At 44.0% G+C, this 144179-nt stretch overlaps 2 protein-coding genes across 2 annotated transcripts in view; both read left to right on the forward strand.

The window, feature by feature from the left end:
- The first annotated feature begins 9583 nt into the window (after positions 1-9583).
- Positions 9584-83438, forward strand: SRP9 (signal recognition particle 9). Its single transcript, XM_085610396.1, has 3 exons — positions 9584-9762; positions 55648-55716; positions 82903-83438. Exons 1-3 carry the CDS (start codon positions 9688-9690, stop codon positions 83020-83022), a joined length of 264 nt encoding a protein of 87 aa, XP_085466522.1. The 5' UTR covers positions 9584-9687; the 3' UTR covers positions 83023-83438.
- A 13664-nt stretch (positions 83439-97102) lies between these two features.
- EPHX1 (epoxide hydrolase 1) overlaps positions 97103-144179 on the forward strand; it is a 272143-nt gene continuing 225066 nt past the window's right edge. Inside the window, exon 1 of the mRNA XM_085610400.1 lies at positions 97103-98261. The gene's annotated coding sequence lies outside the window, so the exon portion shown is untranslated. The remainder of the gene's footprint in view (positions 98262-144179) is intronic.

The following is a 144179-nucleotide window of genomic DNA, read 5'->3' on the forward strand; positions in this document are numbered from 1 at the left end:
TCACGTTGAAATAATATGTGGGTCCTTGGGGTTCCGGACGAGGCAAAGGGTGATGAACCCTGCAGCTTTGTTGCTTGCCTGTTCCGAGAGACCTTCCCCGCTTTGAGTGACTGGGACATGGACTGTGGGATGACGTATTTCATGTTGAGGTTATGTTCACATTCACTGGTTTCCATGCAATGTTTTCCCATCCTCAGTGATAGGCTCAGGCTGCTGCGGTACTGTGTAATCAACATAACACTGTATGCTTGTGTTGTCCTACTGGCATGCCCAGGCTCTGATGATGTGGCAGACTTTACTCCTTCTAGGTGCTCCCTTCTATCTCCCAGGCCATTGCCCTGACTTTACCAAGAAACACCCATGTGATTCTGAGCAAATGAGTAAATCTACACATGCCTAAAAACGAAAAGAAAATATGACATTTGGCAATAAAACCTATCACAAACAGAAGGCAAATGTGCCCATGTCTTGGTGAAAATACATTTTGAAGCAGATTACATCTGTTCTCACAATAAACACCCATTTTAAAGGAGAAAAGGGCTTCTTTGAATTTTATGTGGTAGAGTAAAACATAGCTACAAAGGGCAAGAGGTTCAATAAGGATGACAGACAAAAAATAAAAAGTAGCGGAAGGAGAGCAATTAAGCTGAAGCAATCAGCAGTAGTCCATGCTCCAAAAGAAGAGGACGTGAAGCCAGTTCGCGCTGGCCAATTAAAAGGCAGCAAATAAGAGTGACAATGAAGCCAACTAATGCTAAGCAAATCCCTTGTTGTATACAATATATCTTGAATGCTAAAGTGCATGAAGCGCATATACTGTTGCAGGTGAGACCTAAGGGAGTATATATTCATTAACAATCATGTTTTACATGCTTCCTAAATTTCAAGTAAGTTAAGTTACATTATGGGACGAGACTGATCTAAAAGTTTGTGAAGGCATATACTTCACAAAGTTCTACTGCTGTAAAAAAACAAACATTGGCATAGCCAATAGGTCTCGCTTTTGGGACCTTATAAGTATTTAGTTATGCAGCACAATATCCTTGGTGCAACAACAACTGTTGCATGGCAAAACACTTATAAGGTCCCAAAGGCGAGAATTATTGGCTATGCCAATGCTTGTTGCTGTTTTTGTGGTACTGCAATATATAGGGATGTTATTTGTCACAGTTTGGATTAGATCATTGATGACACTATTGTTCATAGGATCACGATGTCTCCAGTGACAACTTCTTGCTGCCCAGGTTGTGCCGAGGGGTTCCTTTTCCGGTGGTTCTGCTGTCCTGATCGAGCCGAAAGTCCTGCTGCAGTTGTCTCCTACCTTTGTGTGTCTGGTTGTGTGTGTGGTTGTGTGTGTGTGTGTGATTGTGTGTGTGATTGTGTGTGTGGTTTTGGGTGTGGTTGTGTGTGTGGTTGTGTGTATGGTTGTGTGTGTGTGGTTGTGTGTGTGTGGTTGTCTGTGGGGTTGTGTGTGAGGTTGAGTGTGAGGTTGTGTGTGTATTTGTTGTGTGTGGTTGTGTGTGTGTTTATGTGTGTGTGGTTGTGTGATTTTATGTGTGGTTGTGTGTGTGGTTTTGTGTGTGGTTGTGTCTGTGTGTGTGTGTGTGTGTGTGTGGTTGGGTGTGTTTCTGTGTGTGTGTGTGGTTGTGTGTGTGTGGTTGGGTGTGGTTGTGTTTATGTGGTTGTGTGTGTGTGTGGTAGTGTGTGTGGTTGTGTGTGTTGTGTGTGTGGTTGTGTGTGTGGTTGTGTGTGTGTGGTTGTGTGTGTGGTTGTGTGTGTGTGTGGTTGGGTGTGGTTGCGTGTGTGGTTGTGTGTGTGACAGTAATACTAAAAGCATCTCATAATAAAGGAACACAAACATCGAGTTTGGAGAAAGAGAAAGCACGTTGTAAGTCAAATGGGCGCAGCAAAGCATTGACACAACAACAAAAATAAAACAAGATCACTTAGCGAAGACTGAGTGCTGATAATGGATACACACCTGCCCCCTCCTTGTGAGTTGCACCCCATATTTCATGAGTTATAACTGCTGCCCCCACCATAGCACTTTGAGATCTAAAGCGCAACATAGGTCTAATCGACTAAGCAGTCACCAACATGCTGGGCTTTTAAAGAGAATGTGCCAAAAGATTCCAGCTTCCTCATCATATCCTCATGAACGCGCCAACGAAAGGAATCCCTGAATGGTGCAACGGATATGAAGCAGCCGCTGCGATCAGAAATAAACACTGTGAACGTTGTCCAGTTTCACAGTAACATTTCCTTAATGTTCCAACGAAAGGACTCCCTGAATGGTGCAACAGACATGAAGCAGCTGCTGCGATCAGAAATAAACACTGTGAACGTTGTCCAGTTTCACGGTAACATTTCCTTAATGTTCCTTAAGTCACAAAACAGTAATACTAAAAGCATCTCAAAATAAAGGAACACAAACATCGAGTTTGTGGAAAGAGAAAGCACGTTGAGGCAGCGATGGAAGATACATTTAAGGTGGGCGTGATATTGCCTGACGGAGATGCACCCACTGGGAGAATCCCGAACGCTTGTAAGCGCGAAGGCAGGGGGGGAGGGGCGGAGGCAGGGAGCAAGCAAGAGGAAAGACAGATGGCGCTGAAGGCTGGCGGTTCGCGCGTGAACGCAAGCTTGTCGTCAGCCAGCAGCACTTTGAAAACTCACCTACTAAAGTCTCTCCGAGCAGGACATGCGCGCTGACTCAGCGAGACCTAAAAATGGGCCTTTTTCCTTGTCTGCTGTTTGTATCCCACACAGGCATTTAAACCAATTTCATTTTCTGACAAGTAGCCAAAGCAGACCGATCAAATATGTAAAACGGACTTCTCCTTCTGGAGCCCTAATATCAGCAACACGTATTTTGGATCAGTTTGAGAGATAGAGAGTCAGGACTACATAAAGGTAATTTTGGTATTTAGCTACACTTCTCAAATGACCGGCCTTTGGCGGGTGTCAAGGGCAGCCTTCCTTGTTCACTCGCCTGGGCCTCCTTCCTGCTTTGCTATGCAGTCTGCTACTGCAGTTCCACGGCTGACAGAGCTGCATTCTGGCCAGAATATCAACTCACGGTTTTACAGAGGCAAGAGTGACACGGAAGCATCGTATCAAAGCACTGCTGCTTTGAAAAATGCGACCTCGCTAAACTGTATGCTTGATCAGTGCTTCAAATGAGCACTAAGAATAAGTCATCCAGCAAATGTATTTATCAAAGCCCTTTGGTCTTTAAACAAAAGGCCTTCAAATATGCTTATAAATGTCAATTTTTATTTTAGGGTTAGTAAAAAAAAAAAAATAGGGAACCTCGTGTTAAACTGAATATTTGAACTAAGATAAGACTACACCCTGAAAGTTCAACCGCTGAGCTGCATGTTGTATCCTGCTTAAGGTTGTTGCAGTCAACCATTGTGTGTACTTTCCTGTAATCTGTAATCCTATTGGTAGTTTACTCATACGTCACATGGAATGTTTGGGGAAGTACTTAAAGCACGTCACAGTCTGTTCGTGACCTTTCGCCAGCTGCAAGCGTGCGTGCTTGTTCGTTATATCGTTATCTACTTCAGTTAGTCTTCTACTGTTTAATAAATATATACGACAGTAGCACTTGCTAATTCAGTGCGTAGACTGATTATTTCATGCACTTCAAATGGCGACGAGGATGGGATCCTGACCATTTAAGAAAATGTTGGGTGAATTTCTTCTTTGAAGCGAAGTCTACAAAGTTATACGTTCAGGCAAGTGAGGATATTATTTTCGCTACGAGCGTTAATTCATTAATTAATATGCGCGTATTCTAATTGTTCATAGCGTGGCTACCGGCAGGAGTGTGATGAAAATAGAAGTTGACGGCTTGTGTGGCGCTTACAGCTTAAATCTTTGAGGCAAGTTACTACGAGTCTTTCGTTTGGTGAAAAATTATACAAATTATTGAAATTGGCAATCTTGTATTTCTTGCCAGGCATCTTCTACATGAAATCCAGTTAGTAGCATCGTAACCGAAGTCAACTGTCAGTTTCAACTGCCGCATATGTTCGTTGGTCGTTTGACAGTTACAACGTCAGCTGAGTAAACAATTGAGGTGACGTAGTCAAACGCGTTACGTAACGCGTTGCGTGACTCCATTTTTTTTTTTTTTTGTATTATTGAATGCGCAATGCCTGTGTAGATTCGAAGGCATATTAAAAGCGTATACTTCATTCTGGAATGGTAATGATAATGAAATCCATTTTGAAGGAAGAGTTTTATGTTTGACAATCTGAAGTGTATTCAGTTGAATTTGAAGAACTTATTGGCTATTTCAAAAATAATATTCAACTATAATTGAGTGAATTATTTTCAAAACATATTTTAATATTCTGTGAGAAATACGTTTAATTACTGTTCTATCTTCCCGTAATTTCTAGTTTTGAAAGGAAAACATGGCGAGTAATTCGAATATCAGTGCACCAGCTGCATTTCTGAGTGAGCCTGGAAAACCGGTTATGAGGTGGAAAAATTGGTTTCGGGCATTTGAAAACTATTTAGTCGCTATTGATGGAAAAAAATACGAGCCAGAAAGAAAAAAAGCGATAATGTTTGGTTTACTAGGTGCAGCAGGAAAGGAAATTTTCGACAGTTTACCAGAATATGAGGCTCAACCCGGGCAGTTTATTCCTCTTGATGAATTCCAAGAAGCAACAAAAAGATTGGAAAAGCAATTTGGTGAAGAACCAAATATAATGATAGGCAGACATCGTTTTGCTATGCGTAAGCAGTCTGAAGATGAGACAATAGAAGAATACATTGCGTGTTTGCGTGTTTTAGCAACAAAATGTGACTATAATGAAATGGTTGATGTGTATATACGTGACCAGTTCGTGTTCCATTGTTTTGAAAAGAAAGTTCAAGAAAGATTGTTAGCATGTAAAAATCCAACATTAGAAGAAACTATTGACATTGCAAAAGGAATTGAAAGATCTTTGGAAAGTTCTAAAGTCCTTGCTTCTGAAAGCAATTCAAAGTCAAGTGTTTATTATGTTCAGGATAATAAGAAGTTTATGAGTGTTGCCGACAGACGGAATAAGATGTTGTCTAATACAGAAAGTAACACAATTATTTGTTTTAGGTGTGGTTCCAGAAATCACAAAGCAGATTACGCGGAATGCCCGGCACAAGGAAAGAAGTGTACAAAATGTTTTAAGGTAGGGCATTTTGCGGGTGTATGTAAAAACTTCAGATCACAAAAATATTCAAAAGTAAAAGTACATGCAGTGGAAGATTTTGATGAGGAGATGTGTTCCAATATAATATTAACGTTAGGAGATGATTATAAATCTATCAAAGGACCATTGGGTATTGCACACATTGGAAATGTTGAATTAAATATAATGGCAGATTCAGGATCACCTATAACGATTGTTTCAGATCAAAAGTACGTACAAAATTGGCCACAAGTTGACCTTTTAGCTTCTGATGTGAATCCCAAAGCCTTTGGTGAATTTGACATCAACATGTTGGGGTATTTCTATGATGAGTTAGATGTCAAAGGTAGATCTATCACTACTAAAGTGTATGTTGCAGAACGAGGAAGGAATTTAGTCGGTTGGAGGGATTTGGCTCGTTTGGGAATAATTTTAAAACCTGGTGCAGAAGACCCAATCGTTTTGGATGATAAGTGGGTATGCTCAATTTCTGATGTTAGTGTAGTATCTTCTCCATATGACATAAATATGGTGCTGAACAAGTATTCAAGATTATTCGAAGATAGAATTGGTTGTGTAAATGGATTTGAACATAACATTAAACTTAAGAGTGGTGCAATTCCGATAAAACACAAGGTAAGATCAATTCCCTTGTCAGTTAAATCTGATTTACAAACAGTTCTAGAAAAGTTAGTCAAGGAGGAAGTAATTGAACAAACTGATTCGGCAGAATGGGTTTCTGCTATTGTTTTAATTAAAAAAAAAATGGTGAGGTGCGTTTATGCGCAGACTTGAGGTCATTGAATAAGAATATTGTGGTTGATTGTTTTCCATTGCCAAAAATACAAGAAATTTTGGCGGCAACAAATGGATCAAGATATTTTTCCCTCATTGACCTCAAGTCGGCGTATCACCAAGTCAAGTTATCTGAAAAATCTAAAGATTTTACGACATTCATCACACCATTAGGTGCGTATAGGTTTAAAAGATTACCATTTGGTCTGGCGTCTTCATCAAGTGTATTTCAAAAATTGATGGAGTGTATTTTAAAAGGAATTGATGGAGTACAGAAATTCCAGGATGATATACTTATTCATGCAAGTAGTGTGGAAGAACATAACAAGATTCTAGATACAGTGTTGAATAAGCTTAATGAAAGAGGTATGACGGTTTCAAAAGAAAAATGTAAATTTTTGCAAACTGAAATTGAATATTTAGGGCACATAATTAGTGGAGACGGCATAAAGCCAAAACTGGATTTAGTGAGAGCTATTAAAGATGCACCAATTCCACATGATAAAGAATCCTTAAAGTCATTCTTGGGATTAAGTGAATACTATTCACGATTTATTGAGAATTATTCAGAAGTGGTTGAACCATTACGCACACTGTTGCGTAAAGGTGAAAAATTTGCATGGTCTACAAGTCAGAATAATGCTTTTGAAAAGGTCAAACACGCAATTATATCTGCACCTTCATTGAAACCATATGATCCAGAAGGAATAAACGTTGTGACGGTGGATGCAAGTTCGGTGGGTATTGGTGCAGTCTTCACACAAAAGGTAAAAGGTAATTCACATACAATTGCTTTTATTTCAAGACGACTACAGGAAGCAGAAGTCCACTATAGCACTATAGAAAGGGAAGCTCTCGCATGTGTGTGGGCAGTGGAAAAGCTAAAAATGTATTTGTGGGGTAAACAATTTGAACTAGTTACGGATCATAAACCGTTAACGTTTTTAATGGATGGATATGGTAGAGGTAATGGAAATTTGTCAGCCAGATTGGTAAGACTTTTGTCTAGGCTTCAAGAGTACACGTTTACTATAAGTCATATTTCAGGGAAAAATAATGTAAGAGCAGACTGTTTATCTAGGTTACCTTTAAATACTAATGAACCAAAAGTTGAGGAGAACACAGAATGGGTTGTATCTTGTATAAAAGATGTAAACAAAGATTTAAAGGTAGGGGATGAGACAGAATGGTTGGAAAACATAGAAAACGATTCAGTATTGACAAAAGTAAAGTATTATATTGTAAACAAGTGGCCACCAATAAGAAATCTTTCATCAGATCTCAAAACATATTTTCAAGTAGCAAATGAGCTGTGTATTGACCATGGTTTTGTTTTAAGGGGAGATGTGTTAGTTCCACCAACTAAAATAAGAAGGAAGTTGATTGATAAGGCACATGAAAGCCATTTAGGATCGACAATGACAAAAAAATTGTTAAAGGAGCATTATTGGTGGCCGGGATTAGATGCTGATGTTAACATGTTTGTTGAAAACTGTGTAATTTGTCTAAAATCTGACAAGCATTGGAAGACAAGGGTGCAAGAAATGCAATTGGTCCAAATTCCTATCGCACCATGGGTTAAAGTGGCCATTGATTTTGCTGGTCCATTAAATCTGTTAGAACATGATTCTAAATATCTAATTGTATTGAGTGATTACTATAGCAAATGGATTTATCACAAATTTGTATCCGTGATTAACTCTGACTGTGTAATTAAATTTTTGGAAGCTTGCTTTGCTATTGAAGGTTTACCAAAAATTTTGGTATCAGACAATGGTAGTCAATTAGTCTCAGAGAAAATGGTTAAATTTTTGAAACATAATGAAATTGTGCAAGAAAAAACACCATATTATTCGCCAAAATCTAATGGACAAGTGGAAAGGGTGAATCGATTCTTGAAGGAAGGTATTCAGTTAGCGTTGGCAGCAGGGTTTCCAGTACAGGAATTCATTCGCGAAAGAGTCAAAGCATACAATGGCACAGCTAATAGTGTGACCGGGTATTCACCATTTTTTCTCATGAGAGGCAGACAATGTGTCTCTTCAATTTCACCAAGGTTCGTGTTAAGAAAAGACTGTGATTTGAAAGGAATTGGTGTGAAGGATTCAGAATTGAAAGTAAAGGAAAGGATCGTAGAACATCAACTCAAATCTAAAGCATATCATGATAAAGTTCACAGAGCGGTAGAAAAAGACATCATTGTTGGTGACTGGGTGTTGCTCAAGAAACCGTTTGTAAAGTTTAAAGGAGAGTCAAAGTTTTATGAGCCAAGAGAAGTTAAAGGTGTGTCAAGCAGTTCAGTGTTTCTGCAAGATTTTGGTTGGAGACACAAGTCAGATGTTATTAAAGTAAAAGAAATGCAGAAAGATTTACTTTTCAAAGAAAGAAAAAGTAATGCAGATAATGATCAAAACAATGTATGGTATGATTTGAGTTATAAAGAGAAGGATTCAAAATTCAAGCAAAGGGAGAAGATGGAAAGTGATGATTCAGTTCGAGAAAGTGTTATCAACCGAACTTCAAAGTCAGAGTCAGATGTAGCGTTAGAGAGAGATAGATACAGTGCATCGCAAGGTCAGGCATACGCTGGTGACGAAGTAGAAGTTGAAAGTCCAAGCTTCAGGAATACACTAGCAAATGAAGTGTCGGATCCTGGTCAAGAAGAGAATGTAAGCACCTCTTCTGGAAGAATATCTCGTTTTCCAAAGATATACAAAGACTTTATTGTGTATTGATGCAAACTAGGTTCATATATAAGCGTCAGATATATATATTGAGTGTTCCAAGGTTTAATTGATATGAAAGGGAGATGTTGTATCCTGCTTAAGGTTGTTGCAGTCAACCATTGTGTGTACTTTCCTGTAATCTGTAATCCTATTGGTAGTTTACTCATACGTCACATGGAATGTTTGGGGAAGTACTTAAAGCACGTCACAGTCTGTTCGTGACCTTTCGCCAGCTGCAAGCGTGCGTGCTTGTTCGTTATATCGTTATCTACTTCAGTTAGTCTTCTACTGTTTAATAAATATATACGACAGTAGCACTTGCTAATTCAGTGCGTAGACTGATTATTTCATGCACTTCACTGCAGCAAAAGATGGGGGTAGGATGATTTAACACCCTATAAAGAAAGTAATAATTAGAGCTCAACCTGCGAGAAGTCCGAGATAAAGATCCGAGCAGAGCAGAAAATAGAAAGTCCCTGGGTGGATCAAGGGGCGAGGATATCTGAAGGTGCTTCAAGCAGGTTGCAAGTGAAAGTAAAAATTGAATGCCTGTACCACAAGCTCTCCTACAGGTCTCGAGTAGAATTTATTGCCCAAACTTCTCAAATACTCCCGAGTAAAAAACACAAAGTAAACAGAACTTTCACAAGCGAAGCGAACTCAAATCATATCAAACCTATTTTCATAATCATAGCAAGAAATATAGAAGGAGATAGAGCGTCGCTAGAGACGTTCTAGCTCTGTTTTCTACTCTATTGTTTTCTTGCGTTCCACCCACTTTCACCTGCCAAGACCAATGAGAGACGAACACACCTCCTGCCCACTGCCAGCTGTCTTTCAGCGCCGGAACCTAAAGTGAAGAGTTTGCGCATGCACGACCCTTAAGTGCTACGTACGGGTCACGTGACGTCCTCGCTTGCTGGTTTCCTGTGATGGAAGCGGGTCACTACCGGCTGTGATTACAGCGCCTGCCAGCCATGCCTTACTACCACCAGACATGGGAGGAGTTTTCCAGGGCCGCCGAGAAGCTCTACCAGACCGACCCCATGAAGGTAAGGGTACCAAACCCCGTAGCCACTGCACGGCCACCGTCCATAGTTTAGAAACTGTACGTGACTGTATAAGACATATCTATAACACAGATACGAGCCTACCTTCATAAGGCATCTGAGGGAATAGAGATTAAGTAAAATAGGGGAAAATAAGTGCCACCGTCACTTGCATAAAAGTGCGCAACGTGGCGAGAGAAGGGTAAAATATTTAATTTTTATTTAGAAAATATTAGGAATCTTCTTCCGCTCAAACTGAAAGGTTGGCATTTTCTGAACATATTGGAATACCCCCGACATCACATCCCTAACTGGAATCTGTACTGCAATCCAAGCAAGGATTGGGTGAATTGTTCCATGTATAACGAGTACGTTAAAATCCGGCTTCTCCTCTTAATATGTTAATATGTTATGTTAATAAAATCCATAGAGCGCATGGGTGCCCACTTAACGTGGCTTCCCACAGAGGACGAATATCGTAAACCAAAAGAAAGAAGAAGAAAAGGTGGACACTAAAAAAAAAACCTAAGAGGCGAAGCCCCAAGTTCTGAACTCTTTTCTTGAAGCATAGATTGCTCTTAAACAGATTGTACGAATCTATTAACTGTGACCACCTTGTCAGATTTCAGTAAAGCATCCGTGCACAGCTTTATATATATTGTGTACGTGGCAAACCGACATCTCTTGGCAGAGCATTGGAGAAAGGTTAAATTCGTGTTTCAAAAATATTACTTTCCCCAACGGTGAGTGCAGTGATATAATCGAATATACTTACTATGGGGGCACACTTGCCTTCAAGAAATATATATATTTTTTAATGTTGAAATAGTTTTAATCACATTTTTACATAATGTTTGCTGTATCATTTACGTAGCAATTATTTTGATGACTTGTACTTTGGCTTTTAGAGCTAAGCTGTAGAGCCTATCATAACTCTACTGTGAATGTGCGACTTTATCAATATTCTAGCACATCTACATACCTGATCTCGCTTTGTGGGTTATGGAGTAGCCTGGTCGTTGTTTAAGATGACGGAAACTCGCCATACACCCAGTAGAGACAGGCTGGAGACTCCTCATTGCAACATATCAGTGATTCCTAGTCTGTATATAGAAGACATTAGACCCCCTGCTGACGGCCCTTCCTTTGACCTTTCACTTTACAGCCTTCTTTCATCCTTAAAGCCATCTCTCCCTACTGCCTTGTACAGACCTCACCACTGCAGCGTTTACATTCTCCTTCCTGCTGCTCTTTTGAAGAACCCATAGCCAGCTGAAAGGAAACATCTAATCGCGTGAAGCTTGCCATTCGTGCCCCATACATTGCTTATTCTGTTGCTGGAAAATAGCGCTCGCTGTAATTTACAAGCAGGTGTTCAGTATTTCATACTGTATTTGGGTGAAAACTCATAAATGTACACATTTTTGAGGGACCATTTTGACGTTGTGGCTTTTTTACAAGTCACAATTTACCCTTTGTGAAGACTAAGACGTGCTGCTAAGCTAGTCCCTCAACTAGCTTGTCAGCAATAGCAGTTCTATGTACAGATTGCGACATAATGTGACAAGCATTAAACTACATACATGCAGGCCTTGAAAAATCAGAATGTTACCAGACTTAAATGTCTAGTTACTTAAGTAATCTACTCGACCTAACTGTAATGCTCTTATCCCGTAAACTCATCTCCAACTGTGTGATCGTAGGCAAATAATTCATTTAGTCACCTTTTTCTTCATTATCCGGTACGAGAGAACCTTCAAATACATGCATTCAGCATGTCTGCTTTACAGAAAACTCTTTTGTTTGATTTAATAGTCAACACATTTGCTCCCTGTATAATAAAAAGTCTAGCCCAAATATAGGGCACACAATAGCCCTAACTTGCCTCTTAATTCACTGACAGCATTGTAATCGGGGCAAGGGCAGAATTAAAAACTCTCACTTTACCTAAATATGTTACTTAAGGATGATGTAATAGGGCATTGCTTGAAAACCCCATGATTGCAACATAAATCTAAACAATGCTTTCATTTGTAGCATTTTGGAAGTTCTGAAGTACTACTAGCTATGACTTTTTTTTGTGTGTTAACTTTAGCGCAGAACTGAAGCCTGTTCACAAGGACAGTTTGAAAACACAGTAAACTCTGCAGCCACATTAAATGTTCACATTGAGCAACAAAATGTAAAGTTCCAAACAGCTAAAGCAAAGTAGACTAGAAGCACCAAGACCTATTGGCTTTGCCAATGTTTGTTCTGATCATGGCAAAGAGCTTTTCTGACTTGGTGGAAAACACAGCATTTGATTGGCGCATAAAGCCCAGACCGTTTCAGTTTGCCAGCACACGTTCGTCATGGGCAAGATAGTTGGCCTCTGTGTGTGTATTTGTGTGGTTTTATTTTGTCTAAATGTGTGTTTTTTAGGTCTCGCCTGACCCAGCGCATGCGCTGGTCTGGCGAGACTTATTGAGCGGGCTCCAAAAAGTGCTACCAAGCCAGCCTAGAGCCACAGTGCATGTGCGCGGGCGCGCGCGCTTTACCGCGATTACTTTCACTTTCACAGCCGCTTTGCATAGCCAATAGGTCTCGCTTTTGGGGCCTTATAAGTATTTAATTATGCACCTGTTCCATGACTAAACACTTATAAGGTCCCAGAGGCGAGACCTATTGGCTATGCCAATGCTTGTTTGTTCTTGGGAGCTCAGATCTTAATTGAATGTGACTGCCTATAATGCATTGTTACTAATTAAAGAACATATATTTATTTGTTTCCTTGGGTTCCTGAATGTGTTAATTGGATTTTAATGTTTTAATACATTTCTGTAATTTAACTTAAATGTGTGAACCGAGCTAGCGGAATAGGGCTAAGTGTCCTTTAGAGCTAACCCTAAAACATGTTCGCCCCCCCCCCCCCAAACTGCAGAGTAATCTTTGCTTTCTGTAAATCTAAGACGTGGTATCGCACAAATCATCTCTGGGCTGAATATAGACAGAAGAGGGCTTTGCAGTACAATATTCATGTGTCGGATCAGAAAGTACTTGTCTCATAGTTGAGGGGAATGAACCCTGGGGAATCGGCATACAGGTAGATTCTTGTGCCACACTCTGGCCACAAGTGTGTGTTCTTTTCAAGTTACTGACAAAAAGGACTTGAACAACTTCTATAATTTACCGTTAGAGGAAGTTCAAAACCTTCAATGCATGTTGCTTCGAACACCAAGGATACCATGCAGTGATTATTAATACCAGATGACTGTAGCCCTGGAGAAAGTTAGACTCTTCCACCCCCGCACTGGCTGTTGCAGACTTCTCTCTCAGATAGATGAATGGATCCCCCAAAGATGATTCAGTACTAGATATAGATCCTTTGGAAAGAATTACAGAATACCAGGAAAGTTGAAGACAAATGTCTGCTTTGTCCATAGGTCTGTCACTGGGAGAAGCAAGGCATTTTTCTTTCGAATCTGGAAAATGTTATCCGTATCATCACAAGGGATGAGCTTGGAGACATCATAGCCTACCTCAGTACCAACAGTCTAATCTCTTTAAGGGCAAAGGAATGCGCATGATGACCAGCCTGCATGACATGATTTTGTTTGTGCCCCTTGATAAAGCCAACTCAAAGAATCCTGTAGACTAACAGAAATTGAGCTTTGCCATAAGCATACACGCATTTGCAATGCAATCAGTCTCGCCTTTGGGACCTTATATGCAGCACATTAGCCTGGGTGCTGAAACATCTACTGTTCTTTAACATGGAGGGAGAGTAGGCAACAAATTGCGTGACACGCCAGGTAAGGGAACACATGAAGAGAAATATTGCCTTTCAGTAGGAAATGGTATAGTCCAAAGCTCTGTTTTTAATATAAAATCAGGGCCTTTGGTGGTCATATCACTGAAAATACAAGATTTGGAAAAAATATTGTCTACGGGTGCTCGTGGAAGACCGTTTCTATGGACTGGAATCTAGAGAATGCTAAAGTGATTCTGCGGCTATTGTACTGCTTGACCTTTTCAAATTAATAAAAAGATTTAAACTATAAAGTGATTCTGGTATTTTACTGACCTCTGCATGTCGTTTTCCATGAAGAAAGTTAAATAGAGGCAGTTGCCAGAAATATTTTTTAAAAACAAGAAAGTCCTCCAGCAGGAAGCAATTTTGGTATTTTACTGACCTCTACTGGTCGTTTTCTATCAAGACCGTTAAATAGAGGCAGTTGATCAGATAAAAAGTCCCTACGCGGAAGCAGACAAGTCCTAGGTCTGATCTCCAGAGCCCTCAAAGTACATACACATATAAGTATATACTGAAGTATATGCAAGAGGTCTCGAATGCTCGACCTAAAAAGTAAAGTCTACATTTCTGGCTTAATTTGTGAATTGTTAAGTTTGGCTATTTGCTCCTAGTATTTTAATTAACTTTTCTGCCAAGCATTGGAACTCATCTCGACAAGCTTTCTATAACATTTTTTAATAGAATTTTATTGATTTTCAGTTTTTTGTGCTGGCAATAGAAACAAGCATTTGCAATGCATTAGGTCTCGCATTTACGCGAGTTTGAGTTATTGACATTGCAAATAACAATGCCTATTGGCATTGTCATTTACAATGCCAATAGCTTTAACTCGTGTAACTGCGAGACCTATTGCATTGCAAATGCTTGTTATCTTAAGTGTTTTAAGCCACGCCCTTAATTACATTGGCTACTCCCCTTTGAGAGACCCCCAGTTTTTTCATCCCACTTAAAGCCCTGCTTAACACTCATAAGGTCCCAAAGGCAGGACCTATTAGCTATGCCAATGCTTGTTTTTCAAAAATGCAGCCAGGAAGCTTCGCAGAAAGGTTTCATTTTTTCCAGTCAATGTTTTCGTTTTACAATGGAAAATAATTCTCACAACCTCCTTCTCTCAATGTAGATGTGTCAGTAAGTTTGCTACGTGGCGGATATTTCAATTACCTCTTCTGCAAAGTACCAAGGCATACATTTTGAAGCGATCTCGAAAGAACGTATTTCAGAAAACAAATATCGCCGAAGCCAACATACAGGCCTCCTACTTACTGCTCTTTTATATAATGTAGCGAACTGTAAAGCGAAGGTAGTACCTAAGGTCTTGATAAAGTAAATGTTTACTCTTCCTCGTAGTCCCTCCCACCTCTTCGCCTCAGAGCTGTGTGGCCGTAGTTTGAAAGTCTGGGGCAGAGGAGATGTAATCTAGCCTTGATTAAGAAACTCAAGTGTACCCCCAGCGTGTGAAGCGAAGATTTGCCTGCTAATGTCCTGTGAACCGATGCTAATGAGACCTTCAATATGTAAATCTGGGAGTTCAAAGGGGACTACGGGGTAGAGAAGCTGCGGGTGGCAGCTCGTCGCCGAGTGAGTGTATTACTGCCAATTATCAGGGTCTTCTGATAAACCATGCCTGCTGTAGGATATGAGCTCTGCAGACTGCCCTCCCAGGGCGGTGTCCAGCCCGGCGAGATAAAGCCCCGGAGTCAGGAGAGGGGCATTTGTGGAGCTTTTCTGGCGTAATGTCCAGAGCTGCCGTCTTCAGAGGGAGGGAGCCAAGTTCGAGTCTGGGCATGGGCTCTAACAAAACAATTAATGAGTCATTGTGTAACGTAACTGCTGCTCATGTAAAACCCTCCAATACTTTGGGGTCGAGTTCGTGCGATATAAAACTGCAGTTTTTTTTTTTTTCTAAAAACAGAAGAACCATCCATCAAGGTGTCAGATGTGGCAACTTGGTCCCCTGATGTAGCGAAATGCACATACTGATGTTAATCTTCGTATGTGGGACACCTGGAGTAGACATCGAATTATCCTCCTATGGAGGAAGTGATGGGAGGTGCATACTGTATTAGGAGAGTCGTAAAAACGCTTTGTTATGATATAATAAAGCCAAGTCCCTAACAGCCTGTTGGACTGCGGTTGCTGCTCCAGAGTCATGTTTGCTGTACTGTGCAGACAACAGTGGCGTAATGCAAAACAAGCGCACACTGAAGCTGACTAAGTGGGAGGGGGGAGTGGGGGCGGGCACGCAGGCTGCCAAATGGTGCGCTGAAAGTGATCGCGATCACATCACGGCGAAAGTGAAAGCAAACGAGTGCTTTCAGGCCTCCAAATGGTGCACGTGCCCGGACGGCGCCCATGCACTGTACTTTTGAAATATTGCGTCATCTATCGTTGTGTTGACTGGACAGTTTTAGTGAGCAGCATTGCTCACATGGCCAAGTACGCCGCAATATTGCATGAGTGTCAAAAGCACAGTATGTAATAATGTTAACATTAAAAGCTTATGATCCTGGCAAAACTTTTGCTGTGCAAATTCGCAATGTAGTTTAATGGCACGGCAAGATGCAAATGTCTTTGAGAGTCACAGTGTCAATATTGTGATTACGTATAAATTGCAAGAAAAGGGGGGATGGCAAAGAGGTTCTACATTATTCTTGGAATCTGAAGGAAATATATAAATGCTGTAGGATTTATCCAGTAGGCTCCTGGCTGCCCTTGTAAGTCGGCAAGGATTCTCATAGTAGAAGCTGTCTGTGACTGACAGCAGTGGAGAAACACACATTGGTGAAGCAGATACTGCTCTCATGGGATGCTGCATGCTGCCCCTGATGCCCTCTCCGAAGAATTTATTTTGGCACTGCAACCCTCGTCCTTGCAAGTGTACAAATAGAAGTTTCCTCCCAGCAGGCCTTTTGGGCACTTGCAACACCAGCTCAAATTAAGCACTGCTTGCAAACATCCTCTGTGCTGGATTGATACATCCTGTAAAGACCAAATAAGTGGCTGTTCACGTCGCAATGCTTCGCTGTGATAACACCCGCCTAACGGTGTAGCTGTCATTGGTGCAGCAGGGGCAGTGCCACTGAGGTCCATAGTCTTGAGGGCCCTTTAAACCCTGTAAATGCTGTTGTATATTACTATCCCAACGGCAGTCAAAGTGGCTATTTTCCATGCTTCCACTAGGGCCTGTGGCATCCTCACTACGTTACTGACCCAGACAATAATACATCAGTCTCAACATGTTCCTTAAGAAGTGTACGATGCTCGGGGGTTTCAGCCTCGCGCAAATTAACAAGCAGGCAGCAACCCTTTCTGTGCCAGGCAGTTGCACTCAACATGTTTTGCTTACCTTTATCTGAGAATGTGCGCTTCAGGAATGGGCTTTGTGGTGCACCACCATGTTTACTAGCACAACACAAATTCCATGTGTCACGAGATAAATTAACATATTTTGTTTTCATTTCACTGGTTGAAATTCCATTCTGAAATCTGTGGAAAGGCGTTTTGCTAGTTTCAGTTGCTGCACTGGGTTTTACAGCATTACGTATTGTATGCCCAGTAGGAAAATATAAGGGGAATTTTACAAGTTAACCAAAAAATATGTAGTAGAAAGGCACTGGCACGATAAACAGTTTAAAAATGCAAGCAACTCGATTTAGCTGGAAATGTCTTCATAGCAGATCTTTAGATGTTCAAAAACTCACATCCCAGAAAACATTCACACCAGGTGCAGAGAAATAAAACAAACCCCAGCCTGATGTATCGGTGTAGACTTGTGTTTAGATGAGAATATGTCAAAATAATATTTTTTCAGATGCTCTGTTAGACACAACTTAAATGTGCAACAGCTGCCGAAAATGTAATATTCGCATCTGCGTTTATCACAAATCCGGGTGTGTGCACAACTTAATGATTAGGCATAACAATGACTGAAATACGACGACAGCTGTGCAAACGACGGTGCACAAATCAGTGTTTGCATGACAGCATATTGTTTCTGACATGGCTCCTTGACGTGTGGCACATTTTCCACATGATGCACACGGACATGTACAAATTGTTCTTTTGTTATGATATAATAAAGCCAAGTCCCTAACAGCCTGTTGGACTGCGGTTGCTGCTCCAGAGTCATGTTTGCTGTACTGTGCAGACAACAGTGGCGTAATGCAAAACAAGCGCGCACTGAAGCTGACGGAGTGGGAGGGGGGAGTGGGGGCGGGCACGCAGGCTGCCAAATGGTGCGCTGAAAGTGATCGCGATCGCGATCACATCACGGCGAAAGTGAAAGCAAACGAGTGCTTTCAGGCCTCCAAATGGTGCGCGCGCCCGGACGGCGCACATGCACTGTACTTGGAGGCCTGAAAAGCCACTGTTTGCACTTCCAAAACTCGCTTACTATAAGTCTCGCCAGAACAGCGCTAAAGCGCTGGTCAGGCGAGACCTAAAAAGCAAATATGAAATACCATTCTCATACCAATATGAAAGGACCATTTTTCTCACGTTTGAAAATTTCACAGTAATGTATTATATACACAATTATTGTGCATATCTTAAATGAAAAGAGCTCTCCAAGTTAGGGAACAATTGTGAGCGGATATTCATCTTCAACCGCTCGTCATCAAGGCTCCCGCCCCTCCTCCTGTTGTCTGTTTTGCCTTTGCTCCCGCCCCCCTCCCATTGTCCGTTTTGCTTCCCCCCTCTGGTTGGCCATGTTGCCTTTGCTCCCGCCAGCCCCCTGTTGTCCGTGTTAATCACCTCCCAGAGGGTTGCAGTTCCTTATTTGCAGGCCTCTGCAAAGAATAGCCTGTGTGACCTGTAGATGAGCCCTGCAAGTGCAATCCATGGATCAGCGATGCCGCGCTGTACTCCCAGCAAGTCACACCATGAAAGGCAGTTTGTGTGATCTGCTTGAACCGCTTATCAAGGGCCAATTGCTCTTGCCTGAGCCTAAGCCTAGCTTTCTCAAGTTCTAGAAATTGATATTCCCTATCAAGTGGTCCCTCTTGCTAGACACAGAGGTCCATACAGACTGTCCTGAGTGATTAGACTCCGCAGGGGGAGATCTAGATCTCTTTGGTAAACTCTGCACTCTTCCAGGAGGAGTAAAGAGAGGGTCCTCATTGCCTCCTCCATTCTCCTCTTGAAGATCTGAGTTATCCAGGTGAGAACCATCAGGTTCTCCCTGGTCAGGGTTAGAGTCTAGGCCATAAAATGTGTCACCTGTCTTCATTCCCTGTCCCACCCACTCTCTCCTGTTGATCTGACCCTGGGGTTTTCCTTAAGTCATCTAGAAGTAACACCTCTACCAAGCGTTGAGTGTTGGTACTTCTCCCTGTCTTCAACTTCCTAGAGGCACACAGGGCTTTCAGTTCTTGGAATAAAAGCTCACTGCATCTAGAAGGCAGAGAGCCACTGGCATCTCCTTTTGCAGACATACTAGAGTGGTGCACCTACCTAACCTAGTGGGAACTAAACTCTGAGGTTTTAGAAAGGGTGTGCTTGTCATATGCAGATTTTGTGTAAGGAATGGTCCCTCATAGTCCTAAAATATACCACATTGAATTCCCGATTTGATTTTCAAATATGACATATTTAACTACTCAAACATGCCTTGATATGGCTGTACCCTGCGCCTTGTCAGTAAGCAGGACACTTTTATAAAGGTGCCAGACTGTTTCAAGGTGTAGAAATAGTTGAGTAATGCATAGCGAGGGCATTTGTTAATACTGAATCAGTTGTATAGAAACTTTCTGTTGGTGGTGTTACTGTTTCATTGTTGTGCTTCTGATTGTGTAATGTTAGTAGTTTTTCTGGCACCTATGTGCTGAATTGAGTTTGTGTTCAATGTGTCATTTCAGCATCATCTTTGCCAAAACGACTCCACCTAAAACATTTTTATGTTGCTTTGTTCCCAGAGCTGTTATCACAAGGTTGCAGTCTGTTTTCTTTCTACTGTGAAACCAAAATAGCACAGCTTGCCACAGAATAGATTTTTTGTACCCTATTGCCATTGTGTTTAGGTTGGAACTGAAAAGATGGAAACTGTACAAAGTGTAGTTGGAATAGACCCAACAGCTTCCTTGTTCACTTTGTACCCTGATGATACGCTTTGATAGAGACCGGGATTAAAACTTATGCTTTACACAGAACTGTGGCATTGTGCTTGGGTTTCTTGCAACTCTTTTCCAGAACTATATTCTCACATGTATCTAATATCCACTCTGTAATAGATATTGTGTTAACTGGAAAGATTACTGTTTGGGTCATCAAATAAAGCTTTTTTTTTTTTTTTTGTTTTTTTTTTTTTTGCAGAACATGGCCCATCTGGATACTTTTTCTGTGTGGTTGACCATGGTAGTTTCTAAGCTGTACTACTATTGTTACTGTGCAGGAGTTGAACTATTAGCGTTCATTAAGACAGTTTTCAGACATTATCACTCAATATAATGGCTTTCTATAGACAGACAAAATGAGACCTACACTAGAGTAATTATACCCACTCTCTTGTGTCTAATAAAGGTTTCATTCGTGTGTTGTCCTTGTAGCATTCAGATGGTAACGTTTATTCAGAAAGAGTGGCTTTCTTCTTGCAGTTGAAGCTTTGGCTAAAGTAATGACCAAGCACCAGACACTTTTTAAATCGGGCTGCTGCTAAAACATACTGTACTTGCACTTTGTTTTAAAACCGTTTTAGTCTGTTAAACTACTGGAGGGGGTGGGGGGGGGGGGGGAGTTAAATTAGGAAGCATAGCTGGTCGGGCAGTGGTGTGTTAGCCCACGTAACCAGGAAGGGGGCAGACCGTTTCAAGGTTAGCAGTCTATCTGGAATGGGACATGGTTATTTAAGCGAGGATGCTACTCCGTAACTGCTGGGCTCTGCTACACTGTATTTTTCGGTTGTTCCAGGCACTTTAGTTTTTAGGTCTCAGCTGGGTTGTGTGTTGCGCACATGCGCAGTCTCGCTGGCGAGATTTATTGTTTTGGAGGAGTTTTGGTAAAGGGCTTTAAGCCCCGCCCCTCTTTTCCATTGGCTGGCATCACCGTTTATGCTAAACGGTGGCCAGCCATTGGAAAAGAGCTTGTTGTGACGTTTACTTTTGGCTTTTTCGCCCGTCCCACTTGGACGGGCTCGCCTGCTTTCCTTCAGAAGTAAAAGGTTTCTTATCTTTATGGGGCCAAACACATAGCCCCATAAAGACAAGAAATTGTTTTGCTCCGGACGAAAGTGAAAGCGGACCATGCTTGTTGTTGATACGCTTGAGTTTACGCCGTGGGGTGAAGGGTTAGTTTTCCTTCAATCAAATCGTGAGTCCGGTTGTTCGTCACATGCGCCCTTCCCCTCCCTCCCAAAATGGCAAGCGAGCCCTGTCCTATTGCGGCCGCCCAGCCTGAGTGTCCCGGGCATGTTAGTGCATCCCGCTTCTGACGGGGTGTGTCTTTGGTGCAGATCAGGGCATATAAATTCTCCCTACTTCCACGGATAGAGTAATTTCACAGATACACGCACATACACTCATCATACGCTTGGGCCCATTTCACTAACATACACTCGGATTACTCTATAAGTACCAACCATGGAGAGAGAAACCTAAACACCCTGCATCTACACTGAGGTCAATGAGACCTAATTGACACTGTCTTGAGTCATGATTTAAACAATAATAATCATAATAGAGTACTCAATAAATGACAAGAAATAACCACCAACACTGTATTTAAAATAATGGTACTTTATCTAAAATTAGTTCAAAGAAAAGTCAATCAAAAGCAAAACCATTATTCTCAGTTACCTATTCTAGCTAAATGTCATAAATGGGTCAGGACAGGTCTCTCAGTAGAAATCTCCCAAGTTGTCGTCCTCACAGCATCGATCCTCACCAACGCAGGTTTGGGAAGAAGTGGCCTTAGACCCTCTCTAGGCTAACAATACTTATAGAGAAACTTACAAAATAAAGTAACATAAAATATTCTGAATGTCCGTTAAGCCACTGAACTGAGCGAGCAGGAAAGGATGTAGCATCGCTACATTTGGAAAATCTCCGCTCAGAAAAATCACAAAAATAAAAAGACGGAAGAAGGAAACTCGAGTTTACAAATGTAACTTTTAAAAAATGTTCTTCCTCGGAACCATCACGAAGCCACCACTGTAATCACAAAGTTCATTGTGGCTCTCTTTTCCTCCAAGGTTACTGGGACGATTTCCCAGAGTCGCTGTCATTGCGGAAACTTTCAAACTCCAGCAGAAGCCATAGTCAGGTAACTTTCAACAAGGCCTCTCATCATCTCATTTTACTCGAGCACAGGCTGTAAACGGCAGCCATTTTCTCTTAGGCCAAAACGAACCATCTTAATCGAAAGAAACTCAAACAACGTTACTACATCATCGCAATGATTAAACAGTGTTAATTCCCACTAATACCCTTATGTGTATGTAACTAACTAGCCATCTGCAACATATTTAAGCATTAGTACACGTTATTTAAAAAGCGTTTTGTACTTTAAAACAAACAGCACTTAGCAACATTCATTTAATAAAACCTGCACATTATTATTAAGCAACATATATGCATTCCCACGTGTAATTTCTCTTGTTAATCCAAGTTGATTAGTCTGAATTTTCACAAAAAACAAATAATTAATAATTACAATTAGTATTTTTAATTCTCACATATAGACAAAACTGGAGCTTCAAAACCCGATAAATTTTCAACAGAAAACTCTGCTCCAGCAATCCCCCCTTTGGTGATATTATCACCAAATAAACAACCCAAAAAAAAATTTTAGTCCCATTTTAGGAGAATTTGGAAATGCCTTTTTTCTTTTTCACAACACTACACACCCGACTCCCTTTCATCATCCCTCTTTATTTCCAAGTAAACACTCTCCCTCAATTCTTCTAATTCTATTTCTTGTGGATCTCTTTTTGACCTTTTTATTTCTCTTTTCAATATTTCTTTTAATTAATTTCTTTTTCCCTCCCCTGTTTTTACAACACAAACACCCCAATCTTAATATCAATAAAGCAATAATTACACAGGTCAAAGGAAACAATATCTTACCTATAATAGTACTACCTATTTTTGCAATAAAACTCTTAACAGCAACTATTTTATTAGCTATTTTGGTCCAGATACTTTCAGCTTCCAGTGGTACTAATTCTTCATGCAAATCAGTAATATTTTTAATATAGACCTTCAGGTCTTTGCTTTCATCAGGAATGTAAGTGCAACCATGTTGTACCTTCAGCATTCCACAGACTCCACCCTCCTTGGCCAATAGAATATCAAGGGCAAGTCGATTTTGCATAGACATGGCATGTACGGCAATCATCTCCGTATTCACCAAAAGAAACCCTCCAGCGGTATTTGTCGATAAGCGATCCACCACTGTTGACAGTTTCCGAATTCCATATGCATTTAAAGAAATTCCCACTGCTGGAATTAAAGCTCCAAAGATATCACCTACAATTTCAGACCAAGTTTCTCTCTTAAAACGCGTTAGTAAATTAATATGTTCTACATCTTCTATTCTATCTATATGAAAGATCTTTGGAAAGACCAGGCCCACATAACACGTGCCATACCAATGGTCAGGCAACCTGTAATAAGCCTTGTTCCCACAAACATAATACACTCCTGGGAAAACTGGATCCTCTCCTCCTTTGAAACCCCATCCTGTTGCAATAAAGTATGTATCATGACACTCACTAGTCCCAACAAAATATGTATCATATTGGGATTTCCTCCTTGTAATGCATAGCTTACCCTTCTGTGGTGCATCTAGAGCTAAAGTTGGACTAGCCCCATTTCTCAATTCTTTCCCCATCTCAATGTCCCAAATTGTCTCACTCACTTTGTATTTCCCTGCTTTTTCATGCATGCTCATTCTCCTTTCCTCTACCATGTTTAGGAAAGCCTTCTCCTCTTCTTTCAAGCTGCAAGTTAAATTGTTCTTAAAAATGTAATCTAATGTTAATTCTTCTTTTTCAATAAAAATCTCACCAAAAATGTTAGCTTCTTTAGCTGGATTCAGCCTTTTGTTCATAGGCAAGTGCCCAAAAATGTTATCCTTATTAGACATCACATAATCTATTTTCCCTAACAAATAAAAAACACTACTCCATACACTACATGAAATTCCATACGTAGCTGGTAAATGATAAGTAACACCCTCTGAAACGGATGCAGGTAACTGCATACATACGTAGCAATCCCTTACTTCCATTGTCTTCACATATTCATACAACAATTTTGAAAAAACATTACTAGAAAAATCATTAATTGAACTATCTTTATGTATGTAAGTATTACTAATCCTAGTTGGAACTACTTTCTGTGAATTCTTCTCTACATTAGTCACATTCTCAGTATGTATCTCAAATGTACCTATTGTAACTCTAAATGTAACTAATAAAGCTAATACACCCCATAATAGCATTAATAATCCAGTACAGCAACAGCACATTCTACACCATCTTTTCAAGAAGGCACATCTACTTTGATTATTTTCTATGTTAGCCATTTTACTACTTTGACCGTGTCTTTTGACTTAGCCTCTACTACTTCACTACTGGAATTTCTAGAACTCTGGATTTTTCAAACAATTAATTTTCAGACTTTCTTCTTTTCACTTTTCTCCAAGTGATTTCTTCTGTTCACTCAATTTGGATACTCATCACTCTTCACTCCATCTTCTTCAACATCAAAATGTATTAGATCTCCAACATCATCCTCAGTATCCGACTTTTCTCCAATGTCAGTCAAGATTACTTTCAGGATTTCACCTGTATCTTCCTCAACCACTTCACGTATGGTCTCCTCTGGATTTCCCTGACTTTCTGCCTCTTCACCTTCAGACAGTGCCACGTACGTCCATTCCGGCGACCTATACTTCTGGTTAGGTTTTCTTATCCTTTTGATTTCCTCTGGTTCTTTCAATTCTTTTCGCTTTTCACCTTTTGCTGAATTCTGACTCGACACCTCATTCACTTGTTCAGCTTTCGAGGTATTTGCTCTTATCAGTCTGTATCTTAGCCTCTTTACTCTGCTGTTAGGCCAAAGATCTCCTTTCACAACCTTTTTCGGTCTCGTTTCTTTATTATTTCTTTCTCCAATCCAAGTCCTTTTTCTCAGAACTCGACCCTCTGATTTTTCGTTCTCACTCTCATCCGATTCTGTTTCAAATGCCTCTTGTTCTTCAGCAGTTTTCTTTCGCTCCACAGTCTTCTTCACCACTGTTAGAGACTTCCCTATTTCTGTCCCTCCTCGGGTCTCCAACACGCAATCTTCTTGCTGTCTACTTGTCCCTTCACCTAGCTTAGCAGGAATGTTCCCTACACCTCCTCGGGGATCTTCCGCAATCTGTCCCTCTCTATCTTCTTCTGACCCTACTTCTTCAGATGTAATCTCAAGTGGATTTTCAACCTCCTCATCTGATTCAGGAGTAGTCTCTGTGGAACTGCTCTTTTCTCTTCTTTCTTCTCCACTGTTTATTGGAACTTCAGGCTCTCTCACAGAATCTGATTTCCCTTCTGAAACTCTCAATGTTTCTCTTGATGCTTCTCCTGGAAGGAAAGAATCACCTGACTCTCTTTCTCCTTCAGCTCTTTCAAAATTCCGATTCCTTCTCACTGGGTCTGGTTCTTCGTCATCACTGGAATCTGATTCTTCAAAATACTCCTTACCAGTCCCATCTTTTGGGTTTGGAACTCTCAGAGTATGACTTGCATGTACCCAATTTTTCACACCAGCACACTTAACTGCAGTTGTCGTAGTCAGAATAACTTGTCTTGGCCTTCCCCACCTTGGAACCAAGCAATTTCTTCTTCTGTGCACTTTAATCCTCACCCAGTCCCCTGGACTCAGATCATGAGCTTGCTTCTTCTCAAGTGTAGTAGCGTCTTCTCCAACCTGGTGAAACACAGAATGAACTGCGTCAGCCAGGCCTTTACAGTAATCCAAAATCATGTCATCAGTTATTGTCATCAACTTATTGACAGGTACAAATGCATGGCGCATTGCACGTCCCATCAAAATCTCGTGTGGACTCAAACCAGTAGTTCTATCTGGAGTAGATCTAATAGTCATTAGCACTAGAGGCAAGACATCAGGCCATTTCATTCCAGTGGCTAAACACATCTTACCAATTCTGTTCTTGATTGTGCCATTTATCTGCTCCACAACACCAGAAGCCTCTGGTCTGTAAGCACAATGTAGCTTCTGCTGTATGCTCAATGCTTCACAAATCAAACTCATGAGCTCGTTATAGAAGTGTCCACCTCTATCAGACTCAATCGTTACTGGAAACCCGTACCTAGGAATCAGCTCTCTTAACAGTAACTTTGCCACTGTTATTCCATCATTTCTCCTAGTCGGATAGGCCTTCACCCACCTCGAGAACAAACAGACTACCACTAGAACATACCTCAATCTGTTCACTTGTGGCATTTCAATGAAATCAATCTGCATTCTCGTAAATGGACCACCATTTCTGCCTATCGTTTCCAGACTCACCACTGTCTTTTTCCCAGTGTTAAACTGCTGGCAAATCAAACATCTTTGACAAATGCTTTCTGCAATCATCCTGAACTTTGCATTGTACCAAGTCTGTTTAAAAGACCTGATCATCGCATCCCTTCCCAAATGTCCCTGGCCATGATACATCCTTGCCATTGCCGACAGCATAGAATTTGGCATGACTGGTCTACCATCTCTATAGATCCAGACATGATCTGTTTCTCTTGGGGCACAACCTGCCTTGATCCAGTCTTTCTTTTCTTCCTTTCCTGCCTCATCCTGCAACTGTTTCACCTCATCCCACGTTTCTAGGACATTAGTAAACATCACAGAACAAAAAGACATTTCCCCTTCTCGTTCCCTATTAATCGAGTGATTATTCTTAGCACAATATTGTGCTATATCGTTGGCAAATCGATTTCCAATTGTTACAAAATCATCTCCTTGTCCATGAGCAGCACATTTTACAACTGCTAATTCTTTAGGCAGCTGTATCGCCTCAAGTAATTTTCCAATCACTTCAGCATTCTTTATTGGAGTCCCACTCGACGTCAAGAAACCTCTCTGTAGCCAAAGCTGGCCAAAATCATGCACAACTCCAAATCCATACTGACTATCAGTCATCACAGTCACTCTCAGATCTTTCCCAATTTCACAAGCTTTCGTCAATGCCACCAATTCAGCAACTTGTGCAGATTTCACTCCTTTCAATGGTGAAGCTTCCATAACTTCTGAAACCTTGCACACTGCATATGCTGCACTCAGCACACCATCATTTCTCAGACAAGATCCATCCACAAACAGCACATGATCACTCTCGGGCAATGGAAGATCTCTTATGTCTGGTCTCGGTTTTGTACAGTAATCCAGCACATCCAAACAATTGTGATCATCTTCTGTCTTTATACCCACACTTTCATTATCTGGCAATAATGTTGCTGGATTCACATTCACACATCTCTCAAGAGTCACATTTGATGCTCCCAGAATGACTTTCTCATATTTAGTCAGCCGACTATGTGACATGTACTGAGTTCTGCTTCTCGTCAAAAGAATTGCCACATTATGAGGTACGAATACCCTTACAGGATATCCCATTATGATTCCCTCACTCTGTTCCAAACTTTTACATGTTGCAGCTACAGATTTCAGACAACCTGGTAAACCCACAGCTACGGGGTCAAGTGTCGATGAGAAGTACGCAATAGGCCTTCTCAGTAGTCCATGCTTCTGGATTAACACTGAAAGTGCACATCCATTTCTCTCACTGCAGTACAATTCAAACTCTTTTTCATAGTCTGGCATTCCTAAAGCAGGGGCTTCACACATTCTGCTTTTCAATTCCTCAAATGCTGCCATTTGTTCTCCATCTAGTTCCAATGGGTCTTTCATCTCACTTTTTGTCAGCTTAATCAGTGGCTTTGCTATCAGGGAGAAATTAATTATCCACTGACGACAATAACCCACCATCCCCAGAAACATCCTCACTTCTCTCTGGGTCCTTGGGGCTCTCATTCCCTTGATAATTTTGATTCTGTCATCAGTCACCTTTCTCAGACCTTTTTCAATATTATGTCCAAGATAATGCACCTCTTTCTTGCAAAATTGCAATTTGGCTGGAGATACCTTTAACCCTCCATCTGCCAGATGATTCAGTAAAGCTATGGTATCTACTTCACAAGCTTCACGTGTCTTTGATGCCACGAGTAAGTCATCAATATACTGCACTAGTACTGAGTTTTCAGGCATGATCAAACTCTCCAATGACTTTTTCAATAACTGATTGAATATCGAAGGACTCTCCGTGTACCCCTGTGGGATTCGACACCATGCTAAGATACGCTGGCCAAACCTAAATGCAAAAATCGGCTGGCTGTCATGATGCAATGGAATTGAAAAGAAAGCATGACACAAATCAATCACTGTGTACCACTCAGCATCATGTGGAATCTGATACAAAATCACTGACGGATTTGGCACAATAGGACAACATGCCACCACAATTTGATTAACTTTTCTCAAATCTTGTACAATCCTGAACTTCCCATTAGGTTTCTTTAGCCCCATTATCGGTGAATTACACGGGCTACTCAGTAGTTCTCTCAAAACTCCTTGCTGAATCATTTTCTCAATTATTGGAGTTATTCCTTCAATTATTTCTGGTGTCATTTTGTACTGAGGAATGTTAGGATAAGTAATTCCCTCTTTGACTGCAATTTTCACAGGATCTACATTATTCATCAATCCCACATCCTCTCCAGTAAAATCCCAAACTGTCTTTTTCACTGTGTCTCTCAACTCTTGAGGCAAATCCTCCGGATTAAACACAGCATATGCACCAACCATCTCACTTTCTCTATTATCTAGAGTCATTCGGTACAAAACATCCTCATCTTGTGTTTCAAAAGCTATTCCATCCGGAGTACAAAAAATCGTACAATTCATTTTACATAGCAGGTCCCTGCCTAACAAGTTCACTGGACTAGTGTCACAGACCACGAATCTGTGCATGTCTGAAAATTTCCCTATTTGTACCCTTACTGGTTCAGTAAGACGTGTCTTGATTTGTGTATTGGCTACACCAACTACTTGGATTGCTTCATCCGAGAGAGGAAGATTTCTAATATCTGCTGACCTGACAGTTGATCTTGTCGCACCTGTGTCTACTAAAAAAGTAACACTTTCTTCATTTATTTTCCCATCCACAAATGGTCCTGCCTGGTCTATTTCTAGAGTTGCACCAAGTATGCACTCTTCCTCCTCTCCTCTGCACCGCCAATAATCACCTTCAGACTCACTCCCTTCATTCTTTAACAAATACTGTTGTACCTGGTTAGAACGCCTTGGTTTGTTTACCTGCTCCTCATTGTAGAATCCCGAATCCTGATTGTACTTTTGTGACCCTCTACTCTGCGGCAAGGGCGGTTTTGGCTCTTGGCTCTGCTGTCTCACAACCTTCTGTTGTTGCTGCTGTTGATTATTCCCCTCGTTCTGCACCTGTTGATTTAATGATTTACACTCATTATTCGCTAATGGTGGATTGGTACATTCAGATCTCCAATGTCCCAGTTGGCCACAGTTGTGACAAGGAAACTTTTTCTTAGCTTCCTCCAGATTCCCCTTTCCTTTCCCTGCATATCTGGGCCTATTCCCTGGATTATTTGCCTGTTCCACCAACTGTGCTTCTTGTCTCTCCGCAACCTTCACTTGTGCCCACATTGCCTTTTCTTTCAGCTTTCTCTGTTTTGCTTCAATTTCATCACTGAAGTACTTTGCATGTCTCAGAATCTCATCAATTTTCTTACTCTGCCAGTCCACTGTATGCTCACGAATTCTCTCACTAATCTCAGGTCTCAGGCCATATACAAATCTGTATACAAAATGACTCAAATCCTTGTCACCCAGGTGCTCATCCCCACTGAATTGTTTAAAAGCCAGTATCACCCTCTCATAAAAAGCATGAACTGATTCTTTTGCTTCCTGATGTGTTCGATCTATCTTAACCCAGTCTGTCTCTTTTGGAGGAACTTTACTTTTCAGGTATACAATCACCTGATCGTACTTCCTCATTACCCCTGGATCTGGTGCTCCTGTTCTCTGATCTCTTGGATATTCCTCAGTAGGCCAACTTACAACTATTTTACACTCAGCCCACAAGTCTGCTGGAACAATTCTATCAAACAGACTATTCAGGTCAATCCACAGCACTTTTGACAATTTCACAAACCTGTCTACCTGCCTATACCACTCGACGGGCTTTTCTCTCAGTCGAGGGAAATCATTTGTAAATGATAAAATATCCTGTCTGGTCCATGGAACATGTACATATCCTCCTCCAGGTATTTCTCTCATAGGATAAACATCCACTGTTTTCTCCTTTTCTCTCACAGGAAATGCTGAATAAGTCCTGTCTACTGATTCTTCCCTTTTCTTGTTCCACCTATCCTTCCACTTTTCTACATCACCCCATTTTCGCAATAAAGCGATAATTTCCTTAATCTGTCCTGTTCTACCAGCACCATTCAGATTTTCAATATCTTTGTCCGTGAAATCCATCCTGTAAGACCTCTGCAATACTTTCACCTTATCAATGTCAACTCCTTGCTCATTCGCTGTTGCTCTTAACCTGTCATGCGTATTTTTAGCTCTCCAGGTAATGTTTTTGCACATGAATAACAATTCTCCATCATGATGATTTTTTAGAATGTCTGTAGGAATTGTCCCTACAACAAGCTCCTCTAATTCGATGCGTAACCTGGCCACATCAATTGCCTGGGAATCTTTATCCCTCTTTTGAAGGACTCTCATCCAATCATTCAAATCTTCAGCTGTTATTTCAGTAGTTCTTTTCACTGGAACCACTTTTTCTGGCTTCCTCTGTGGTTCTAAAATTGGCATCCCTGAACAACTAGCATCACTAGTTTCCAATCTCGAATTAGACTGTACTTCTAATCCTCCACTGCATGTGTCACGTCTGGATTGCCTCAAATCATCATTACTTTCTGTCCTTTTACCTGAGTCTCCTGAGGGACCAGCCAAACTTGTCAATCTATTCCCAACATATGGAACCACCAAACTATTTTCACCCGTCCTCTGCTTTTCAAAAACAGGCATAACCGGACCTATGGTTACAGGCACCGTAACAGCTTCTAGATTCTTCGTCAGTTCTCTAATCTTTTCAGTCAGTTCAGATGTAGTTCTGGCTAATTCTCTCGTATTCTCATCACCACATCTTTTCTCTCTCTCTTTTTCTCTGAAAGGGTTACCACTTCTTAATTCAGGTGTCACAACTTCTGTTTCAATGATACGCAATGTATCTCTTATCGGAGAAACAACTGGTGTGCTCTCTTCTGGTTCTGGTCTATATGGAGGTGGTCTCTTGTACATCATGTCATTCAAGACCTCATCCTCATACTCACTAACTCCATATCTTTTCACTTCTTCCTCCGGAACCCTTTCTGTACCCTTCCTTTCTTCCCTCTCGTCAACTGTTCTCATAGGATATAATCCCTCTGACATACTAGCATCTCGCCATCTCCTCATTCGATCATGATGAGTTTCACGATCATGTTTCCTCCCAAACATGTATCTATAATTACCTCCAGACCTCTGTTTTTCTCGCTCATGTACTTCCTCTTCCCATTCCACCAAAGCCTCAATCTGTGTCGGCCTTGGTCTAGGCTCTAGACTCATCATTTTCTCCCGCAAATTTCTCAACACGGCCAGATTAAATGAACCATGTTCTGGGAATGCTAAGACAGGTATGATACCCATATCTCGCATCCATGAAGGATGCAGGCGTTTTCGTAGGAGGTAACAATTCACCTTCTCTTGTTTTAACATCTTTATCCTTATCAAACCATCCTTTAATTTTTCCGAACAAGGATTTTCTTTTCTTTTTCTCTTCTTGGTAATACATTTCTGCACTTACCAAAACTTTCTAATCCCTTCCGTAATACAACTGTACAGTACGATATTTTATCCAATAACAGCGCGACTCACACCAACGCACCAATCCTGGAGCGTCTACGTCACCTTGTACCCCTTCCAATCCTTGCGCGGCTCACACCAACGCACCAATCCCAGCGCGAGCACTGTTCTGATCTACTATCCAATCAGAGCGCGGTCCGTATGACGTCAGCAGTCGCTGCAGTCGCTCCTGCTCCTGTCTCCTGTCACTCGTCTACCCCTCCTTTACAAAATCTTCTCAGTAGACTTCGTGTCAAATTTTACAAAATCTATTAGTTACAACATATAAACATCTCCATTGTCTGCTTCGCTAACCAAAGAATAGTAAAGAAAATCTATTTCATAAGAATCCCGTCTTTTCACTGAAACAGCACTTACTTCTGTTCCACTACGGAATTAATACTCTCGTTGACACAGTAGCACATTCCTCTACTCTGCCCTTCTATCATGCATCCATTAACTGTTTCCTCCAGGACTGCTCCAAAGAGTCTTACAATCAACTAAATGCTCATACATTCACGCACTTTCATACAAGAAAATATAGTACATACACACAGAATCCTGCTTTCCCGAGAACAGCGAACAGTCTGCCCTACTACAGAATTATAACACACGTTAACCAAACAGTGTTTACCTCTGTTCAGTCCTTCTGACAAGCTCAGAAAATACCTATTACTTCTCCCGCAATAAGCTTTAACGGCGAACCTTACGGATCCCTGGGACTTAAGACCAGAGTTTCACAGATAACCTTCGCTATCATACACACTCCTTTTATACCAGAAATATATGTAACACACGACGATGTCACTGATTCCGAACCCAGACAATGTGACGCGCAACTTCAATTGTCACACGTTTTTCCTGCATACATACAGGACCAACAATCCCGTCTTTCCCGAGAGCAGCATATACTTTCCTCTGCCCTACTACGGAACTGCTACCAGCTCCCAAGTTCCAGAAGCACTACATAAAACTCAACACGACGACTCCAACATATAGTATTAGTACATATACCAACATTAATCAATGAATCGAAAAGCCAATGTACAAGCCATCTAATCAGATCAAGACAATAATCAAAACCATCCTCTGCTACCAGGAAATTGGTGCAGATCAGGGCATATAAATTCTCCCTACTTCCACGGATAGAGTAATTTCACAGATACACGCACATACACTCATCATACGCTTGGGCCCATTTCACTAACATACACTCGGATTACTCTATAAGTACCAACCATGGAGAGAGAAACCTCCTAAACACCCTGCATCTACACTGAGGTCAATGAGACCTAATTGACACTGTCTTGAGTCAAGATTTAAACAATAATAATCACAATAGAGTACTCAATAAATGACAATAAATAACCACCAACACTGTATTTAAAATAATGGTACTTTATCTAAAATTAGTTCAAAGAAAAGTCAATCAAAAGCAAAACCATTATTCTCATAGTTACCTATTCTAGCTAAATGTCATAAATGGGTCAGGACAGGTCTCTCAGTAGAAATCTCCCAAGTTGTCGTCCTCACAGCATCGATCCTCACCAACGCAGGTTTGGGAAGAAGTGGCCTTAGACCCTCTCTAGGCTAACAATACTTATAGAGAAACTTACAAAATAAAGTAACATAAAATATTCTGAATGTCCGTTAAGCCACTGAACTGAGCGAGCAGGAAAGGATGTAGCATCGCTACAGTTGGAAAATCTCCGCTCAGAAAAATCACAAAAATAAAAAGACGGAAGAAGGAAACTCGAGTTTACAAATGTAACTTTTAAAAAATGTTCTTCCTCGGAACCATCACGAAGCCACCACTGTAATCACAAAGTTCATTGTGGCTCTCTTTTCCTCCAAGGTTACTTGGACGATTTCCCAGAGTCGCTGTCATTGCGGAAACTTTCAAACTCCAGCAGAAGCCATAGTCAGGTGACTTTCAACAAGGCCTCTCATCATCTCATTTTACTCGAGCACAGGCTGTAAACGGCAGCCATTTTCTCTTAGGCCAAAACGAACCATCTTAATCGAAAGAAACTCAAACAACGTTACTACATCATCGCAATGATTAAACAGTGTTAATTCCCACTAATACCCTTATGTGTATGTAACTAACTAGCCATCTGCAACATATTTAAGCATTAGTACACGTTATTTAAAAAGCGTTTTGTACTTTAAAACAAACAGCACTTAGCAACATTCATTTAATAAAACCTGCACATTATTATTAAGCAACATATATGCATTCCCACGTGTAATTTCATTGGTAATCAAGTTGATTAGTCTGAATTTTCACACAAAACAAATAATTAATAATTACAATTAGTATTTTTAATTCTCACATATAGACAAAACTGGAGCTTCAAAACCCGATAAATTTTCAACAGAAAACTCTGCTCCAGCATCTTCACATCACTTACACACATTTCCGGCATGATCAACAATTTTTTTTCCTCAATAAATGGAAACGACCCTTCTTCCTCATGTGTCCCCCAACCCCTCCCTCTGCAACCCCGCCCCTCCCCTCGGGCACACGGACGTGGGGGGGGGTCCAGGCAGCCCAGCCCCGACTTTATTTTAAGCGTGCAGCCAACCGGGAGCCCTGGGTGAGGCACATAACTATGCAGGAGGAGCCGCCGGCGCAGGACCGTTAGACTTGGCAGCCGGAGCCCAGACAACAAACTTTCAGCCCCCGCTCGGGGTGTCAGCAAGTCCCCGAGAGGAGCCCGAGGCTCGTGAGGTGTGCAGGACCTTCGATCTGCTCCTCCGGTGCCGATCTGTCTCCCAGGACTTCAGTACCTCCCGCCCGCCCCCTGCCTTGCTGCCCCCCACAAAGTGCCCCCAGAGCCACCGCAGCCCTTCCCACACACGCCGGCCGCAAAGTCGATGTCAGCTTATGTTGCGCGCTTGCGCCTTCCTGCCATGGCTGACATCGGGGGGTTCATGGGGGTCTTGGATTTCGGATTTGCACGGGTTCGCCGCCTACCTCGGGAACGTGGCCCTGTCTGACTCCCCCCAGCTTCTTGGCCGAGCGTCTGGGGCAGATTGAGGGCCGCCTGCTGCGGGGTTCGCCCACCGACTTCTCGCACCTGAAGGGCATCCTGCGGCGGAGGCATCTGTGCTGCCGGACCGGCTTCCACCTGGCGATCGTCTCGAAACCGCACGGCACCCGGCAGCGCAGGTGTAGCTCCTGCATGCCTGCTTCTGGGTGCTAGCTACCTCGGGCGAAGCAAGCGGGTGCGTGTAGCCCACTCACACTCCACACATCAAGAGAGTCCAGGACTGTGGGCGGGGAGCTCAGGGGGACAGAAAGGAACCCTACTCTAATACTTCCTCGGGGCCCAAGTCTCTCGGGGGGAATCAAGACAGAAAGGCGCCCTCATACATACCACCACAGGGTCCAGGTCTTTCGGGGACCTCAGGGCAAGGCAAGTCAGTTAGTGCAGTCTACTCAGGGGCCAAGGACTCTCAGGGGATCTCATCTCGGGGCGAGGCAGGCACGCGTGTGGGCCCCTAGATCCATCCTAGCTGAGGATCCCAGAATGGGAATATTAATGTTATGCCAACTTGGGTGAACGCCAGCTATTTGCATCAAGTAAGGCCAGTGTAATAGCCTAGCTATTTACGTAGCCACTCATTTGTGGCCAGGTTAGTGAGATAAAACGTGTAATGACACTGCCTGAAGGCGCTATAAACAGCGCGGACACACACCCATCTCATGCTTGGTAGCTACCCAAGCTCGGCTTTGCATGCCCCACATAATGAGTTTACACAAGTGTGCAGGCGCTGTGCACACAAACATACTTTAAACTGTAGCGAGGGCGGGATTCAGGGAATTTAAATTTCGCGCACATTTTCTGGAGCAAGACGTAGTGAAATCATCGCGAAGTGTAGGGATTGCGTTTGAAGGGCACTGCCTGGCATCTGCACAAGCACTCGGGTGCCATTGGTATTAAGAACAAGGGTACCGAGTGCACTGCCACTAGAGATGCTGAGGTACTGGGTCTCTGAGGAAAATGCAAGAAAGGGCAGGGTGGCTATTGAATGTTGGCACCAATAGTACTGTTTTTGGGGTGCTGTGACGCTGGAAGTAGTGGCACTGAAGGTACCAGAACTGGATTTGCTGAGAACGCCGGAATTAGGGGTGTTAGACCACGTGGCCAGTAAGGAGGAAGACCGTTTCAGGGTTATCAGTCTAGCTGGAATGGGACTCGGCTATTTAAGCAAGGGCGCAGAGCGGCCGCACACAGCAGGCGTGCCAGTGTCACGCCTAAGGCAAACCCATCTGCCCCTGTACGGCACCAGGGCCCCTGGCCCTTCCCAGTCAGCCACTCTTCCCGATACCAAATCTAAGTTACTAAGCTTGCGCCCCTCTAAAGTGTCCAGTACCTTTCTCAATGTAGGCCATGGGTACTTGCACTGTGATCAGTGTGGATTCTCACTGCAGAGCCCCACTGCGCTAATCGCCAAAATCTGCCCTGATAATAGATCCTGTATGTCTTTTTTTTTTAACATCTTTTTTATTAAAGTTGGAATCCTAAAACAATTGGAGTTAATCACATTCTGTGAGATAGTCATAAAGTTGAGGGAGAAGTACATATAGATCCCCTGTGAGCATTCCAGTTTCCCCACTTTCTATCCCACTTCTGGGGGGTACCTGTAAATTTTAAACTTGCGTCACTCAATTGCAGGTCACTGGCTAAGCACAGAATTGATGTACACGATTTCCTCGAGTATCACATGCCATGCGCCATCTTTTTAACAGAGACCTTGCCCCTTGAAGATTCTGTCCCCAGTATTCTGCAGGCCATCCCGCAAGGTTTTTCCATTGTTGGGCAGGATAGGCTCGACAAAAGAGGAGGCGGAATTGCAATTTTTTTTTTTTTTTTTTTTTTTTTTTTTTTTAGAACTCTCAATTGAGGGCTGCGAAACTACCTCCTTCTCACTTGCTCTTTCTGATAAGAGCTCCTGATATGGAGAAATTATCTACCACCCTCCCGGGGCCGCTGGTGAATATCTCTACTTCATTAGCAGATACTTTTGGCCATGTGCTACTCTAATTTGCTAGCGCCGGGAAATTGTAATGTGAATTTTGAGGACACCTACTACCCTGCTGTGAAAGTCCAAGTAAAGGAAATGGAGAGTCTTCAGCTATACCCGCATGCCCTTGTCCATACACATAGATTAGGGCATACGTTTGACATAGTGATTACTAATATGGTGCATGCCAAATCCCTGCCCCCTATTCCACTGACTTGATCAGATCATCTGGCAATTCGTATCAGTATAGTATGCACTAAGACATCAGGGAAATCTGCCCCCTCCCCTGTGGGCATGAAGATGGTCGAAAGTTACTCAGCTTGAACTCACCCCTCAAAAACCGCTACCCGATTGTTGACATCTGTGTCGAGAAAGTTAGTAGTCCACTTGAGGACTGACTTGGAGGTGCACTGGACCAGATTGCTCCCATCACAAATTAGTTGCCCGCAGAAGCAAACCATAAGCTGCATGATTCTGTGCTGAGCTTCTGACTCTTAAAAAGAACTGCAAGAAGCTTGAATGCTGTTGGCGTAAAATCGGCAATCAAGGTTGCAGGGATAACTATAAGATAGCTGTGAAAGCCTATCATCTGCAGATCAACAAGGCACTCCCAGTGCACTATTCCATGAGAACTTCTGCTTCTAAGATCTCCTCTCGTGAAATTTTCCAGATCATCAAATCTCTTGCCTAACTAACCACTGTCAGACCCTCATGTCCATGAGTAGACAGCTGTAATGCCCTGGCCTCCTTTTCCAAAATGGTAGGAAATATTTATGCCTTCCTTTTTTCTGAAGCCAGAAACCACCCGCAGCAGAAGTCATGGTTTGACCCAATCAAAGATGTCAAGTTCCGGCACTTCAACCCTATTCAAACTGAGGAACTCTCATTTCTCTGCTCTATTGTCAAGTTATGGTCCCCAGATGACCTCCTCTCCAGCTACCCTGGAGCAGGGCTGTGAAACTATCCATCTGGTCCTATGTGATCTCATTAACTTCTCCCTGGCCTCTGGATGTGGTACCTGTTCTTTAAAAAAAACTCTACCCCTCCCAACAGGAAGACTGTCGGCCCATTTCACTACTGCCCCTATTTTCTAAGATCACGGAGAAGCACTTGAACAGGCAGTTGTCTATCTATCTGGAAGATAACGACTTACTGTACGGAACCCAATCTGGTTTACGACACACAGTTCAAAATCCGCCCTGTTGCTGGCCTCTGAATTAGCTTGTCGGTTAATGGCTGAGGGGGACACAGCAGCCATCCTTATGTTGGAGTTTAGGACCACGTTTGATTCAGTTTCACACAATACTCTCTGCTCTGCAGAAGCTTCATTGGCTCCTGGTAAGGGAAAAGTCCTATTATTGCTTTAAGGCCTTCTCCTCTCAAGGCCCTCATTACCTTCAGCTGATGGTGTAACCCTATGCACCTTCTAGAAACCTAAGATCAGTTGAAGCTAAATGGGTCATCATTCCTAAATTCAAAAGGGCCAGAGCCGGAGGTAGCTCCTTTGCCCTTTTGGCTCCTAAAGTCTGGAATTCACTGCCTCTGGAAATCTGGAATGCTCCCTACGAACTTCTATTTAGTAAAAGACCAGACTTGTTTTATCTGCTCAGAGTAGGACACAAGCCACCACCCCCTCCCCCATTGTTCTGGGCAACTATTGTCTGTGTGTCCGTTCCTAGCGCTGGGACACTCTGCAAGAAGTAGCTATGCACTTTATAAATCTAATTATTATTAGTATTATTATGACTGTTTTTTTTTTGTCGGCGATCAACTGAATTTATCAGTTTCATTCAGACTAGATGTCTATATTAAAACATACACCCTTTTAGCAGAGTTCAGTCGATTCATTTTTTTTTATTATTATTTTTTTAGTAGTTAACAGATTGCTAATTTATTTATTTTTGGTCGCTAAAGGCTTTGTGCACTGATAAAACTCCTAAAATGCCCCCTCCCTCTTTGTCCTGTAGGAAGCATAGTGGACTGGTTTGTGACCTTTGTGTTTGAGTTTGCTAACATGGTTTGTGTCATGATTAGAATGTCTCTAAATTTACCAGCCATATTTAGATTTTGGTCCAGCCCATCCCAAAAAGCCACATCATATTACTGTCAGCTTCAAGCATACACACTGCTATTCTATTTTAATGTATTGGTATATTCACCTTCCATGGTTTGGGGTCGTCCAGGTATGGACACATTAATCACGGTCTTTTGAGACTCGCTTCGCCAATCAACACTCAAACAAGCCTGGGTTACATGTTATTCAATGAAAGAATGGTGCGGTTTGACATGGTCTTTTTTTAACAAGGTTGGGCCGATGTGCACATTATTTCTCTCATGCATCCATCCTTAAGTAATTGGTAGCTTAAAATCTGTACTCAAATTGGATGTGATCTAGCTGACCACAGACCGCTTTTAGAACTATCATTGATGGTCTTCACTCCCCTTTTTGCTCCATCTGCCATTGCACCTAATGAGTGTCCTATTCACTTCCCTCTAAAGCTCTCAAGTGTCTCCACAACACAAAAATGTTTAAAAATGAGCTAGAGTTTCAAAGCAAAAGATCACAAAAAGACACTCAGACACCACATAATACTTGCTTCTTTTATTCATCATTTTCAATCCTGAGTACATTTCAGTCTGCTCAATTTAAAACATATCTGAGGAACCAAGTGCAAGAAATCAGGTTTTCCTAGACTACTGTCAAGTACTGTTGTATATCTAAAGATCAGAGCTCTTTTCCTTCTCTGCACAAACATTACACTAGGGTCTTTTTTACTTAAGGATCTCTTCTGCGAAGTGGGTGAGATTTCTAATTATTCACAACATTCCATGACTCATTTCATCCTGTAGATCCTTCTATTTTTGCAGAATGATTGGCATTGGATTGAAATCTCCTTAATTGTCACATGAGTTTTGTTTCTGCATTAATTAGTGTATGCCATTTGATCCTCCTTGCTTGGTAATGCTTTTCTCTTCTTTCTCATGTTGTAAGGAGTACATCTTTAGTCTTATCTTGACTCCTTTTCAGGTCTTTGACATGCTGTCATTTCATTTAGTCCTAAACTACCAATCTGGTTCCTGTTGAGGGATTAGACTTTGCCAAAGAGGAAACTGCACTTTAAAATTATCCTGCTGTGAGGAAGTATTTTTTGACTGAAAGAACATGTAATAATTAATTAATTCTCTTTTTTAAGCACTTGTAGAGTGCATAGCTACCTGTAGACATCTCAGCGCTAAAAGTGCAGCGCAGAAGCACCAAGAGATTTGAATTCTTCACTTTTAAAGGGGGATGTTCCGGAATAGCAATGTTTTTAAGCATTTTCTGGAAGGGGAGTAGCTGATTTACCGAGCGTAGAGAAAGAGGGAGGGTGTAGTACAGCCTGGCCACATTGTATGAAAAGGAGCGCCCTCCATATCCTCTCCTTCCAACTTGGACTACTTTAGCCAAATAGGCATTAGAAGAACGCAAGGTTCTTCAGGAATGGTAAGAGGAGAGCAAGGGACAAGAAATCAGAGGGCCATTGCAGAAGGTGCTGTGTGGGCGATACACAGGGATTTGAATTTGATCCTCTCCGCCACTGGGAGAGAATCAAATTCAAATCTCTTGTGCAGAGCATTGTTTCACCTCTTACATCCTGTGGGTTGCATCGCTTTACCAGGCACTCATTGTGGCTGTGCCATCTGTTTAAACAAGCTAGAAGATTGCAATTTCTTCTGCAAGAAGGGAGGCTGGCATCTTAAGGATTTTTGAGACCCCAAGCTATACTTCATTTTAGGACCCCCTATTTAGAACAACTTTGCATGTATTACCTATTTTCAGGTACTTCAAATGCTTCTGATGCCAATTAGTATTGGACAACTATCAGAAACGGGCCTTGCAGACATCTGAAAACTCCAGCTGCCTATATCTGCTAGCCAAATAGTTGTAAAAGAAAGGTTGATTGATCAATTTTTCTTTGGTCTAAGTACAGCAATGTCGATTGACATAAATTGGATGATAAACCTGCAGCCCCCAGAACAAATGGAATGAAAACCCATCATGGAGATTACAGCTATTATTCAAAAGGGTAGAAATGTTGTGCCCCAGGTCCTATCTGCCTTCCAGCTCACTCTTCAGAATTCAAAACCCTTGCTTCTGGTCAACTTTTTGCCCAGTCCGTCAATGTATGATATATTTTCTAATAAAATCCTGATTCCTGGCATGGTTCAATTCTGCAGCCAATCTATTAAAATAGTGATGCCACCAAACCCTCAAAATACAGACTAATAGCCGTGTTTGGTACAGAAGCTAAACATTTTGCAAACTGCACACTACGAGATCTAGAAGAATGGATGGAAGAGCAGGAGGTAATTCCTCTAACACAAGCTGGCCTCTGATGTGGAATGGAGACTGATCAAAATATTACCACCTTTTGTAGTCTTAATCACAAAATCGCTACAAAGAAACTTTTATACACCAGCTTTATTGACCTTACGTCTGTATTCGACAAGGTATCAACACAGTTACTTTGGGTGACCTTATCAAAATAGTCAATCCCTCCCCGTTTGAAGGCGACACAACTCTTGTGTACGGAGACATGGATCAGAATAAAAATTGGGAACAAGGGCATCATATGCTGTCTGTTTTTTTTTTTTTTTTTTAATTACGACCGTTCCTACAGATACCCTAGGGAAAAGTGAAATCCGATTCAACAAAGCTAGCCCAAAAGCATCTATCCATTCTAAAATACACGGACAACACTCTTTATGTACAACACCCTGATTGGCTTACACCAACTATTAGACAAATTTAAAATTTCCTGCCACAACAATAACTTGGAGATTAACAGAGAAAGCTAAAAATCACGATGGTAGGAGCGACAATTAATAGTTTCCTTGTTCCTAGATAAGGGGAAAGTCTAAATTGACTCTTCATATGAATACCTATGCATAATGCTCGACCTTTTGAGGCTCCTTCCAAGAGCATGACGCTTTTTTGAAGACCAAAGTAAATTCCCTCATGTATGCGTTTAAACTGCTAGAGTCCAAAATGCAGGGACCTTCCTTCGAACCGCTTCTGAAACCCATCAAAAGTAAGCTAGATCCAGTGCTAATCTATGGTCTGGCAGTATTGCTAAGTGATATTGGCCTGGTTTTTTGTTTGTTTTTCTAAACCCTACAATAGCAAACTTTATATGGGAATATCTTTTGTCTTTAACCAAATTCATCTCCAGTCCAATCAGGCTGGAATTTGAGCTCCGAAATCAGCAGATAGTGAGACAACTCCTACTCCGCAAACTAAGGCACAAAATGAGAAATTCGCACATTAAGTTCTTATACCTGGTTGGAAATATCCAACAATACTAGCCCAAAGATAAATCGGTGGTTTAATTAAAAGCGCTGGTCTTACAAGACCTGTGGTTTTCCACAATCAGCCGTAATCTATTCAAAAAGATTGGCAATAGAATGGCTAAACAGTTCTCCTTAATTGAGGTAAAAAATCTCTTCAGTAAATGATCCAAGGCATGGTTAGTCATTGGTTCTTACACAAAGGCCAGACCTAAAAAATATCTGCAGAAACGATATACATTTAGAGTAAAAAAAAAGTTATACAGATTTGGTCTATTACCATCAAAGGACTGATTTCCACTGTGGATGCCAGGCGGCCCCGAGCAAAGCTGAATTTCCTGCCGATACCATCTTGAATGATCGATGCATATTTTATGCACCAGCCTGGAATTCAGACTAAATCTTTGAAAATAAGTCCTTGCCACAAAACTATATGTTAGCTTGGAAGGCTCCCACACCCAGAGTTGTAGGTTCACCAAATATTTCACTGCAGTAGAAAAGAAAATAGTTTGGAAAGACCTTTCTTTGGAATATACCTCTAGAGGTAGTCTTACAATCATCACTAAAATCTAGAGGCACAGCTTTTTTTCAGCATATATCTTGTTCTTCCCATTTAAATTTCTGAAAGAATTGTAGACCTTTGCACAATTCCATCCTAATCATTGAGTCTTAATGCAAGCACTTTCTAGATAAACACAAACTTAGACTCGATTGTTGATGTTTTTTGAAAAACACCTTCAACTGTGACTTAAAGTTCATGTTTTACTGATGCACTTCAGATATTATTAACCACTGTGGTTGTTTTAATGTATTGTAAAGATTCGGATTCTAACAAATATTTTCTACATTTTACCTTGGTTTGTAGTAATATTATTTTAGGTGTGTTGGGGGATTGGATTCTTTGTGGCAAAAAGGTTTATTGCTGCTAATTGTGAAGATAGAGAACCCCCAACCACGATGGCCTGGCTCTTGGTTAGGGTTTGCTTCCCATCACAAAAGAGATTGTAAATAAGGCAAGGGGGTGCCACACCAAACACACTGGGATCTGGGGTACTTGGATTTAGTATCAAGCAGGCCCTACTGCAGCGCCCTCCCCTCCCTGCATTTGTACACATTTGTGGGGATTGCATGTCCTGCTATTCCTGGTACTCACTGAGCCCCTCACTAGTCATTTACTGTACTCCTTCCGTTACATGGGTCAAGTTAAGTGAGGTGTGTAGAGGCTAAGTTGAAAGAGTAGGAGGTTTCAAGAGAATTGGTATGGTAGATAAAGATTTAGAGAGAAATGAATAAGCAAGATGAGTTAGTAAGCAAATGGTGTGGTAAATAGAGATATATTGTAGCGAGAAGTGGGTAGAGAGATGTAAAGTACAGAGAATTGAGGTAGAGAGTGGTGTGGTAGATGGAGGCTGAGAAGTAAGATACCGAGAGTTAGGCTAGAGATGAGATAAAGTAGATGGTTGAGAGCTGCAGGGAGGCATGATGGAAAATGCAGTGAGTTGAAAGAGGAGGTGTAGAGATGAGCACAGTTTTACAAAGAGGTGGGGGTTGTGACAGAGGTGCTGATAGGTCTATTGAGAGGGAGATGAGGTCGACGCTTGAGGCAGCAAGTTAAAATGGAGACCGATTGATAGGTAAATAAAGATGTGGTAATGTGGGCAGAGGGAAAGAGGGAGCGATGTAGAAGATGTTGGATGGAAAAAAAATAGAGAGACATGAGACCTATATATTGTTTTTAGGTCTCGCTTACGCAGCGCTCAAGCACTGCTTAGGAGGAGACCTTTAGCCATTGCTCAGGACTATGCTTGAAACTCGTGCATGTTTTACATTGGTTTCAATAGCCACTCGTGCACATTTGCGGCACCATCTGTTAGCAATTATTGCGCTCGCTCCCGCAGGGTAAACACTGCGCGTCGCTGCACTTGTCTACCACAGTCTCGGATACGCCTTCCAGATTGCCAATCTGCCTGCCCCCGGCCCTGCTCTCGGCCGCACTCCAACCCCCCCCACTTGTTTACCGAGCGTCCGTTAACCCGCAGGCGCCATGATGAGATGGGTTAATCGGCTCCGTGCGAGCCTGGAGAAATCTCCTCCAGAACCAATACATGCCTGCGTCGCTTCCTCCTCAGCCTGAATTAATACATACATCCTGTGGCTGATTAGCGCTTTTATGAAGCATGTGCACTCGTGTGCTCCTCTTTTCCCCCCCAACCCCTCCAGCTTTGATGTCTCGCATCCTCTGCCGCTGCATTCGGGGCTCATGCTGTTTGGGACAAGAGTAGATTCACAAGAAAAAGTGCTAGACTCTCACATGTTCGACATGTGGTCTCAACACTCACAAAATATGGAATCCATGTTTTCACCTCTTTAACGGCTTTGGCCACTCTTCAGGTCGCACAGTCCTCCGGGTGCAGAAAAAGACTTCTCTTGAGTGCCAACCTCTCATCCGAGCTGTAGCTGAGATAAAGTTTATGGGCTGTCAAATTTAGAGTAAACCTGGCCAAATATGTAGGCTGAGAACAGTTGCGACCTTTCTCAGGAATAAACACTGTATCCGCGTAGCTTTTATAGTAAACTTAGGGATCCACTAATGGGAGTGGAAAGCGGGTGGTCTTCTACCCAGTAGTTTTGCTGCCTCCCACCACCTGCGGAGAAGCACCTGCCCTTCAGTACCACAGCCAGTGTCGGGGCCCTAGCGCAAGTAAGGCAACGTGCCGCGTCGCTGTTGAATTATAAAATGCAATAATCAGGGTTCAGTGGGACCCTCCGGCTTCTATGTGTGCACCTGTTGCACACATAGAAGCTACGCCTCTGCTGACATTCTGCTTGCTTTCGAGTAAGTATCCTGGACCCGACACCCAATATATAGCGACTTCTCTGGTTTCTTCAATAGTCACCATATTATGGGGGCGTGGGACTCTGATCCCCAGTACCAACTATGCAGCCTTTCATACTTTCTGCCTATTTGTCCTCTGTTGGACTGCTGTTTGCCTACTTCTTTTTCCTTATGTCTCTGGTCTGTGTGCATGAGGTCCAGTGGTTTATGTGCATACATGTCCGGAGATGATTTGCTCTGCAACCATATACATACAGATGTATTTGATTTCAGTGTGTGCATAGATGGTGTTTGTCTCTATGCATGAAGTGTACTAAAGCAATCACTATTCACCTTGTCATTGCTTCTGTTAGTAGAAGTCTGTCAGCACATGACATAAGGCTTCCCTGGGAGCTGTGAGGACACTCTGAAGGGCTTTTTATTGTTCCTGGGTTTGAAGCTATGTGGATGAGATGCTGGCCAAGGTAGCACCTGCCTGTGGTATGCAGGGGGATTCTTCCAGGCGGGTAGGTGTAAGTTAATTGGGATTTTTGGGTCACCTTGAGAGACCAGATGATGCAACTGATAAATAAGGAACTGTAATGAAGAGGTGCCTGGTGGGACTTCAACCCAATTCAGTGGAGGACTTACTTATGGGATGTTTGAAGAGGTTTCATGGTTACTGTTTGAACAAATGCAAAGCGCTGTGACTATGCGGTAAACTAAATGAGGTATTTCTTTGATCGGTCACTTTCCGGCTCGTTTGTTTCAAGGAGCTTTCAGGTAACTGTACTCTTTCATAACTATATAGTTGGGTTTAGATGATGTGGAGAACATTTAGGAGGCGATGGAGGGAAGCATGTAGTAAAACGGAAGATGTTAGTTAGCGTGCAGGTGATGACTTGTGATAAGTAATCATTTTCTAGCCTGTCTGATATATTTTATGTTTTGATTATGTTTTCTAATGGTCCTCGTTAAGAGTTGTGTAACCAGATATCGTTTCTGTAATATTTTGCCTGCGAAATGGTTTGTTTCTTTTATGTGTTACTGTCTGACGTCTTATTTACTCAAGTTTCTGATAGTTTGAGGTTACATTTTTCAGGGTGTTTTCGATTTCCAAATAAATGGCTGTCAAGGAGGCTCCTTACAGGTAGACACAATACTAAATTCGAGTCGGTGGTGGCCGGTGGGGTCCACTAGCACTTCTTTTTCCTCATCAGATATTGACTAAGAGCAAGAGAGAAAAACAAAGCCAGGGGAAAGGAGGAAAAGAAAGACAGAAAAAAACACTACAAAGGGTGAAAGCAGTAAAAGAGAAACAAGCATTGGCATAGCCAATAGGTCTCGCCTTTGGGACCTTATAAGTGTTTAACCATGCAACAGTTAATGTGTTGCACCAAGGATATTGTGCTGCATAACTAAATACTTATAAGGTCCCAAAAGTGAGACCTATTGGCTATGCCAATGCTTGTTTAATTTAACAGCCACCGACTGCCTGAGAGCAGAAGGGTTTCTATTATGCGTGTGTTGCACACATTGCACGCTAAGCTGTGAAGATTACATCTGTAAAACATTAACATATTTTTAATGTGCACTGTTATATCTTTAGGCTTTCTAATTGTATTGTGCGCTTACCAGGGGCCCTGGGCAACTTCCTGCACTTGCAGGTAGAGCTACGGGAATTGAGGATGGAGACTCCTGGGATAATATTTCATGTTTTTGAGATGAACATTTATTTAACTTCCACTCTTGATGTCCTAGCTCTGAAGCTGTTAGTAGCCTAAGAAAGCTAAGCCCCTAATGAGTGGTTCCTGGGGATGCTTTATTTATCAGCCTGTTACGATCTGAATACCTGCCCCCCTTTCACTCACCAAGATAGTCGTGCAAGGCATTGAACTCAACTACACTAACTCTGGGATCTCAGGAGATGAGAGCAATGTATTCATGAATCCCGAGAGTGAATTTCTAGATGAAACTGGTCTCCTTCTGCGTACATTACCCTCCTGCCTTGTAGGTTTCTAATTTTTCCAGTGGCTTGGAGAACATACATAGTGATTTGTCTCTGGTTACATATTTATATTTTAATTTTAAGAAGTGGGATTATTCTGTGAAGCTAATTAATTGGCAGTATCCTGTTTCCTGCCATAAACACACTTCATCCTTGTGAGGAAATTAATAAGTATTCTAATCTAAATAACTTGGACATATGCCATGAAAGAGACCTAACGTAGGCACTTTGAGGTGGTATTTATTGCAGACACTTCTTTTAATGTAGGCAGCATGTTCCAGTGACCTAGTGATAGATTCGAAGGCATTGGTAATGCAGCCGCTAACATTTTTAAATACGCTGTCGGAAATGAGGCAAAAAAAGCACCATTTTGTTGACTATGTGATGTCTGAAATTCTCTTCATGCTTGTACTATCCCCACGTTTGGTTTGCCATGAAGGTTTTATATTTCATTATTAACTGGATTATGTCCATCAGTTTGTTGCTCTTTATTAAATGGCAAGAGTGTTGGTAGGAGTGTGAAGGTATTTTGGGAAATTAAGGCGACTGTGTTGATTCTTCATACCAGCCATTCATATGCTGTGTTTTAAAAGAAATAAAAAGGGCAATAAAAAATCCAAGTATGATAGCTGACAATTGCTATGAAAAAAGATTGAGGCTGCAGTGCATGTGAGAAGCACCATATAAACACACCTACTGCATAGCCATAGGCGATAGATACCAAGGATTATACTTGCAGTTTAATCTTCCCATGTCCAAGACAACACTATACTCTTCACTGCATATTGTTTTTTAGTATTCGTGAAGCATTTACTACCCCTGGTATGTGTAGATCTTTATAAAGCACCAACCGAGCTGTAAAGCAGAGAAACTCCGACCAAGTTAAAAGGAACGATTTCAGATTGTGAATTTGAGGGGAGGTATTGAAAGAGGGAGCAGTGTAAGGATTTAAAACTTTAGATTAAAGGTTCTGTAATGCCCTAGTGATGGTAGACTTTGGCTGTTTTAAGAGGTTTTGTTTTTTTCTTTTTTTTATCCAGTTCTAAATTGTTGGGGTGAAGAGGTGAGCCTTGTGAACAGTGGGGTGCTTTTCCAAATACACAGCATGTGTTGAGAGAAGGGTTATCTCCTAGTCTATATTTTACACTTCTTGTCCTTGCTGATGTCTTGACTTCTTGTGTATTGCTAAACTATTGACCTATGTATTTTAGCCAAATATGGTTGTGCGTTGGTCATTGCTGCCTCGTAGGTGACACAGCTGATCTTGTAGATTGTTTGCTTGCTCCCCGTTGGGTAAAAAGGAAGGAGAAGATTTTCAAATCGTTCCTGAAGAGGAAGTTTTGTCTGCTGTCAATGGGCAGAACTATTCTAGCGGGAACAAATTACTAAATTTTGGAGCTGTACGTTCTGGAGAGGTTTGCTTTCACCTGTTAAAGTGAGGATTGTGCCAGTGTGTGTGTTCCTTTTGTTCTTACTATTAATTGGAGAATTATGTAGAATGGATCCGTTGAAGCCAGTCTTGCACTCTGTAACCTGTGGAGGAGACTGTACTAGGGTGTAGTTATTTAACCACCACAAAGAATTTAGTATAGATCAGGTCTTTTCACGGAGGTTACAGTTAATCGTGCAATTGAAGGAAGAGTGAAGCGGAATAATTCGTGTATCTTTGAGCACATGACTTAATTCTGGCAGGAGGACCCCCAGTCTTTATTCAGCTTAATTTACCACCCAGAGTGCTCAGTCCAAGCTGTGCATGTATAGATAAAGGTTATTATCTGTCTGAGTGGACGGTGGGGCTGAGTTATTTTGGAGTTATTTCAAACTCTTAGAGAAAATGTTACGTGAAGTGCGGTGGCATGATTATTGGGTTGACTGGATTGAATTTCTACTGGAATTGGCCAGATTTGACATGTTGCTATCATTCCGTGGACAGATCTAAACTATTGGTTCTGGAGCCCAGAAGAACTGAAGGTCCCTTCTTTCCCCCCCCCCTTTGCAGTAGATTAGTGGTCGTGGATCAAGACTCTGTCTAGGTCTCAGGAAGGATAAGCGAGGTCAAGAAGCTTCAGCTTGCATGGGCTACTTTGATATCTCAGAATGAAGCAAATATAGGATTTATTCCAAGTCTTCTGTGAGCAGCTTGATTAAAATAGGTTAAGCAAGTTGCAGTGCATTCTTGGGTATGTTATGCTGAATAGATCGTTTACCATTAATATGCCGTGGAGAGCAAGGGATGGCTGTTGTCTCCGACTTCTGCAAGCTCAGAGACTCTGATTTGGTCAATGGGAAGTGAGGCAGAGTTAGCAGCTGTTGAGGTGGCTGGGACATGGGTAATTAAACTCTTCTAGTGGTGGGGAAAGGTCATTTGGGATTCCCACATCAAAAAATATCTGTCAAAGAACAGTTAAGGTTAAAGCAGTGGTCAGAAGTCTTCAGTGTAGGTATGTTTCAGGTAACTCTGAGTGTGTGCATTCTGCTAACTTATGGCATTTTTGGATTGTTTTCCTGCACTGTTGAGGAGTTTGTCATCGTTCTAGAGAAAAGCAACAAACAAGAGATGAGGTGAGCAGAGATAGCAGAAGTATGAGGTGAGCAGAGATAGCAGAAGTTTGCGTTGTGATTTAAACTGAGGGCATGATTCCTTATTGCCTGATCTGATATTGAGCACGTGATTCCAGCATCCAAAGTCCCAGACGCTGATGGGATAGATGAAGAATTGGTGTGAATTATCAGTCCTTAGAAGTAGGTACAACAGGCATCTCTGGACAGGATATTGATTCATGCCTTGAAGGGAATTGTCTGTTGCTTGATAAAGATGAGTGAGTGTCTGCAAGATATTCGTGGCATGTAAAACGACACAGTTGACAAGTCCACTAGCAGTGAGAACTTAGCACCTTGAAGGTTGATTGACACGGAGAAACACCCACAGCACATTTACGCTTAAGTTATTAAGCACTACGCTGTAGCTGACAAACATGGAACATCAATATAGATGAGTTGATGCGGAAACTACGTGGCGAGGACAGTGTTACAAGAAATATAAAGGCAATAGTCTGGGCCACTAGAATTATGCAGTTTTGCGCAGCTGCGTTTTTCACATAACTCCGGACTTGCTGTATTTTTCACATAATCACGTATCTGTTGCATAATCTGCAGATTTTAACAAAAAAAACGTTTCTAGGTTAAACGGATCAAACTTTACTGAAACGCAGCAACACTTGTTGCACTTTTGAATGCGCTTCACAAAGATTGGTCCTATTTCTGTTCCCTAATGCTGTATTAGGGTGTCCGACTGGTACAAATGAGGTGAAATATTTGCCCAGATAGTGTTAGCGCGTAAAAATGACAAATATTGCGTTAATACTGTCACAAAATGTGCTGCATTATGTTGCATAATTTGCCTTTTTCTTTTCACATAATTTAGTAGACTCTGACGGATAACTTAGTCCTCCTCTACCCCATAGTTCCAGTGGCCCTAGCAATAGTGTACGTGTTGGAGGAGGTTTGGGTCCTTTATTAAACCCAGACGTTTTGACAACTAAAGAGAATAGGCTTTTGGATAGGAAAACAGTTTTACAAAATGGTAAGTGGTGTGTTTGGGAAAGACGTTGCTTCATGCAAAGGAATAAGCAAGTGTTGAGGAACATTTAAAAGATAGATCTAAATCAGCCATTTCAATAGTTTGAAGGGGATATACATTTTTGTGTTTCATTCTTGCAATGTATAATTCACCTACACCCTGTTTGGGTAAGTACAGGCAGAGGGGTGCATCGGATGCATGCCGGGCGCATATGCCTAGCATTTAGAGATATTCACACTTATGTAACAAGAATAACGTTAAAGTCTGTCTACTCATGACTGTGCATTAGACTAGGACTTTTTTAATTTAATTTTTAATGATCAGAATTGGGGTAAAACAACAAATGGGAAGAGAGGTGTGTGTGTTTGTGTGTGTGTGTGTGTGTTTTTTTTTTTTTTTAGGTCTCGCCTAGGCTGCGCTTTCTCTTTGAGACATGCTGTATTGAGGTATGGACTTCTAAAAGGTTGCTTTTGGTTCCTCAATAGGCTTAATAAAGTCCCTCCTTAGTGCCGCCTTTTGTAGCCTCACATGAGGACTGGCCCTTTACTTTGGTACTCAGGAGGTTTTCATTACAGACTGAGCACTATTTCCTTAAATAACTTTCTCCTGCCTTCCGTTGCAGCAGCAGGCAGGAGAAAGTTCCCCCTACTGCTGCTGCTGCTTCTTTCTTTCTTTTTTTTTCTTTCTTTTTTTTTTCTTTTTGTTTTTTTTTTTTTCCAGCGTGCTCGTTTTACTCGATTTTGACTGCACACAACATAATATATTTATTTAAAATGTTTTAGTTTCGCCGCCGAAAATTTTATGTGTTTATTTCAGCAGCGTTGACTTCCGCATTAATAGGGCCGCGGCTCGCTTAAATTGTTTGAAAATTAAAAAACGTGAACACATTGAGTCACGATGTTCCCTTTAAACATGACATACCAAGGTACAGGCTTTTCATTCACGTCCCCGATATATTAATCCTATTCAATAAATTGGGTAACAAAATAAATTCCTTATAATCATACTTTTCAGAGAATGTCATGCAATTGTGTAATTTTAAACACATCATTAGTTTAGATCAACATCGGGGTAACCACTTGCATTCAAGATGACTGTAATTTTATCATACGATTGTCTCGACTGGATCCGCTCCTCTCCGGCAGAACGCAGCGGGTCAGACTCCACCCCCCCTTTTCCTCTCGGACCCTACACCTACCACCTGTGGAGTCCCCCAGGGGTCCTCCCTACGCACTTCAACGTCTACATGGCTCCGCTCGCCCCCATCGTCAGAACCTACGGACTCAACATTTTGTCATACGCAGACGACACCCAACTCATCCTATCCAACGAACCCAACACCGCCAGACACAACTTGGAAGCCGTCGCCAAAGGGATGAAAAACAGCTGCCTACAACTAAACACCAACAAAACGGAAGTACTCCTCATGGGCCCAAACCAAGACACCTAGAACGACACCTGGTGGCCCTCGGAAGCCCGTCCACCCCCACCGACGCAACCTGGGAATCATCCTGGACTCAGAGCTCAAAATGGACCGCCAGATCAACTCCGTCTCGTCCTCCTGCTTCCACACCCTCCGCCTCCTACGTAAGACCTTCAAATAGATCCCCCTTGAACACAGAAAGATCGTCACTCATGCCCGGGTCATCAGCAGGCTCGACTACGGCAATGCATTCTATGCTGGAACAAACAAACCTCACCCGCAAGCTACAGAACATCCAAAACGCCGCCGCAAGACTGGTCCTCAACCTGCCAAGACACTGCCACATCTTCCAGCACCTGCGCACACTCCACTGGCTCTCCATCAAAGCTAGTCACATTCAAGATGCTAACCCACGCTCACAAGGCCCTCCACGACACAGGACCAGCATACCTGAATAGCCGACTCAAATTCCACGCACCCCAAAGGACCCTACGATCAGCCCAGCTCTCCTACGCCGTGGTCCCCCGTACCCGAAAGACCAGATCGGGAAGCCGCTCCTTCTGCACGGCCAGAGCCTGGAACGATCTTCCGCTCTACCTCAGACAGACAACATCGCGCCCCATCTTCGCAAGAAACCTCAAAACCTGGCTCTTCGACCGACCCCCTCCTTGATGGACTGGAACCTGCGAATCCCCCCCACACCATCCAGCGCCTTGAGACCCTTACAGGTGAGTAGTCACGCTTATCAAACACCTGATTTCTCTTTCCACCTTTCACACTGTGAAGTTAGTGAGAGACCGTTTCGGTATCTGGTATCCATGGTACTGTACAGTTGACATCGAAAGTCCTCTTTCCTTTCCACAGTCACTTCCGGCATACAGGTCACATGCTGCTGGTCGACATCTTGTGCAGGGAGGGGGAGGAAATACTTCGGAAATCGTGAATACATATGCACCCCAGCATGCAACTTTGTGGAAACCTGTATGTTCAGGGGGGCGCTTGCCCTTCACTTGTGACTTCTAAAGATCCACAGTGTGACCTGACTCTCCAGACTAACACCAAGCTTCCTAGCCCCGCGCTTGTTATTGGTAGTGTGGTTTGCTTTATTTAATAGTTAATAATAGATTTTGACTTTTGGTTTTTATACCAGGTTCATTGTCTTTATTCTGATATTTTTATTTAGAGTTTTGTTTTTATGTTCCCTATCACGAATCTACCAATTTTATTATCCTAATTGTTAGCATAACTATTCATTATGAAAATGTGCTTTCCTGTTTGTTCATTCGACCCTCTCAACAGACTGAGGGATTCAGAGCTTTCACTACACTTTTGCAAGTTAGTGGTGTTGTATGCATGCAACGGCTATTGTCCATATACACATTGTGTGTGATGGTACAGTCACTGCAATGCTAAAGTCATCGTGCATGGCAGCCGTCAGTGTGCACTGCCTCATTCATTCAACAGCGTAATTAGTTTGCACTGTAAAGGTGTGCAGTTCTAAAGTCATTGCTCTACTGCACACAGATTGCAGCATTACAGTGTCATTGAGCAGTGCAACATCCAGTTTGCATTGTTAAAGCCAATGACCTGTGTAGCATTGTGCAGAATAAAAATCCGCGCACTGTGCTGAACTTAGCTCACATTAAATACTGCACAGTGATGCCTGGAGTGTGTGGTGCAAAATATAATGTACTGGGATACACTGCAGTACTTCTGCAAGAGCATAATGCTGTGATAGGCAGTTCTACCAAGTCTGCCGCACTGAATTATTAAATATATTGAGCAGTGTAAGTCATGGCAACCGAACCTTTCACAAATCTGTGATAGGATATTCAGTGTATAGCTTATGACCGCCTGCGCCGCTCGTACACGCTCTACTGGATGTGTTCTACAGTGTGCAGCGGTGATAGGCGTGCAGTGATACTCTAGTAAATATCCAATGCAGCGGAAGGGCCATTTGCTACGGCCAATGTGCAATGCTGTAATTTAATTCTAAATGAAGTGAGCAGTCTACACATTGGTTAGCCTTCCCACAGATAGTGAGCAGTGCTACAATACACAACATGTGGTGCATACAGTGTGCGCTGCTGTGAAGTATGCTCTTTAGTGCGGTTAGTTTGCACTGCAGCAGACTGGCAGTGCAACAGTTAGAGTGCCACAGAGTGTAGCACTACAACCAGTATGCAGTGATACAGTTGATAAATACACAATTGTGCAGCCTGTGTACAGTGGTACTGTGGCCAGTGTGCATTACTACCGCGTTGTAGTGTTCAAGCCCTCACACAGATCTAGGTGGAGTGTTAGCGTGCAATGCTTGAATCGTTTCACAGTGAAACGGCCTGAATGTACACATTTTGGTTGAGACTTTACTGCCTATGATGCTCTTCTGCTTTGCGGTAAGAATGTTTCTAACTGTATTCTTATTTCCAGAACAATTTTTAGATCCTTTAACATAGTTTAAAAAAAAAATCCACTAGATTTCATGAAGAAATAAACACTAATCACATATTACGGCGATTTTCCACCTAATTCGTTCTACAGATTGCTGACACCTGCATTCTATGTCCCAGCTATTCTGCTGAAGCAGGAAAAACAATGTTTGCAAGTTCCCCCTGTATGCTGCTCCCCGATTTCACAGCTGCTAGTTGGACTTTACATTGCCCTGTTTTTGTTGGCTATAGTCCCTGCAGATTGACTTGGAGCATCACTAGAAACCAGACACAAATGCTCCAGATGTGAGTGTAGAGGGTGCGGCAAGAAACCTCAAGCAACATTAGACTGGCCCCCTGGCTGGAAACCTGTGATCAATACCTTGTTACACTCCTGCGACACTCATCCGTCCAAAATATATTTACCCTTTTTTTTTGTTGTTGTTGTATTTATTATTAATGAATACCATAATCATGTGGCTTGCTACATGGCTCCCTCTACTGAAAAGCTTTGTTGCCCAACCCCTGGTACGCATTTTATTCACTTCAAGAAGATGAAGGGCAAAGATCTGTTGGTTTGAATCTGCGGTTATGACGTCACATGCATATTCCAGTGACCGCATACCCAAATGCTATGCATGTTGTGCCCAGCTCTTCCATTTCAGTGAAGGGGTTTGTCACTAAACACCAGGGATCCTTCAGGAGAATGAAAATTAACTTAGCAGCTACTCTCGTATAACAATGCAGTCTTTGAAATTATGTGAACCTTGTCCTGTAAACAAATGTGCCTCATGCTGCTCTTCTCCTCACTCTCCTTCCTTGTGCCTCACGCTGCTCTTCTCCTCACTCTCCTTCCTTGTGCCTCCCGCAGCTCTTATCCTCACACTCCTTACATGTGCCTCGCGCTGCTCTTATCCTCACTCTTCCTTGTGCCTCGCGCTGCTCTTATCCTCACTCTTCCTTGTGCCCCACGCTGCTCTTCTCCTCACTCTTCCTTGTGCCTCACGCTGCTCTTCTCCTCACTCTTCCTTGTGCCTCACGCTGCTCTTCTCCTCACTCTCCTTCCTTGTGCCTCACGCTGATCTTTGCCTGCTCACTCGCCTTTCTTCTGCTTCATGCTGCTCCACAAATAACAATTTCAATCCACCCCACATAATTCTACATACACTCCACAATAACACATGGGTAAAACACATTACCATTTATTACGTCAAAAGCTCGTAATCAAACAAATATGAGACCTCTTGCATTTCCAGTGCTTGTCTTTTTGCCTTTCATGTTAATGATTTTAATGTCCGATTAAAGAAGTTTCTGAAGAACCGCTTGCTCGGCAAATACGTGATTAACCTTCAACAAGGCTTCCTTAGCCTGAGTACTGTGTCGCTCTTCGTATCGAGCATTATCACTATATACACAATAGGTTAATATTCTGCATACCATTTGTGTATTTATTGTGGCGACTTGGACATTAATATTTCGTTTTTTCTCTCCTTTTAGGTCAGAGTGGTGCTAAAATACAGACACTGTGATGGTAATCTTTGTATTAAAGTAACAGATGACTTAGTGGTAAGTATAAGTAATGCGATTGACACTGAAAACACAATCTTAAGTGCACACGTATCTCATTGTATATATTTTCTGTACTGAACATTACAGAACATACATATCATTATAACCACAAAATGGCTTCTGATAATTGTGGGGCCAGGCCAAATTCCTCCCATATAAAAAGTTCCAAAGAAAATTCAGAAGGGCACACAACAAAATTTACACACAAAAAACGAACGTTTTTTCCCATAGTAAGTCAGTGGAAAAAAAGCACATCACAACAAAGCCATAACACATTACAACATAGCCATATATTCGTATTTTGAGGAATATCGTTCTAAGTGGCTTCCTAGGCACAAATCTTGATTTTATTGTCTGAGCGTGGATTCCAATATACATTCATTGTGGAGTCAACCAAATTGGCACTAGAGCCTGCACATCTGTCCCCATATTCCAGCTTGTTACTTAGTTTAGGATAAGTTTGGACGAAATACATCTGCATTTTCTTGCCCCATAGGCCATATGCAGGGCCTCTAACTTGCATCCATTGTAATGATATTTGTCTATTAGCCCCGAGTAGTCCCATGGCCGTCATAATATGTACCTATTTTCCTTCAATGAAATCGTCTAACGCAGCTTAATATCCATGCTAATCATACTGCTTATCACCTTTCTTCGGCACACTACCTCTCGCTCTCAGAATAATTCTCAACCCGCATGTTCAATTAATATGTACCAAGTATTCCCCATGTGTACAACAAAAATTGGCATTTTTAATAAAGAATACGCAATATGTTTCCCTTTCTGCTAACTTAGCGAGCAGTCTCCATGATTTGCCACTCCCCTTTTCTAGCCTCACTCTATAGGATGGATAGGAAAATATAAGTAAGAAGGCATATTGCTCTCCGTGTTTACTATTGAGGACTTCTTTAAACCCGGGCTTACACGTGTCCTGTCTTTCCAAATCCTTAGTCAGCTGTTTTTTTTTTTATGTCTGAGCTCAATTGCTGACTCACCGGATATACCTTCCCTATGCAGGCACCCCTCACTATCCCCTTCATAGCATTCCATTCTTTTGCCCTTGTAGAGGCAGTACCCTAGTTATTGTCAGAGTACTCTATTACAACGTCCACTTTATATCTACAAAGACCAGGGTCCTGTAGGCGTCGGCTCAGTTCTCACAAAGTGTCTGTGGCCCTGTAACCATGCCACGTTCATTATAATCAATGTGGGGAGTGATTAGAAAACATTTTCCCATAGCAATATGAGTCAGAACACCACTTGGCAACATTCTGGTTAACCAACATGTAGTCTTTTGTACTATGAGAGTCCTGGGGGGTGGAATAAAAGGAAAAGATCAAGTCTTGGTCATGGTGTTCCTCATCCAGTATTTCTGCTGTAGCAGTCTGTCAAGAGTGTGTTTTTTATTGTTTGGGTCTGATGGAGTCTTTCCAAACAGTCTTGTCGGCCAAGTGCCATTTCGAGAACAAAAGGAGCTGCAGTGTGCCTCCTCTGGTCACTCTGAACTACATGCTGACTTTCCCATCAAAATTCAAACTTTCCTCAAAGCTTTTTGTTATATTCAAAGATGAATCCACACACCAGTAAGTCACTGTAGGCTTTATTCTCTGACCATCCGCTCTCACAGAAATGATAGAATACACCTGAACATTCCATGGTGAGCTCCCTGGGGTCATACCATATACTGGTTGGGGTAAGGGGGGTTTGGAACGTACCAACTAACTATATGTATTCTAAGATTATAACACATCTCCCTTTGGCAGGATTAAACAAGAACTATAATTCATGAAGTATTTACAACTCTGTCTTTGCTCCATGTTTGTCCGTTCTCCAACTGTACTACACTCTTACTTGTTCTTTCCACCTTTTGTGGTGCACCAAATTTGCTCGTTCCAGGTTGCACCCTACCAGGTTTCCTAACACACACTTGAGTGTGGGGTTTTACCTCCACTGCTTTTGCTCCATGTTTCACATCATACCATGACTTGTACTTCTGTTGATGAGACTCTACACGTTCCTCAGCACGAACTAAGTCAGGTACCACACTTCTTCCCCCCCACCCAACCATCTCGGGTTCATTTTGGTGCTGGGCTCCCTTCCTCGAAGAAACACAAACTGGGATAACCCTGTGACCACATTGGGCGTCGTGTGATATGCCCACATGGCTTCTCTCAACGCTTCCTCTACATTTAACCCGTTGGCCATGGCTAGTTGTATGTGTTCCTTGATCATACGATTTGCCCTTTCCACCAATCCATTGGCCTTTGGGCAATAGAGACCAGTCCTCTCATGATTTATATTGTGTTCTTCCAAAAACTCTTTCATAGTTTCAGAGACAAACTGCACTCCATTGTCCGTTACCAAAGTGGCTGGGATACCCTCATACACAAAAATGTTTTTTAGAAATGCAATGAGATTGCTAGTTGTGGTGGACGCTGTGAAGTTGAAATTTACCCAATGGGAGGTGTAATCCACCAACACAAACATGAATCTCTTCTGTGGCCCCAGGATGTCCATGGGACCCACTATGTCCATGGCCAATTTGGTCCACGGAATCATCGGTACTTTGACAGGGGCCAAAGGAACCCTGTGAATGATTTTGCTTTTGTCGCTTCTCGCACAGCTGACACACTCCTTTACTGTGTGTTCCACCTCGGAATCCATTCTGGGGAACCAAAAACAGCTCCGCACTTTATTCTTAGTGAGGCTCCTGCCCAAATGTCCTTCATGGGCCAGGTCTATGATCCTTTTCCTCAGCCCTTCCGGAGGAACCACTCTCTCACCCCTGTGTACGCGACCCGCTATAATCAAGAGTTCAAACCTGACTTCCCAGAAGTCTTTAACTTTGTCGGGGACTTCCGACTTCTTTTCCGGCCACCCCTTGACAATGAGCTCTTCCAACATGTCCATTGTCTCATCTTCCTTCATGCCCTTGTCCCACTCCGCATCAGTAAGTGAAGTTAAATGCACCGCGCAAATGGGTACATCGAGTACCTCCTCACTCAGTTTACCCTTGAGTGGTAGCCTAGATAAGCAATCTGCTATCACATTTTCGGGTCCTGGTAGGTACTCAACTTTGAAACACTAGTTTTCCAAACCTAGTACCCACTTGCTTATTCTAGGGGACATGTTCTGTGCCTGCTTCGGCGAAAACATGAAGGTAAGAGGCTTGTGGTCCGTGTGTATGGTAAACTTGGTTCCCCACAAAAAAAATTTAAAATGGTGTACCGCCCAAAAACACGCCAACGCCTCCCTCTCGATGACAGAGTAGTTGCGTTCTGCCTCACTCAAGGTTCGTGATGCAAACGCTATCACTCTTTCTTCGCCTTCACCTTTTTGGGACAACATGGCCCCCACGCCCTTGCTTGAGGTGTCCGTGGTTAAAATAGTTCTCTTTTTGGGATCAAAAGAACCCAGTGCTGGTGACTCCAGAATGCGCTTCTTTATCATCTCAACCATACAACTGTGCTCTTCCTCCCACACAAATGCAGTGTTCTTCTTTAGAAGCTCACGTAAGCCCACACACAATTCCGCAAAATTCTTTACAAATTTTGACATGTACTCCACTAACCCCCAAAATGACTTAAGCTCCTCCTTATTCGTTGGGTGTGGGGCCTCACTTACGGCCTGGACTAAGCTGTGCTTGGGTCTGAACCCATCTTTGGTGATGGTGTGCCCTAAGTAGTCTACCGACGTTACCTTTATCCTACACTTGTCCAGCTGTACCGTCAACCCTGCATCAGATAGTCTGCGACACACTGTATGGAGTGTGGTATCGTGTGCTTCCTCCGTCTCCCCATACATCAGGATGTCATCTTGGAAGCAGAGTGTGTTCTTGATTCCTTTCAATACCTGCTGCATTATTTTCTGAAATACCGAGGCCGCTGATGCGAGACCGAAAGGCATTCTTACAAACCTAAACGCCCCAAAAGGCGAGGTGAACGCTGTCAGTGGTCTCGACTCGGGATGCAGCTCCACTTGATGGTACGCCCTGGACAGATCGATTACTGAAAAATAGCATGCCTTGCCCATGGTGCTTATCATCTCATTGATGTTGGGGAGAGGAAACCTCTCCACCCAAATGTTCTCATTCAAGGAGCGTAGATCCACACACAGGCGAATGCCTTTTCCATTACCCTTAGATGCCAAAACTAAGGGCGCAAGCCACTCAGTGGCCTCAATAGGTTTTATGACCCCTATTTCGCAAAGTTTATCAAGCTCCTTCTTGAGCGTCTCCCTTAGGTGATAAGGAACTGACCTTGATTTGTGAACCACAGGTTTGGCACCAAATCTGATTTTAATTTTGTGCTGGAAATCACGTAGTTTGCCCAACTCCTCACTGAAAAGTTTGGGGAACATCATCTGTAGACCCTCCTCATTGCTCACTCTGTCAACCAAGATCACCTGATTTTTCTTTGCTAGGGTCCAGTATAATACCTAATTCCCGTTGGTGTTGCCACCCCAGGAGATTGGCCCCATGTTCTACAATATACACATTACCCTTTGTGGTCCTCCCTTTGTAATCTATGTGGCTGTTAAGCATGCCTACAAGGGGAATGGGATCTCTCGTGTACCCTTCAGGTGTGATATCAGGAGTCTCTAATACTTCTCTTGACCCGCCCAGAGATTCCACGAAATCTTGTACATTTATTAACGTGAAAGGTGAACAGGAATCTGCAAACACTTCCAGTGGTTTGTTATTGAACAGCACAATACATTTGGGGTAGTTCTGTTTTCCCCCCACAGCTGTGCTCCTCACTTGGAAAATATACTTGGCATGAGATTCCTCACCACTACTCACCACACTCACAGTGTTACTTATCCCCTCTCTGCACACCCTTGCTAGATGTCCCCTTCTGTTGCACTTTTTGCACATGACACTTCTGGCTGTACACACTGGGTTATTGGCAAGATGGTTACTGCTACCACACCTATAACATTTTAAATTACGCATATCTTTACTCTCTTTAGGGGTTTGAGCTTCCCTCGTGCTCCACTTATCTGACACTTTTAACACCTCTTTACTTTGCTCCTCCACTTGTACAGATGCCACTACATCCTCTCTCACTTTCATTTCTTTCACGCATTTCGCAGTATGTTCCACGGACTGTGCAATCGCCACCGCATCTTTCAAGGTGGGATTCTTCGCCAACAGTTTCTCTTGAATCATGCTATTATTTGTGCACCGAACTAATTGGTTGCGTATGAGTGAGTCATTTAACTCCCCGAACTCACACAACTGCGTTAACCCCCTTAAGGCTGCAATGTAATTAGAGCTAGATTCACACTTCCCTTGTACTCTACTGAAAAATTTGTGTCTTTCCAACACCACGTTGACTTTATCCCCAAAGTGTGCCTCCAGTTTCATCAATGTCACCTCAAATACATCAATGTCATCCTCCTCCTCCAACTCTGGTTCTGGAAGAGTTTCATAAACCTTGCGACCGTGCACGCCTAAATTATGTAGCAGAATGTGCTGTTTTCTCAAGGCTGAAAACCTTTCACCTCCCATGGCAATCAAGTATGATTCGAACAGTTTGGCCCAATCTTTCCAGTGGATCTCTGGATCCCCACAGTCATTTAAAAAGGACGGGGGTTGGCTCATGCCTGGCGTGCCCATGGTGGCTGAATAAACACACTTGCGCCGACAGCAGAAACGCAGTGGAACTGCACAGACACTGATGTACTTCTTGGAAAGTCTATTGTGGCTACCACAGTGCACCGTTATATCCCCCTCACAGGATTCCCGGTATATATATCACCTTCTCACGCCACTGCTTGGATCCTTCATCCCCCCGCTGTTGATTTTACTTTATCTGGACTCACCCCAGACACAATGTAAGCAAAGCCCTGTTCGCTCCTGACCAGCCTCAGCGTGGGTACACAGTGCACTCTGGTTTACCTTCACAATATTCAGGAAAATTACCTCTTCATAGCACTGCCTGGATCCATTGAGCCTCGCTGTACGATAACTTACTGGCTTAACTCCAGTCGCGATGTGGAAAAGTCCGGTGATGCTTCTCTCCAGACTCACACGAAGATTGTCGAGGAGATGAGACGCCGGCTACAAGCGGCTGGAGCGCCGGAGAAAACTGACTGACTTCCTGAAACCTGAAGGTCCTCAGAGGCTGGTGCGCCGGTTCCTCAGAAAGGAACTTGCCTCACAGGACGTCCGCTCCTTGGGGAAACCAGCACTCGACTGCTACGGGTGCACACTTCCTCACACGCTGCCCCTCGACACAAAAACTCCACTTGGGACGTCTACCGCTGCGGACTGGAGCTGCACACGCCTCACTGCTCGGAATGTCGATCAACTTCTCGGGTTGAGGAACTCTGAATTGAGAGACTGCCACTTTGCTGTGTCCACTGCACTTAACTCCGTCACACAGCGCAGAACTGGGTGTAAACCCTACGAAGTCCACGTCGCTGGAAGCTGCTGATGCGGGTCATGAAAATGGACACACCTCACTTCCTACTCATCCTTGCCAGCGTTACTTCACGGGGATGCTCTCAGCGTACAGATGAGAACTTGCATCTACACCGCGATGCACCCGGGGTTACCCTGTAACCTGAGGCACTAGAGTCCGACGCCACACTCCACCTGGAACGCTGGTATTCCTCAGTCTCTAGATTAGCCAGAACACCTCCAACTCCTCAGGCTGAGTAGTACTGAATGCCTCCACTGCTCGTCTGTCTTGCACAGCACCCAAAGCAGGTCACCAGCAGCTCTCGTCGTGTTACTGTATACTTCTTCTGCTTCGAGAGAATAAACAGAGGGTGGATGGTCAGCTGCCCCCTTCGCAGTCGTCCCCAGTGTTATATTCAAAGATGAATCCACACACCAGTAAGTCACTGTAGTCTTTATTCTCTGACCATCTGCTTTCACAGAAATGATAGAATACACCTGAACATTCCATGGTGAGCTCCCTGGGGTCATACCATATACTGGTTGGGGTAAGGGGGGTTTGGAACGTACCAACTAACTATATGTATTCTAAGATTATAACACTTTCGTTAAACTGTCTCAAAGGATTTACTCTGATGCTGGACTCAACTAGTGTAATCTAGAAACCTTTGAATCTTCAGCCCCTCGTACTGCACAGAATTGCCATTAATCGCCTATTGCGATATCACATTTCAGTTTCTAAAAGTGAGGAAATGTGTCATTCTGGCCCATGGAGGGGCAGCAGGCTTGGTGGGAGGTCACAGAGCTTTCTGAGCCCTTTCAATAGAGTACAACTTGGATTGAGACGTGGGTTTTGATATCTCAAGTACCATTGTTCTATGAATGATTCAATAGATGACCCTTCATCTCACTCCAGGTAAACCAAAAGTGGACTGTTATACAAGCAGCTCATTTCACTGTCCTCTGTTCTTGTTTAAAGAACTCCTGTGTTTCCTGCATCCAGATTATAGTTGTACACTTTTTGGCTGCATTATTCGTGACACACTCCAGCGAAACCTCTGTCTGCTTTGTATTTTCTGCGACTTTCCTCAGGACTGCCCTTAGCAAGGTCATCTCTAAAAATACACTGTCGGTTGTTCGGGTGCAGTTCGCAAATCTGCAGTTGCCTTCAGTTGTCAGCTGCTATTGGCCGGTTTGCTTTTCGGGCTAGTTTGCTTTTCGTTGATTGGCCATTAGTCTGCAGCCACCACAAGTTTATGTTGTATCTTATGTATAACATCATATCTTGTTGAACTGTACAGGTCTTCCAGGTCTCCTAGTCATTTGTTAATTGAAGAGCCACAGGACACCAAACTCCAATCTGAGGGCAGACACAAGGCTGGTAGTTTAGAAATACACATCTCCCAACAAGGATCTCCATCCCCTTCAGCACCGAGTCCAGGGCAACAGTCTCAGGCTGAGAGCTATAGGTGACCTCTCATGGCCTCCTCAAGTGGGCGTTTGTTAATTTTTCCTATTCTATTTACTTAAACAAACTTAACTGTAAGCAAGCTGGAAGTTTGCTTTAACATGTCCACCAGAATTCACATGGTGGAATTTGCTCTCCACCTCATGTTTGATGACCAGCTCCTACGGGATTGCTCGGGAGTCCAGTCTCCTTTAGCAGCCCACCAGATCTGTAGCGGTTCAGGTTCTCCCTCACTGCTCCCTCCCCCAGCAAATACAAGTCTGTCAGCACATATGATAAAGAGAGAATGTATTGTAGGCCAAAAATAAAAGCTAATTCATGCAGCACGGAAACAGACAACATAGCTGCCGAATGTTCGACAAGGAGAAGTCCTCTACAACCTTTTATCTCGTATTAACCACAAAGGGAACGGCGTAATTATTTATACAATACAAGTTCAGTAAAAGAACAAGATTAAGACATTTTTCTAAGAAACTAAACAAAGGGCGGCTACTGCCCATCAGTAGCCTTGGCAGGTTACACAAGTACAGAGCACTAGGCCAATCAGAAAAGGCCACCACTGCGTGATACCTGCATGGTGTGAGGTGGTGGGGCTATTGCTACCTACGTGTCCTTTGCTTGTAACGTTTTGGGACTTACATAGTAATGCAATGTACTAAATATGGTGTGGCGTTGCCTGTTGCTAAGCAAGCATCATGTGCTGCCTAAATGTCGTTCTTGAGCAAGCCTTGCGTTGCAATGCCAGTTTGCTTTAGAATGTTTTATCCAAGTCCTTTTTGTGCACATTCTACAAGCCTTTTTAGTAGATATTTGGTATCAAAGGCATCCCAGTTATGGTAGGGGATAATTAAAAAACTGCTTCCACAGAAGGATAGCAGCAGGCTGTCGTCATGTTTCCCCAGTTGCACTGTGGTACGTGTAGTACAGTATATCAGCCTCCTGCTCCATGTTGGTCTTCTGCTCCAGAGCTCCTTCAGCAGCAGTCAAACAGACTGCGGGGGGGCCTTTGTCTGGGCTTGGCTCGATCTCCTATGCCAGGCCTCACAATGTACTCCTAAGGACCCTCTCTGCCTACTCCTTATGCCTTTCCAGCTGGTGTTGTCTTTTCATATGAGAGGGCAGGGTTCTCCCCCCGCAGCTACTCACGGACATCTCCTCCACGACCTCTGATCTCAGTGCACAGTGCACCAGTAGGCCACATCTCCTCGCCTTGTTTTAGCTTCTGGCATCAAAATCTTTTCAGCAGTGTGCGAGGCAGAGGCTCCACCCATCAATATTGTTCTGCTGCACAATGCTAAGGTTGTAACTATCCTCCCCAGTTGTCTTAGAGTCTTCCCCTGCAACATCTTTTCATACACCAGGTTAGAGGTTTTACGAAATGTCCGCTACATTGCACAGATAATAGGCTTCAAATCTGGTATAGAGCACAATGAGCTGCAAGTCCCCCAGTCTGCCACCCAAACTGAACTTTTTAGTCCGTTCATGCTGTAAAACAAATAGTTATCAAACAATTCTTCTTTATTTATAGATTTAATTTTGTTAAGGTGATTTAGTAACCTAATATTCCAATTGGTTCGGTACATTTGCTTGAAATAACAGGATGAACCTTTTTCATAGTAGATATTTAAACAAAAATATTAGCTTCTCATCAGCAATTTTATTTAACCAAAACATGGAGCTGAATAGCAACTAAAACAAGAGTCTAGTGTGAGAGACGGCTTCTTTAGCACAAGACGGAGAGTCTTGCAGGAACCTAAAGGAGGGAGCAATGCAATTGCAAACATAGCACTAATGCAGAAGGGGGGTGGGGGGGGGGGGGGTGTGCAACAGATCTTCCAGCCCCTGAGCAGGTTCGGAATCGTCTAAACCTTCTCACCACCCCCTGGCTTAGGTTGGGGGCAGAAGCCACATTTCTGTTTCTTTGTAAATGTCTGGTAGGATAGAAAGGTAAAGCACAGGTAAAACTGTCAACTGCCTAAACAATATTTACATAAAGGTAAGATGGTATGCGTAACCCTCTCTGGCCCATAGGCATTTCTGGTGAGGGAAGAGGAGCAAGCCCCCACACTAGGACAAGGAGAGCCCTGGAGGTAGAGTGAAAAATCCTAACCACTTGACAGGGTTGGGATAACTGGGCAGGCCATAAGACCCATCCACATATGCATAAATGCAGCATCAACTCTCCTGCTGTGCTTTTTTAGGTCTCGCCTTGCTATCGCGTAAGCGATCGCAAAGCGAGACTATTGTAAGGGGCTCCCAAAAGTGCTCCGAAAAGCGGATTGCATGGCGAGCACGCGCACAATCACGGCATCGTGCCGCCATGCAATCCGTTTGGCATCGCACTTCAAAGGGTCCGCTCCCACGCCTGGAATGCGCGCCCCCGCCAAGCGCGTGCGCCACGCTCCGCCGGGCTTGTCTTGTTATTTTCTGAGCCCCTCTGGTCTTCAGGTAAGGTAGAGAGACTATCGCTTCCTCCGACGCCGCCTGAATGTGCTGCGCCTACCCTCGTCAGAAAAGGCGTAGGCGCAGCAGAGTGGAGTCTTCCATTCATAAAACTAGATGCCATTGGGACCACTGTACTGGAGCGATCCACCGCCGTGTTGGATGGGGGTTACCGATAAACGCTGCGTTTTTGTCTCATTCGTGCAACCGCCCATGTAAGAAAAACCAACACTTCGGGCGAACTGTCGCTGTTAAGTTGGTAATTGTAATTCGTTCTCAAGCAGGATAAACGAGTTTTAACAATATAGAATACGATTACAAAAAACAGAGGGTGCATTTAACGAAAGCAGTGCCCCCTGGCCGTGTGTTTACAGTGAGCGGACATCTGGCGCTGCATCTCCCTGGTGCCAGGTCTCTGAGGAGGCGCAGACACCGCTCTGCCCCTCGTGAGACTGGCGCACACCCAGCGCCGGGCCTTCCCGTGAACCTTCCACGGGAGCACCCGAGGGAGCCGGGGAGCCACTCCAGAGACCCATGAGGGACTCTGAACTCCCAGCTGCCCCAGTGAGTGATATTTGCTGAGAACCCCTACGCATTTGTAGAACCACCCCCCTCCACACACACACACAGCTTCAACCCCACAACTATTCAGACAGCTCTTGAGAGGTGTAAAGGGGTTTGTAAAAGAGATATCAGCAAAAACAGATCCACAAAATGGCGTTCGAACTGAACACAAAAAAGACGTTAAACGAGAAAAGCACGTCAAAATACTTTTCTCTCACAGGTTAAAAATAAAATCAGCTGGCCTTTGGTTGACAAGAAAATAAAAACGTATTCGGTTATAGCATGTTATTTACTAAATGAACAGCTGCAGGAAGACACTATTATTACCTTTATTATTCGGGGGCGAGGGGTTGGCAACGGTTAAAGGTGTCACGTCTCACGAGACAAATAATTTCGCTTCAAGTGTGGGCGAGAAAATGTAATCGTATTTCTTTATGCTGTAATAAATAGCACATAATATTTACAGCGTCCAGACCGTCAAAAGTACACGTACAAAGCGCTATATGAAACGTTAATATATTTTTTATTTAGGAAGAAGGTGAGCTGGTCAGCAGGGGTTGAGAACTGGCTAAGTGATACAAATCCCTGGAAACCACACTGGAAAGGCATGACCACTACCGGATGGAACAAGGGGCTTGAGGCAGCTCTCTCACCATGGGAATATTAGGAAGCAATCAAGCAGCGTTCGTTATCCTTCTGAATGGTCTCCGTTGCTTTGTGGGAGGTTTAAAAAGTAAAGGCGTTTCTGGCCCCTGTTCTCCATTTTACAATGTGCTACAATCCAAAGTGTAGGATTTGCCGACTCCCATCTGTCTCGGAAAAAACTAAAGCTGGAATTTCTGAAATCATAACACGAAATCAATATTTTATGGACGGCTGTTTTCTTTATAAAAAGAGAAAGACATGCTACAGTTGCAACCTTAGCAAGAATGACCATCGTGGAAAAGACACTTCCATTGACGTATATCAATTACGAACGTTTGCTCACACTCAGGTTTGCCTGCTTCTAAGCGCTTATCTAATAGCAAGGGGACAGGAAGCGGGCAGTAGCTATAGCCTATCAAATTCAGCATCGCATATGACATCGATGAAGGCAAAGCCAAATTCAGCTCGCATTGCACCATAAATGACGTCACGTATGGCCCAGCAGTGGGGATCATTGACGTTTCCCTCACACCTTACCTGTCAAAGGGAACATATGGATAGATGGTTAATTATGCGTCCTTTTATAGGGGCCCACGCTCAACATATGTATGCATCTTGGGACAAAAAACTGCACATAACACAAGAGGGCCAACATCTATGTAATTCATCTATGAAAAAGGGATTGTTTAAGGGCTATATCCAGGGCACAAGTCCTAAAAAAAAAAAAAAGTGGGGGACGCTGAAGTCACGACAGGAAGTGACGTCACGAAATGTGGCTTGCACCATCATACTCATTGCCTCCCCTCACTCACCCCTTAGATGCGATTGCATCAGAGAAGCCAGCGCGTGAGCAGCATTCTGAATGAGCTCCGATCTTGCCCCATAGAGGCCAAAGAGTGAATATGTGGCTCCATTTGCTCCAGTTATCGAGCGCCCGGTAAAATAAGTGGGGGGACACCGTCCACCCCCGTGGTACCCCGACTCGAGCCCTGGTCCTATCTAGTGCCATACAGCAGCAATAAGCACCCAAGAAATCACCAGTAAATCAAATGTGTTCCAGGAAAAAATGGAAATCCAGTCTGTGATGTCAAACCTTTTCTTGGCAGAACAATGGAAATGAGGTGGTGCGGTATAGTGCACGATCAAACGAATATAAGAGAAGTTATATAGCTGGTGAGATAGCTCAGTGGGTTGCGTGTTTTGTTGCAGAAAAGTGTATGCAATCTGCAGGTGGAATTCCTGTTAGAACTGCAGCAGCTTTTCATAAATCGGATGAAAGGAGTACCACAGGGTTGCGTAATAATAACAGGTAACATTGAACTGCTGATCGATTATCAAGGGTGTACTGCAAGCAGCTGATGTGTATTACTTTAATTTACTTGTACAGCAATGCATAGACCGCCAGCAGATACACGGAGCCCTCTCTGGGCGCCATATGTAAATAACTAAGCATGACCTGGCATTTTGATCCTGAAAAGGGTAGGGCAAGCTTGGTGGCTGTTAAACTAGCATGAACAAGATGCCAAATTTAGGATGGTGTAGAAGGGCCACATGCAGGGCTTTAAGTAAGATGAAAAAACTGGGAGGTCTCTCAAAGGGGCGTGGCCAATGTAGTTAAGAGCGTGGCTTAAAAACACGCAAACTAAAAATCTGTGCTTAGCATAGTGTGCAGCCCGACTTGTATTTTGCTGTTTGTCATCGCACCTAGATATGTGATACAAGTAACATCATATCTACAAGTGAGGACTGTTGGCTTTTTCAATAGTTGTTAATTGCATAAGGTAAATAAGCAGCACATATGACTTTAATGTTGTTGAAATAGCTTCCCCCTAAAGACCTGGTGTCACCACCATAATGTTGCAGCTCCCGAGTTTAAACCAGCATTTATAATGCAATGGTCTCGGCATTGTTAAAGTTAGAGCTGTTGGCATTGTTCATGACATTATTCTTGTTTATGTTTATGTACTGACAGAATTCACAATCCTGATGGCATGAAAGGAAACTGCGCTGTTTGACCTACTACATTGTTATCCCAGAATGGAAAGACATCCACCTGGTATCTGATGCCTTCACAAGAAGGGAAACTGCAAACAAGGTCTGGCCCTGATGACATCACAGTGAATGATACTGCACGGCCTATAGATGTGATGTATTTGACATCTCAGAGTGACGAGTGTCGAAGAGCCGTCACCCTTGACTGCAGATCCTAACTCTTGTAGCTAACCCAGAAACACAGTAATCCTCTCGAGCTGAATCCTAGTGTGGGGGTCAATGAAAACCTACGAACCATTGGGAAACTCCTGAAAGTGCTGCAGTGTCATACTAGCGGCACCCTGTGCCCTATACAGATATCAATTCATAGCATAACAACATATAGCTTGCACAGGCCATTGCTTAGCAACTAGGCTTGCACTGTATAAATAAATATCAGTCCATGCATGGATCCAGGTATAAACAGATATAGCTATATTCAGCAAACTGCTCAGCTGATCAGCAGTAGACAGACTCGAGAGGCTGGTTTGTTGACAATGGAACATGAAGTCCTGAGTTTTATTCCTGGCGTCTTCACTTGATCACATTGTGTGACCTTGTGGACTCCCATTGATTTCATTGTCCCTCGGTTCCCTTATTGTGTGTGGATCAATCGACAGTATCCAGCACTATATAAAAACTGGATATTTACATATCCTCTGCTCCTGAAAATGCCCAGGCTCCCTTTGATTAATGACCAAACGCTGTTCGTAATGCCCAGTCTCCGTGAAAGCTCCAAAGGTCCCACATACCCTCAGCATCATGCCCTTTCTGCCAAGGATATTAAAATGCAAGCATCACAACAGGTAGGCAATGGGGGGCCTGCACAGGCTACTAAACACTGAAGAGAGACCACACGAGCTAAGCAGTGTTTATCTCTTGTCTGGCTTTAAAAGCAGGAGGTTTCAACAGTCTGCTGCAATAGCCTGAGTCCGAATGCTCTAAGGCTGGTTGGGTCGAATCATGTTGGAAGGGCCGGGACTCCATGGGTGCTGCTGCAGCGTGAAAGATTGGCGTTTATGCTCTTGTCAGTACTCACCAGAGCTACTTTGTGTCGGTTGGGGTTACTGGAAGACCGTAGCCTGGCAAGTTGCTTTTTCGCCAAAATATGTGGAAAGAATTTGGCAGGAAAAGAGGACAGCTAAACATTTCCACCGATTAAGCCGAGCTGAATGACAGCAGCGTTTGAAGGCCGATGGGGGATTCTGAAAGCCTTTTTCCCCGTGATTCAGACAGGAAACCGGAGCCTGTGGTGACACACTGCATCGTCAAATCTAGACCCGCCCCTGGTTAGCAGGAACACCTCTACTAGAGCCCAGGCCTGGCTTTGTAGCCAACAGCAGTGTGTGTGCCGGGACTTGTCCTAACACACTGCTGGGCCTTGTCGGACCGTATTGCTGGGACTTGCCCATAGTACTTCTAACATGGAAAACAACACATTGGCAAGTGGCGGAATGCCTGCGTCAAATACTAATCCTGGCCTTTCTATATAGGGTTTCATCGCACACCTCTGCCACTTCTAAGCGCTGTACATAACGTTACTATTGTCCAAATAATGGCACTCAGTTTATTGACGTAGGTAGTATGAAAGGCCGAATCAGACATTTTAGATAACTACAGTCATCAGTGACAGATATTTACTTATTGACCCGTCCTTTACACGTCATTTGCATTTTGTCCGCCCGAGGATGCTTACTTACCAGGGGCAGGCTGGCTTTTAGTCTATTTTGAGTTCCCTGCAAACGCTCGGTGCCTCTGCAGTGCCAGTAGGGCTGGGCTAGAGTCAGACATATGTCAGGCCCCTTCCCGCCACTAAATCTTTGCCCCCCGTCCCGCCTCTGTCCTCCGAGGAGCCCGCTTACCAGGCTGGCCTCCATTGTACCCGGCTCTTGGAACCAGCCCCCATTTTGTGGCCTCTTGTGCCGTGGACGGGCTTTATTTTGCTCGCAGATTCCCCACTGTAGAAATGCCCAGATGAGACATTCTTCGTGCATCAGCCGCAGACGCCTTTGTTTAATGCAACACTTTCAAAACAAATGCCCTCCCTTTATTTGTGCACTTGGCAGGCTCCGGGATGTTTGCAGTCACAATGCACGCATTTGTGTCCCGTGGGAAGGGACGGGCTGCAGGTGTTCCTTTGTGTGCCTGTCTGAGGGTGACAGTCACACGTACGCGGTGCGCCAGCCCATCTCATCCGCCATTGATGCTGCCCACAGCCATCACTGCCATTACACAAGGCACCGGGCCTTGAATTCTGCAGATTATTTCCGCCTGCAGTTTATTCCCCACATTTCTTCGTAATGAAAATCATATTGATCGTTTGAATAGTGAACGCAGGGGACTGGCATGTAGACTGATTGCACTATTACCAGCGCAATGTCTCCCATTTTACCGACTTCGGAAGAATGTAGGTTAGGTTTGTCCCTGCCAAGACTGAAACCTGCAATGTGTAGAAATTACTCTCTGGCAGGCTCCCAATCCACTGAGCTACTTTCGAATGAAATTGGCAAGTCTCTTGGGTCATAGGAATCAGCGGGATAGAGAGGGAAAAAAACTCCAGTGCGCCACAACCTACGTGAGGAGAATGGAAGCAGCGGCGCCAGCCTGGCAACAACAAACGCCCCGTGGATGCGACGCTCCTGGAGGTAAGCGGGAGACAGTGCAGCAGCCGAACACAGGAGCCGACAGCAGGGGGAGAGGACGCCATTACCACCACCGCCTTTCTCCGAGGTGAAGCAGAAATGCCTCGGAGAAACGCAGCGGCGTTTTTGGATTCGGGGGCGTGTTTTTCTTTCTCTCCTCTTGCCATTGGCTGGAATGTTTACATTCCAGAGGAGAGAAAGAATCGAAAAAACACGCCCCCGAATCGCAAAAAGACGGGGCTTGTTTGGAGCGACAAAGCTCTTCTCCAATGGCTGACCAGCATTTAAGAGGCCAGCCAATGGAGAAGAGGGAAAGAAAGGGGCGGGTTAAAGCCCCACTCCTAAAACATTAAATCTCGGAGCGAGACTGCGCAAGCGCAGCCTTCGAGCCGAGACCTAAAAAGAAAAGGGAAATCCAGAGAGAAAATGTCTCTTTAAAGGATTTCCCTTCCCCTACAACGCTCACCTGGAATTAAGTCATGTTGTAACTCTACACTAGTGAGCAGTGCAGTCACTGCAGTTCGGAATAAAAAACGGGCCGCCTGTGTCGGGGCACAAAACAGAGCCAGATAGAGACCCGTTTCGATGCCCCCCTTAAACAAGCATTTGCAATGCAATAGGTCTCGCATTATTAAAGTTTGAGCTATTGGTTTTGCTAATAATAATGCAACACCAATAGCTCAAACATTCAGTAATGCGAGACCTATTGCATTGCAAATGCTTGTTTCTTTTCTCTTTGCAAGCTATGTATTTTTTTCATTTTAGAAATAGGTCTGTTACCCTCCTGAAAGCCTGCCACACTGTGGATGACTATCAGTGATATAGCATCTTTGGTCCTTTAATTAAGAAACGGGGGGGCCTCTAGATTATTTTTGTCCGAATAAGTATGAATTTTGGGAGGTGGGGTGGGGAGAAGGTAGTACAATGCAAAGGTTTGTGTTATAAAATGCAAAATTACTACAAACTGTTTAATACAGATCTCCGGAAGAGGAAGCAAATCAAGCAGGCACATGACCACAAAAGATTGACCCCTCGACCTTCCCCCTCCAACTCCACCAAAGAAGAGTCTTACATAGGGAGGATGCCACTTTAGCAAAAAAGCATCTTTCCAAGGTATTGTTTTGGCACTGAAAAGGAGGAATTGCCCAGACAAATGGTAGTTCAAAGTCTGCATCCCACGAAAAGTAAAGAAAGATTTCCAATCCAGTCTACAGAAATCAACACCAATTGAACCTGCTCAATGGAGACCGCATCTGCTATACAAATAGTGTTGTCCACTACAATTAATGCACAGTGAGGAACATGTATCCTCTTTTCTGTGGTCCATGGGCTTATGGATTCATAATTGCAAATGCAAGGTTGTGCATGAGGTTGCTACATCAGTGTCTGAAAGGTTAGTGGAAACAAAATTATGATTCCTAAGAAGAGCTCTTCAGTAAATAGCATTGTGGGACAGTCACAATCTCATTCGGGAAGTCTCTTTCCATCAAGAGCCCCCAACTCCGTCTTTAGAGACCGAGACACCCCTCACTAGTGAGGGGCAGTTATTGGACAGTTTAACAATACAAGGAGTCTGCTCAAAGAAGGAGAGACGGTACCATATAAAGCTCCTAGAACTCATGGTGATTAACCTAGCCCTTGGGTACTTCATTCCTTTTCTGCCAGGGAACAAAATTCTGCCTCAGGACAACTTGTCAAGAGTAGTGCAAGCAATGCGGAAGTCGTTAAGTTGGAGAGGCTTGACTATGAAAGCGATGGATCTCCCAGAAGCACAGAACTGCTCATCAGATGCTAAATGTAGTTTATATGAAAAAACGCAGATAGACCTATTTGGAGCGACTGAAAACATCAAACCAGAAGATCAGGCTTCGTAAGATATGCCTTTTTGGTAGACTGTCCAAGGTGTTTTCTGTATGTCTTTCTTCTGAGTCCTTGGATTCCAACCACGTTTCTCAGACTCTGACAGGCCTACACAAATAAGATCCTTATTTGCTCCATGATGGCCAAAACAGTGGTGGTACACCAACTTGCTCCATCTGTCGGAAAAGTTTCTCAAGGCTACCCTGCCAAACCAACCTTCTGTCCAAGTGTCAAAGCCAAATATTCCATCCAAACCTAATCTGCTTGAGTTTTGCAGCATGGCTCCTGAATGTCAATATAGGCATTATCTGCCCAATGATTGTGTGATTATTCTGAAAAAATCTAATTAATAGAGCCACTTAAGCTCTTAAATGGAAGCAATTTACCTATGGTATCGGTAGAAGTGCTCTGACCCCATAACTTGTCTAGAGAAGGCGGTGTTTCCTTATCTACTACAACTGGCCAAGTCTTGGCTTCAGTTCTTCAGGTATATTTAGTAGATAGCACTGCATATGGAAGATCTCCTGGGCAAAGATCGCTGTTCACGATTCCAGTCTTATAGACTTCCTATAAGAGTTGAAAAATGTTTGGGTTTTTTCCCTCCAATTTGGAAACTGACCTCCTTGCTGATGTAATGTTTCCACACCCCTTTTGCATCTGTACATAAAGCTTCCTTCATAATCTTTCATGTAAGACAGCTTTTCTGGTCATCGTTGCCGCTGTGCATGGGGTTAGTGAGATCCAAGCCCTTTCAGCACAGCAGCCTCACACAGTATTACATCCTGCCAAAATTAAGTACATTAGAAATACCCCTCAGTTGTCAACTATGGCCATATATGGATGGAAGTGGTAACCACAAATGGGACCATTCCCAATGCATTGTATCTTGTGTAGTTATGTTACCAGTTAGCTAACCAGTTACTGCAAAGTAGACCTAAATCACATTCACCACGGGGTAAGGCAGCTACAACTGCCTACTTAATGTCCCCATTTAAGAAATTTGCAAGCCTGCAAAATGGAAGTCTATTCACAGTTTCACAAGGCCCTAATGCCTACAGTCAGATTCCAGAAAAGATTAGATAGTTGGTCAGGCTACCCTGAACAAAAAACTGCTTATGTAGAGAAACATAAAGGTTTTCACTGTATCCGTTTTCATAAGCTTTTTTTTTTCTTCTTTTTTTTTCTTTCGATCTTCTGGAATCTTCAAATGGCAGACTTGTGGGAGGGCCTTGTAATTCTAGTCTAATTCTATTCTACTGTTTGCGACCATCTATGATGCTGAAGCAAAAGTTACTTTAATCCTAGTTCTGTAGCCTAGAAATCTTCATTGATTTCGGAACCCTTCTTCTCCCTGGCTTGAAGCTACTAGAAAGGAATCTTTAAGGATTTGGATGATTCCCTAAAATCCTCAAATATCCCATCATAAGAACAGGTGCTCTAAAGTAACTACCAGTAGAAGGCATGATAGTAGTGGAAGGTACTGACTACCTAAATGAGAAGCGTCCTATTGGTTTTTTTTTTTTTTTTGTTTTTTTGTTTTACCTTTTCTGACGGTCAGCCTATCTGGCTGGCTTTCACTTTATTTGGTACATGTTTTTTCAGGGTGGTTAAGGTCGTAGAATGATTGTACTGCAGCAAGGGTATTTTATATACCAAGTTTGAGCAATTATTCCTTATTGTAAAATAATTAAACACCCAAAGTTTAGTAACCCTCGCTTTAAGATATTGAATATTTAATTTTTGCAGCGTGAATCTTTCTGGATTCACTATGCTGTGCATTATTCCGCGATCTTGTGGTTGGGTCCGGATTCGTAGTCTTTTCTTTGTTTTTTTTTTTGTTTTGTTTTTGTAGCCCAGGTGGGCGTCGACGACCACCATTTGGTGCACCTCCCGTGACGTCGTCGTGCTTCCTGCGGAAGTCCCACCTTTGGGGCGCCATCTTCAGATTCTTTTTTCCGCCGTTGGGTCTGGATCGTCATCGGGAAGCTCCAGAATTACACTCGAAGGAAGAAAGAAAAGCGAGTTTCGTCGATAAATACTAGAGGATATCACAGGAAAGGAAGAGATTTCATCAGGAGCGCGAAGAAAGGAGGTTCAGCGCCCTTTTTCTTAGACCTTGGAGAATGCGCACTCAGAGGCCCTGAGCGCAATGGACAAGACGCCATTCAAGTTCTGCCCAAACTGCCACCACAAGTTCGCGCAGAAGGACCAGCATCCGGTCTGCAACCTCTGCCTACCGGTCGAACACCAGAGTAAGGACTGCAACGCCTGCTCAGCCTTCGCGCCGAAGACGCTCAGGGTGAGAGATCGGCAGAGAAGAGCCAACGCCAGCATGGATGGCAAGGGTAAGGCCCCGTCGCTCTACGATCTGGGCCTCTCCACGGACGACGAGGACAACGTCGCCGAGACAGCCGAAAACTTCACGGTCGTAGAGACCGACAAGAAAAAAGAAGACGAGGTAAGAGAATCGTCGAGCGCAAAACAGAAAGTACCTCAAACACGAGGGTGACTCGAGAAAATCAGAGTCTAAGTCCACGAAGGGAGCCCCGGCGCCGAAATCTTCGACGACCAAAGGGGGAACCATGGACAAGAGGCCGAGCGGATCCTTAGAAAAGGACTCCCTGGTGCCGAAAGACGCCGAAAAGCAAGGGTCGTCTAAGACAACCCAGGAAACGGGCCGATCGACGCTGAAAGAACGGTCGACGTCGACGCAAGTTTCATCGAAAAGACCCGCGGTCGACGCCGAAAGCATCTCCGAGATGGAGAAAAAGAAGAGGCGGCTCGAGGCCGAAATGGAGAACATCCTTCAAAGGAAGAAGGAGTTCGACGCCAAGATGAAGGAATTCAAAATTCCAACGGTTTCATCGGCGGACGTCGTCGAGGTCGAGGACGAATTCGACACCGAAGGACTAACAAGGGATCTCGAAGAGGAAGAAGAGCCCTATTATGATGGTGAAGCCGAGGAAGAAGACCAACAGTCGTTCTACGACTCGGCGCCATCTACCAGCCACTACATCGAATGGCAGGATCTCGACACCGAAAACCCGGAGGAGCCCGTGGACACGTACCCTTCGAGGCCTTCGCCACCCGACGACATCGGGGTGTACAATATGGTGGTCAGGAGCGCAGCAACAGCCTTCGGCGTCCAACTCGACGAGGAGAAGCCGATTTTCTCCTCGAGACCCTGCTCCCCATCCAGACAAGGAGCCAGTTCCTCACCATGCTACAAAGTGTGATGAATCAGGGGAGAGAAGCCTTCAAGGAACCAGCGACCTGCTGGTCGATCACGCCCAGGACAGAGAAGAAATATAAGCACTCTTCCCTGGACCCCCCTTACATCAAGGGTAGCGTGACCGCCGACTCCATCATAGCTTCCACGGCCAGGAGAAGGGCCAACGTACCAGCAACTTCGGGCCCACCACCTGATAAGGAGAGCAGGAGGATAGACCTCACAGGAAGAAAGGTCGAGAGGAACGCCGCAATGCACTGGCGCATGGCGAATTCCAATGCACTCCTCAATAGACACCAGTACCAGCACTGGGACGAGATGGGGGAGCTAGTAAAGCACCTCCCCGAAGAATACCGCCAGAGAGCCTCACACCTGATAGACGAAGGCAAGAACATCGCCAACTCGTGTATAAAGACGGCGTTGGACGGGGCAGAGACTTCAGCAAGACTCATGGCCATAGGGGTCACAGAGAGAAGGCATGCATGGCTAAGAATCTCGGGATTCAAACCGGAGGTGCAGAACAACATCCTTGACACCCCCTTCAACGGAGAGACACTGTTCGGAGCAACAGTGGACGAGAAGCTCACCCAGCTGAAAAAAGAAAACGAAACGGCGAGGTCCACGGGGGCCCTACAACTGAGGGGAATGAGGCGAGGCAATCCCTTGAGGAGACCCTACGGTAGGGGAGGAAGCCAGCAGGGGCCGTCGCACCAGACGTTCCAGCAGGGTCAGCAGGGTGAAAGTCACGGACAAGGTCAGCAGAAGCAAAACTGGCAGTACCAACCTCGGGGCCAGTCCTTTCGCGGGAGAGGGAACGGACGTGGCCAAAGGAGGAGGGGGGGCGAACAGCCCTCATCAAAGTGACTCAGCACGCAAGAGGACGCCTACCCTCGTCATTCCCCCAAGGGTGAGGCGCAAAAAAGTAACATCAGGGGGAAGAGAATATTCAAAAGCCTACGAGCATACAACACCAGTAGGCGGAAGACTGAGGTTCTACCTTCAGGAGTGGCGGCGTATAACCACAGACAAGTGGATACGGAACATCATGCAGTACGGATACTGCGTAGAGTTGGAGAAAAGACCTCCAAACAGGAAACCAAAGGGAAGACAGAGATCGTCCCAAGAACTGGCACTACTCAGAGAAGAAACACGGAAACTTCTAGAAAAGAGCCATAGAGGCAGTGCCGTTCAGAGAACGCAACAAAGGGGTCTACTCAAACTACTTCGTGGTCCCGAAAGTAGACGGAAACCTCAGACCCATCCTGGACCTGCGTTACCTAAACAAGTTCATCAGAACGCAGAAGTTCAAAATGACTTCGCTGCAGGAGGTACTGCCCCAAATAAGAGACGGGGACTTCATGGTCACCGTGGACCTCAAGGATGCCTACCTTCACATCCCAATAAACAGAAGACACAAGGGCCTTCTAAGATTCAACATCGAACAGGAACACTACCAGTTCACAACCCTGGCCTTCGGATTAAAATCGGCACCAAGGGTCTTTACAAAATGCCTGTCGGCGGTCGCGGCCTACCTACGAAGACAGGGAATCCATGTCTACCCCTACTTAGACGACTGGCTGGTCAAGGCAAACTCACGCGAGAAGTGCGAGAGGCACGCAAAACGCGTAACAGACACCCTCACGAATCTGGGGTTCTTGATCCACTGGGGCAAGTCATCGCTGGAACCGGAACAGGTGAAGATTTTCCTGGGGGCGAAAATCAACACCCTCAACAGTACAGTAGTGCCCAGCGACAGGAGGACAGATGCACTACTGAAGGAGACGCGGCTCTACCAGAAGGGGCGAACTCTGACAGTGAGGACTGTGAGCAAGATGATGGGGATGATGGCGTCGTGTATCCAGCTGGTGCCGAATGTATGCCTGCACATGAGACCATTCCAGGAATGGCTACAACAACAATGGTCACAAGCAAACGGAAGTTGGGAGGATCTAGTGGTTGTTACGCAGGCAGTGCAGGAGGAGATAACTTGGTGGAACAGAAACAACATGACAGCAGGGAGAAGCCTGACACCACCAATCCCAACAGTAACCATTACCACGGACGCATCGCAAAAGGGATGGGGAGCGCACATGGACAACCTCAGAGTGAGGGGTCTGTGGGCTCCAGCAGATGCGGTTCGCCATATCAACTACCTCGAATTGAAAACAATCCTGCTAGCCCTGAAGTCATTCCAGAGGCACCTGTACAACCAGAGGGTGTTGGTTCAAACAGACAACACCACGGCAATGTTCTACATCAACAAACAAGGGGGGACACAGTCGTTCCCTCTCTAGCTCAGGAGATTTGGAGATGGGCCATACCTCTCAGGATAGATCTACTGGCAATTCACCTACCGGGGAAGGACAATGTGGAGGCAGACTGGCTAAGCAGGCAGACCTCGGCATCGCACGAGTGGGAGCTCAATGGCCAGGAAACGGAGAAACTCTTCCGGAGATGGGGAACTCCCACAATAGACCTATTTGCAACACGCCACAATGCAAAATGCCAAAGCTTCGCGTCCAGGCAACCAGATCAGCAATCCCAGGGAAATGCCCTATGGATAAGCTGGTCGAGGACATTTGCCTACGCTTTTCCGCCGATACCCCTGTTGCACAGAGTGCTCGACAAGTGCAGAACCAGCAACATGACTCTGATCCTAGTGGCTCCGCAGTGGGCGAGGCAGACATGGTTCTCACAAATTCAAGAAATGGCACAAGGCAATCCATATAGGTTCGAGAGGAGGAAGGACCTGCTCTCAATGCAAAACGGAGAGGTCCTGCACCCAGAGCCAGAGACCCTCAACCTGGCGGCATGGCTCCTGAAGACCTAGAGTTCGCACACCTAAGATTGCCTCCGAGCACTATGCGAGTGCTACGGGAGGCAAGGAAACCAACTACACGAAAATGCTACAGCGCAAAATGGAAGAGATTCACTGTGTGGTGCAGGAAAAAGGGCCTGCAAAACAGAATGACAAGAGACTCAACAGTACTGAGGTACCTCACACACCTTCTAAAGAGTAACCTCTGCTCGAGCTCCCTAAGGGTACACCTAGCGGCAATCGTGGCCTACACCAGAGGTGAAAAGGGTGGAAGTTTCTTCACCTCGCAGGTGGTGAAGAGATTCATGGAAGGAGCCAAAAGGATGGCCCCCCCGAAAAGGTTGCCGCCGCCGGCATGTAATCTGAACGTGGTTCTGACGGAGCTCATGAAGGCACCGTTTGAACCCATTCACAAGGCCACACTGCAGATGTTGACGATGAAAACGGCCTTTCTGGTGGCCATAACCTCACTACGCAGGGTGAGCGAGCTTCAAGCACTAACACTACAGGAACCCTACATTCAGATTCACAAGGACAGAATAGTCCTGAGAACAGACCCACACTTCATGCCCAAGGTGGTGTCGGCGTTCCACATGAATCAGAGTATTCAGATACCAAGTTTCTTCCAAAACCCGACTTCAAACGCAGAAAAGGCCCTGCACACCCTCGACGCAAGAAGAGCGGTGATGCACTACATTGAGAGAACCAAGGAACTCAGGAAGTCGAAGCAGCTGTTTGTGTCCTTTGCTACTAGCTTCATGGGTAGGCCAGTGACTAAGGGCACCATCGCTAGGTGGATTGCCCTCACTATTCAATTCTGCCACAAACAGGCTGGACAGGAGCTAGCGGAGGAGCCTCAGGCTCACTCCACAAGGAAGAAAGGGGCCACCGTGGCCTTCCTGGCGAACACGCCCATCCAGGACATATGCCTCGCGGCAACTTGGGCATCTGTGCACACGTTCACGAAACACTACTGCGTGGACATTCAGATGAACAGGGAAGCACAGGTTGGACAGAAGGTGCTTCAACACATTTTCAACGACCAACGCTCATCTACCACCCAGCCGCCACAAAATTAGGAAAACCGCTACAAAGTCTATGCACAGCATAGTGAATCCAGAAAGATTCACGCTGCAAAACGAATAGTTTCTTACCTGTCGGTGGAGTTTTGCAGCTTGAAGATCTTTCTGGATTCACTAGCGAACCCACCCACCTCCGCCAGGAAGATGAGGCTGGAGGAAGAGGGGGTGAAATGGAAAAGATCAGAAGGAATGAAAAATTACAGAAAAATGGACAAGAAGAATTAATCTTTTGCCTAGGGTTAAAAAAAAAAAAAAAAGGGAAAAAAGAACCCGAAGATGGCGCCCCAAAGGTGGGACTTCCGCAGGAAGCACGACGACGTCACGGGAGGTGCACCAAATGGTGGTCGTCGACGCCCACCTGGGCTACAAAAAAAAAAAAAAAAAAAAAGAAAAGACTACGAATCCGGACCCAACCACAAGATCGCGGAATAATGCACAGCATAGTGAATCCAGAAAGATCTTCAAGCTGCAAAACTCCACCGACAGGTAAGAAACTATTCGTTACTAGTAACAAGTGAACATTGCAACTAATGTTAAGTAAATCGATTGGCTGCGATCAGAACACAAAAAACAATCGAGGAGTGATATTAGAGAAGTAGAGAGATATTCTGGCTGGACTCCTTACAAAATACCCTTTCTAACAAATACGTAACTTTCCTATATTTGAATGAATTGCACTTGTGTTGACGTTTATTCAGCAGTAATGATGTTGCTTAGGTCGTCTGAGTTCCTTCACTGCAGCAAGGAACCTTCAGCACGCTTCAGACAAGGACCTTTCATTTCTTGCTCGATAGTTGAATGGAAGTCATCTCTTGGATGTAAGCAACATGAATGCTTTCCACAAAAAGAGGGTAGTTAGGGGAACTCAGTCTTTGTTATATTTTAATCAAGTGTCATTCATTTAGTTTTAAATGCCTCTGCACGATGTGGTCACCTCAAACGCTAGATGTAAGGAGAGTGTTTAGATTACTATCTAGAAAGGACAGTGTCGGGAAAACAGAACCACTTTTAGTCGCCATTAAAATGGGTTTAGCTGATTTAAAATCGTTAATAACAGATTAAATTGTTTCATGTATCCACCCTCCGGGGGAGGCGGAACTGAGAGCAACCAGCAGCTCAAAGCATTGTGGTCAGAGGAGGGACTGCTTCCTTTAAAGTGGCAGTGTTAAAGTTTTATCTTCACAGAGCTGCTGCCTACATCCACTCCATTTCCTTCAAGCAAGTTTAAATAGTTTTGCCCTCGTGACGTTTTAAGTTTGAACTGGCAAGTTCTTTCACCGAGAATAACACATGTTTGATGTCCATATATAAAGCCTGGAGATATGCTTGTAACATTAATTTACTTTTTTTAATGTTTCTATTTTAGTATTTCGAGTACCTGCATTATATGATGTGAAATGTATGAGTTGGGCTATTGTAGTTTGATTTCAATTAATAGTTCCTTGATTTGATGGAGAGAAAAAAAGGTTACCAGTAGGTAACAATTCCTTATGGACGGAGTTTATTTTCAGGTTGACTAGCAGAAGGAAAAAAGGTGAGGTAGCAGAAAAGTTCTTGCTTCATAAAGTAGACTAAGATCTCACTTACATTGTCTTTCAGACTCACAAACGTCTTGGGCTCAGTTATCATATACAGGGTATTATCACCGTAGCTCTCGCTTGATTTAAAATCTTTGTATGTTGTTGGAGCCTACATACTCCCGTCTTCTCTATTGCCAAAATTCCCACGGTCCAGACAAGGCACTTCTGAAGATCTTAAACGGAAGTGTAGCTGTGTAGACTGTTGCATGCTAGTATTGATTTTCTATAAATTATACAAGACTGACCTTCATTTCCACTGGTACGTGCTTATATTTACACCAAGAAGTAAACATAAACTTGCATAATTGAAGTTTGCCAGGGGTTTGGATTTCATGGAGCGAAGCTTGCCACAAATGCATTATTAATCTTAATATTATGGTATAAATCACAATTGTAAATTTGTTTACTATTTCCAGTGTTTACAGTATAAAACCGACCAAGCACAGGACGTCAAGAAGATTGAGAAATTTCACAGTCAGCTGATGCGGCTTATGGTAGCCAAGGAGTCCCGCAATGTTGCCATGGAAACAGACTGATCTAAAACTAATGAATATGCCAATTGTTTGAAGTTTCATCAGAGGAAAATAACGTTTGGAATTTAAAAAAGTAATGGGACAGAAGATGGTGTATATAACTAAGTGGACTACGGAAGCTGAGTCCCAATCGTTTCCTCAGACGCCACTTCTAAAAGCTAGGAAGAAAGTATGTGCTTCATTTGAAAGCTTCTATTTATTTTCTGAAATGTCATTTAAAAATAGGAAAGAGACCTCTATGAAAAGATGCCTGTTTCCTTCACGGTAAAGATTTTTTTTTAACTGATTGAATGGATTTTTCTTATGGAGTAATTACGAAGTAAGAAGCTAAGAGTCTGCATTATTTGTAACATTTTCCCTTGGATTTCAGGGTTACATTTTCGTGTTTTTGTTGCAATTAAATGACCTAAATTCCTAAAGTGAGTCTGTTTTGCTCATTCCCATTGCTTGTCTGCCATCAGGAATGCTTCAGGTCATGCAGTGGCACTTGAGGGATAACGCGTTTTTTTTTTATTTTAATCGAAATCTATCTAAAGAAGCAGTTTAATCCAGATTCTAAAGTGTTTATTCAATAGATGTGACAGTGTAGTCTTGCCAAATGTTTTACTTTTTAAGAATAGACTTTAAAAGACATGGTGTGCTAATTTAGAACATTTATTTGATGGTTTTCAAAGTCCTTCAACTGTACCACAACAAATGTTTGAATTCTTAATCCTGATGCTAGAAGTATACGTTCAGTTGAAGTTTAGATGCACCGAGAGGAGGCGCACTAAAGCAAAAATAAAACCCTGGAGAATGCGCATTAATGACTCGACCCTATTTAAATGGTTAGGATAATATTGCACATTGTTTTCATCTCAAGACCAAGAGGTGCCGAAACATTGTCTGACTGAAGCTTTTTTTGCTCACACTTTATGAATGCTTTATATTGTATTATTGATAGAATAAAACAAGTAGGATTTCTTTTTTATTCCAGTAATGAGAGCATTTCATTGTTTGTTTACCTGACCAGGTAAAGGATGAGTGACCTAGGTTCAGTTCTGTCAGAACGTTGGTGAGCTTGCCATTTTAAGCGATGAATCCTTAGTGAGGCATTGTGCAAGCAACAGAAAGAAGCATTGGCAAAGCCAATACGTCTTGCCTTTTAAAGCAAAAGCCAGCCTTTTGGCTGTGCCCAGCTTTGTTTCCAATGCAAAGTCAAAATGACCACCACAGCGTGATGTATGTGCATGCATCATCAGACGTGTGTCATAAGACATGATTTGGTGGCCAATTTGACTTTTTATTTTTTAAATTAATGATCCACTTTGGAGGAAACTTGTCTTGGAGCTATAAATGAAGGGGAAAAGAGGCATACAATTACATTCTAAAGAGAGGAAGAACCCAGCAGCACCTTGCTGAGGTTGAAACCTCTAAAGTTTAAAAAGAAAAGAAAAAAAAAAAAAACTTTCAAAATAAACAAGAGAAGATGTGTGTGTGTGTGGAGGGGGAATCGGGTAGAGTGTAAGTTTGAAGAAAAAAACAGTAAAAATGCCATCGTGAAAGGTAGCAGTGGTTAAGCTAGGGCTAGGAGGAAGAGCATGGGAGAATGTGAGGATGGAGCAGCACGAAGCGATGTAAGAGGGAAGCAGCACATGGAGCGAGGGGAAGAAAACGCACGCACTCCCTTGGAGTGAAAGAACAAAAAAGAGTTCCTTGAAATGTAAGCAGTGGAAAGATTCAAATATTCCGATGAAAGCATGGTAAGGAATCTGCCCCACAGAACAAACCAGAGGAGGAAGAAAAGCCGTCGAAACGAGCAAATGAGATTTACAAGAAAGTCAATCAATTGCATGTGCACCTTACAAAATTCAGAAATGATCTCTCCAAATGCACATTTCCATCCTCTAACACCCTTTTTGTTTTGTTAAGCCTCCTCCTTAATCTGTTTCAGTGGATACTCTGATATTGTTGGTGTAACCTTAGAGGAAATGGCATGAAATCCAGTGTTTGAGTCTGCCAATGGATGAATCACACAATCTACAGCAAAGACCATGGATCCATTTCACAAAGAAGTTGCTCTGACTTACTCCTACAATACTTCTGGCTTGGAAGTCCGGTGTAAGCTAGGAGTACTCCAAGAATGAGTCACACAAACGGAAACAATGTTTGGAATTGGGTTGAATGTATCAGAATTTTGTATATGTGACTGCGAAAGCCAAAATACATTGCATAACATACTGAATGATTTTGTAGGTAACTTAAGGTCACTGATTTGCCCACCCCATAAATGTACATGGTATTGGAAGCAGGGACTTGGGTGGTGATGAAGGAGCACAACTGTGGGATGGTACTCCAGTAGCAAAACTGCGTTGCACAGTGCTCTGGTGGCATGGGCGAGCAGTGGTATTCCTGGTAGGGAAAGTAAAATAGCATAACACTCGGTTAGCGAATGTGAAAGAGCTGTGGTGGGTATGGTGGAGCGGGCCCAGCACTGTGGTGGTAAAGGAGAGGTGGCTTGGGACTTGAGTAGCAAACGTTGAAGAGCATGCAGTACTCTGGTAGGAATGTGAAACGGGCACAGAAAAGGGTGATGTGTGAGCACATCCCTTTGGTAGCAAAGATGTGGAGGTAAAGTAGTCTGGAAGAGAAGGTGAAGCTATTGGATCAAAAGTGAAAAGGGCAGAGCACGTTGGTGGCAAAGATGGAACAGTTGTGATTATGCGCATCACTCTATAAGCACAGGTGGTGAGGCACGGACCATTGGGGGTAAAGGTGAATACGGCACAATACTGTGGAAACAAGGTGCAGGGTAGAAGATTCTAGAAGCAAAGGCAGCGTTGAAGGTGACTGTGTGTTGGAAGAAGAGATGAAGGGTCACAGCGCTATGGTACGAGTTAAACGGGACACAGTACTGGAGTAAAGAAGGGGGTGATGCACACTGCTTGTCTTCATTCAGAGGACACTACACCATACCTCACAGAACATGCAACAGCAGTTCAGCATGACTGAGATGTGATCATATTATCACCTTTCTTTAAGTGCTTCAAAATTGCAAATCTTTGTTAATGGCTATAAATGCTGCTCTACTATTATAATGCCTTATTTTCACACAATGCTGCCTTTCATACACCTAACTCGAGGCAGTTGGGGCTCTCTGTGGTTTTCTTTGGATGGTAATATTAAATATTGTGATCTATAACGTGCCCTGCATCTTTAGCACTCTGGTAAGCTTAACACTAAACACTGGGCCTGTACACATTGCAGTATTCGGTTCTACAGACAGCAGTGACTCCACGCCTGATACCCAGCAGTGCAGGGGGTGTAATATTACTTCGTCTGCGGAGGAGAAATGAAAAAGAACCTTGCGACTTCCTTGCCCTGTGTGAGTTTCAGCAGTAGGTGGCGGTAGCAGCTTGCCCCTGCAGACGCCTCCCCAGTCTGTGGATCTGTTTGTTGGGTCATGTTTACAGCCCCCACAACAGTCCTCTTTTAGCGACCCTCTTTGTCTCCTACGTTTCCTCAACAAGTGTGTTTACGGTTTAGCTGGATTGAAGCTAACCTCCATGCATGGGCTTGATAAGTTGCTCTTGGCATGTGCAGTGACCGGTGGAGGGAGTCTTGTAAGCCTGCCAGTGTGCCAAAGGCAAAGCTAGTGTGCACATGTATGGCTGGACGTAGAAAGACAGTACTATTGTTTTCAGGAGACTTTCACACTGGTCTGTGACTTTTAGTTTTCTTCATTCCAAATTAACTCCTTTTGCTTTGATCTTGCACAAATCAAACAAGCATTGGCATAGCCAATAGGTCTCGCCATAGGGACCTTATAAGTGTTTAGCCATGCAACAGTTGCATAACTAAATACTTATAAGGTCCCAAAAGCGAAACCTATTGGCTATGCCAAGCGGCTGTAAAAGTGATCGCGATCAAAGCGGCCGAGAAAGTAATCGGGGTCAAGCGCGGCGTGCGTGCACATGCACTGTAGCTCTAGGCTGGCCTGGTAGCACTTTTTGGAGCCCTCTCAAAAAGTCTCGCCAGGCCAGCGCATGCGCTGGGTCAGGCGATACCTAAAAATGAGCTTTGGAAGTGACAGTTTTATCATAAAGTTTCTGAGCATCACACATTTAGAAACTTTTGTTCGGATCCCATTGCCTAGATAGTCTATGAATGAAAATAACAATTCATTTTTTTTGCTGGTTCTTAGACCTTCCCAGAGTTTGACATCTTTAGGGATTTGGTTTTACCTCTGGTGTTATGCTCTTATGTGCTGTTGGTTGTGAGTGACTTGAATGACTGGGTCCGAGGACTTTGATTACTTTACACACAATGCAATGCAGTCTTCAGATGGTGTTTGTACCTTCCTAATCAGGGGACCACATCGTGGATGGATTTTTAAAAAAGTTTTTTTAAAACCTCTTCAGACTCCATAAAGGGTGAGCTGACTAGTATACAATCAACATATTAGTGATGATAGAAGCTAGGCACCTGCACAATGACAAACTGGGATTCACGTGGTTCCAGATGTTCTGGAGAAATTACTACCCCATAGATATGACAATTGTGATGTGGATACGCGCTGAAAGTTCTTAATACACGTGGCCACATCCGGAGCTTGTATACATTTGAAAAAGACCATGACAGACAAAAGGCAGTGACAAAATTAGGTCCCTAAAGAACTGAAGCTATTAACAATATAGTCAGGCTGTTTGGATAGCAGGACTCGTGCTCCAAACTTTAAGAAACTATAAAAAATAGATTTAGACCAAAAATGTACTGTGCTAATCTTATTTTCCTTGGTCCCTACATGGTAGTGTTGTGTGTTTTGTTTTGTTATGCTGGACCTTTCATTCTCTAGAAACTTGGCCCCACCTTTACTGCCTCCAGGGGTATGTAAAAAACGAGGTCAAATATTCTGCAGCGAGGGTAGATTGAGGTCATTGCTCACATATGCGGTCTGCCACAGTGGCCTGTTACTGTGAACTTCTCATGACTGAACGTAAGCGTACAGCAGTGCCCTCTTTATTAAATTCGATAATCAGGCTGGTGTTACTCCTAAAACCAGCTATAGAACCTGTCCTACAACATCAGCAAGGGCCAGGAATCTATTTCCTGTACTTCAATATCCCCAAGAAAGACTGGACCTCCGACTCCTCAATCAGTACTTCATGTCGGAGCACTTCGGGATGCCGGCTCTTCAAGAAATCCTCCCCTGCATCGGAAACAACATATCTTCACATGATCTTGAGTACACCAGTTTCCACATATCCATCCAGCTCACCACCAGTACCTCAAATTCACAGTAAGTGGTGCTCATTATCAGTTCAAAGTGCTACCTTTTGGGGGTCACAACTGCCCCCCGCCTGAAAGTGTTTACCAAATGCCTGTTTTTTCCAGCCCAACTGTATTCACGTCTAGAAAACTGGTTAATAAAGAGGCAGCAGCTGAGAAGAATGCCTCACTTAACCAGTTGTCTCCACACATTGGGGTTCATGTCCGTGCCAAAAAATCCCATCTTTATCCCCAACAGATGTAAGCCAGTCTCAACACAGCCACCAGGAAAGCTTACACCAACAACAACTTCGTGATGGCATTTCAAAAGCTGCTTCCCCTTTATCAGCATTGAATCCTCTGACTTTGAAGATGCACTAGTCTCAGAATTCCAATTGCACATGCACCTCTTGTAGGTGTGACTTGCAAGACAATGGTTACAAGTGACTGATATGATCTAGTGCTGGTGGAGTCCATTGTTCAGCAGAAACTGCAACAGTAGAACACAAGCTTTGCTGGGCAGAGGGTTCCTTGAACCACCCACCCCACCTCCCCCAGGCTGCAAGTGACCATCACCACAGACTCCTCACTCATGGAGTGGGGAGCACCCACAGCTCCGCTCACAATCCAGGGTCTATGCTCTCTGTAGTAGTGTTGTCTGCACATCAACATACTGGAGCTTGTGGCAGTTTAGCTAGCACTGCAAGCCTTAGACAACCTCGTTCTCACAACTTAAAACCACAAAAAACAAACCAGGGGGACGTGCATTCAATACAATTTTCACCCCACTGCAGACAATTTGGCTTTGGGCCATTCATCACTAGACTTTCCTTCCAGCAAAACCTCTCTTGGGATTGGATGTTTGGATGGGAATCTCCCTTTTATGGTGTGTGTGTGCATGAATATCTATATCAAGTGCATCGCATCCCATGTAAAAAAGAAAACGGAACCAAACATGATAAAAGTCAAATCAAAGGAACTTATTAAGCGCACATATCACCAGAAGGTCTCATGGCGCTTGCGAAGACTCCGTGCGGACTGACAGTCTGATATGATGGCAATATTGATGCTCAAATATCCAGGTTTTTAATTCCTTGTGCAAGAGCCTATGATCAGAGGTGGAGAGAAGATGCAACGGAAGCTTGTTCCAGAGGGCTGGTGCAAGAAAAGGATCGACCACCGTTCCTTGCGGTACAGATTCGTCATGGGGTGAGGAGACATTTAGTACTAGAGCTAAGTGGTCTACTTGGAAGATACCAACAAAGTTTCTTAGCTAAATAGTTTGGCCTGGTTCCATACAAGCCCTTGTGAGCGAGACACAGGATTTTAAAACGACCTTGCTTCTTAACAGGGAGCCAATAGAGTCCTCAAGCTGGGCGCTGATGGAGCTGTTGATGGAAGGTTTAAAATCAGTCTGGCAGCGGTGTTCTGCAGGACTTGAAGCTTGGAGTGCAGCTCCTCATTCATGGAAGCCAATAGGGCATTGCCATAGTCCATACGACTTATGATAAGCCCCTGCACCAGCGGTTTTCTGGATTCAATAGGAATCCATTGAAAGATTTTGCTTAATTTAAGCAAGATGCCATAACAGACACCTATTACATGATTTATATGGTTTTTCATGGACAACTGATTGTCAATCATTATTCCAAAGTTCCGCACTACAGGTTTGGGAGATGAAAATGGGACTAGATTATGAGGCCACCAGTTACTTGACCAGTACTCATCAGCTTTCCCAAAAAGAATGATCTCCGTCTTGCTTCCATTAAGCTGTAAGTGATTGGTACACCTAGTTGTTGATATGGGTCATGCAATTTTTAAAACGGATCATTGTATCTGTGGGGTCAGGGTCAAGAGTGATTAACCGCTGAGTGTCATCAAGCATATGACCCTACATCAAAGCCATAGGACCTGATTACCCTGGCCAGAGGTGTTACAGGTTGAAAAGCATAGGACTCAAGATGGAACCCTGAGGAACGCCTATGCTTACAGACCAACTGTATGAGGCCAGGGTCCCTATTTGTACTGTGGTGGTTCGGTTCATTAGATAGTTCCTGAACCAGTCCAAGGCCCTGCCCCTGACTCCCACCTCCCAGAGCTGCTGTTCTAAAATGCAATGGGAGATGGTTTCAAAAGCAGCTGACGGATCCAATAGGGACTAGCATGGCTGACTGCCTGTTGTCCAAGGCCAGCCTAATGTTGTTGACCACCTTCACCAATGATGTTTCGGTACTGTGTGTCGCCCTAAACCCAGACTGTGATGGATCAAGGAGTCCATGACTCTCCAAATGGGTGGTAAGCTGTTTATTAACCAAGGACACGAGTACCTTTCCAAAATATGGAAGCAGTGAGATTGCATGGTTGTTACCAGGTGCCTTCGGGTCGGAAGAGGGCCTGTGCTAGTGACATACTAAATAGATCTGTAAGTTTAGCTATGAGTACAGGAGCTATATTTGCAATAAAAGGGGGTAAAAGCGGGTCTGCTGGGGAACTTGATTTGATCTTCGCTAGGGCGGTGGAGACTTCATCTCGAGTAAATACATTGAATTCCAGTAAGAGAGGTATAGTGGGATCACTGTTGATACCTAGATTGGAGTCTACATTTTTAACATCGTAGTGGGGAAGAGATTTTTTTTATTTTTTATTTTTATTCAGCGCCCAGCTACTAGGAAGTGTCCCGGCGCTATAGACCGCTGGGGAACCCGTCCTGGCTATCCCTGTGAGATGGTCCCTTTCTGGGTATCTCCAAGGTGAAACCAGGCATCCCTGGCGTCTGTGTGGGGCCGTTGTAGAGATGAGGCAAGCTTAATGCCCTGAGTTGCCGAGTGTGTTCCTGGTTAGAGTAGGTACGGAGGCGAGAATTATCAAGTCCGTATTGACCCTGGTCCACGACCCTGCCGCGTCGGGAATTGAACCCTGGTCCCTGGCCGATTCTCTGCTTACGGGTCTGCCGCCTCTAACCAGTGAGCCACACCTCTCCCTATGCATACATTTAATATTTTCATCAAAAAAGGTAGACAGCGTGTCTACTCATTCTTGCGAGGATGTATAGATGGGCTGGTCAGAGAGAGGAGTAGTAAACTCCTTTAATATTTTATAGAGCTCTTTGTTGGAGTTAGCAGCTTTGTTAATCCTGTTGGTGAGATACAGCTTTTTAGCCTGTCTGATATTATTTAAGTATCCTCGATGGATCTGTTTATATTTTTGGCGATCGCAAAAGCAAAAATTGGGGACCCCCTCTATACAGGTTAAGTAAAGGTCAGGGAGAAGAGGGGAAAGCAACTATACAATCTGAGATGACTCCCTCACTCCCTCAATAACGAAGGGCCTGGATGGAGAACCCAGCTGGGTTCTCCGGCTGGTCCCTTTGTTATTGACCTACAGACGATTCTGTGCCTACATACTACGAGCCGTCCGGCACTGACTTTGACGAGTTCATAATATAGAGCATGAGATACTCACGAAGCAGACCGGTACAGAACGATTTAATGTGATTAACTGATCCAAATAATTTTAACTACAAGGAGATTCCACCCCGCTGATACAATTCATGTATACATACTATATCGAGTGCTTAGTATATATACAAGATTTTTAGAACGTGTCCTATCAACCAAGAATATAGCCACATAAGACAGAGACTGTCAGTGGCTCTTTCCTTAATATTGACCGTACCAGTTTCCCCTGCGTGTTCTGAAATCTGGCTAAGGTCCCGAGGAAGGTGGTGCTACCATTCTTTAAGCCACCGAAACGCGCGTCGACCAATGCTGTTCAAATCCTGCTATATGCAGTCATCTTAATTGGTCACGGAGACTGTGCTACCTTTTGTCTCCCACTTTCCGGATATATGTTTTAGTGAATGTAGTGTGAGTATATGAGGTTGAATGTTTGTGATGTAGGATATATGGATTTTTTGCCTTGTTTTTTCACTCGGGGGTTACTGACCTAGGATGTTTTACATTTAAAATTGAAGTAATAATCATGCAATTTCGTCTGTATATGTCTACAACAATGGTTTTATATTTAAAACAAAGGAAAAGAAAGTAAAAAGAATTTGATAAAACAAAGATGCCAAATAAATAATAATATTTATAAACAAAGCTTTCTTCTTGAATTTTGTTGTTTAGCCCATGCTGAATTTAATTTAAGATTTTTAAAAGAAATTTAGGTCACGAGGGAGTCATTCCAGATTGTATATTTTTGGCGATCTTCATTGGTCTTAGTTTTTATCCATTGGCGCTCGACAGTTCTACTGAACAATTTTTCAATTTTCAATGCTAATGAGAACCAGGGCGATGCTCTAGGCTTAATCTTAATCCTCGATAGAGGCGCCACTTTATTCAGGGCCAATGTAATAGCATCTTCAAAAACTGTTGCTACATAGTCAATGTTCTCGGTATGAGAAGGAAACTGAGGGTTGAAATGAGCCAAGAAAGCTGCTAAGGTGACTTTACGCCATGGCCTTATCCAGGCGAGTTCGCTGTTGGAACAATTATTCGGAATGCCCATTGGTACGAAAATTTGTAATTAATTGTGATCAGACCAGAGTAGAGGGAGGGATTCCTCAACTCTGACTTTAGTTGAGTTGGTAAACAAAAGATCCAGAGTATGGCCAGCCAGGTGAGTCAGTCCCACCACCATCTGGACCAGACCTAGTGTGTTCAAGTTTGTTACCAATTGACTTTTATCGGGATCCAATAACAGTTTTGCATGATAGTATATAGTACACAATACATAAAAAAAGCAACATACAATTTTGTGTTTCTTGAAGCAACAACAACAATGCAAGTATCCATATGTTACAGGGATTGTCATAAATACATGCCCTGATGTCAATTAAGGGAATTTAGAAGTTGGATTGTTTGTATTGGCTAGTATCGACAGCGTTTTGACCCCGTTTTGACCCCGTTATGAATATAGGGTCTTATCAGGACCAACAAATTAGTGGGCGGTGATGGCCTAACTGCAGCTGAACACCTGCTCAATAGCCTTAACCTCTTCTGTGCCCATGACGAGATAGTCTCGTCATGGAGCACGGTCGCGCTGTGCCCATGACGAGACTATCTCGTCATGAACCCCACCCACTAATGTAACGCCCGGCACAGGAGGGGGAAAGGGCGTGGCACAGAAGGGGTTCACAAGACAATTGTGCTTACAACAGAAATGCATTAAAAAAAAGAAAACAGTCCAGGTCCCAAAAGATATTAGGAGTTTTTTTCCAAGAAGGTCACCTTTTTTTACCCTCCTAATTCATTTAAGCCACCGGAACTATTTACCTTTGAGAAATTAGTGCTCGGAGGGCTCTGTATTATGAAGAAAACCGAGCATTACATCCCTTGCAATATCTAGCAGACAGGAAGGTTCTCCTAGACCACAAGCATGATTGTACTATAAGAGTGAAACCAGCGGACAAGAGGTAGGATTGTTCTACAAGATCACGCGGACCGACTGAATTGTTAAAGCAAATCTCTAATCCCAACCACTGTAAAAGACTTTCTTGCAATCCCCTTGACAAAATCAAATATTAAATACTTAAGGTCACAACAGAAGGTAAAGAACTTGTTTTTTAGGTCTCGGCTGGCGATAGCAGCGCGCATGCGCTGCTCTCGGCATTCGAGAGATTCCAAAGCTCTCGGAGGCGGAGTTGATTGGGTGGCGTTATCTTCCATGCAAAACGCTGACTTCTGATTGTAAAGGAGGCTTCTTAGTCCCTTGTTGCCGCTTTGTCTCCTTTTGGCCCCGCCCACCGTAATTGGATCGTTTACTTGTGGCGTGACACTCCTTCATTAGTCCGTACGCACTTTTTTTCACATTCGGCTTTGGCAAAGTCAGCCGCGTGTTTATTTTTGCATCGCGCTTTCACTTTAAGTGAAAGCGCGATACGAAAATAAACACGCGGCTGACCTTGCAGTACCGCGCTTGTTTTACTTGACCTCTGGACTATTCAAAACTAAAAAGGTAATTTCAAAGTTGATTAGTTGCCTCAGGCCAATGTACCTCAAGGTAAGTGCGTTCTAGGTGTAGAGGGACTTTGAAGGATCATGCCATAACGATATGCACTTGGTGCCTCGTGACAGAAGCTGCGGCTGACTTGCGCTTCAAGGGTTAATGCTAGCGCCGGCTTTATCCTCCAGGTTCTAAGGCACTTGGGCCTCTAACTTTTAACACTTGGTTGCCTCAGGCACTAGGTGAGACACACCTTGAATGGTTAACACAGACTTGTTTGCCTCGTGTCCAGGATCTCTATGAGACCTATGCATTACCTTCAAGGGTTAAAAAAAGCTCTTGGCACTTCAGGCAGTGGCACTTCAAAGGGTTAAGTCTCTTTGATTGCCTGCCCCGTGGATATGCAGGTACTCGCGCCTGCAAAAGTGAATACTTTCTGGTTTCTTCGTGCCCAGGATGTGCATAATGTGCCAGGACAGGTTCTTCCAGTCCTAGAGGAAGATCTGGGAAGTCTGTGGTGCCACTCCCCAGCCTACCGCTGAACTCGGTATCCCCTATGTTCACCTTAGCCCCGCCCAGCCCGCTATGCTCCACTGCCTAATAATGTGCACCTGGGAGAGCGTGTGCCGCTCGGCTCCTTGCGTAGACAGGCAGTGCACAGGAGGTCTGGACGCTGGCACCCCCTCCTGTGCCACTCTAACACACAAGACCTGACCTGGTCCAGCGGGGGGGGGGGGGGTGACAGGATGCGGCAATGCCTTCAACACACGACCGTGTTGTCGTATTTGGGCGGGGGCATTGGGTTCAGCAGGCCACTCCCATTTACACACGAGCGGATAACGGCGCTGCGGTTGCCTCTACGCATGTGTCTGACAAGCCACACAATTTGCAATTTTGGTACTCCTATGTTATGCAATGGATAGTAAAAGCAGAGCCTGTCCGGGAGAATTTCGAGTAGGCCCAGAGAGGGCTGCTAAAGCCCGAACGAAACGTGTTGTATCGTATCGTAATTGCATTTATATAGCGTTTACAACCCCGCCCAAGGCTTGGAAGCATTCTTGCTCCCTCACAAACTTCCGGGGCTGCCAAGTCCCACCTACTGTGGGGAAAAGGAGGCATTGGTTGAGAACAGCGAATGTGAAAAGCTGTCCCCTCATTCCACGAGACCCAGCAAAGCAACGAGCCACCAAAATATCACCAGGCAAACCGAAGACAACATGGACGTCAAAGACCGCCTGGATACGGAAGGCATTGCTGGAGAGACCAGAATATCGTAAGCCACCATGCAAGCATTTGCACCCCCCCGTCAAGAGATGACCGTGGGGCTCTCCGATATTACAGACAGGTAAAAAAGTGAGAGGCAGTGAGCTATGCTGAGGGTGCAAGAAACACAGCTGGACACATTTTTGAATAACAAGCAGAATTACTGGGCAATGGTGAAACGAGTGACCCACCTGAAAAGAGTGAGAGAGCAGCAGTCAGCAGGAGCGTGCTCAGACCAGATGTTAAGACACAGCGTCGCACTCAAGTCAGCAGCAGCCTGGTCTGCTCTCCTAGTTTGCCAATTTTTGGTCTCAGCTGAGACAGCACAAGCACTGTCGATTGCAAGACATGTTGTCTACTTATGGGGGACTTAGAGCCCGTCCATTGCTTACTATTGCTTGGTTCGATCGTCACTCTCGTTTCCTTGCTTCTCTTTGGCCAGCGCGTGGCAGCTTCACTTACACTTTATGTGTTAGTCCCTCACCAGGGAATGGCCCCAGCACTCCTCCTGGGGCTCAGTTCCCTTCCACTGCTCATGCTTTCGTGGGTACATGTTTCTTTTAGGTGCTGCACTCCATAGTGCCCGAGTTTGCAGGGCACTGCCCCCACCACATTGTTGCTTGCCAGAGGTGTTGCTTTCCCTTCCACCATCCAGTCCTGCCTTGTTTTTCTTGTTAACCCTCACACTTCCGCCCTGCACCGTTGCTTGCCCCCATTGCTCCTACTGCCCTCCATCCCGCACAGCAGCGTTGCAAGGATGCCAGGGAAAATAGCCCCTTTAAATGCTGTTGGGGAACTAGAATACAGCAATTAAAATGGTTCAATGTGTCGCGCAAGGCTGTGGGACCCGGTACCACAGCATCTGCTGCACCAATAGTAGCTATGCAGCTGGCCCTGCGTTGTTGTTTGATTCCCCCCCCCCCCTCCCCCCCCCCATGTCACACATTGTTGCTTTAATCTTTCCACCATCCCGCCAGGGCCGGACTGGCCGTAGCGGGCACCGCGACAATCCCTGCAATAGCTGCAAAATCGGCCCTGTGACAAAATCGTCCGAAAACCGGCCTTGACAAAGAGTTTGGCCGCAACCCCAACCTGCGGGGGGGCGGGCCGAGCACTTTGCCAGGGCCGGTTTTGGTTCCCAGTCCGGCCCTGCATCCCGCATTGCTGTTTTCAACCCCCACCCTGGACCCACAGTAAAACAAGCATTGAAAATGCAATAGGTCTCGCCTTTGATTACCGCCATTAGCTTTGCTAATGGTATTGTATAGCAAAGCAAATGGCTTTAACTTGATGAAAGGCGAGACCTATTGCATTTGTAATGCTTGTTTTTCTTGAAAAGGAGTTCACGTTTTTCCATACTGAGAATCCACACATTCCTGTCCTGAACACTTCATCCAAAGTGCATAAAGATGCTAACCATCCTCCGGGTAGACCGACTGCATCTGGTTGCGGCTGCATTAACAGCTGGGGGCATACATCAACGTCTCGTTCAAGACTACGTCCCACTGCAAGAAACACGCAAGGGATAGCACAGCACTAGAATGGTAAACTGTAAACCGCTTTCTGGAAAAAAGCGACTCCTCGCCAGAGTTACAGGAAGTGTCCCAGCAGGCCTTGCGCGCAAAGTGTCATTTTTGTGCCCAAACTAATAATAGAGTTCAGCCAAGGCCGTCAGTTGAATTTACATCTCCCGGTTACAGGGCCGGAAACTTGGCATCGAGCTCCGCTGTTGACATTGGCGACTCGTTAACAACTTTCCTTATTCGTAAAGTCTTTGGTTCACATGTCCTCAGTTTTAGGCGCGAGAGTCGCATTCTTCTAAAAAAGACCGCGTTTGGGCCTCGGGCTGATTTTATATTTTTTGAAGAGTGACGTATACCACCTTATTCAAGCAAATACCGACTTCAAATGACCTTATCAGTAGACCCTGCAGCTGTTCCGCGCCCGACGCTCCCACGGAAGACCCCCCCCCCCCCCCCCTCATACAGCACCTTGACACGTTACAGACTAAAAACAGAAGCAGCGGTGTAATAACTCCAGTCACGTCTAAGTAAAGTAGTGAAAACAAACCTTTTTTCTTCACTGCGCCACTTAACTTCTGAACGGCAGATCGAGGTGGCACCTACGCCATGCATGTTCTATATTTAGAGGTGTTTTTGTTCAGCTGGTATGTCACTTTGCAGACACTTGCGAGTGTTAAACGATAGATAATTTTGTCTCCACTGCAGACGAGTACATGAAAAATAGTACATGTTTTGTCTGGCCTGGTAGCTTTGGAGTTCTGGGATCCAACCAATCAGGATTTGTAAAGCACGACAGGGTTTCCAGGCGATTGGAGGTCTCAAAGGCTCATTGGAACAGCCAGGTATTGAGAGCAGGCCCGGTTCTAGAGGGTGAGCCTGGTAGGCCAGGCCCACCCAAACCCGAACCTTGGCCCTTGCAGCGACATTAGCAAGGCCAACAGAAAATGGGCACTGCAATTTAAAACGTTCTCTGAACGTTATTTTTCTTCTTTCCATAGGAGTTACGCGATTGGGCCTTGTTTCGCACCCCCAATCACGCATCTACTATTAGAAAGGTGGGCTGTGTCCCCACCCACTCGTGCTGGTACAATAGGGGCATGGTGAAGGTGACAAATCCTTTCCTTGGCACTGGATTTGTGCATGGATATTTCATTCTTTTCAGCTGGTGAAGGGGAGTTTGTTTTTGCCGATTCATTTTCCTGGCCTTCCTGACCCCTTGAGCTGTTTATCAGATCCGGCTGTGACAGAGTTCCTAAGGAGCGGGTAAGAGAATGTGTGGCTATTGTTGCGGTTTTTTTCATCTGTGAGCAAGACACATACTTTGTGTGCTGTGTATATTTTACTTAAATCGTTTGTTTAAATCGTTTGTATCATCATCATGACTGGCTCTGCTAAGGATGCACGACAACTATTGAAATGTCCAGATAACTCTGAGGATTAATGATCCTGCTTGAGAGCAATCTTTTGTCTGTTTGTAGTTTTTAAATGCAGAAAAACTGTAGTTAACGTGGATAGCTCAGTGGGTTACTGCCTTTGTGACAGAGATCGTTTGATTACTTGCAGTTCAGAAGTTACAATTCTAACATAGGACAGTGACCTATTAACTGTCATCAAAGACCTGCATTCAAACCAGAATAGTATAATTAGATTTTTTTTTTGTATTGCTAGTTAGTTCAAATTTTCCTAGTCTTTCATAATTCTAGTGTTGCAATAAAGAGTTTGGTTGGGCAGATATACATTCTAATCAGTAAAGCCAACCCCCAACCACTGGGTTATGCTTTAAATCCTGTGTTTGTGCTTCTCTAGACCTAACCCTCTTAAAAACCATATTTCCCAGCAGTATGGATGACATGTGAGTCCTACACCTGGTAACCCTCATTAACTTATGTGACATTCCGTATAGGCTGATTTACATACTTGCATACTTGCAGAGGCATAATGTGTGCGTGATGTAAAGTACTGAGACACCCTACACTATGAGTAGCGCTATACAACAAATACAATGCCTACGAGAGAGGGGCTATGGAGAGATGATGGGCACTGTTGGAGGGTGGCAATGAGGGAATCAGAGGGGGACATCATGGGGGGAGGGGCTATGAAGCGCTGGGGGGAACTGGTGGAGGGTGGCAATGAGGAAGTCTGAAGAGAAGGTCATGGGGAGGGGCTATGGAGCGATATGGGGCAATGGTTGGAGGGTGGCAGTGAGGAAATGCGAGGAGGAGGTCATGTGGGGAAGGGGCTTTGGAGCGATGAGGTGCCCTAGTGGAGGGTGGTATGGAGGGAGGGAGTATGAGGGGGGGGTCATGGGGAGGAGGTACAGAGAGATGAGGGGCACTGGTGGAGGGTGGTAGGGAGGAGGTCATGGGAGACACAGAAGCAATCCATTGTATCATGCTGCCTGTTAGCAAGTACATATGATGTAATCAGGGCTTGTAGGCTACCTCCAGAAGCGACAAATTGGGCCTGCAGTGGCCCACCCGATTGCACCCTTGGCCCACCCAAATAAAAATTCCTGGAGCCGGGCCTGATTGAGAGCCTTTCGGAATTCCGGAAGTGAGGTGGTGGCCCGGAGTTGCGTGGGGCGGCTGCACAAAAAGGGTGAAAAAGAGAAAGCACACAAAAGATTGGGGAGGGGAGGAAGCGAGGAGAAAGCAGTGAGAAAGCGGGAAAAGCAAGGAGAAAGCACTCCGAAAACGGGGGGTGGGCGGGGGGAAGCAAGGAGAAGGCACACAGAAAACGGGGGGAAAGCAAGGAGAAAGTACTCAAAAATGTGGAGAAAGCAGTGAAAATAGGGGAGAAGCAAGGAGAAAGTACTAAAAAACGTGGAAAAACGAGGAGAAGCCAGGACCAAGAGCGATGCTGGGCTTGGGATTACACATGCATGTTATGCCCACATACATTTGAGCGTTGAGACCGTGGCCTAATACAAAACGATGGGCCTCCCTTGCAGAATGTGATAGGGCTCCTTAGTCTCCCATATCTCACTGATATCCATTGGCCGTTGGTTGAATGAGGACCCCCTGAAGGTTTAGGGGGCCATGAAAGGTTTGAGCGCCGCTACACCGCAGGGCGTGTGTAAGTCGCTGCGGGTTGAGAGGGCGATTGAGTCGTACGTGAGGATTGGTAAGCATGGTCATCATATGAGTTGGGTCCTCTGATTGGCCTTCAGTGATCCTTGCATGACCCATCTCTACCTGTCGCACTACTGTTCCATGGTAAATGCGCATCTTCATTATACAGAATCCTATTTTTCCACTCCACAGTTTTTTGTCCGGTGTGTTCAACCAGGAAGCAGTCTGCATGACTCTGTCATAAGCCCCAGAGCATGCTGAGGGCACAGAGCTGCTGCAGGCCCATCCAAGGCAACAACCTCTACACTGCTCTACTCCACCATGGAGGTGCACTGCTATAACGCACGGCCCTATAAATCCTTGCAGCGACTCCGCAAGAGACTTCATGCTGGAGCTTTCCCTTCAAATTTCAGCCAGTGCAGTCATTTGATGGTCTCCAGAGGCAGAGTCTGACGTACACCCGTAAGCGAATAATTTCCATGCCTGTCCTTTGAATCCTGACACACCATAGATGGTGTAGGACTAGATCTCAGGTCCCTATGACAGCCAGCAGCAGGCACACCACAATGTGTCCGTAGTAGCCAAGTGGCATCAAATGGCCTCACTGTCCCAAACCACGCTCAATATATCTGAAAGGTTACACAGCATAATAAAAGCACTCCCATCTCAAAAGTACTCCAATGGTTGCTGGTGGAAGTGTTTTAGCAACACAGACAAAAGAGCCCAAATTGCATGTAGAAGAGGGCGACACGTTGCGGCTCACCCTGAAGACTTGGTTAGGCCAATCAAACAACAGCAACTAACCAAAGTTCAAAATACTAAAGCACAGAGGCAGATCATTGGGAGTGCCGGGCCTGAGGCCCCCTTCAGCCATGATTGTGCAGCCAAACTATCTCACTTTCAGGAACTTCCTGAAAACTGAGTTCTTCTGTGTCACAAGCAATTGAGAACAGGGATTCTCAGGCAAAGCAGCATGTTAGTTGCACTTCATAAGTAATGGCACCTACAATTCAGGCGCAGCACCTACACAGCACTACTAACAAACGTTAACCGGAGTATCGGGACAATAGCTCTGAACGTACTACTTATTGCTGAGTTTCACCGTACCTTATTAACCCATATGTAGAAAACAGTAACTCGCACTCATGGAACTCTGAAAGGCTTCATGGTGGCTTGAAACAACGCAACTAATAAATATAAATGACAAATTATATAAAAAGAATAAGTGATAAAATATTGAAAGCAAAGTTCACACACTCCTCGGTGTAAACCCCCCTCTAATCTTTTAATCAGCACACACCCTATTTCATTGGCATTTCCATCTGCATCACACCTTCCTAACACAGCTGGATTGGGGCCAAAGGTGCTGAAAAGTTAATGGAGTCTGACAAAGCATGACGCGACTGGTGTTTATCTGTGGAAAGGTGGACTTATAAAACGTACGCTTTGTCAAAGGTGGACAGACCCAATGTAGTGTGGTACGGTCAAAATGAAGCAATGTTTGGGAACCCACCAAGTGGGTTAAAAGGCCCCTCACACACCAACCTGGTTGGTGTCATGCTTCATCATTGGGGCCCCAACCGGGTGGCCGAATGCCTCCCGGTTGTGCTGCGACGCCGGACTACAGCGGAGCTGGTGTAGTGCAAAAATGTGATGTGGTGATAATTAAAAAATACCGCTGAGAATCCTTGCCATTAGAAGATTTATTCTTGGCGGCTCAGGGTATTGATTAAAAAGATATGTGATGCAACTAAATGGAGAAATAATTATCTGTTAGTTGGCTATGTGGTGGGTCTACATGTTTCAGCTCACGAATAAAAGTAGTAGGGAGCTTTCGTCAGGACCAGTGTGAAGTGAGTGGCAAAAGGTGATGTGCCACGTGGTGAAAAAAATTAAAAATATAAGTTACCTACACACTCGCTAAGGTGTGTGGAACGCGGTGTCAACACAATAGCGGACACTGCGGCGCAAACCTGTGGGAGAAAACAAGACAGCACACAATACACATAAGAAATCAACATTGGTGCCCTGGATGGCAGGCAACATACAAATAGATTTAAGGTGCTGTGAATAATCAAACCTGTCTTCAATGAACGTACCGTAGGTGACACACATACATATGAGGTGTATCATGCTGCTATGCGAAAAGGCGGAGGCAAGGCCATTAGGAATGCTAGGTAGAACGCAAAGCGCTATGTGAACTAAGGGTGCCAAGTGGTTGGTATGGCGGCACTACAAAGGACTACTGGTGAATTTCGCACAAATAGCGCCAAGTGATTATACTGGCAATGGTTGCGAAACCTCTGCATGAGGTGTGTATAAAGTGAGAGGCCCAATATACGCTGGTGGGAAGGGGCTGAATATAGCCTCCATGCGCTAGAGGTGAGTGATGGGCACAGGCTCAATAAAAGAAACACAATGCGCGAAACAGCAGGGGGAGGGAAAGGGAAAAGGATAATTACACTATGGCTGAGTGAAGGCGCTATGCAGGAAGCGGGAGGGGGGCGCTTCTTACAACAGTTCTGTAGGCAAAAGAAATAACAAGATTAGAAAGCGAGGTGGGCAGGAAAGTGACGGTATCCTGCTAGAGCGAGTGTGAGACACCTTACTTGGTTGAGAAGCTACCATCGCCTTGCACCTACTATGGCCTCCCGAAGTCCCGGATGCTGACGGACCCCGGGGGAGAGGAAAATAAATAGGGAGGAGCGCCATTGTATACGTGCGTCCTTGCTGGCAAGCTAGGGCGTTACCGAGTGAACCACGCATGCGTGTGAGTATAGCGTGAGGCTAGCGCGCATGCGCGTAAGGTCGCCAGCGGTTAGGGGCGCCTGCTTAGTGGAGCAGTCGGAGTCCCGCGAGCATGCGTGAAAGAAATAAGTCGCGGATGGTGTGAATAGAGCCCAGGAATACTGGGAACAGCAGAAAGGGCGACCAAGTAACACAAAAACAATGTGCCCACACAGGAGTGAGAGCCTGGTTGGGAATGGGACAAGACAATTCTATAAAGTGCCCGGGAATGGTGGCACCCTCGCACTCAAAGAGAATTACTTCGAATATGAGGGTAAGCTCTACCTACAGAAGTATGGTACATCAATGGGGAGCGTTTTCGCTCCCAGCATAGCGGGCCTGTATGTTTTCAGCTTCGAGACCAAACATCTGCTCAGCAACAATCAGCCACGTATCCCACATATTAAGTTCTATAAGCGCTACATTGATGACATCCTCCTCATCTGGGAAGGATCAAGCGAATCACTCATCGCCTTCTGTGACTGGCTAAACACATGTGACCCTAACTTACGTTTCACACACAGTTTTGACAGATATCATACCACCTTTCTAGATCTCGACATCCATGCAGTTGCAGGAGGACTCATGAGCAAAACACATTTCAAACCTACTGCACGTAACTCCCTCCTTCACTTTTCCAGCTTCCACCCACGGGCCCTCCGTGAAAACCTCCCGTATGGCCAATTTTTGCGACTTCGCAGAAACTGCAGTGACCCCAAAGACTACAAAATACAAGCCCAAGACCTCTGCCAGAAACTACACCAACGCGGCTACCCGAGACACATAACCAAGACCGCAAGTAAGAGGGCCAGAAATCAAAACCGAGATGGTCTACTGACAACGTACCCAAAAGAACCCACCCCCCCTCCACTCACATGTGTCACCACTTACAACACAGTGTCCAACAAGGTTGCGCAGATCATTAAAAAGAACTGGAAAATCCTCAACACAGGCCACCTGAAATGGGAACCTCCCCTCCTTTCAACTAAAAGAGCCAGATCCATCAAGGACAGCATAGTGTCTACTAGACCAGGGGTCCCCGTCAGACTTTCCAACACGGTGCTTAACGCCTGGGGCCTCCCCAACATCAAGGGGCACTACCCTTGCGGTAACTGCAGCGTATGCCATATCACAGAGACAACCAAATATCTGAATTTGGAACCTGGGAAGATATGGGAGTTACGAAAACACACCAACTGCAACACAGAAAATGTTGTATACCGGATCATATGTCCGTGCAATCTGATCTACATTGGTATGACCACCCGCAAAGTCAAAACCCGAATCTGTGAGCATCGCAGCACCATACGCTGCAAGAAAAACACCACAAAAATGACAAACCACTTCTTGGAAAAAGGCCACACGACCAACGACATGAGATGGGTCATACTTGAAGCCCTGGACAACAACATTCCCAACATCCAGACTCGCCTCCTGGAACAGGAACAAAGATGGATATATCGTCTTTCGAGCCACATCACTGGTTTGAACGATAATATCCCTTGGAACTGCCTGAGGAAGTCCTGACAACCTGATACCACTCTATTATGCCTTAATCTGTAGCTCGTACTGACATCATAGGCTTCCCCATGGTTCTTTCCCGTTCCGGCTTATCCGGCCACCTGACATTTCTACTTTTGCACAGGCCCTGGCTCCTACTACACAGCTGGCCGCTGATGCCCATGTTTCCCCCCCCGCGCCACCATTCCCGGGCACTTTATAGAATTGTCTTGTCCCATTCCCAACCAGGCTCTCACTCCTGTGTGGGCACATTGTTTTTGTGTTACTTGGTCGCCCTTTCTGCTGTTCCCAGTATTCCTGGGCTCTATTCACACCATCCGCGACTTATTTCTTTCATGCATGCTCGCGGGACTCCGACTGCTCCACTGAGCAGGCGCCCCTAACCGCTGGCGACCTTACGCGCATGCGCGCTAGCCTCACGCTATACTCACACGCATGCGTGGTTCACTCGGTAACGCCCTAGCTTGCCAGCAAGGACGCACGTATACAATGGCGCTCCTCCCTATTTATTTTCCTCTCCCCCGGGGTCCGTCAGCATCCGGGACTTCGGGAGGCCATAGTAGGTGCAAGGCGATGGTAGCTTCTCAACCAAGTAAGGTGTCTCACACTCTCTCTAGCAGGATACCGTCACTTTCCTGCCCACCTCGCTTTCTAATCTTGTTATTTATTTTGCCTACAGAACTGTTGTAAGAAGCGCCCCCCTCCCGCTTCCTGCATAGCGCCTTCACTCAGCCATAGTGTAATTATCCTTTTCCCTTTCCCTCCCCCTGCTGTTTCGCGCATTGTGTTTCTTTTATTGAGCCTGTGCCCATCACTCACCTCTAGCGCATGGAGGCTATATTCAGCCCCTTCCCACCAGCGCATATTGGGCCTCTCACTTTATACACACCTCATGCAGAGGTTTCGCAACCATTGCCAGTATAATCACTTGGCGCTATTCGTGTGAAATTCACCAGTAGTCCTTTGTAGTGCCGCCATACCAACCACTTGGCACCCTTAGTTCACATAGCGCTTTGCGTTCTACCTAGCATTCCTAATGGCCTTGCCTCCGCCTTTTCGCATAGCAGCATGATACACCTCATATGTATGTGTGTCACCTACGGTACGTTCATTGAAGACAGGTTTGATTATTCACAGCACCTTAAATCTATTTGTATGTTGCCTGCCATCCAGGGCACCAATGTTGATTTCTTATGTGTATTGTGTGCTGTCTTGTTTTCTCCCACAGGTTTGCGCCGCAGTGTCCGCTATTGTGTTGACACCGCGTTCCACACACCTTAGCGAGTGTGTAGGTAACTTATATTTTTAATTTTTTTCACCACGTGGCACATCACCTTTTGCCACTCACTTCACACTGGTCCTGACGAAAGCTCCCTACTACTTTTATTCGTGAGCTGAAACATGTAGACCCACCACATAGCCAACTAACAGATAATGATTTCTCCATTTAGTTGCATCACATATCTTTTTAATCAATACCCTGAGCCGCCAATAATAAATCTTCTAATGGCAAGGATTCTCAGCGGTATTTTTTAATTATCACCACATCACATTTTTGCACTACACCAGCTCCGCTGTAGTCAGGCGTCGCAGCACAACCGGGAGGCATTCGGCCACCCAGTTGGGGCCCCAATGATGAAGCATGACACCAACCAGGTTGGTGTGTGAGGGGCCTTTTAACCCACTTGGTGGGTTCCCAAACATTGCTTCATTTTGACCGTACCACACTACATTGGGTCTGTCCACCTTTGACAAAGCTTATCTAAATCCAGGGGATACGGACACAACCCCCCTAGTTTTCCCTAGCTCTCCCATTGTTCTTTACACTTATAAAACGTACACCAGGCTCCAATAAGATGAGTTTTACAGAGTGTGAGTACATCTACACTGTACATATATGCTGCATTTCCAGAAAGAACTGATGCATCACTACTTTGTTAATAATTTTGCCGCATGACGATGAGAGGGGTGCGTAGTCCCCTTTGGTTTTGCTGTGTTTTCCCTAAGTTGTCAGGGTATGCCCAGACGTGAGTCCCTTGCTCACTTTGCCACCGGATTCAAGCTAGCCTGGCTGATGACGACTGATGAGCCAGAAACCAGTCCCAAGATGCTTGTTTCTGGTCCAGGGAAGACATGGCTTGGCAGTTGGGGCTGGACTGTTCCCATGAGGCACAGGATCAGACTGATTTGCATATGGCCGTGTCTGAACTGGGGTGGCGGAGTGAGCTAAAGAATGATGATGGATTAAACCCAGATCAGTTGACTGGGGGTGAGTGCTTGCAATGTTCAACACTCCGTCCATCATCCCCTTTGGTAGTGCGTTGGGAATATGAACCCAATTCTCTGTTAATATACAGAAGACATGACAAGGCATAACAATCAAACTGACCGAATGAATAACAAGCTAAGTATACTTGATATACAAATTGGAGCCCTGTAGAAGTCCGGGAGAGGACGAAATGTGTTGGCTACGATGTTGTTCATACAAAGCAATTTCTTTTGAAGATGAAGAAAAACGGAATAAAGAATACTTGAAATGAAACACTGCTGCCAGATGTAGTGATTAAATGTCATGCATTACTTCTGTTTGATATGCTCCACAGTGCAAACGATTGATGAGCTAATGTTGGACTCCCAGTAATTTGGACATATTACATACACTTTTTAGGTCTCGCCTGAGCCAGCGTGTATGCGCTGCTCTGAGAGGCTTCTAGTAAGGACTCCCATCTCACACATCTTTTCCTCATGTTATTTTTTTTCCGGCCACGGATTTGATTGGCCATTTGCGTAAGGCTTCCACAAAAGAAAGCATGCAAATGGCCATAGGCTCGGGTATGTCCCGCCTTATTTTTAAATGTTCCCTCCCGCAGCCTATGTGTCTCGGGAGCGAGCGCAGTCATCAGCGGCATGCAGTGTGCCAGCTCGACGGCAGGCTGCATTCCAGTATCAGGTTACTTTCTCCGCCACCGTGATAGAAGCCAGACATAGCACCCCTCCTCCATTCCTCTTTCCCCTCGGCCGATCCCTTTGTTTACGAGCAGTTGCTATAATGCTTTTCTTATCTTTCACTTTCGTGCTTTTCGAGGCCGCGCTTGTATTATTACGGTGTTAGTGGAGGCATGCATATTTCAAAGGGAAAGGCAAAAACAGGAGTCGCCGAGCAACTCGAGCATGAAATGTGACCCTGGGAATATTGTCTAGAAACAGAAATTATCTCCAGACACGCTCACTTAAGAAATTCTCCATCCGCATAACCCGGACATGTAGCTCAGTGGATTTAGAGTATCTACCGAAGCAATCCTCTGCAACCTGCTTGCGGTTTTGATAGCTTGTAGGGCTGATTTAGTCTTTAATCTTCCCGATGTTAGTAAACTTAACAGGATAAAAGAAACATTTATTATTAACAGGTCTGTGATTTTTCTAGGCTTTGGCTGTAAGCACTACAGAAATTCAAATGAGAGTGGGAAAAGCTGTTTTTCGAATCTGTCACAACTGTACATTACATAGTCCACAACAAATTGTAGGACTTGCCAGGTTCCTGAAATGTCCATGCGATATGTGAGATGAGAAGGCAGTACTGCATTTTATTTATCGACTAGTTCTTCAGTTATAATAGATCAGGGAACTACAGGAACCGGAATGCAAAGCGGGCCGAGCTGGAAAGCCAGGACTAGGTAAGTATATCACACCTCACTTGTGACAACTTTGGGTTTGAAAAGGCACAGATGATCACCTTGAAAACATCAATCACAGAGGGATGTCTCCCACCGCCTGAACGTTTGTGGCAAGGACGGCGAGACAGGTCTCAGAGCACAGACAGATACGGTGTGCATATTTTAGTAACCGTGTCCTGAAGCACGCCATACACTCTTGCTGCGCTGGGCTAGGTGAACTCTGACTGCGCGGTGACCCTGCGCCCCCTGAGGAACGTTTACTTTCTGTTTCCCATCGCCCCCCAGGGAGGTGCTACTTTCATGAATAAATGATGACACCACCCCCCAGCTTGAAACTGTGAAAGGATAAAGCCGCTGGCAGCTGGCCACACCACATTTTTATTTGCTCTGGTTAGCAGCCCCTCCGCCTCCAGATATGAAAAAAAACTAGAATTCAGAAGTTGAACTTCGACATTCAATTCGCACATCAGATAAGCATCGGTTCGGAAATCTCAAATTGTCCAATCCCAAGTGCCAGGTAGCTGCCTCCGTTACAGTGACTGCCCTGTTATTTCATTTATAATCCTGCTTTTTATATAGGAAACGCACACAAATTAGTGCTTGAATGCAAAGATAATACCAGGACTGGGCGAACTGGCGAGCAATTTAAGATTATTTCAATGTGTCTCCTGAATATTTTTTTACCCTTCTTCTCACCCTCTCCCCCACCCATAAACAGAATAATAAAACTAGAAGTGGCACATGGTAGGTAGCCCTGAAAAGGTTAGATTAAAACACCAGATTAACTCCATGTCATCCAGGACACCGTGTTCCAGTCCTGGGCGTGCATCTTACCCCAGAACACATTCTGACAGTAGTAGCATTTGCAATGCAATAGGTCTCGCATTTGTGAGATTTTGAGCAATGTGCATTGTAAATGGCAAAGCGTTTTATTCATGTGTTTAAAAAACATGCAATGTTAAAAGGCATTGTCATTTACAATACCAATAGGTCAAAATTTTGAAAATACAAGACCTCTGGCATTGAAAATGCTTGTTTTATGTGTGCTGGACCACTAGAGGGTTATGTCATTTTGAAAACTTGTTTCAATTTGGAGCAAAGAGGGGTTGTGCTCGCTCCAAGTCCGTTGCACCACATGTAGTTTTATAATTTGCCCAACTGACTTAGATGTTAGGTGCAGTAGTGTTTTACCTCGACCCTTCTATTCTTTTTTTCGTATAAAATAGATTTTGCATGAGTGTCATCACCTACACACTGCCTTTTGATTGCTACCTTATGATCTGGTTATATATTGTCATATGTGAAGTGTTCTAGGTCGCCAGTAGCCAGGTCCTTGCTGTATACGCGATCTATGTAATGAGTGGAACATCCACTTTGAGAAACCCAAAAAATGGGGGACAGCTTCACCGGTCAAAAACAACACCGAGACACACTTTAAACATACTGGTGTTTTTATTTAAAATGTATTTACATGCCAATGTGGGTTGTCAGACTGGCTGCAGAGTGACAGAAGGTTACTTAGTGGAATTTTTACAGTTTTTTTGTTTTTCAGAGGTGTCAAGAAGACCGGGATTTGAAAAAAATCAAAACAACGAGGAGCAGGCGATAAAACTGGTTCAGGGAGACTTCCTTTTTAATTACTTCTCTATGCAGTTCTGTAGACATCCTTTGTGTGGGGGAATGCTCCCCTCACAGCAAGGTAGTCCCAGTCTGGAGCACCCACAACAAAGGCTCAAAGAGGGGTGAACTATCTGCATCGGGCTATGAACGGCCACAAAAACAGTGATTAGGAAAGAGAAAAAAGGCTGCCCTTACCTAATGTACCCTTCACACCCTGAACAACAGACTGCAGCCCCTTCGCCCTCACCATCTACCAAATGACAGTGCTATAGTAAGCAACTAATCTAGTTTCTATAGGAGCCTTGTCTCCTTTGTCCTCACTTTACCACCCAGGTTTCCTCCATCCTGATACATTTCCACTATCTAGGGGAACAACTCCATCCCCCAACTTAAGCACAGAAAAATGCCCGGGACATCTAAAATGGAGCACCCAGGCCTTCATCCCTCTGCTTCGCTTATACATATACTGCATGTACTACAATAGTCACCCATACAAACATGCACGAGATTAGGTGACAAGACAGGGAATAAATCTGTTTGTGCATTGGCGCGGCACTCTCAGCCAGTGCCAAATCATTGCTTTTTAGTGAGTGAGTAAAAAAACCTTCTATTTACAGAATCATGAAGGAAGATCTTGAAATAAGACCTTCTCTTTTTCTGTGCCAGCTCCCCTTGTGCAATGTACAGACCCTGTACCAAGGTTGGGATACTCCAGACTACCCTTTAAAGGGCTTTTCTAGGCTTGGCACACAAAAGGTTAGGGCTCTTAATGTTTAAATGATGTATACACTCAGAATCTCATGTCATGTTTAAGTTGTCTGCCCCGGATATGGGGCACTATGTACAAAGATGTTTCTCTCTATAGCCTACATTCTCCGACTGCTTGCTAACTCAGAAAGCCTTCTCCCACTATACTCCTAAACCCTGCATGAGAAATTGACATTGACTTACTCTTGCTTGATTCCTCTCCTTTCTTATGTCAGAGTGACCCTCTTCTTACCATCCATCCTCAGCATGCTTTCTGTTTCTGAGAATAGACTTTTATCAGTCTAATGCCTGCCTGAATCCTTCCTGTTGTAATTCTGCAATTGGCTGATACCTCATTTCAGAGATCATAAACCCTCCTCTTTAAAGCCCTATCCCTGTAACCTAGCACTTACCTACTCCTTCCCAGCCTATCTCACCAGCCATTCAACTGAAACCACACATCCCCCGCTAATGATCAGACCTACCTGATATTAATATATCACAAAGCAAATGCATGCAGTTTTTCTTGAGAGCACATTACTAATCACAATAACCACTCGCCTAGCCACCAACCTTGGGTTCTAGAGTAGCGTGCAACTCACCGTAAAGTGCTTCAACGCCTTTTCAAGGATATTAAGTGCCATTCAAAGCAAATCACAATAAAAGAGAGAAACAGCAAGAAAACCCTATCCTGAGCAGAAACCCACATTTCAAGAACAAGGCGACTCTCTGGCAGAAACACGTGAAGCAAACTGAGAACGGCATCAGGGCAGAGGTGGAAGGGTACAGCACCAGACCCATAGGACACCCTCAATTGGGACAACGAGTAGAATGTCCATCGTGGTGGTGGGGTAAATGGCACACATTTCACTCTACAAAAACAGGCATGCATAACGTAGCAAGACATCACAATTTTGAGAGCACCATTGAAGACAATGGAGTAGCTCCGGGCTTATAAGGGCTGGTATAAGCCTGAACATTTCAAGGTTTGTCAAGGTTTGTTTTCATAATTCTCCCTTTTTAATTTAGACCATTCTACCCTTAGTATAGCCCTTATGCCTCAGGCTATACCTGTTGTTAAAGGCCCTTGTTATAGGCCCAAACCGTGGGTTCAGGGCCTTTAACAGCTGTTGTAGCCCTTGGCAGCGGGCTATAATATACAATACAAATGTACACAATACCTTTTATGCCTGCACTTGTAACTTTTCTCTCGGAGTGCGTCACAACTCTTCCCGGAAAGGTGTGGGCTGGTCGTGGGTGCGACCACATAATTTACTCATTTGTAAACAACATCAAAACATTTCTTGGCTGCCTCGTACTGTTTTAACCCATGTTTGCATTGGCAGAGCAGCAGTGCCATCTAGTGACCGAACATGATGTCTACTACCTTTCTACCGGTTAAATTACATGGGAAAGGAAGGAGGTTGCTGCTGCTCTGTCTGTGCTTTTAGTAGAACCTTCAAACATGTCCCCGAGAAATGATCTATTTCAAATTGTCAGTAGCTGAGCCCTTTGTGGTGAGAGGCTACACAGCCGAGCCGCATGTTCATGTGCAAACTTCACGCATTTTACCACTCTCCCGGTAAAAACGCCATGTTCATAGAACAGCTGATAGAAATCATCACAGCAAACTCTACTCCCCATTAATTATATTTTCCTAGGAGACTTCAATCTTCACTGGGAGGGTCATACAGACAATCAGATCAATCTTCTCCAATCCTTCCTTGGAGAGCAATCACTGGTCCAAGAATGCCAACTACCAACCTATTCGAAAGGCTCAACCTTAGATTGGATCATCTCTAAAGAAAAAGCTGTCGACAAAATCGAGATCACCCCTTGCGACTGGTCTGATCATCACATCATTACCTTCCAAATACCTCACATAAAAAAGAAAACCTCCTCACAACCAATAAACCCAGAAAATGGGTTTGCGACACCAGAGGACTCAATATGGAAAGTCTCGCAGCACACTGTGAGGAAAAATTGCAACCTCCCAATAACATGGAAGACGTCAATGACCTCACAGATTACTAAAATAATACGATGACTAGCATAATTGAGGCAATAGCCCAATTAAAACTCAAAAGAGTCCCAGACAAAGATAAAAACCCCTGGTTTAACTGTTCCCTCAACGAAGAAAGACGATCACTCAGACTCACAGAGCAGAAATGACGACAAACCCTTCCTCACCACACTTAACCCAACTAAGACAGGCCAGAAGGGTCTACAATAAAAGCATTCTAAATTCGAAAAAAGGCTTCTTTGGAAAAGAACTGGATAATGCAAAAAACAGGCTGAGGAAACTCTTCGAAATACTAAAAGATCAATCCAATAAAACGACCAAATCAGCACCAACCGCTATAAAATCAAACATAAGCAGCAAAGAACTCTCCTCTTCTTCTTTACAACCAAAGCCATATCGATGGAGGTGGAGCTCAAAAAGGCAGCGGATTGCCCATCAATCAAGAAGAACAACCTAGCCAAGCCTTATTCTCAACCAGTGCTGGAAAGACCTTAAAATGATGCTATTCGGTCAGAATTCAAGCCTGTCTCTGACACAGATATCGCAAAGATTATCTCAACCATAAAACTAAATAATCACTTCAACGATCCTCTACCTGCAAATTGTTGGTCTACAATAAACCATCTGCTCATTCCCTCATGGACAAAGTTTATTAACGCTTCGCTATCGCAAGGCTCCCTACCGGACTGCCTAAAAATGGGGCAAGTCAATCCAATTTAAAAAAAACTAACAAGAGAACCCTGGGGCAAGTCAATCCAATTTAAAAAAAACTAACAGAGAACCCCGCATACCTGATCAACTTCAGACCAGTAACAAACATTCACATGCTAGCCAAAGTCCTGGAAAAATGTGTACAACAACAACTGAGCCAACACATCTCTGAATTCAAACTGCTGAACGACTTCCAATCAGGATTCAGACCGAACCATAGCACTGAAACAGCAATTCTGCACATCATGGATGATGCTCTACTTGCCCTTGACCGCAACAAAACCTGTCTCCTAATGCTGCTTGACTTTTCAGCTGCATTTGACACTGTAAACCATACCAAAATACTAGATCGCCTGAAAAAAGGATGGGCCTAAAGAGTACAGTCCTAAAGTGGTACAGTCCATTCTTAGAAAACAGATCGCAAAAATTCATAGTGAAGCAAACTTTATCTGCTTCATCCAGCAATTTTATTGGGGTACCACAGGGCTCAACACTATCCCCTGCTCTATTGAATTTGTACGTTGAGCCACTCACAGATATCCTACAGCAAGCAAACATCTCCTTCCACATGTACGCTGATGATACACAGCTTTACATAAAGATCACATCGCTAAAAGAGATCGGAATCATGAACCAGGCATTAAAGAAAAACGTCCATTGGCTAACTAGTATTCACCTCAAGCTTAACCCACAGAAAACTGAATTCCTTGTGATATCCCCCCAGAAAAGCACCACGAATATCGCTGAGTTCACCAAACTAATCCCGGCGCTAAACTGTATCCTGATGATTGTAGACTCAACCAAATTAAAACATTTAAACCTTTCATAAATAACGCAGACCTTAAAACTGCAGTCCAGTCACTAGTCATTTCAAGGATTAAGTACGGTTGCACAACACTAACTGGTCTTCCTAAGATTTCAACAGTTCCACTAAAAGCCTGTCTCAATGCAGCTACAAGACTTATAACTGGACCACATCACCCCTCATCTGAAAGTGCTCAACTGGCTGCCCTACGAAGCAAGAATACAGCTAAAAATGGCATGTATTACTCACAAAGCAATACACTACAATACACCCGTGTACCTAGCTCAGAAAATCACTCTATCAGGAGGTTGCCGGGTTTCCCGGAGTCAAGGAGATCTATTACTAAAACCGGCCCTCTTCCGAAAGAAAAGAACTTATGATCAAGCTTTCTCTGGCGCAGCACCAAGAATTTGGAACACTCTCCCTCCAACATTAGAAAAATCTCGTCCATCGCGGCTTTTAAAAAATTCAGCCAAAACCTTTCTCATGAGCAAATTCCTGCCATAACCCCAGCAGTCCGTTCATTATCAGTAGACCTTCTTGTTTAATACAGACGCTACCACACATCGACCACTAACGTCATTTTTGATTTTGTAATTTTTATGTCATGCACAAATGTGTCTATCACAGTCCAGTGTGCAACTAATTTATGACTTTGTAGCATCACTATTGCTAGTAACTTACTGTATATTGAGTAGGGTTACTGAAATTGCAAGGTGTTCGTGTTATAATGTGGAAAATTATGTGAATGTAAAGCACTCTGATACCCTATTAGAGTCAAGTTTGCGCTATTTAAAACACCAAATAAATAAATAAATGAATAAAGATCCTTCAAGCACTACACAAAAACAATTAGATTACACTTGTGAACTGAACTGCCCCCTCTCCCCAGAAACTTTCCGACTGTTGAAAGGCATTATGTTTACTCACTGAAAAGTTAACTTGACGAGCTCCAAACCACCTTGAGTAAATGCACCTGTACTGAGTGACAGAATTAACGGAGGACATAGTTAATGTAGGAGTGGACAAAACACTGAAAATAACCAAGCAGTGGTTTCCCTGCTAGCTACAGCAGAAAAGTTAATGTTGATGGAAAAAAAAAAATCGCTGGGATGTTCAAGCAAATGATGAAAAGCCTAAACGTAGAATTAAAAACAATTGTTGAAATGTGGGCAGCTCCTATACATAGCAGATTCATGCACACGAAGGCTGTCGTGCACTTTCCAAAGATTACTGCCTCACATGACTTGTTTGGAGGGAACTCTGACTCGAGTAGCATGTATCGTATCAAGAGGCAGGGTACTTTGAGCACTTCTGTGAACCTTTTACATTATAGCTGTAGAGGTGTTATTTTCCATGCTTTCTTATTAGCTCTCCATTTTACTTTGAAAATCGACCCAGACATCTTCAGTCTTTTGCACCAGGGGTGAGTGATATCTTACATTTTAGTAAAAAGAGGGTGGGCGAGAGGGCATCCAAGTCCTGATTAGCTTCCTTCTAACCACAGTGAATTGGAAAATCAACATATCTGAATGTAACTTTGGCTTTTGATGCACATAGTTCACCATTTTACAGTTGGGGTAATATCTGATAGTGGAATTACAATCATTTACATCGAGCACTTCAATCATATTTTAGCAAAACTCTTGCAGTTTAACATTTCTGGTGCTCTGTGCCCCCACTCTTTGTATCACTGGCTTTCGATACAGGAGGTGATGTGTCTCCAGCTGATAATCCTATAACGGATCAAGCTCATTCTATGTAACAGACAGAGAGCTTTAGATTCTAAGCAAATAGTTTATCAACTGCGGACCTTGCCTACTTGAACCACCACCTCAACTTCCATCAGCCCACGAGACACCTCCGCTCCACGTCCCTATCTCTAACCCTCACCCCTGCATTCGACATAGCCTACCCAGCAGCAAAGACCTGGGACGAGCTACTCTTTCATCTACGGACCTCCCCATCTCTTCCAGAGTTCAGAAAGTCGCTGAAGACCTGGCTGTTCAGCTAATCAACTGGACCTTGCCAGTGCCTGAATACCCTCACAGGGGACGAGTAAAACTCTACAAATCTTCTGATTGATCACTCAGCATCCTCGTACTGTTTAGTCCTTTATCCGAATAACACACAAGACCTCATAAGCTTACCTGACAGCAGAGTGACTACCTTTCTAAATTCATCAGGTGGATTATGAAGTATCATACATATCAAAGGAGGGAGTGGAGAGGGAACGTGTCTACAAGGACACTTGGGGTGGATTTAATCTCCCCAGCTAAAGCTACTAAACAAATGGAATCCACCCATATAAGATAGGCGAAAAATAGGAAATAAGGTCTGCAGTTGGATGTGTTTCCTACAATAGTGGGAAGCACGTGGTGTCCTTTAAATACCCCTCACACACCAAAAGGGCATTTGGTGTCATGCTTCATCATAGGGATCTTTGCATCCCACTACGGAATGCCGCGTGCTACTAACCAACGGATATGCGGGAGCACTGATGTAATCACTGTGTGGTGTGCGAGGGTAGTGAGTGGTAGGGTCAGGAGTGAATGGATAAGTGAGTGTTAAAAAATACCTGGCATGTGAGGGCTAAAAAGAATTTTAATATACCTCCGTGCTGGTATTGTTAAAATAGTGAGGTAGAGTTTTTGTGTATTTAATGTACATAACCTCCTGTGTACGTAGACATGTTTTGAAGCATAAAGCTGCTTCTTCTTCAGGACGGGTGAACAGATCCCTACCCTACTCACATGCGACAGTCTAATACCATCTCTACATAAATAATATTATGTGTAGAACATAGCCAAATGTGCCTACTATGGTAATTAGCCTGGAACAAGGTAATGCCTTCAATGTCGATCTGGAAAAGAACACAAAAGTACATACAGGATATTAAATGGTGACACTCTCGATGTGGAGATCGTGAACTGTAAAGGTGAATTTACACAGTGTCTAGACGTAATAGTCAGCCTATCAGTTTCAGTGCAGTGCCCTGTAAAAACAAGGGGGGGGACAAATACTAGACATACCAACATTTAACACAAAACACACACTCTATATTACTTCCAAATGTTGCTGTAGTCAGGATAGCAGTAAGTGGGAGAAGAAATAGATGGAATGCATACTTGTTAAAATGAAGCCAGTGGCAACATGAGCCTGTGAAAACGGAGGGGACCCTGTGCTTAATAGCACTCTGAAAGGATAAATTCGAAATTTAATGCTGTCGGAGGTACTCACAGGGTTAAGGTGACGGTGATCCAGTTAGAAGAAACGGCTGTGCCGTACTTACATGAGTAGTGGTACTACCTGCTCCAAACATCCCTTCCACGGCTCTGAGGTGTATGAGGAGTCGGGAGGGATCGGTATTTATACTATCACTAATTGCCAAAATTGTTCCCGCCACTCCAAGGGCGTACATGCCGAACAGTATGTGCCAGCAATCAGACCAAGTTCCGGTGTGTCACAGGACTGGGTCTGGGAACGGAGGCAGTGAGGGCCGGCTTCCAAAACACAAAATGCGGCTGCGCTACACGCAGGCAACTGCCTGTGAGGGCATGCGCGTTGGGGTTAGTGTCACGCGGCAATCAAAAAACTGAACCGTTAACTCACTAAGGGTTACTGCGGCTGCGTAGTGGACAGGTTTACTGCATGAGTTCTGCGTAGTCTGTCACGCTGCGCCAATGGTAATCAGAAAGATTGAAAATAGACCATTTACATTGGAAAAATACCTGTGGCTACGTAGTGTATAAGTCTATTGTCAGAGGTGAATAAAGGCTCTGTGTGCATAACGTGGGTGATAATATCAGGCCACTGTCTAGGCAGAGATCATTAAAACACCGATGGAGTCATGTAGATTCGAGGGGATGGACCAGCTCGACGGAAGCTAAAAAGGCCGGTTTTTCAAAAGTGTAAGAAATGTTTTGAAATAAAACTGAAAATAAAAATAGCAATGAAGATAAAACAAGTACAAATAAAAATAAATTAAAATAAAGGAGCAGGTGTCACCGGGTATTACCCAGTAGGCTGTGTGGTCCATGGTGTATCTGATTGTTTTAGGAGAACTGGTTCCAAGGGATACTGTCATTAAGTCATTTATATGCTGCAGATCGGCGCATATAAATTCTCCCTGCTTCCACGGACAGAGTAAACTTACAGTCACACACACATACACACATCATACGCTAGGGCCCATCTCACTAAAATTCATACTATTTCTCTATCCATACTGAATATAGGAGAACCAATCTGCATCTACAATGAGGTCAATGCGACCTGAAAATCATTGTCCTGAGTCATGATTTTAAAACATAGGAAATACATTTGAAACTCAATAAATTACAAAGAATAAACACCCGACACCGTAATTCAAACAAATGCTTATTTATCTAAATTAATTCAGAATGAAAATCAATCATTAGCGAAATCATTATTCTCATAGTTACCTAATCTAGCTAAAAGGGTCAGGACAGGTCTCTCAGTAAAGTCTCTCGAGATGCCGTCCTCAGCATAGGTTCAGGAAGAAGTCCAAAACGCGATGAACCGCAAGGAACGCAATGGAAGTAATGAGCGCAATGGAACACGGACCCTCTCTAGTCTAACATATTTATAGGGAATGTTGCGAACAAAAGTAACAAACAAATATTAGATATCCGTTGAGCCGCAGAGCGAGCAGGAAAGGAAGTCTCTCGGTTACATTTAGGAAACCTCCGCTCAGGAAAAATCACAAAAATAAAAAGACGGAAGAAGGAACTCGAGTTTGCAAATGTATCTTTCATAAATGTTCTTCCTTGATATCTTAGCAGAGTCACCGTAGACTGGACAATGTTCATTGTACTTTATCCTTGTCCAAGGCCAGCTGGAATCGTTCCCAGAGCTGCTGTCCTCACGGAAGATTTTCTAACCAGGCAAAGGCTGTGGTCAGGTGACTCTCGACCATATTCAGCAAGGCCTCCCATCAAAATTCACTCACTCGAGCGCAGGCTGTAAAAGGCAGCCATCTTGTTTTAGGCCAAAACGGACCATCTTAATTAAAAGAAACACAAAACAACGTTACCACAGCATAATAATAAAACAGTGTTAATTCCCACTAATACCCTTATGTGTATGTAATTATCTAGCCTCTTGCAACACAATAAAGCATTAGTACACGTTATTTCAAAAGCGTTTCGTGCTTTAAACAAATAACACTTTGCAACATTCATTTAATTAAAACCGCACATTATTATTAAGCAACATATATGCATTCCCACGTGTAGTTTTCTCTCATTAGTAATATTGGTTAGTCCGACTTCAACAAGACAAACTATGAATTAATGATTTTAAATTAATAATTTTAGTCAAACCATATAAACAAAACTGGAGCTTAAAACTCCATAAATTTTCAACAGAAAACTCTGCTCCAGCAATCCCCCCTTTGGTGATATCTTATCACCACAAAAACCACAAAACCAACCCAAAAAACAAATTTAAGTCCCAATTTTAAGGAGAAATTGAAAATGTCTTTTTCAACACAACATTAAACACCAGACTCCCTCACATCATCCCTCTTTGTCTCCAAGTAAACACTCTCCCTCAACTCTTCTATTTCTTGTGGATCTCTCCTTGATCTCTTTTGTTTCTTTTCTGCCTTTTCTCTAATTATTCTCTTTTTCCCTCCCCTGTTTTTACAACACAAACACCCCAATCTTAGTAACAATAAAGCAACAATTACACATGTCAAAGGAAACAATATTTTACCAATAAAGGTACTACCTATCTTAGCAATCAAACTCTTAACAGCAACTATCTTATTAGCTATTTTAGTCCAGACACTTTCAGCTTCCAGTGGTACTAATTCTTCATGCAAATCAGTAATATTTTTGATATAAACCTTTAGGTCTTTGCTTTCATCAGGAATGTAAGTGCAACAATGTTGAACTTTCAGCATTCCACAGACTCCACCCTCCTTGGCCAATAAAATATCAAGGGCAAGTCGATTTTGCATAGACATGGCACGTACGGCAATCATCTCCGTATTCACCAAAAGAAACCCTCCAGCGGTACTTGTCGATAAGCGATCCACCACTGTTGACAGTTTCCGAATCCCATATGCATTTAACCTCTTCAATGCCCATGACGAGCTGGTCTCGTCATGGGCCGCGGTGGCGCTGTGCCCATGACGAGACCAGCTCGTCATAAACCCCGCCCGCTAATGAAACGGCCGGCACAGGGCGGGGAACGGGGCGGGCACTGAAGGGGTTAAAGAAATTCCCACTGCTGGAATTAAAGCACCAAAAATATCACCCACTATCTCTGACCAAGTTTCTCTCTTAAAACGTGTTAGTAAATTAATGTGTTCTACATCTTCTATCCTATCTATATGAAAAATCTTTGGAAAGACCAGGCCCACATAACACGTGCCATACCAATGGTCAGGCAACTTGTAATAAGCCTTGTTTCCACAAACATAATACACTCCTTGGAAAACTGGATCTTCTCCACCTTTAAAACCCCATCCTGTTGCAATGAAGTATGTATCATGACACTCACTAGTCCCAACAAAATATGTGTCATATTAAGACTTCTTTCTGGTAATGCATAATTTACCCTTCTGTGGTGCATCTAAAGCCAAAGTTGGACTAACTCCATTCTTCAACTCCTTTCCCATCTCAATGTCCCAAATTGTTTCACTCACTTTATTTTTCCCTGCCTTCTCATACATGCTCATTCTCCTTTCCTCTACCATGTTTAGAAAAGCTTTCTCCTCTTCTTTCAAACTGCAAGTTAAATTGTTCTTAAAAATATAATCTAATGCTAATTCTTCTTTCTCAATAAAAATCTCACCAAAAATGTTAGCTTCTTTAGCTGGATTCAGCCTTTGGTTCATAGGTAATTGCCCAAAAATACTATCTTTGTTAGACATCTCATAATCTATTTTCCCTAACAAATAAAAAACACTACTCAACACACTACAGGAAATTCCATACGTAGCTGGTAAATGGTGATAAGTAACACCCTCTGAAACGGATGCAGGTAATTGCATACATACGTAGCAATCCCTAACTTCCATTGTCTTTACGTATTCATACAATAACTTTGAAAAAACATTGCTAGAAAAATCATTAATTGACCTATCTTTATGTATGTAAATGTTACTAATTCTAGTTGGAACTACTTTTTGTGAACTTTTCTCTACATTAGTCACATTTTCAGTATGTATTCCAAAAGTATCTATTGTAACTCTAAAAGTAACTAATAAAGCTAGTACACCCCATAATAGCATTAATAATCCAGTACAGCAGCAGCACATTCTACACCATCTTTTCAAAAAGGCACATCTACTTTGATTATTCTCTGTGTTAGCCATTTTACTACTTTGGCAGTGTCTTTTGACTTAGCCTCTTCTACTCCACTACTGAGATTTAGAACACTAGATTATTTCAAACAGCTAATTTCAGATTTTCTCTTTTCACTTCTCCAAATGACTCCTTTAGTTCACTCAGTTTGGATTCTCATCACTTTTCACTTCTTCTTCAGCAACATCAAATTGTATCAGATCATCAACAACATCCTGTGCATCTGACTCTTCTCCAATGTCAGTCAAGATTACTTTCAGGATTCCAACAGTTTTCTCCTTAACCACTTCTCGTACGGTCCCCTCTGGATTTCCTTGACTTTCTGTCTCTTCACCTTCAGACAGTGCCACATACATCCATTCCGGTGACCTATACTTCTGGTTAGGTTTTCTGATTCTCTTGATTTCCTCTGGTTCTTTTGTGACCTTTTGTTTTTCACCTTTTGCTTGATTCTGACTCGACACCTCGTTCACCTGTTCAGCTTTTGATGAATTTACTCGTGTCAGTCTGTACCTCAGTCTCTTTATCTTGTTATTAGGCCAAAGATCTCCTCTTACAACTCTCTTCGGTCTCACTTCTTTATTATTCCTTTCTCCAATCCAAGTTCTCTTTCTCAGAACTCGACCCTCTGATTTCTCATTTTCACTCTCATCTGATTCTGTCTCATTTGCCTCTTGTTCTTCAGCAGTCTTCTTTTGCTCCACAGTTTTTCCCACTACTGATTGAGATTTCCCTAATTCTGTCCCTCCTCGGGTCTCCGACACGCAATCTTCTTGCTGTCTACTTGTCCCTTCACCTAGCTCATCAGGAATGTTCCCTACACCTCCTCGGGGGTCTTCCGCAATCTGTCCCTCTCTATCTTCTTCTGACCCTGCTTCTTCAGGTGTAATCTCAAGTGGAATTTCAACCTCTTCATCTGATTCAAGAGTAGTCTCTGTGGAATTTCTCTTTTCTCTTCTGTTTTCTCTACTGCTTGTTAGAACTTCAGGCACTCTTACAGAATCCGACCTATCTGATCTCTCCTCTGAGACTCTCAATGTCTCCCCTGAAGCCTCTCTTGGAAAGAAAGAATCACCTGACTCTCTTTCTCCTTCACCTCTTTCAGGATTCTTCTTTCTTCTCACTGGTTCAGTCTCTACATCATTACTCGAATCTGACTCTTCAAAATACTCCTTACCAGTCCCTTCTTTTGGATTAGGAACTCTCAGAGTACGACTAGCATGCACCCAGTTTTTCACACCGGCACACTTCACTGCAGTTGTCGTAGTCAGAATGACTTGTCTTGGCCTTCTCCACCTTGGAACCAAGCAATTTCTTCTTCTGTGTACCTTAATCCTCACCCAGTCCCCTGGACTCAGATCATGGGCTTGCTTCTTCTCAAGTGTGGTAGCGTCTCCTCCAACCTGGTGAAACACAGAATGAACTGCGTCAGCCAGGCCTTTACAGTAATCCAAAATCATGTCATCAGTTATTGTCATCAACTTGTTGACAGGCACAAAAGCATGTCTCATCGCACGTCCCATTAAGATTTCGTGCGGACTCAAACCTGTGGTTCTATCTGGAGTAGACCTAATGGTCATCAGCACTAGAGGCAAGACATCAGGCCATTTCATTCCAGTGGCTAAACACATCTTACCAATTCGGTTTTTTATTGTGCCGTTCATCTGCTCAACGACACCAGAAGCCTCTGGCCTGTATGCACAATGTAGCTTCTGCTGTATGCTCAATGCTTCACAAATCAAACCCATGAGCTCATTATAGAAGTGTCCACCTCTGTCTGACTCAATTGTCACTGGGAACCCGTACCTAGGAATCAACTCTCTTAACAGTAACTTTGCAACTGTTATTCCATCATTTCTCCTAGTTGGATAGGCCTCCACCCATCTCGAGAACAAACAGACTACCACTAGAACATACCTCAATTTGTTCACTTGGGGCATTTCAATGAAATCTATTTGCATTCTGGTAAAAGGACCTCCTTCTCTGCCTATTGTTCCTAGACTCACCACTGTCTTTTTCCCAGTATTGAACTGCTGGCAAATCAAATATCTTTGAAAGATGCTCTCTGCAATCAACCTGAACTTTGCATTGTACCAGGTCTGCTTGAATGACCTTATCATCGCGTCCCTTCCCAGATGTCCCTGGCCATGATACATTCTTGCCATTGTCGACAGCATTGAGTTTGGCATGACTGGTCTACCATCTCTATAGATCCAAACATGATCTGTCTCTCTTGGGGCACCACCTGCCTTGATCCAATCTTTCATTTCCTCATCTCCTGCCTCATCCTGCAACTGTTTCACTTCATCCCACGTTTCTAGGACATTAGTAAACATCACAGAACAAAAAGACATTTCCTTTTCTCGTGCCCTATTAATCGATTGGTTTGTTTTCGCACAATACTGTGCTATGTCATTGGCAAATCTATTACCAAGAGTAACAAAATCATCTCCTTGTCCATGAGCAGCACACTTCACAACTGCTAGTTCTTTAGGCAGCTGTATCGCCTCAAGTAATTTCCCAATCACTTCAGCATTCTTTATTGGAGTCCCACTCGACGTCAAGAAACCTCTCTGTAGCCAAAGCTGGCCAAAGTCATGAACGACTCCAAATCCGTACTGACTATCAGTCATCACAGTCACTTTCAAATTCTTCCCAATTTTGCAAGCTTTTGTCAATGCCACCAATTCAGCCACTTGAGCAGATCTCACACCTTTCAAAGGCGAAGCTTCCATAACTTCTGAAACCTTGCACACTGCATATGCTGCACTCAGCACACCATCATCAGTCCTTAGACATGATCCATCCACAAACAACACATGATCACTCTCAGGCAATGGTAAATCTCTTATGTCTGGTCTGGGTTTTGTGCAGTAATCAAGCACATCCAAACAATCATGATCAACATCATCTCCCACATTCACATTTTCAGCATCTGGTAAAAGTGTCGCTGGATTCACATTCACACATCTCTCAAGAGTCACATTTGATGCTCCCAGAATGATTTTCTCATATTTAGTCAATCGACTATGTGACATGTACTGAGTCCTGCTTCTTGTCAAAAGAATAGCCACATCATGAGGTACGAATACCCTTACAGGATATCCCATTATTATACCCTCACTCTGTTCCAAGCTCCTGCATGTAGCAGCTACTGCTTTCAGACAACCTGGCAAACCCACAGCTACGGGGTCAAGTGTCGATGAGAAGTACACAATCGGCCTTCTCAGTTGTCCATGTTTTTGAATTAACACTGAAAGTGCACAACCATTTCTCTCACTGCAGTACAACTCAAACTCTTTCTCATAGTCTGGCATTCCCAAAGCAGGGGCTTCACACATTCTGCTCTTTAGCTCTTCAAATGCTGCCATTTGTTCACCATCCAATTCCAATGGGTCTCTCACTTCACTTTTTGTCAGTTTAATCAGTGGCTTTGCTATCAGCGAGAAATTACTTATCCACTGACGACAATAACCCACCATCCCCAGAAACATCCTCACTTCTCTCTGAGTCATTGGGGCTCTCATTCCTCTGATAATTTTGATTCTGTCATTGGTAACCTTTCTCAGACCTTTTTCAATATTGTGTCCAAGATAATGCACCTCTTTCTTGCAAAATTGCAATTTGGCTGGAGATACCTTTAACCCTCCATCTGCCAAATGATTCAGAAAAGCTATGGTATCTACTTCACAAGCTTCAGGTGTCTTCGATGCCACAAGTAAGTCATCGATATACTGCACTAGTACTGAGCTTTCAGGCATGATCAAACTCTCCAATGATTTCTTCAATAACTGATTGAATATCGAAGGACTCTCTGTATACCCCTGTGGGATACGACACCATGCTAAAATACGCTGGCCAAACCGGAATGCAAAAATCGGCTGGCTGTCATGATGCAATGGAATTGAAAAGAAAGCATGACACAAATCAATCACTGTGTACCACTCAGCATCGTGGGGAATCTGATACAAAATCACTGAAGGATTTGGCACAATGGGACAACATGCCACCACAATTTTGTTAACTTTTCTCAAATCCTGTACAATCCTGAACTTCCCATTAGGTTTTTTCAGCCCCATTATCGGTGAATTACACGGGCTACTCAGTATTTCTCTCAAAACACCCTGTTGAATCATCTTGTCAATTATAGGGGTTATTCCCTCAATTATTTCTGGTGTCAATCTGTACTGAGGAATATTAGGATAAACAATACCCTCTTTCACTGAAATCTTCACTGGATCTACATTATTCATCAATCCCACATCTTCTCCAGTAAAATCCCAAACTGCTGTTTTCACTGTGTGTCTCAACTCTTGAGGCAAATCATCTGGATTAAACACAGCATATGTACCAACAATCTCACTCTCTCTATTATCCAGAGTCATCCGGTACAAGACATCCTCATCCGGTGTCTCAAAAGCTATTCCATCCGGAGTACAAAAAATTGTACAATTCATCTTGCACAATAGGTCCCTACCTAGCAAGTTCACTGGACTAGTGTCACAGACAACAAATCTGTGCATGTCAGAAAATTTCCCTATACTCACCCTTACTTGTTCAGTAAGACGAGTCTTAATCTGTGTATTAGCTACACCAACTACTTGGATTGCTTCGTCCGAGAGAGGAAGATTTCTAATATCTGCTGACCTGACAGTTGATCTCGTCGCTCCTGTGTGTACCAAAAAAGTAACACTCTCCCCATTTATTTTCCCATCTACAAATGGTCCTGCCTGGTCTATTTCTAGAGTTGCACCAAGTATGCACTCTTCCTCCTCTCTTCGGCACCGTCAATAGTCCCCTTCAGACTCACTCCCCTCATTCTTTAACCAGTACTGTTGTACCAGATTAGAACGTCTCGGTTTGTTTACCTGCTCATCATTGTAGAATCCTGAGTCCTGGTTATACTTTTGGGACCCTCTATTCTGCGGCAAGGGCGGTTTTGGCTCTTGGCTCTGCTGTCTGACAACCTTCTGTTGTTGCTGCTGTTGATTACACCCCTCGTTCTGCACCTGTTGATTTAATGGTTTATTTTCATTGCTCACTAATGGTGGATTGGTACACTCGGATCTCCAATGCCCCAATTGTCCACAGTTGTGACAAGGGAACTTCTTCTTGGCCTCCTCTAAATTTCCCTTTCCTTTTCCTGCATATCTGGGTCTATTTCCTGGATTATTTGCCTGTTCCATCAACTGTGCTTCTTGTCTTTCAGCAACCTTCACCTGTGCCCACATTGCCTTTTCTTTCAACTTTCTCTGTTTGGCTTCAATCTCATCACTGAAGTATTTTGTATGTCTCAGGATTTCATCAATCTTTTTACTCTGCCAATCCACTGTATGCTCACGTATCTTTTCACTTATTTCAGGTCTCAGGCCATATACAAATCTGTATACAAAATGACTCAAATCCTTGTCACCCAGGTGTTCATCTCCACTGAACTGTTTAAAAGCCAGTATCAGCCTTTCGTAAAAAGCATGAACTGATTCTTTTGCTTCTTGATGTGTTCGATCTATCTTAACCCAGTCTGTCTCTTTTGGGGGTACTTTATTTTTCAGGAACACAATAACCTGATCATACTTTCTCGTAACCTCTGGATCTGGTGCTCCTGTTTTCTGATCTCTGGGATACTCCTTTGCAGGCCAACCTATAACTATTTTACACTCAGCCCACAAATCTGCTGGAACAATTATATCAAACAGACTATTCAGGTCAATCCACAGCACTTTTGACAATTTCACAAACCTGTCTACCTGCCTATACCACTCGACGGGCTTTTCTCTCAGTCGAGGGAAATCATTCGTAAATGATAAAATATCCTGTCTAGTCCATGGGACATGTACATATCCACCTCCAGGAATCTCTCTCATAGGATAAGCATCCACTGTTTTCTCTTTTTCTCTCAAAGGGAAAGCTGAATAAGTCCTGTCCACTGAATCTTCCCTTTTCTTGTACCATCTATCCTTCCACTTTTCTACATCACCCCATTTTCGTAATAAGGCAATAATTTCCTTAATCTGCCCTGTTCTACCAGCACCATTTAGATTTTCAATATCTTTGTCCGTAAAATCCATCCTGTAAGACCTCTGCAACACCTTCACTTTATCCATGTCAACTCCTTGTTCACTCGCTATTGCCCTTAACCTGTCATGGGTACTCTTAGCCCTCCAGGTGATGCTTTTACACATGAATAACAACTCCCCATCATGATGATTTTTGAGTATATCTGTAGGAATCGTCCCTGCAATAAGCTCCTCTAATTCCATGCACAACCTGGCTACATCAATTGCTTGTGAATCTTTATCTTTCTTTTGAAGAACCTTCAACCAATCATTCAAATCCTCAGCTGTTATTTCAGTAGACTTTTTCACTGCACCCACTTGTTCTGTCACCCTCTGTGGTTCCAGAATTTTTCCTCCCAAACAACCAGTATTCAATCCTGAATTAGGCTGTACATTTAATCCTCCACCACAAGTGTCATGTCTCAATTGACTCAAATTATTTCCTCCTGTTCTCGTTCCTGATTCCTCCAAAGAGCAAGTACCAACCAAACCATTTCCAACATAGGGAACTGTCAAACCATTTTCACCCATTCTTTGCTTATCAAAAATAGGCACAACTGGACCTATAGTTACAGGTACCGTCACAGCTTCAAGATTTTTCGTTAGCTCTCTAATTTTCTCAGTCAGCTCAGTTGTGGTTCTGGCTAATTCTCTTGTTTTCTCGTCACTAACTCGATGCTCTCTCTCTCGCTCTCTCTCTCTTTCCCTTTCCGCGAAAGAGCTACCACTTTTCAAATCAGGTGTCACAACCTCAGTTTTAATAATCCGCAAAGTATCTCTTACAGGAGTAGCAGCTGACATACTTTCTTCTGGTTCTGGTCTATACGGAGGTGGTCTCTTGTAAATCATGTCATTCAAGACCTCATCCTCATAATCATTAGCTCCATACCTTCTCACTTCTGCATCAGACACCTTTTCTACACCTTTCCTTCCTTCCGCTTCTTCAACTGTCCTCATAGGATATAATCCCTCTGACATACTAGCATCTCGCCATCTCCTCATTCGATCATGATGAGTTTCACGATCATATTTTCTCCCAAAAAAGTATCTATAATTGTTTCCACTCCTCTGCTTTTCTCGCTCATGCACCTCATCTTCCCATTCCACCAATGCCTCAAACTGTGTCGGCCTTGGTCTAGGCTCTAGACACATCATTTTCTCCCGTAAATTTCTCAACACGGCCAAATTAAATGAACCATGTTCCGGGAATGCTAAGACACCATCTTCCTTAGTATACCTAACGCAGTTGTCCAACCATATACAGGTATGATACCCATATTTCGCAACCATGAAGGATGCAGGAGTTTTCGTCGGAGGTAGCAATTCACCCTCTCTGGTTATTATGCTCTTATCCTTGTCGAACCACTTCTTTATTTTACCGAACAAGGATTTCTTCTTCTTTTCCTCCGGTTGGTAATACATTGTAATGTTTACCAATATTCACTAATCCCTTCCGTACAATTACAATCTTTTGTCCAATAACAGCGCGACTCACACCAACGCACCAATCCTGGAGCGTCTACGTCACTCTGTACTCCTTCCAATCCCTGCGCGGCTCACACTAACGCACCAATCCTAGCGCGAGCACTGTTCTGATTCACTACCCAATCAGAGCGCGGTCTGAATGACGTCAGCAGTCGCTGCAGTCGCTTCTGCTCCTGTCTCCTGTCTCCTGTCACTCATCTACCCCTCCTTTACAAAGCCTTCTCAGTAGACTTCGTTTCAAATTCCACAAAATCTATTAGTTACAACATATAAACATCTCCATTGTCTGTTTCGCTAACCACAGAATAGTAAAAGAAATCTTTTTCACAAGAATCCCGCTTCTCTCTAGAACAGCGCTTACCTCTGCTCCACTACGGAATTAATACTCACGTTGACACAGTAGCACATCCCTCTACTCTGCCCTTCTAACATGCATCCATTAACTGTTTCCTCTAGGACTGCTCCAAAGAGTCTTACAATCAATTAAATGCTCATACATTCACGCACTTTCACACCAGAAAATGTAGTACATGCACACAGAATCCTGCCTTTCCCGAGAACAGCGAACAGTCTGTCCCACTACAGAATTACAACACACGTTAACCAAGCAGCGCTTACCTCTGCCCAGTCCTTCAGACAAGCTCAGAAAATACCTATTACTTCTCCCGCGATAAGCTTTAACGGCAAACCTTACGGATCCCTGGGACTTATGACCAGAGTTTCACAGATAACCTTCGCTACCATACACACTCCTTTTATACCGAAAATATATCTAATAGTAACACACAACGATGTCACTGATTCCGAACCCAGACAATGTGACGCGCAACTTCGATTGTCACACGTTTTCCTGCATACGTACAGGTAATTCCAACAATCCCGTCTTTCCCGAGAACAGCACACTCTTCCCTCTGCCCTACTACAGAACTGTCACCAGCTCCCTACGTTCCAGAAGCCGTACACACTACATAAAACTCAATACGACGACTTCAACATATAGTATTAGTACATATACCAACATCAATCAATAATCAATGTATCAAAAGCCAATATACAAGCAATCTAATCTGATCAAGACAATAATGCAACCATCATACTGCTAACAAGAAACTGCTGCAGATCGGTGCATATAAATTCTCCCTGCTTCCACGGACAGAATAAACTTACAGTCACACACACATACACACATCATACGCTAGTGCCCATCTCACTAAAATTCATACTATTTCTCTATCCATACTGAATATAGGAGAACCAATCTGCATCTACAATGAGGTCAATGCGACCTGAAAATCATTGTCCTGAGTCATGATTTTAAAACATAGGAAATACATTTGAAACTCAATAAATTACAAAGAAGAAACACCCGACACCGTAATTCAAACAAATGCTTATTTATCTAAATTAATTCAGAATGAAAATCAATCATTAGCGAAATCATTATTCTCATAGTTACCTAATCTAGCTAAAAGGGTCAGGACAGGTCTCTCAGTAAAGTCTCTCGAGATGCCGTCCTCAGCATAGGTTCAGGAAGAAGTCCAAAACGCGATGAACCGCAAGGAACGCAATGGAAGTAATGAGCGCAATGGAACACGGACCCTCTCTAGTCTAACATATTTATAGGGAATGTTGCGAACAAAAGTAACAAACAAATATTAGATATCTGTTGAGCCACTGAGCAGAGCGAGCAGGAAAGGAAGTCTCTCGGTTACATTTAGGAAACCTCCGCTCAGGAAAAATCACAAAAATAAAAAGACGGAAGAAGGAACTCGAGTTTGCAAATGTATCTTTCATAAATGTTCTTCCTTGATATCTTAGCAGAGTCACCGCAGACTGGACAATGTTCATTGTACTTTATCCTTGTCCAAGGCCAGCTGGAATCGTTCCCAGAGCTGCTGTCCTCACGGAAGATTTTCTAACCAGGCAAAGGCTGTGGTCAGGTGACTCTCTACCATATTCAGCAAGGCCTCCCATCAAAATTCACTTACTCGAGCACAGGCTGTAAAAGGCAGCCATCTTGTTTTAGGCCAAAACGGACCATCTTAATTCAAAGAAACACAAAACAACGTTACCACAGCATAATAATAAAACAGTGTTCATTCCCACTAATACCCTTATGTGTATGTAATTATCAATAAAGCATTAGTACACGTTATTTTAAAAGCGTTTCGTGCTTTAAACAAATAGCACTTTGCAACATTCATTTAATTAAAACCGCACATTATTATTAAGCAACATATATGCATTCCCACGTGTAGTTTTCTCTCATTAGTAATATTGGTTTGTCCGACTTCAACAAGACAAACTATGAATTAATGATTTTAAATTAATAATTTTAGTCAAACCATATAAACAAAACTGGAGCTTAAAACTCGATACATTTTCAACAGAAAACTCTGCTCCAGCATCACCGGGTATTACCCAGTAGGCTGTGTGGTCCATGGTGTATCTGATTGTTTTAGGAGAACTGGTTCCAAGGGATACTGTCATTAAGTCCAGTGACACTAGTACCCAAGCGGAACACCCAACGTTGTTCCTTTTCTAATAAGCCGGTCTCTGGTGGTAATTGTACAGTGATCGTCCACTTCAGGTCATTCACTGTGTGGGGTTCGGACAGGTAGTGGGACGCCATTGTAGTGGTGCTCTTTCTGCATCGAACATTACTTTTATGTTCGCCGATTCGAATTTTGGCTGGTCTTGACGTCATGCCAATGTACTCAAGCCCACAGGGGCACGTGATCATGTACACGACGTTGCGGCTGTTACAGTTGGTGAATTTCCTCTGCTCCCATTTACTGCCGTTTCTGAATTTGACGCATCTACTTTTTTTGGTCAGGTGGCACGTGCTGCAGTTGCCACAGGGATGGTGACCCTGGACCCGCTGTAGAGTGGGGTTGTTGGTGTGTGTGGTTGCGCCTGTGCGGGGTTGTGTGTGAGCAAGAATGTCCTTAAGGTTACTGCCCCTTTTGTGAGCGAACAAAGGTTTTTCTAAGTGTAGGTCCCCACAGACAAGGGTTCTTCAATGTTTGTTCACAATTTTTTTAATCAAATTTGAATGGGTGTTGTAGGTCGCTACGCAGATGGGTCTAGCGTCTGGGTCTCTGGGAACTTTGTCTTCCAATAGTGTCTCCCTGTTGTTATTGTGCGCCCTCTTCATAGCCCTGTCTATGATGGGTGCCGGGTACTTTCCATGAGAGAGTTTAGTTTTCAGATCTGTAGCTTGTTCCTTGTAATCAGTAAGGTTGGTGCAGTTACGCCTGAGGTGCAGGAACTGACCATAAGGAAGATTGTCGCGTATGTGGCGCGAATGGAAGCTGTCATACATTAACAAACAGTTCTTTGATGTCTGTTTGAAATGTGTGGTTGTCTTCAGTAATCCCCCTTCAGAGTAAATATTGAGGTCTAGAAAAACCAAATGGTCACGGGATGAAGTGCTAGTGAATTTCAGGTAGGGGTTTTGTGGGTTGAGCCATTCCATAAAGTGCTCGATAGATTGAGTGTCACCCTCCCAGTTGACCAGCACATCATCAATGTAACGCTTCCAGGTCTTAATGTTATGCCTGAAAGGGTTATTTTGATGAAGAATCTTGATACTTTCTAGATGATGGACATAGAGACCAGCCAGGTTGGGAGCAAAAGTGCTCCCCATGCTGGTCCCATGTCTCTGTAAGTAGAGAGTGGTTTCGTGGAGAAAAAAGTTTTTAGTAAGCGCCAGGGCAATACATTCCATTACAAGGCTCCTGGGTATTTGGTATTCCCATGTGTTGGAGAAGAGAATCTCTTCAATTATGTTGAGTGTCTCGTTATGGGGCAAGCTGGTATACAAGCTTTCTACGTCAAGGCCCAGGAGTATCTGTCTCTCAGGGTCGAAGGTCAGATTTTGTAGCAGCTGTAGTACTGCTTTGGTGTCCCTTAAATAGGTGTCGGTCATCTGAACCAAAGGGCATAAGAAAGCTTCCACAAATTTGGACAAAGGCTCCAAAATTGAGCCTATGCCTGAGACTATTGGCCTCCCTGGGGGGTGTTCAAGGTCCTTGTGTATCTTGGGAATGGTGTAGAAATATGGCGTCCTTAGCGATTTCTGGATAAGAAATTCTGCTTCCTTTTTTGACACCCAGTCATGTGCTAGATCTTTTTCCACCATTCCCGTGATCCGGACCCGTAAGGATTCCTTGGGGTCCTCCTGTAAGATGGCATAGTTCCTCCTGTCTGCCAGAAGTCTCCTGCATTCCTTGTCGTAGGCTGACACGTCTGTATCACTATTGCCCCTCCCTTGTCGGCGGGTTTTATAGTGATGTCCTTATTGTTAGATAGTTGCTGAATGGCTTCTTTCTCAATTTTGGTGGTATTGTGAAAGGTGGTATGGCTCTCTGTCGTCAGCTGACCCAGGTCTCCCATCACCACTTTCTCAAAGGCCAATAATTCGACTGGTAGGGTAGAGTCAGGTGGAGTGAATGTTGATTTCAATCTTAGGCCTGTGTCTGTGGTTACAGGGGTGGTGGCTTCTACCCCATGATGAAGAATGACACCAAGGGCCCTTTTGGTGTGTGAGGGGTATTTAAAGGACACCACGTGCTTCCCACCATTGTAGGAAATACATCCAACTCCAGACCTTATTTCCTATTTTTTGCCTATCATATATGGGTGGATTCCATTTGTTTATTAGGATTAGGAAGTATAACAAGTGGCTTTCTGGAGAGGGTTCTGGAAATATGAAGGAAACAGTCATCTATGTGTTTCTCAACCTTCTCCAGTAGAGGGTGTAGCATGGTAGGATCTGCTTTCATGGTTACCCCTACTTTTGGCTTGTGTCATTCTGCTTTCTGACTAGTCTGACTGGGATCTTGCTAATCAGGACCCCAGTCTCTGTGCTTCCTCCCTAAATTGGGCTATAGTGAGTACTTAGGTACCCCCCAGATTGGACACTGGTGTACCCTTGTAAGTCCCCAGTATATGATACTAAGGTACCCAGTTCATAGGTACACCAGAGGTCTCCCATAGGCATTATGCCACCCAAAGGAGACCACTCAAATTGTGACTACAGGCCTGCCATTGCAGCCTGTGTAAGCTGGTGCTAGCACCACTTACGACAGATATACGTTTTCTTATATCTGAGGTCACTACACTTAACACCTATAAGTCCCCCCTAATGCAGGCATTTCAAATCTGAAGGCAGGGTGCATGGTTATAAGTGTGAGGGTGCCCCTGCATGAGCAGGACACCCCTACAAACCCCGGAGTCCATTCTCCCGGCATAGAGTGGCCATGCATCATTACGTGATGGCTTACTCTAAACTGCCTGTAACAAACCCTGGCATGTTTGGTATCAAACATGCTGGAATCATACCCCAACACCATGATTCCATGCACTGGGGGGGCTCCTCTGGGAAGCCATCCATGCTCCCAGAACCAGTCTTCCAGAGGCTGACAGCAAGCTATGGCTGCTGCTGACCACAGACACAATTCTGCCCTCCTGCTGCTGAGCCAAGCTCAAGCAGGGGAAGGTAGGACAATAGGTTTCCTGTCACAGGGAGGTGTGACCACCTCCCAGACAGGACTTAGAGTGTTGGGCCAGTATGGGGGCCCTTGCCATTGTCACTAAACTGCTTTGAAGGGCACTTTTGGTGCCCTCCTTGCATACTCCAGTTGGAACCAGTTTAGGGAGTCTTTGGCTTCCGCTCTGGCGCGAAACTGGACAAAGGACATAGGAGTATCCTCCCCACTGTCCGGCCCTTCTCTTGGAGGGACCCCTGAATCGTCCCAACCCTTTCCTTAGGGTAATTAAGGGCTTACCTGTGGTTGGCTCTTCAGGTTCGTTGTGGGACAAGATTCAGATCTGAAAACCCTTCATCTTAGACCATCTGGGCACTTTGGACTTCTTTGGACTTCACTTTGGGAACTGAAACTGCAACTGGAAGACTCCTGCTGCTCCTGGACTTGTTATCCTGCTAGTATTCTGTGTTGTCTGTGCACCATACAGGTTCTTCTCCAGGCCTGTGGGCATCCAAGACACCTGAAGGAATCTCCCTTGGAGTGAAGGAGTCACTGCCCTGCATCAGCAGGCACCGCAGCAAAGCTGCCCGGTCGGCTGTTCCTGAGCTTCCATGGACTACGAAAGGTTCAGCAACACAGGTGGTGGTTCTGAAACTCACTCGAGGCCTGCACTGTCTTCTCACCAAGTTTGTAGCCAGTGTCCTTCGTCGGAACCGCTGGAGCAGTACCCCTGTACACTGCATTGACTTGTCGTTGCCAAGGCTTGTTGACTCTCTTCTCCAGAGATCTTAAGGCTCCAAGAAGCTCAAACATCTCTTGCTACCAAGATCTTCATCCTCACCGCATCGTCCGCCCCGTTGGGCCTGCATCATTAGTGAGCTGCTCGAGGTCCTCTAGCGACTCCTGTGCCTTCGGACTGTGGGTCCTCTTGAGGGTCTACTTTGGCTCCAGTGGGCTCACCTGTTAGCTCGGGGCCTTCGCCTGAAACATTTATTGCCGCTGCCAAGGCTTGTTGGTGCTCCTGTTGGACACCGACCCCCTGGCGCTTGACATAGGGCGCTTGACATGGGAGGCTCGCGAACGGGTTCCAAAGCGTCGCCTGGCCCGCACAGCTGCAGCGCAAAGAACAGCGTCAACTTTCCTCCATCTTCCGACATTGGTGGGCATTCGTCTTCCGTGCCTCCTGGTCACTCCTGAGTGGCATAGACTCTGTACCCTCTGCTTGCAGGTACGTCTCTTCCTGAATCCACCCTTGGATTCCACTGGACTCTGTCACCTTCTTCACCACCTGAAGTCCTCCATTGTGGTCTACGGCGGTTTCTGGCTTCAGTTCGCACCTATGTACCTGGCTTCCCTAGTGTAGGTATCCTGGTTACCGGGGTATCCACGGGTGGGGTGACTCTCCAACCTTCCATCTTCCACTGGGTTTCTTCAGGGTCTTCTGGGAAGGGTCCTTCTTCTTGAAAACTGCAACAGCGATTTACCCATAGACTTGTATTGAGCACGCAGTCGTATTCCCACTCTGACAACGGCCTCTGTGGGATTCCTGAGTACTTACCTCTGGTGGTTCCTTGGGTCTCCGGCTCTCCTAAGTCTTCTGGGTCCAGTCTTGACTTAGATCGTGGGTCGCATTCCACTTTATTAGTATATGGTTTGATCTCACTCTGGAGACAACTGTGTATTTGTGCTACTTACGTGTTCTATTACTGAAGTATTGTGTGTATTGTAATTATATGTCTGTGTAGGAGATGTTGCAATGTGTTAGTGAGTGTTTAAAATAAATACATATTTTTTTATAACTACACTGTGTGGTTCTTTTTCACTTAACCTACACTGTATGAGTAGTGGTGGTAAAACAAGCTGCTTCACACTCCTTCGGGACTAAGCCTGAAGGCTGCTCTCCACAGCTACCACTTAGACAACCATAGAAAGCTCTCTAAGACCACTAACATCACCATAAGGGTTGGCTGGATTAGTGCAGGGTACTACACTTACATAAGTGAGTATCATATACTAAGCCAGCCTCCTACAGAGGACATCACCCACTGTACCCCTGAGACGATTCTCAGATATGATATTCTTCAGTTTGATCGCTCCTCTCAGTGGCTGTTAAGGTTTAGGCTATAATTCAACCATGCCTCTGCTTCCAACATGAACTGAGTCACAAGTCCTTGTTTTGCCGGAAACCTTTCCTGGGTTCTCCTTCCTCTGTCCCTTCATTAATATCCATGGGGGATAGGTCCTCTGTCCCAGGCCATCATTCTGGAGCCTTCAAGCAGAACAGGTAGCTCAATAACATCAAACCAAGGGGCAGGACATTGTGTTTGAGTCACTAATTAATGTATCGGAGTCCGTTTATCTCCCCTTCATCAAAGGTTTGAGTAAACCTTTACTTACCCCGGATTGTTTGTCACCCCTATGGACAATGACAGTATCCCATTCAATTGTGTGAATAGCGCCTCGGGTACCACGATTGGCATATTCAGAAAAAATTAGGAAATCCTCATTTTCGCTTGATATTCCGCCCTCTCATGGAGATTGGGCCTTTTTCCCCACATGTGCAGTTTACACTTCAAGCATGTGAAAAGGGACTCAAAGTAAACCACTTGGTGTCTATCACAACCCCATAGTACTTGGTGTTGGGTCATTTTCGACATTGCTAAGTTAGCATGAGCTCTGCTGCTATGATGCTGCTTCTGCGCACGTTACTACATGACATTATTTTGCAAGACTCTGTCCCTTTCACATGAGAACCTTCTGCTTTCTGCGTTCTTTGCCTGTTCCTGGAGTTGAGACTGAACACGATGTGCAAGGTCGATAAACAATGCCACTTGTTATTCTGTTCTGGTCAGTCCCTAGCACCTAGACAAAACATGCTAACACAGCTGTTATTGCTCGAAACTCATGCTTTGATATTATGGGGATGCATGTTGTTCTAAAACACACTTGGAGAGGGACCTTTCCAAGGAGAAGAGCTATGCTGTTCCTATGATGTAGAAATACCATCTAGGCACTAAGGTATGGTGTCTGCTGACAAAACCCAGAGATCTTCCGTTATATAATAAAGCTTCATTTTACCAAGGGGAGGATGGTTAGGCCTTGTTAGAAATGGGGGTAACTAGTTGGCAAGGGCTTGCACCTTTGTCCAAGTTAAGACCTTCTTCCTAGTCAGGATAAGGGATTTACACTCCTAAAAAAAACCTGCTCACTTCTTTGGTAGCTTAGCATGAGCAGTCAGGCTTATCTTAGAGGCAGTGTGTAAAGCATTTGCGCATAACCAACAGTAATACAGTGTAAGCACTACAAAAGGACACCACACCAGTTTAGAAAATTATCAATTTTTTTATCTTTAAGACAAGACCCAAAATGATTTTTTTTTAAATCCACAAGACAGTACTTAGAAATCTTCAGTTATCAAAATAACCTTGAAAAACAGTTCCTTGAAGTCGATAGCTCCCTCTGGGGCTATCATGGCGTTTTGAACAAACAAATCCAAACAGTTCTGGCTGACCGCGGCATCGCGGGCCAGCTACGGTGTCGGGAAAACCCGCAAAACAGTACCTTTAGAAATGCAGGCCGTCGGCGACCTCTCGTTGAGCTTCTGAAAGCACAGCGTCCGTCAGCATCAGTTTCGGAAGTTGGTGCAGGAGTCGTCGAGCCCTTGAAGTCACACGTGTTGCAGATCGAACTCCTCGCGGTCGAAGTCAGGAGCGCTGGTGTCGGCAGGCGTCGGGTGCTGCGGTGCGAAGTGCAGTGGTGTGGCATGCGGTGCCCTCAGGTCGTAGTGCGAGCAGCGGCTCGGTGGTGGCGTCGGATGGCGTCGTTGGTAAGACCAGGGTTGCGGTCCAAAGTGGTGTGGTGCTTGTCGCGGTGCTGGCAGGTCACAGTGCAAGCAGCGGTGGCATCGTGGCTGAAGTGCTGTCGTTGGCTCACGAACTGGAGTCAATAGCGCCGGCGTCGGTAGGCCAAGGCTGTGGTGCGGGATGAGGGCGGTGCGTTGTGTAACTTTACGAGCGGTGTCCTTGAACCACGGTGCAAGCAGCGGCATCGATTTCGGCGTGGAGCAGTGTCATCTGGGATACCAAGGCAGTGTTGCGAAGCAAGGCGATGCTGAGGTCGCGGTGCGAGCAGTGCCTTGGTGGCGGCGTCAGCAGGCGTCATCGGTGAGACCAGGGTCGTGTTGCGGCAGTGCCTTCAGGACACAGAGTCGGCAGCGGTGTCGTAGACGGCGTCAGGTGGCTTTTTTTTCTGTTGTAGCACAAAACAAATAGTCCCCAGTGCTAAGAGTAGAAGAACTTGAAGTCTTTGCTGTTCCTGAGACTTCTTGAACAGGGGGCAAACTCTACCTCAACCCCTTGGAGAAACTCACAAAAATAGATTGCAGAAAGTTCAGTTCAGTCCTTTCACTGCCCAAGACAGAAGCAACCACTGCAGGCCAACACAGCAAAACACACAGCAAAGGGGTAATTCTTCCTCACAGCTTCTACAGTTCTTCTTCTTGGCGGTCTTCTTGGTCTAAAAGAGTTCTGAAGTTCAGGGGTTTGGGCCCCACTTTTTATAGCCCCAAATCCTTTGTCCTCAGGCAGAGAGTGTGTCTGTGCCCAGCCAGAACCAGTTCCTTCTTCTCTGGTGCAGATTCCTGGCAGGAGGTGGCGACAGCATTGTCAGAGGCAGACAGGGCCTATTTAGGTGCAAGGCAAATTTTCTCCCACTACTCTGAATGTAGCCCAGGTCTATTCTGCCCACCCCTGACTCATGAGAGAATGCACCCCCCCAACCCCTGTCACTCCAAAGCCAGACAGTCAATCCACATCCTAGCAGAGGCACACAGGATGGCTGAGCAAGAAAATACCTACTTTCTAAAAGTGGTATTTTCAAACACAGAATGTAAAAATCACCTTTACTAAAAGATGCATCTTTAGATTCTGAGTTCAGGCATACTAAACTTTACTTTTCTATCTGTTCCCAATGGGAATTTATATTTATAAGATGTTATAAATTAACTCCCATGCTTTCTTATGGGCCAGATAGCCTTTCAATAGTGAAAAACGAAATTGGCAGTATTTTACTATCAGGCCATGCCACACACATCAGGGCATGTCCTACCTTTCACATATACTTCACCCTGCCCACAGGGGTACCTTGGGCCTACCTTAGGGGTGACTTATATGTAAGGGAAGGGTAGAGCCTGGCAAGTGGGTGCACTTACCACGTCGACAAGGCAGTTACAAACTGCGCGCAGACTCTGCAGTGGCAGGTCTGAATCGCCTTTTCAGGGCTACTCATGTGGGTGGCACAATCAGTGCTGCAGGCCCACTAGTTGCATTTGATTTACAGGCCCTGGCACACTCAGTGCATTTTACTAGGGGCTGACAATTAAATCAAATATGCCAATCATGGAAACATCAATCCATAACACAATTTACCCAGAGAGCATATGCACTTTAGCACTGATCAGCTGTGATAAAGTGCCCAGAGTCCTAAAACCAACAACAGCAGGTCAGGAAACAATAGGAGGAAGAAGCTAAACGTTTAGGGATAACCATGCAAAAAAGACAATCTCGAACAGGCCTTTTAGTCCTTTATCCACTGTCTGTATATGATGACATCTGCCTTTATAATCTATGGAATTGCAACAAGCTATCTGTTTTAGGTTTATGCGTTTTTCTACTGGTAGTGGCTCGTACACTGCATTATAGAGCACTACAGTTAAAATAAATATTTTGAACTATAACAGTGACTCTGTCAATTCTTATTGTGGACAGGTACGAGTGAGTGAGTGAAAGGGTATATCTTGCTACCGCGATTCCTGAGAGACTCAAGAGTGTTGTGTTCTGGGTTGTCTAATCATTTGTAGCTTTGTGATTATGTAGGGGAACGAATGAGACACTATAGCTAGTCGGTTTTGAGGTTTTGGGTTCTGAGGCGGAAGGAAGGCTCAGCCCCTACACACCAAGGTCCTGTTTTCCTGCGCATATAGTTCTGTGTATGTGCAGAATCCCTGCAACATGGCGCCGCCAACATTTAGTCTGGTACTTATCTGTGAGACTCCGGAGTAGTGCTTGTGCTTGTCCACAATCCCCTCACATCTGTTTCCGGAGACAGTTGTGACAGTGTAGCCTACTATATTGTGAAGTTATAGGTTTTTCAAGCTTGAATTCTAAAAGGCTTTTTTACTTTCTTTTGCCTGTTAATGCGCTGCCGCTCATAGATTGTTATTCTCTTACATTCATTAAAGCAGTTGCCATAACGGCTCTTAACCGCTCTCCGGTCACCGCTTATTTGACTCAATATGGAGTCCCCAATAGTAGTGTTGATCTTATTTTTGTTGTTGAGACGGATGCTGCACACCGCTTCGAGGTGTTTTATTCTTGGGTCTCCTTTCCAGCAGTGGATGAGAATGATCATTTCTTTCATGAGTATACTGCCACCGCGCTATGGCGGAATTATCAACCTTATCGATGCCTTGAAGTTCTGTTAACAGCTTGGCAACACACTATTTAGTTTAATGGCACCCTTCTTCACACTTTGACAGTGGTCCGTTTAGGCCCCTTATCGATTGATGGGGCTAGGTGACCCGTTTTGGGTGGGTATACCCTGCATCCATATTATCTTGCTGTTACAGTGGCAGAGCTACGCGTATTGCACACTTCGTTAATATGTGTACATAGAGCTGTTATACAGTTCAAGTTGCACAACCTGCAGGTGGGACCACCTGGAGTTGCTGCACAACCACCGGGACCTGGTGGTGTAGTTTTCAGTCCTGTCATGATTAATTCGGTGATGGGCAAACGCCCGCAAAATAAGGACAAGCTTCCTTATTGGCTTGCTGAAAAATGTGTGTAACTTGAAGCTGTTTTTCCAGATACCGCACCTGTGGAGAAGCACAGGATTCTGACCATGAGCTTACCTAAAGGCCTTGTTCCTGAGTTAGCTGATTGTAACATTTGGGGTAGAGTGTTTGCACCAGTATATTCGATGTGTTTTGGCACTCCCTCAGTGACCGTTCTCCCTTCTGTGATAAAACGTGTTCAGGATGAACATGGGGCCGAAGCAGCCCTGAAGTTGGGAATTAGACTGGTGGGAGTGTTTGATATTGTTTGTGATATGATCCTTGCTAATGTGAAGGGTGAAGCTGTTAGCTTACAAGTGGCACAAAGCTTGGAGGCTGTTGCTGACGCAGACAAACAGCGCGAATTGCCATAGATTATTGCTAAAGCTTACAAAATCTTAGGGGGCAATAGTCTGGGAATTAAGCCTTTTACTCAAACTCAACCACACCAAAAAGCCCAGACTGATAAGGAAGGGGGCCGGTTCTTTCCTAAAAAGAACTGGAGAAATAAAAAACAAGAGCAGCAACAACAGAAGCAGGTTTCGCATGCTGGTTTACCGACACCTGATTCTTCTGAGCGCACTTATGATTTGCACGCGCACACAAAAAATAAGACTCATGATAGATTTCAAGTCCCTGATCAGCGCTCTCATCGTTCTTTACAGGACACATCAGACTCTCAAGTTGGTGGTGGGGAGCGTCAGGATCATGGTAAAGGAGCGACCACGCAACACGGACGGGATCAACCTCGACAGTTTGACTTAAAAGCTAAACAAGAGGGACTGCCTTGTTTTCGACCCCCCTATCAAAAGAAGAACGTTGCCGCTTTAACAGCAAAGTATGCCTCTGATGGTGAGAACGCTGCTCCTAGACTGGACATGGACAGTGACTCTGCTCGACAGCGCAGTGGAGCTTACCATAGTGCGGGAGGCACTGCATCCCTGTCTTGAGACGAGAGCAAATGATACATTTATTACAGTAGAAACAGCAGATACTAGAGTTGCACCCCCGGATAGACTCTATGTAATAGTCTTGCAAAGTGAAGGTGATATACAGTGTACAATTACATTGGTTTTCTGGGAAAATCTCACCTCCTCATATGACATTTTCTGGCGGAGGCAGATTGGCCTCCACCATTTGTTCTGGCAGCTTCTCGAGGGGAGGACGTGATACTTCCGAGTTTTTCACATTACGTCCCTGAGAAAGCTAAACAGGCTTACGCATCAGAGTGGGTATTAGCCCTTTGACCCAGCGGTGTGCCGTAATCAGGTGGGCTGGGATAAAGATTCCCCGGCGCATGAGATACCATTACGGTCTATGCCACAACCGCAATATCCAATCAGGCGAGAGACTAAGGCTCCCGTTTGTGACATTCTGACTCAATTGGAATATCAAGGAGAAATTGAATCCTGTGTATCACCAATGAATAATTCTCTTTTCCTGGTATCAAAACCAGACAATTCATATCGCATTGTATTAGATTATTGAAATTTGAATAGTCCTTGTCATACATTTGTGGGGCAGAACACACACAGCTCTGCGCTAGTGAACAGCCTTATTTGTAAAAAATACAAAACGACACTGGATATATCCAATGTTTTCCACAGTCACAACTTGGCTCCTGAGAGCTGTGACTTGACAGTATTTTTTGTAAATACTAGGGGTTGGGCCAGTACTAATGCCCAAACTAGGCCACAATATTACTATAGAACAGAAGGTTGTATGGGCGTGCGTTGCAATTATTACATTAAACAAACCACTTTGACTACTACCACTCTAGTAGTCAAAGTGGTTTGTTTAATGTAATAATTTGACAGTATTTAGCACTGTTGGAAATCAGAACAAAATTACGCTCTTGCCTATGTGGTATAAGAACAGCCCAGGGGCATTTGCTGCACATGTTGTGTCTTTGTTGCACAGCATAGATCCAGATGCGTTCTCGTACGTGGATGATATTTATCTGACGGACAACTAACTGATACTGCATCTTGTCTGAGTCAACCGCATTATTCTATCTTTGCCAACTATGGATACAAATTCAATTTGGCAAAATCACTCATCGCTTGTTTTGCGGTGCTCTTTTTGGGCTACAAGCTCAATAATGAAGGTAGGGGGTTAGCACCCCACTTTCTGGAGAAATGTGCACAATTGCAACTTCCGTCTACACTGAATAAGCTTCAGTCTTTGCTGGGATTTTTAGATTTCAGGAGGACGTACATCCCTGATTCGACCCAGCATATCAAACCGCTCTGTGCGTTGATACAACCTACATATTTTTCTACCTGCTGGCTTCTGGAACATACCTCTATTTTACAATCTTTGCAGTCCAATCTGTTAGCGACTAATTACTTTTTGACGCGTGCTAATTCCACAAACCTAGTCATACGTATTGTACTGGGGATGGTGGGTTTCACATACTTGACGTTCAACAAAGGTGACACAGTGTCTATTGCATACAAATCACATTTGTACACAGCTGCTGAAATGTGATTTTCGAATGTTGAAAAGATTTTGACTGCGGTCCAAATGGTGATTCTGAAAGAATTCTTGCTGGCGCAGGGGAAACTCATTCTTATGGTATCGCTTATCCCTGCTTTAGAAACAGTGACTAAGGCGAATGTACTGAACTCTAAAGCTTTGCATCCCCGTTGGATACAATGGGCTACTTCTTTGACATCGGCTGATGTCACGTTTATCTTTGATCCTGCCCTTCAGACACAGGAGTTTTTGAAGTAGGAACATTTTCATCCTCCTCTGTTGATGTTGCTTCCTTCGGATGAGTACAAATTTATAATTTATACAGATCCAAACATGCTTATTCAGCAAGTTGCGCTATTGTGCCGGGTCAATTGTAAAGGGTGAATTTAGGTCTTCATTTATCTCCCAAACAAGTTCCTTATGCTACAATTCCGTCAGTTGGGGATCAGCTGATTCCCAACTTGGACAGGAGGCTTCCTTTGATCATAGCCACACACGAGGGCATGACTTCTGCACATGCTGGAGTGTCTGGGACTGTCACT

Source organism: Triturus cristatus, chromosome 6 (genome assembly GCF_964204655.1).
Source record: "Triturus cristatus chromosome 6, aTriCri1.1, whole genome shotgun sequence".
In the NCBI taxonomy this organism is placed as follows: Eukaryota; Metazoa; Chordata; class Amphibia; order Caudata; family Salamandridae; genus Triturus; species Triturus cristatus.

Coding starts and splice junctions, on each gene's coding strand:
- SRP9 (XM_085610396.1), top strand. CDS start 9,688: ATGCCTTACTACCACCAGACATGGGAGGAGTTTTCCAGGGCCGCCGAG. Junction 9,763..55,647: donor ACCAGACCGACCCCATGAAG/GTAAGGGTACCA, acceptor CTCTCCTTTTAG/GTCAGAGTGGTGCTAAAATA. Junction 55,717..82,902: donor AAGTAACAGATGACTTAGTG/GTAAGTATAAGT, acceptor TACTATTTCCAG/TGTTTACAGTATAAAACCGA.